The following is a 141,079-nucleotide window of genomic DNA, read 5'->3' on the forward strand; positions in this document are numbered from 1 at the left end:
AAAATGTGGGTTTTGGGCTCTTCTTGGTTCTCAACTCTGGGTCCTGGTCACTAGCTTCTGCTAAAGCAAAAATCTCAGCACCCAGGGCAGCTGCTGGGCTTACATAAGTGGGTGACTTGCCCACGGTCACATGGGGTGCTCTCATCAGATCGGGGACCAGCATCCCTTCTCTGGATTCCCAGACAGGGACAATCCCTCCATCATTCCCTCTTGTCCTGACATTTAGGGATACGAAAGATGACTTGGGGCAAGGATTTGAGTGCAAGTGGTTTTTCTGGGCGATGCTTTCAGAAAGCACCGTGACCATGTGAGGCAGGGGAAGGAAAAGGAAGAAAGCCCACAAAGGGTATGTTTGTGAAAGAGTCACCATCAGAGACAACGGGGACTCAAGCCAACAGGGGATTCTGTAAGGACTGTGCAGGGCACACCTCAGAATCGCCAGGCACGGGCTGAGGAAGCTGGGGTGTATGCCCACGAGCCCTACACCTTATTGGCTGAGGCTGCTCCTGGAGGCCTTCACAGCCTGGCGACTCAGGGCTGCCCCGGAGGCCAGGTGCCCTCCCGCCAAAAGAAGCCACCTGCGTACAAGGTGACCACGGAGGCTTCAGTTCCCTCCCTCCATGGGCTGAGAGGTGACAGGCGGGGCACAGAGGTGTCTGCCACAAGACCACTCTCCAGCCATCCCTTTAGAGTCTCAATAAAAACAAAACCAGACCAGGAGTGGAGTGGGGACATCACGGCTTACCACCCAGCCCTGTCTTTGATTAACTCCTTATGCCTCGATCCTAAGTGTGCGCGCGCTGGATTTTCCACAGATCAAACAGAGTCATGAAGGTGGCACTCAGATCAAGAAGCAGAACCCAACCGGCCCCCTGAAAATCGCCTCGGTGGTCCCTTCTTGTTGCCACCTCCTTGAAGGGAGCTGGACCTGCTCCTAACTTCTAACAGCAAGAGATTCATTTTGCCCTACTTTAGGACTTCCTAAAAAACAGACTCCTCCGTGTGTAAACTTTTGGGCCTGACTTGCACTCAGAGCTGTGTGGTGAGCTCTATCCCTGTTGTTGCTCGTGGCCAGAAATCGTGTGTTTGCCCTGCTGTGGCGGGATCCAGCTGTGTGAACACACGACGACCCGCATATTCATCCCGCTGCTGCCAGACGTCCGAGTGGTTTCCAGCTGGGGCAGTTATGGACGGTGCTGCTCTAGGGACTGTCTCGTCCGGACTTCTGGAGGACACATGCTCTCCCCGTCTTGAGGCAAAACTCAAGAGTGGAATTTCTGGATCATAGTATGCGCATGGATCAGCTTTAGTGAATCCCACCAAATAGTTTCCTAAAATGATGGGACCATGTGAACGCCCCCCAACCTCACCCTTGCGGGCGGACAAAAATTCCAGTTGCTACACTTCCTTGCCCACACTTGGTCTTTCCATTGTTTTCCTTCTGTGACTTCATGGCTTTTTTTACAGTCTCCATGGGGGGCCACCCCCACCCCCAGCCGTTGCCCACATTTCAATGATGAGAAGATTGGAGTCTCAGAGAGGGGAGTCCCTCACCCCACATCGCACAGCTTGCGGGTGGCAGGCTGGGAACTTGAGTCAGAGTTCTAGCAGATTTCCAGATGGGAAGTGGTGAGTAGGGCTGGGGCCTCCTCCTCCCCTTGAAGCTGTCCAGCAGCCCTGAGATGACATCCTGTCCCTCCTGTCCGTTCTCTGACTTGCTGAGGGGAAGCCATATTGCGCCATGAGTTCTTGTAGGAAGGTTAGGGTGAGGTTTGCTGGAAGACAACCCCCCACCCCCACCCCACGGAAGACTGCCCACCAGGAAAGGCAGATGACTGACAAGCATACAGGGAGGACACTGTGGTGTGCCTCAGGGCAGCGGACAGCTGGAGTCGGGCTGCCCACGTGTGGTCTAGCCTCTACCTCTCCTGGCAGAGCCGAGGGCTCGTGATTGTGACCTCCAAGCCTCCCAAGTTCTTCATATGTTCAACAGGCCCAGTGGCAATGCCTGCCTGGAGGGTTAGCGTGAGCCTTGCAGGAGACAAGAAGGGAACACACTTCCACTGGCTCCCTTGGCCCCCCACGGGAGACTTGGAGGAGTGCAGCCAGCAGGGGGTGGGGGGGGTGGGAAGGAAGGGAGCTCTCCTCAGAGTCTGTGGCATTTGGCACTCTGGGCAGGGCCTGGAGTTGAGAGGGGCGCTGGGATGCTGCCTGCACGCCTACCCCCTCCTCCCACGTGCTGGCATGTGGTTTTGTTCAGCTGGAGCCAAGCTGTTGGGGGGGAATTTCCGTGAAAGAGCCTGGGAACAAGGCCCCTTTGTCTGGCCTGGGGTCTGCCAGCTCGCTGGGCCTGAAATTGTAGGTCAGACAAGGCTGACCTACAGGCTGACCATCCAGGGGCACTGTCTCTGATAGGAAGTAGGCCAGGGCTCTCCTTTTTGAAATGGGAAAACTGAGACAGAGAAGACAAGAGACTTTTCTAGGAAGCTGAGTCTGTCAACTAGAAACCAGCTCCCCTCCTGTGCCCTCCCTAACCTCAGATCCTAGTGGTCCCTGGGTCCCTCCAGGGTCTGTGCTGGTGCAACCACTTCTCTTTAAGTCCCATGCTGCCCCTGCCATCCCTCCCTCCTTCTCCCTCTTCAAGAGTTTTAGAAAGCTGGCTGACTGCAGCCACATTCCCTGTTACCAGGAATAGGAGCCTACAACAATCACTGTCACTGTCACTCCCTGTCATTCTTCAGGGAGTTTGTTGTCCAGTTTACAGCACAGGAATGCTGACCCTGAGACAGAGTGAGCAGGCAATGTGCCCCTACAGTTGGGGTGGGGGTGGGGAGAAATCAGGAGGGCTCCCAGGAGGAGGTGATGTTTTAGCTGAGACTTGAAGGCTGAGAAAGAAGCAGCCAGGCAAAGATGTGGGGTCAATGGGGAGAAGGAGGGGTTTTCTGACAGTGCCCCAGCAGGAGCAGGAGCAGGAGCTGGAAGTTTGCAGAGACAGGGTTCAGGCAGGCAAATGGAAGAGGGGAGGGAAGAATGTGCGAAGAGTGTCAAGAAACAGCTCCTATCAAGAATGGAGACGCAGATGGGAGCCAAACCACGGTAGGGCCTGGCTAGCCAGGATGCTGGGTGTGAGCTTTACTCGGAGGCCCCCCGGGAGTCACAGAAGGGCTTCAAGGCAGAGAGTCACATGGCTAGACTGTGCTGAAGAAATCAGGGATTTCCAAGAAGAAACAATGTTTTCAGGGGCAAAAGCCATAAGCAGAACTTTTGTAAAAGAGGAGAGGCAGACGGCCAACAAGCGTAGTACAAGACGCCCATCCCTGTTAGTGACGAGGGACACGGAAATTAAAACTGCCCGAGATACCATTTCACACCTACTGCAGGGGCAAACGCCAACAAATGTTTCTGAGGAGGTGCGGCAGGCAGCAGCAGCTGGCAGCCCTGGTACAAACACTCTGAAACAAGGGTTTGGCATGAGCTGGTGAACTTGAACATGTGTACACCCTATGAGTCAGCACTCCCTCTCCTGGCCGCTGGCCCTGGAGGACTGAAACAGATGTCACAGGAAGACTGGTACGAGGAGAGCTATGGCAGCCCTCTTTGTCATTTGAAAGAAAACCCAGAAAACAACCAAAAGAGTCACAGACAAGACAGTCCCTCGTGTTAGCCAGCCAGTGGAATACTATACAGCAATGAAAAGAAACGAAGGTCAGCTACAGGCACTGTCAGCCAGCTCCCATCCATGCGACCGGGATCATCGGCAGGATGTCCGCCGACAGCGAGTTCAAAAACAGCCTGACCTCCGTAACGATTTGGGGATGCATCAACTGGGGAGACCTTGCAGCCAGGGCGGGGTGCGGGAGAGGATTTCTAGGTCTGGTAGTCTCTGTCTCTTAGAGTCCCCAGCTCTGGTATTTTCTCACGAAACCGGAATCTGACTCTGGGCTCGTGTGGCATTCCTGCCTGCTGGCTTCGCATTTTTGCAATGGGCGGACCCTGCTTGTTTTATTATTAGTCACCAACCGCAGGCGACGACTCTCCTATCAGAGCCATGTTGCTTCCATGGTGGCTGCGCCTGGCCTCTGGTACCCAGCCTAGCATGAGTCGATGACGTGTGAAGTCCAGGCCTCTCTGGGCTCTCACTGGTTGGACTACCCGGACTGGGGGCGGGGGGCTCCCTTGGCCGAGAGCCAAGCACTGACAAGCTTGATGAAGTCCCCTTGTGACTGTTGAGGCTTTTACAGAGAACATGTTTTAAAAATATGTGTCATTATCTGACAGTGTCTGAATCCAATGTAGACAAAATCAACTTAAAGTCCAAGGCTGCAAATTCACCCACCCCATCAGGGCCATTCACAGATTTCTTTCCAGTATCTGGCAACAGCCTAAGTTTCCATTTAGAAGTTCACCCTACCCCTGCAGGCTTTTAGGGAAGAGCTTAGGACCTGGGCTGAGCCAATCAGCACAGCCCATTCCTCTGGTTGCAGTGATTGGTTCAGACCTGAGCACCTGACTTCAGCCCCTCCAATCTGAAAGGTCTTTAAATTGAGAGGATTAGTACTTCATTTGTCTGGACTTTAAGGGTTGTATGCTGGACCTCCTGGAATGTTTGGTTACTAGAAGAGCATTTTGGCAGAAAAAGGAGGAGAGGAGAATTGAGGGACAAGGGAAGAGAAACTTGTTCCTGGAGACGTTTGAGCACCTGGATCCAGCTATGCTTGAAGTCCATCCCTCTACTCTTTTATGGAATTCCCTATCTCCCTCTTTTGGCTTAAGCCTGTTTGACTCAAGCATACTGTGATTTGCCCCAGAAAGTCCAGACCAGCACCCCCTCCAGCTAACCAGTGACATGTCCTGAGCCAGAAGCTGGGGGAGTCATCCCTGTCCCTCCCTTTCCTGGCTCCTAACATCCATCCTTTCCTGAGCCCCGCTCCAGTTTCAGGGCCTCACCAAGTTTACCCATCCTCAAATTGTTACTGAGTCTGGGTTGTTTTTAAACCTGATGTGAACAGACATACTGTAAATATTCCCGTGAGCATTGGTGAGGCACCCGTGTGAGCGCGAGTTCTTTCCTCTCAGTATCTATCCTATCCTACCACTTCCTGAGGTCTCCACACCCATCTGAACCCCCTCGTCTCCCACCTGGACTCTACCACCTGCCACCTCGGGGACTCCCTTGAAAATCCTCCAGGGACTCCCTTGCTCTCAGAAGCCACACTGAACTCTTCCAGCAGCCCACCGAGGGCCCCTCAGCTTGCACATCACTCCCCCAGAAGCACGTTTCTGGAGCACTTACTCTGGGTCTGGCCTTGACAAAGTTCTGCTCACCTATGAACTCATGTAACCTCCCTGAAACCTGATGATTTAGGCATCCTTGTTGTCCCCCCTTACAGAGAAGGAAATGAGGCCCAGAGAGGTACGAGCCTCCCCAGGCATTGTGCAGCTAGGAACCCCTAGGACCCCCAGGCTCTGTGGGCTAACCACCAGCCCACATGGCCTCCCCTGCACTGCCTCCTCAGGGTGCTTCTTGCTGGGTGTTGGTGAGGTTGTTGAATTTATATCTGTCTCCTGCAAGAGTGTGGGCTCCCCGAGGGCAAGAGGGAGTCTGTCCTCCTGCTGGACCTTGGTACCTGGCATGGAGTAGGTGCTCAGGGAAGATTTGTCGAGTGAGTAATATTAGCCAATACTCATTGAGCACTTGCCAGGTGTAAGCCACTTCCTAAGCACTTGCCATATATTGGCTCACTTAGTCCTTCTGACAGCGTGTGGCAGTTGGAGGTTATTTTATAGCTAGGAGCACCAAGTCATTGAGAGGGAACATCCCCAGGTCACACAGCTAGTAAGTGACAGAGCTGGGATTCGAACCCAGGTTGCATGGCTCCAGAATCTGTGTTTGTAACCATGTTACACCTGCCCAGGGGGACAGATGGATGGACAAACACTGAGAACAGATTCTAATGGGGGGGGAGGACAGGATGAGCAGAGATCAGGGATGTGGAGCCAAGACTGGGCACTTATCCCGAGCATGTCAGGAGGCCAAGGCTGGACAGATGGAGATACAGAATTAAGACACACCTCACCAGGGACCTTTTCGGCTTCCTGGGGCTGGAGCCAGCTGGCTGGTGTGTTACAGAGACTGTGGGTCCCCCACCCTCCTGCTGCCTTATCAGGGCCTCAGTGAGGAGAATGGAAGAAAGAAGAGGCCTGGCAGGTTCTAGGGAGATCTGCACGGGCTGGAAAGAGACCAGAGGGCAGCTCAGTGTAGATGCCCAGGACAGATGGGCTGGTCTGCTTGAAGGTTCCTGAGCCCCAGTGGGTTAGCACAAAGCTAAGGAGATTTGCATGCACCGCTGGGAAGTGGAGAGCCCGGGAGTCAGTGTGTGTTGGCAATTTAATAAGTCACCCCAAATAAATACTTCTACATCGGGTCACATTACCTGAAGTCTAAAGGTTGGAATGTGGAAGGTGAACCATCTCTTTGGGCAGTGCAGACCAGCGCTAGGTCTAGTGCTCAGCCCTGGGCTTAGCCCTGGGAGAGGGACAGGCTGTGTTGGGCTCAGGGTAGCAGAGGAGCTGGGGTGACTCTGCATGGAAAATAGCAGTTTTTGCGGGGAGTGGACGGGCGCTGACTGAGGAGGAGCAGGCCAGTCTGGAGTGCCAGGGAGCACGACCAGAACTGAAGAAGGGAGTCCCCTCTAATTGTGCCGAAGACTTTCTGTCAACACCTAAAGTTGCCTGAGGACAGACGCACTGCCTCCCATCCCATAGCTGAGTTCCTGGCTCCTTCCTCTGGATTCAGCTGGGGTGGGCGGACCTGGGCTCCTCCCATCCAGGGAAGGGGGTTCTGGCCCTGTCCGTCTGACATTCCTATGGCCTAGAGGGGCCCACGGGTTTCAGAGTTGGAGGAGGGAACACAGAGCCTGCTGAGCTGGGGTTCCAGAGGAAATGCTATGGACTGGGATGCCCAGTTTGAAGGGCTTGGTACTCCTGGGGGCCACGGGGCTCTCCCCAGCTTCCCGGTGGGAAGGACGGAGCCTGGATTTGGACCAAAGCTTAGCTGTCTCTGAGCCTCAGTCTTCTCACCTGTAAAGTGGGCACAGCATTTAACCTCCTGCATGACGGAGAGGGATGCGAGAGAGATGGGCGTAGCTAAGCTTCATAAATGTGTAACACAGTGGCGACGACTTTAGTTACTATCTTTTCCATTGCATGAGTTTTGGTCTGCCAAGGAGTCCAAACTAATTTTGCCAAGACAGGATAGATGTGCAAGGACATTTCTGGGGGAGAGAGCAGGAGAAGGCAGGAGAAACTCAGGGCAATGCAGCACAGACATTTGCTACCAGAAATGGGGAAGTAAGGATGCTAGGGACTAAGAATCTCAGAGCACGAACAACTCCTGAGAGCTCCAGGCAGGAAGAGGGGGAACCCTCAGCCAGCCTCCTGCTGGCGGGAGGAAGTCGGGGTCTTGCTGGAATGATCCTGCTTTCGTAGCCACTATGGGGAGCAGCTCACTGTGGCCTCAGCAAAAATGCAGAAGTAAATGTAGAGGGATAGGCAGCCACCTGTGCTGCCTGAAGCAGGAGATCTGAGTAGTGAATCTTCTTGGCAGCCATAATCATGGTTATTCTAAAATTTCGATACCCAAGGACTGCTCGGGCAAGCCCCGTCAGGTAACCAGAGATTATTTGGAGTCTCAGAGGCCAAGATTTGTTATTGAAGCAGAAATGTTTTCCCTCCGCCCGTTCCTAGAAAGGGAGGCTTCCAGGAATTACTGGAGATTTCTGCCCCACAGCCCGGCCGTGCACTGGAGCAGCAAGCCGCCAGCTCTGTGGGATTGGGTGGCCGGGGGCCTCGGGGTTAGATGCGAGGGCAGCAACAAACACAAGATGGAAGGATGACTGAATGAATAAGGAGCCATGAGGGTCTACTGTAGAAGGGGCGAAAGGCTTTCTGAGCACAAAGAAAACGCTGGTCGGTTTTTCCACACCCCATCTCACAAGTTCCGTATGTAAGAAAACACATCACTAAAGTTAGAACGGAGTTGTCTGCCTCACGTACTTGGAAGACAAAGGGCCAACATGCCCTCTGGCTGAAGAATTATTAAAAACTGTTGAGCTAAAGGGGCGCCCGGGGGGCTCCATCTGTTAAGTGCATCCCACTCTTGGTTTCAGCTCATGTCATGGTCTCTGGGGTCCTGAGATGGAGCCCGGCCATGGCTGGTGTTCAGTGTGAGTTTGTTTGAGAACCTTTCCCCTCCCACCCCTCCCCTGTTTCCCAAACAAATAAATAAATAAATAAGTCAAATCTTTAAAAAAAATTGTTGAGCTTAAGAGAAACGCTTCGAGAGGGGAAAATGAAGAGTATGTGTGGGAGTTCTCAGAAGAAACCCACGGGGCTAGTAACCATTTAAAAAGGCGGTCACCGTCAAATAACAGAATGCCCTCTTCCCCTAATAGGCTGACTGAACATCCCCAGGACTGAGGCCAGCGCGGGGGGGGGGTGGGGGGTGGGGTGGTGAGCACATGAAGAACGAGCCTTCGGACACAGGACTGGTGGGAGAAGACTTGGACATGTCTCTGGGAGTGTCCTTGGATAGTTGTATATCAAAAGCACTTGAAAACATACATGCCCTTTGCCCTGGAAACTTCTTGGAGGTGGATAAACGTCTGCATATATAGATTCAAGGATGTCTTTCAAACCGGTTTTTATAATAAAGGAAACTAGGAATGATCAGCGAGGGCTCAGTAAATCATGGTGATGGTAGACTGTGGAATATTCTGTTGACTGTGATCCTGTGGGTCTGTTATTGATGTAGAAAAATGGTGACAATATATCACATTAAAATAAAGCAGAAGGGGCGCCTGGGTGGCTCAGTGGGTTAAAGCCTCTGCCTTCGGCTCAGGTCATGATCCCAGGGTCCTGGGATTGAGCTCCGCATCGGGGTCTCTGCTCGGCAGGGAGCCTGCTTCCTTCTCTCTCTCTGCCTGCTTCTCTGTCTACTTGTGATCTCTGTCTTTCAAATAAATAAAAAAAAATCTAAAAAAAATAAAATGGACAGAAAACAGCGTTCATTATAATTTGATCGTGTAATTTGATTTGCATACATCCACACATACATCCATTCACACACACATATATACATAGGTCTAGAACAAAACTGGTTGGAAGAGGTTCTCTTGTGAAGGTAGATTTGCTAGTATTAAATGTTCTATTGTCTGTTTTCCCCAGCTTATGTATTAAGATCAGAGTCAGCCTCTCCCATTTCACAAATAGGAAAACTGAGGCTCAGAGAGGGTGGGAGCCATGCTGAGACCAGGCCTCCTGTCTCTGGGCTGCTTTTGATGTCCTGGGGGCCCCTTTCAGCCCTGTAGGTCTTCATTGTGTGGCCTCAGGCAAATCCCTCCCTCTCTGGGCTGCTCTACCAGGAAAGGGGCTCTGAGACCCCTCAGCCTGGTTTTTCAGCCCACTGGGGAGATCCCAGCCTCTGAGTTCAGCGCCCCTCGCCCCCTTGCCTTTGCCCCTTGCAGGGAGAGCTGGCTTGAATGGCAAGGCTGAGCCAAGTCTTGTCTAGGGTGACCAGAACTTTTCAGAAGTGCCAGAAATTTCATCACACCAGGCAGGGAGATGGGCGGGGGTGAGTCACTAATGAGCAGAGTGAGCTGTGCCTTGGGAGGTAAGGGTTGACCATTCCCAGATGGGAAGCGTCAGGCTGGGCAGCTTTCCTGCACTCAGCAGACAGCTTGGGAAAATGCAGAGAAGCCCCAGAGTGGAAGAAAACTTGTAATGGTTTTCCCACCTCTTCTCTCCACACGCCCTGTTCCATGTGCTTCATTCAGCCCCTCCAAACGCTCTGCCAAGAGCCCACCTAGTCCCGGCTCCCATACCCGTGGAGGAATGCTCAGGGAGGGCTGATCGAATGATCAGCGAATGATCACCCGTGGACGTGCCCCATGCCTTCCTTTGCAAGAGCAGGGAGAAGCAAGCAGCCTCTGGAGTCAGACTGCCCTGGGCAGAGGTCCTGGCTATGCCGCTGAGCCCGCTTCTTTGTAAAATGGGGGTAATAATATCCAGCATCTCTAGGATTGTTTCAAGGATTAAATGAATGAATGAATCAATAGAAGGTGTCTATTCAAATGCTTGGCACACAGTGGATGGTGTGCCAATCATTCCAATCATTGTCCCCTTTATTTAAGACAAAGCGCCTTTGGAGAGAGTCTGGACATCATAAAATCTGATCCCCAACGGCTAACTAACCCCAGTATCTGAAGCAAACCTCGGAAGTGCAGACACCAGACTGGGTAGGTAACATTGCCTCGATGAGATGAATTCCGCTGGCCAAGAGTCTTGGGTGCAAGTAATAGAACCCCAGTTTAAATTGGCTGAAGCCCCCAAGGGAATGTATTGGCCTTTGTAACTGAAAACTCCAGAGGGTGGTTGCCAGGTCAAGCTATAATCAGGTGCTTAAATGTTGTCAGAAAGCTGTCTCTCTCTCTCTCTTTCTTTCTCTCTCTCTCCTCTCTACCTGCTTTCCTCTGAGCTGGTTTCCTTCTCAGTGGGTTTTCCTAAGAGGTGGCTTCCATACCACAGGCTCATACCCATAGCCGAGCCACGCCCCAGAAGAGAGCCTCTGTCCCAGGCTCTGAGACAGATCTGCTGCCTTAACGAAAGGGGCTCCTGGGGGCACCTGGGTGGCTCAGATGGTTAAGCGTCTGCCTTCGGCTCAGGTCATGATTCTGGGATTCTGAGATCAAGGCCCACATTGGGCTCCCTTCTCCCTCTCCCACTTCCCCTGCTTGGGTTCTCTCTCTCTCTCTCTCAAATAAATAAAGAAAATCATTACAAAGAAAGAAAAGAAAGAGGTTCCTCCCTTCAGTTCCTTCTCTGAATAGATTACTTTAGTGGGGCACACCTGGGCCAGGTGACCACCGCCCACCCCCGCTACCAGCCAGAAAGGGGGGGATCAGCTCCATCTGAAAAAAACACATGGTCTCAGAATGGAGAGAAGAGGCTTGTGGGCACGAGGCTCAGGAGGCTTGTAGCTGGTAGCTGGAACAAATTGCTGAGACAGTGGCAGATGGCCCAAGTGTTCATGGCGGGGGTGGGGGGTGGGGAGTAGGGTAGGGGCCCTCTGGACCAAGAACTCCTGGGAAAGGCTGGTGTGCACTCAGTATGTCCATGACTGGCTCGCTGAGCGTTCGAGCCAGCTGTTGAAGGGGGGCGCTAGTTACTAGTTAGGTATAGGTTAGGTGGCTATAACCGAGAGATCCTGAAAGACTATGGCTGAGACATTTGAAACAGTATATTTGACTCTTCCATGGGAGAATCTAGGCCAGGTATGGTGCTCCGTCTATGAAGCTCGGGGGCTCCTTCCACCCAAGTGTGACCTGCCCCACTCATGCAAGGCAGCTTTTCCAGGTCTCTATCCACCACCCCCGGTCCTTACTCAGCCGGCAGGAAGAGGAAAGGGAAGCAGGAGGTCACATCCCTTCTTCTCCCATTCAATGGCCTCACACTTCCTACCTGGCTGCCGTGGAGGCTGGGTCTGCATAAAACGTCTGCAGTTTTGTTTCTCACGTGAAGAGTGGGGTGTGACTGGTGCCTTGTACCCCAGATAGAGCAGTCTTCATGGTGGATGAAAAGGCGGGGAGGTGGGGAGTTTCCTGGTGTAGAGTCAGCTGTTGCTGGGTTAAAGAGTAAAGGCAGGGATGTGCGTGGGGGGTGAGGCTAGAGAACCAGGTGACGTGCACACTAGACTGGGCCTGACCTGGGTTCCAGGGACTGATCGTGTACCCACTGACTGCACACTCCATTCATATCATCTGGAGCAGTGGCCCTAAGCCACCCCTTGGGCCTGGAGTGCGTCTGCTGATGATGTGGCCCTCTCCTAGGGGGAGGGATGAGTGGAAGAAGCCAGCACAAACACTGGGGTTCCGGGCCACTCGAGTGGGGAATCCCAGGGACTGGTGTGAAGCCTGATGGGCTCCCGGTGGGCACATCTCCTTGATCTCTCTTTGGTCCTCTCTGGAAGGCACAGCTGGAAGGAGAGAGCCAGAGGGAAGTCCTTGGCAGTAACTTCCAATCGACTGGGGATGAAAAATAACCGATGTCCCCCCGCACCCTCTGGAGACTCAGTTTTAATCGTTTTAGAGTAGAGCATAGACACTGGTATTTCAAAAAAAAGCCCCTGGGTGATTCGAAAGGACTGCCTTGGTTTTTATTTTTCTGTGTTTAATTTAAGTAATCTCTACACCCAACATGGGACTCAAACTCATGACGCCAAGATCAAGAGTCTCCCATTCCTTCAGCCAGGTGCCCCGAGGAATGCTATGTTCTAAAGCCTGGGTCTGGGCGCTGCTGTCCTGGGTCTTCGCTGGCCCACAGGACGGCAGGTAGAGAAAGCCTTCCCCAGGTGAGGAGAGCCTCCATCTTAAAATCACTGCCCATCCTCTTTGAATATTTTTTCTGTATTTGTGGAATGCTCTCTTTTGGCAGCAGCTGGGCCCAGACACCCACTTTGTTAACCTCCTTGGTGGCCAGGCACAGGCAGCTGTCTCACACTGCCCAGTCATTGTGATTGCAGAGGGTACCGAAGGGGAGGCAGGCGCGATGAGTAAGTGGGCTCAGTGTGGAGGAAGGCGTGTCACATCAGCCATCAGAAGCAGCAGGAAAAGTTCTGGTGGCAAGCCCTGGGCCCAGCCTTCAGGGAATGGGGGCAGCTCCATGCTGTTTGCACCCAAGAGGGTGGGAAGATTTGGGGCACTGTTGCAGGCTCATGTTAGTTTAGGCTGTGTGCAACTGACAAAAAAAAAAAATTTAATTGAAAGCTTATCACATGCCAAGCTTCGCTTGAAGCATCTTAACTTCCAAACAATCCTATGAGGCAGGAATTGTTTTCTAGATGAAACCTCTGAGACTAGGGAGCTGAAGCCACTTGCTGAATATCACCCTGAGGAATGTGTCTTTAAATCAAGGCCATTCAGGGGCACCTGGGTGGCTCAGTTGGTTAAGTGCCTGCCTTCGGCTCAGGTCATGATCTCCGGGTCCTGGGATGGAGCCCCACCTCGGGCTCCCTGCACAGCAGAGAACCTGCTCTTGCATGCGCTCACTCTCAAATAAATAAAATCTTAAAACAAACAAACAAACAAACAAAAACCCCAGAGGCCATTTGGCTCCAGGGCACTGCTCCTAGACCCTACTCCATTGTTGTATGGGAGTGTTGTTATTATTGTTATTCTCAGATGCTGGGAGAAATGCGGGGTCCTTCTGGAGGCCACTGAGGGAGGAGGCAGACTTGGGAAGCCCAGTAAATCTCCTCCTCCCCAGCCCGGCTGGCCAGGCAGTGCAGGTGTGTTCTGAGCTGGCCAGCCCTGGCGCCTTGGTGCCTAGGGGGGGCTGCTGAGATTGTCACTGATGTTAATAACTCCGCTGCCCACTCTGAGCACTGTTTGTGCCTTATCAGCCCAGAACTTCCTCCAACCGTGTCTCGGCCAGGACCTGGGCCCCAAATTCCTGGTGGGTGATGTGCGCTCTGTCTGTGATAAGAGCCCTGGCAGGACTGTGAGGAGTCAGCTGCCTTGGCCACATCTGCAGCTCAGATAACAGGGAACGACTGAAGTGTTTCCACTTTATCTTGTGAAAGTTGGCCAAGCCTTGGGTTCCCCCAGGCTGCAAAGGTGAGGCAAAACCTTGGCTCACTGCCTCTCCTCCTGGCTTGGGACTTGCAGGGGGTGGGGATGGGGATGGGGAGAGCCTCAGCAGGGGACAGTGGGTTACCTAGGCACAAGGGAGGCAAGGCTCAGTGCCTTCTAAGCCCCAGGGCTCTTCCCTTGCTAACAGAAGGAAAGATTCCATCCGTCACTCATTCATTCATCAGACATTTACTGAGTTCTCCCTCCCGCTAAGCCCTGTTCAAAGTACTTTTGATGTTTTATATTTATATTTTGATTTACTTAATCTTCCCTGGTATCATTATGCTCATTTTACAGTTGAAGAATTCAAGGCCCAGAGAGGTGAAGTAACTTGCTCAAAGTCACACAGCTGGGGAGTGGTGGGAGTCCTAAGTACATGCTCTACTACCTGTAGTCATTTATAAATGAAGAAAAGAGGTTAGCTAGTGACAAGGACTCTCAAGAGTAGAAAGGGTAGACAGGGAAGGAGGGGCAGTGGCGACCCGCGCTGGGGTCTTAGGGAGGACTTCTCTGGGGTAGTGACATTTCAGCCATATCTCAATGCAAGGATGAGCCAGTCATGAAGATTAGGGGGTGTGCAAAGGCCCTTGAAGAAAAACAAGCTCCAGTGGGGGAATAGGGGCCAGGTAGCCCAGGGTTAGACAGACAGCTGGGGTAGGGCTGGACCTTGGTTCTCAGTTCAGGCTTTGGCCCTCCATCCACTCCTGGTTCTTCTGTGGTCAGTCCTGTCTTAGCCCTTGGACACTGCCTGGCTTTGCCTCCTTCCAGCTGTGTGACCTTGAGCAAGTGGCTTCCCTTCTCTCTGCCCTTGCTCTTGGAGGCCTTATCCTTGTCCTAGGCTATGGCGAGGCCTCTGGGTGGGGGTGGGAGAAGGCCTTGGCCCATGGCTGCTGCCCAGATGTGAGGTGGCAAGCAAGTGTTAAGCTCCACGTCTCTGGGCAGCGGTGGAAGATGGTCCTGGAGGTCCTGGTCTAGGCTTTGGTCCTAGAGATGCAGCCCCAGGACTGAGAAACACACAGAGACCAAGGGATAGAATCATAGGGAAATGCAGAGCCCAAGGAAGATAGAATAAGACAGAGAGACAGATGGGCCTCCAAACAGAGACAGAGACACAGAAAGGGAGAGACAACGTGGGGAAAGAGCGAGAGACACCGTGAGAGCGACCAGCCCCCCTGAATGAGACAGCAAGAAACGCAGGTAGGGGTGGATTCCAACAGAGAGAAACGGAGAGAGACAGAGACAGAGAGACAGACAAAGGTGGTATGGCCAAGAGAGGACAAGAGAGAAAGTTGTGTGTATTCTAAATGCGGCTGAATTGGACACTTCAAAGTGGTTGAAATGGTGAATTTTATGCTGTTGTAACTTTTACCACAATAAAAAGAGAAACAGAGAGACAGAAGATGGCAGAGAGAGAGATGGGAGGACAGAATTCCCGGACTGTGACTTTTTCACAGGCTGACTGGCCTTTGGGATGCTAAGATAGTGGTGGGGAGGGGACTGGGGGCTCGGGGTCCCTGTGCAGGGCCTGGGGATTTAGGGCCATTCCACCTTTCCCTGGGCTCCTCTGGAGCTAGACATTTGCAGTGGGCGGGCAGTGCCAGAATTTGCTTATGTGTTTCGGGGATGGGCTTTTGAGCCCTGGCCAGGACCTGGGAGGTAGCCCTTGCCAGCTGCCTGCTCTGAGAAGGGTCTCTTAGCAGTCATGGACTCTAAGTTGGATACCCCCATTCTGCTTCAGCTGTGGGGATGACAGTCTCAGTAATTAAGAGTTTAGTTTACATTTGGCAGAGTGTTCACTATGTCTTGGGGCCTGTGCTGTGGGTAGGACACCGGATTCTCCTTGGCTTCCCATTACCCATCGGGATTAATCCATTCAAGACACGAGGAGGCTGGACTCACAGAGTTCAAGGGTTTTGGGTGAGGTCATACAGGGGTCGCAGGCAACTAGCTGTATGCGCTGAGGAAAAAGGACAAGCTTAGATTGCCCCAAAGAAGATCAGTCTGTCCAAGGACCAGTAGTAGCCCTGTGGGGTGCCAGAAGGTCAGGTGGGGTGTGGGAGCCCCCAGGGTACAAAGCAAAGGGGATGGAGAAGTCTGCCCTCTGATCCTGTCACACCGCCTGTCCCTTGGCACTGCGGTTCGCAGACCCCTCGGGCCGTGCCCAGGGTTGTCGAACCCAACTTTCAGGTGGGGACACTGAGGCCCGGGCTGGCCGAGGTGTCAGGCCCAGAGGCCCTGAGGCTGAAGGCAGCAGCGCGGGATCTGGAACTGAGTTTAGGCTGGGCGGGGCACGAGGGGTGCTGGACGGGTGAGGCGCTGGGGACTCCACTGCGGACGCGCCTGGCGGCCGTCTCTGGGCGTCGGTTCGCGCAGCTCGGCGTGCGGCTAGAGGCGCGAGCTCGGCCCCCTCCCCCGCCTGCGGCGAGACCCCGCCCCGGAGGCGGAGTTAGGAGAGGGGGCCGGGGGCGGGCTAATGGCCGCCCCTCCGCTCCTTCGCCCCGCCCCGCGCCGCGCCGCGCCGCGCACAGCCGGGGCTCGGGGCTCGCGACTGTCGACGCGCGACGGCCCGGCGGACTGAGCGACAGGCGGCTGGACGTGAGGAGCGCCCCGCGGTGAGTGCGTACCGATCCCCTTCCCGCGCGGGGTCCCCACCTCCCCTCCCGCGCCGCGCCCCTCCCGGGCCGCCGTTGCTAAGCTCGGCTTGGGGGCCCTCGGTCGCCCCGACGGTTCGGCGGCCCCGCGGATGCACGCCCCAAGCCGCGGGGTGCCCACACCGCCGCGCAGCTGCGGGCTCGCCCTCCCGGTCCCGGTCCCATTGGACGGATGAGGGCACTGAAGCCGGCGCGAGGGAGCGGGGGGCCTCGGGGTCTGCAGGCGGGTCCCCCCACCCGCCAGCTCGAGCGCCCCCCATCGGCGGTGCTGCCGCCCTCTCCCTCCGCTGCTTCCAACCGGTCACCGCCCCCCCCCCAGCCTTGCTGCACTCCTTCCCTACGCCCCCTTCCCCACACCCACTTCCCCTCTCCCGCTGACCCTCAGCTCCCTCCCCACCATCAAGCTCACATTCTCAGTTCCCCCCTCCTGCCACACTACCACACAGGCGCACCAGTAGCCAAAAGAAGTTCCTGCACACTCTCTGCTTGGGCGCACCCACCAACCCGTTACCCCATCCCCCATGCCCCTCAGTTGCAAAGTCCCATGCTCAGCGATCCCCCCCCTCAATCTCTAACACACATGCCTGGATCTCTTTTGCACACACGTGCCTCACACATGGGCGTGTCCCAGACAGGCACGCCTCTCTCTCAAACAGTTGTGTCTGTGTTACACGCGTGTGCCTCTTGCACGCATGCATGTCTGCCACACGTGTGTCTATCACACATGCATCTCTATCTCACATGTGTCACACACGTGTCTCTCGCATAACTGGAGTAACAGTGCCTCACACATTGAATCTTTCGCCCAGAGTCACATCCAACAACTTCATAGTCCCATGCACCCCTGACCCTCCATCTCTATGGGCATAGCCCTGCCTGCTATCCTGAGTTAGCTGGGAGCCAGAGGAGGGCTGTGGCAGGGGAAGCCTCTTGGCTGAGGCTCTCTTACTTACCATTGGGACTGGGAGGTTGTAGGAGCACAGGGAGGGGCATTCAGAGCTGGGCCTGGCTCCGCCAGCCTCTCCACTCCTCATCACCCCTTGCATCCTCTCCCCTTCCCCCACTCTACTCTCCCAAGCAGCGTTGCCATTTCTTGGCCCAATTATCAGCCCTGTTAGAAGGTGACTACACTTGGACTGGTGTGAGCCAAAGCTGATGTGAGCCAGCAGGTGTCACTATGACAGGCCAGAAAAAGAAAAAAAAAAAAAAAAAAAGATTTGGGTGCTGGTCATCACGCAGAGCCCCTTGGATAGCCCCTCTCAGAGCAAGCCCCCAAGAGCTGGCCAGGCTAGTGTTTGTAGCTGAATGACTGGGGCTTTGAGCCTCACCTTCCTTACGTGCAAAGGAGGGTGAAGATCCCCACCAGGAGGAGGGAGGGGCCTGTAATTGTTGCTTCCTTGACTTCCACCCTCCCCTCCTGGATCCAGAGCTGTGAAACGGGGGAAGCGGGCAGGGGATGGGTGAAATCAAAGAATCTTACGCTGGCTATGCAAACCTGCCAGCTCTGGCTTTGACTGGCTCTGTGTGTTTTGCTTGGCTCTTACCATGTTGTTATTATTTTTAAATATTTAATTAGCTGCCAGCATTTGCAAATTGGCAGGTTTCACAGAAAAGTCCAGATTTTCATCTTTTACCTGAAAAATCAAAAGACCTGAAAGCCCAGGATCCACATTCCCTTGTGGTACCACTGTCTAGTGCTGTCTGCCTCTGCCCCCCCCGGGGATGGGACAGGAGCATCATTTGGCTATAGTCTCCACCCGGGACTCAGCTCCTACCTGGCCTGCATAGACCTCTATTGTTGACTGTGCCTGGCATATAAACTGGGCTCTTTTTGCGCCTTGCCTACCCCAAAGGGGCCTAGGCTAGTCCCCCCACCCAGGACTGGGAAAGCCTTGAGGGAGCCTTACACCTCTTCAGAGCACTTGGGGGGCACACCAGAGGCCTGGACCACAAGGCATCTTTGTGATGATGGCAGGTGCTTTCTGCTGGACTATGGGAACAGTGGCGTGGGAGCCCCATGGGAGGAAGGCCATGATATCAGAGCCGGCTTTGATGGTCAAATTTCTTACCAGATCCCATCAATGATTCTGCCAGGTCACATTCTTACCTTATTTGACAGATGGGGAAACTGAGGCTTGGAAAGAGTTTTCTAGCAAGCAAGTGGTAGAGCTGAAATTTCAACCCAGAGTTTGTTGGCCCTAAAGCCAAGCTCTTTGCCCTCTTTTAATGAATCCATGAGTGGAGGGACTTGGTTTCATCAACCCTGGGTGAAGTCCCTGAGCCAGGTCCACACCTGGCACACAGAAGGTGCTTACTAAATGCTTGTGGAATGACCAGGGAAGCGAAGTTGCATTCTCTACAGGGGTCAGGGCAGAGCTAAATTCAGGACCTAAAGTGAAGAAGATTTCATAATAAAGTGAAGATTTAAATGACCACCCAGGTTCCTTTTTTTTTAAAAGATTTCTTTAAATTTCTAAGTAATCTTTATACTCAACATGGGGCTTGAACTCACAGCCCTGAGATCAAGAGTCACAGGCTCCACCAGCCCAGCCAGCCAGGCTGTTTTCATCAGCCTGAAAGCTCAGCATGGTTTTCTGCTCTCGTCTTGACAGTAATATCCACAATGACCCCTTGACCACCAGGATAAAGACCGCTGAGTCTCATGTCTGTCTGGCCTCAGGAGCATCACAGTGTGCCCAGCTGGACATCAGGTTTCATGCTAACCTTGCATTTTCCCTGTAAGTCCCTGGTCAGCCTTGGTGGACGAGATGCCTTACAAGGAGGGACTCAGGTGGAGAACAGTCTCCCAGGTCCCAGCTCGCATTCCCTTGGGTGGCCTCTCCATGGGTGGCATGGGGTGGGGCAGTTGCTGTGTTACTTTAAGTCCCAGCTTCTGTGACTCTGCTCTCTCTTGTGAGCACACTTCTGTGGCTGATGTCAGTGAAGTGCCCCCTGGGATGTGCAACATCCTGGAAGTTTGTTGACTGACTGAATGAGGGCCAGCCCTTCGGTAGTGACTGGGGATGGTGGGCAGCCCTGACCTCTTCCTCAAGGGAAACCCCCCTTCCTGGGGGTTTTCTTTTCCGCTGGGGAGGAAGGTGCTGGGCTGTGTAAGATGGTGCAGAGGGCCCATCCGTCCCTTCTCAGGTCCTCAGTCTTCCCTTCTGTAAAATGGGTGCTGGGCTCTTGAGCTTTCTAGGGCTCATGGATCTGAAGTGGGGAGGGGAGAGGATGGAATCCTTGGGACCACTGTCAGGAGGCAGTTGGGTGTAGCCCTGCTCCCAGGCTTCTTGAATTCTGAAAGGCCTCCCCTCGCCGAAGACCTTGGCCTGGGATGCAGTTCCAGCTCGTGGCAGGATTCTGGGTGCTGGGCTCCCACAGTCCCATAAGCTTTGTGAGGGCTGCCAGGAATAATTCTACCAGGTGGGGCTGCTGCGGGAGCTTGGCTTTCCTGGGCTGGAGTGTGGGAGTCACATCCTAGATGAGGCACCGTCCAGGTAGGTACTCAGGGTGAGCAATGCAGGCACTCTCTTTGTTCCATGCAGTCTATATTTTAGTTAGATAGGTGAGGTGGGATGATTCAGGGGACAAATAAATTAATTATGTTAATTAATGACATTAATTATTCACATTGATTTCAGATGCTGTAAAGGAGCTTAAGTCAACAGGACAGCTAAACAGAAAGGGCAGGGAGGGCCCTTTGAGGAGGGAACTTCTGAGCTGAGACCAGCGTGGTGAGGGAGAATGCCAAGCAGGGGGCACAGATAGTGCAAAGGGCCTGAGGTAGGATCCTGTTTGGTATGTGTGAGGAATGGAAAAGGAGGAGGCTGGAGTGAGTCAGGGAGAGGTGTGAGGGTGCCAAAGAAGTGAAGGAGGGTCAGCATAGGGAGTTTGAAAGCTACTGAAAGGTTCTGGTGGAAGAAGCAAGGAGATCGGATTTCCGTTTTATGATACCCTCTTGAGTAAGATTGGGAGGCTTGTGCCAGGCCCCATGCTGGGGTGCAGTTCTCACCCTTGAGAAGCTACAGGCAGAGGAGGGAGATAGGTCTGTGACTGGACATTTGAGATCCGGGGTGACAGATGCTGGGATGGCCTCACCTTGGAATATTATGCAGCTTTAAAAAATGAGGACACTCTCTGTGGAAAGGTCTTTCAAGATCTATTAAGAGAAGAAAATAGGTGCCACATTGCCGAATGGCTTGTAAACCGTGCTGCCTCGTGTCCAATAAGAAATCCAACTTCCTGTTAGCTTGTGTAAACATAAACAAGGCCTGGGAGAAAACACAAGGAACAAGTTGCAGTGTTCACCTGTGGTCACCTGGGGGTGGGTTGGGGTGGGCAGGAGGGGGACAAGGGTGCAAGGGTGAGGTGACATGTCCTAGTGCCTTTAAAAAATTTTTTTAAAAAATATTTGCTGCTTTTTTGAACCACATGACTGCATTGCCTGTTCAAAACATTAAATTAAAAAGCAGTTGGGCTGTTGGTGGGTGACCGTTCATTTGTTAGTTTTAAGTGGAAGTGTTTAAGGGTGGTTTTTAAATTCCCTGCTTCACTGACTTGTTGAACGGACTAACTTCTTCCTGGCATGGTATACAAAAGTTTCCACTGAGATTAAATTAGATGGTAACAAAGTCACTTTTTGCAAAGTTTGGCAAATGGACAAAAGAAAAAACCCACCCTTTCTCTCTCTCACTCCGTTTCTTACCCCTTTTTCCTGTGGGTGTGTTTCCTTCTGGTGATTTGACCGCTGACTCCTCCTGGCTTGGGCACCCACAGCACTTACGGTTTTATCCTGAGATTGTTTCCCCAGTCAGCCCTGCCAGCTGGTTGGGAGATGAGCTGCAGGTCCAGAGCCAGGGGAAGCCAGGGGTAAGAAATCCTTGCTTTGGCATCCTATAAGGTTTGGATTCCCCACTCTGCCACTTACAGGCTGTGATCCCATCAGGCCAGTGACTTACACCTCTGACCCTCAGTTTTTTTATCTGTAAAATGGGTGTCCTGTCTCTGTTAGGGTTAACGGAAGGAGGAAATGAGATCACTCGTTCCATTTATTGAGCACCTACTGGGTCCTGGATGCTGTTCTGAGTGCTGGGCATAGACAGTGACCAAGGCAACATCCTCTGCCCCCACAGAGCCTGCTTTCTGGTGGGAGACACACACACAGGGGATGTGTGGGTGCTCACTGTGATATCCTATGCTGGCTGTGGTTGCGATAAACAGATGGCAAACCTGGTCTGGGGCTGGGAGTTGGGTCTGGATATTTTAGGTTGAGCATGAGAGGTGTCAATGGAGCAGACACCTGGGTGGAGTAGGGCTGTTCAGGCAGAGGTCATGGCAGGCGCAAATGACCTGGGGCAGCTGGAAATCAGGACCCCCATGAGCAAGGAGAGCCACTGGAGGGTAGGCCACATCTGGGCGCCACAGGAAGGCTTTCATTTTTATTCTGGGTGGATACAGATTCATTTCAGGGAGGGGCCAGCCCTGATTGAGATTTTAAAGTACCCCCACTCCTGAGCTGCTGGGGGAGAGCCATAGGGGGCTGGAACTGGGCCTTATGGGAGGCTGAGCATTGCTGGGAACACCTTACTTGCAGAGTCAGGGTTCCTGGACAGTGGCTCCCTGGACATCCATGCCAGGGATGTGTGCCCAAGGTTTTGGGGTGCTCACAGTAGCCTCTGGTGTGGGATGGCCTGTTGTCCCTTCCATGCCAATTCAGGGGCTCCAGGGAGGCACATAGGGAGTTCTGACCTGCTTCAGTCAGGGCTGTCCTAAAGGAGAGAGCACAGTGGTCCTCCTTAGGACCAAGGAAGCATCTAGCCAAGGAAGCATCTAGCTGAGTCTGGTGGTGGACAGGGTAGACCTCCCAGAGGAGGTGTACAGGCTCGGTGATGTGAAGGGAAAAAGGTGAGGGAGACACAAGAACAGGAGAAAACCCAGTTTCTCTTGGAGAGGTGGGTTGGAGGAGAGGTGGGCCATAAAGTTGTGCTGGTGGACTGAACCCTGACAATGGAGAACCTCAAATCCTGGTCTGTGACCTGGAGATGGGCAGTCTTGGGGCATTTCTTAGAAGAGGATGGACATGGCCAGAGGGCTGGAGGGTCCGTCTGGCAATCAGTCCAGGCATGAGGGACTAGAGGGGGGTGAGATGATCGGTGGGAGGCTTGTGAGAGTGACAGGGCAGGGAAACTGAGGCTGCGAGAGGGTCATGTCTGCCTGTGGTCACATGGCAAGTCTGGAGGAAGAACTGGGGCAGGAGCCAGGTCTATCCACCTTCAGGTCCTGCTCCGGATGGGCTGCCCCTTGATCACGGGCACCACTGGCACGCACACCCTGCTAATTTACCTCCTCCGGTCTGGTCCCTTCCCAGGGCCCCTCTCAGGTCAAGCCCTGCGTCATTTTGCACCATTGTCCTCACGTTTATTGGAACTTGGAAGCATTGCAAAAATGCCTCTGTCTTCTCATATATGGAGATTGTTGCAAAGAAAGTGCTGGTTTGGGGAAAGGTTATTTCCTTCCTCAAGGGTGGGGAGCCTAGCTTTTCTGGTGGGGGGATGCTGCATTGTAGGCCAGAGTGACCCCGCCCAGGTCACATGCTGGTGAGGAAGCGGGGCTGCCTGCCTGCCCCAGGCTAGGAGACTTGGCCTGGCTGAGAGGGTGGGGGGCAGCGAGCACCCACATTCCAGGGGAGTGGGATGGCTGCCTCTGACCACCAGAGGCCTTTTTGGCTGCAGGCAGGCCCTGACCTGCAAGAGCTTCAATCTTTCAATTTCCTCATTGCAAACTTGGGACAGCCCTCCTGGCTCTGCTGTGGTTTGATGGCCAGGAATGGCCTGAAATGTGAGAAGGAGGCCTGGCCTGTGGAGTGCCAGTAGGGTGAGGACCCAGCCAGGCCAGGGAAGCCTGGAGGATGCTGGCACGCCTGCCTGGCCTGAGTCCTGGGAGCCCGCATAATGAGGGCTTTGTGTCCCAGCCTTAGCTTATCCATCTGTAAAGTGGGCCTGGTGGTAGTGGCCTGCCTACAGGGTTGGTGTGCAGGCTACAGGGGGCCCTGAGCACCATTTTTGGCAGCTACACGGTGCTTCACTAACCTATGCGAGTTGGATTCTTTCCGCTCTGCTGTCCTCCTTCTCATCATTGAGATGCCATCGCAGGGGCCAGCCCTTGGCCTTGTGGGCAGGACACACCATTTTTAAAAAAGATTTTTTATGTATTTATCAGAGAGAGAGCAGAACACAAGCAAGGGGGAGCATTGGGCAGGGGGAGAAGCAGGCTTCCCGCTGAGCAGGGACCCGATGCAGGACTCGATCCCAGGACCCTGGGATCATGACTGAGCCACCCAGGTACCCCAGGTCACACTGGGTTTGATAAGCCTCCCAGAGTTCTTCTTTCCTCAGCCTGGGTCTCCCATCCTAGCCATGAATTCCCAGCTGTGTCTTTGGTCACAAAGTGAGCATTCAGTGATCCAGATAATTCTGTTCTCGATGACTCCTTAAAATGAGAGCACAACATTAAAAACATTCTGGTAGAGAACTGTCAGGACCCCGGAGAAGAGCTCCCAAACTCCCAGCAAGTCTGTGTCCTCTTGTCTGAGCCAGAGGGAGCCAGGAAAGGGTTCTGAGCCCATTTGGGAATGAGTGGGATAGGCAGAGTGGGGCTGGACCTCTGTGGATCAGGGCCACCTCAGGGGATCTGGGCCCCTGGTGGTCTTCACACATGCCAACTCCTCAAAGGCGGTGGTTCAGAACTGTTATCTTCTTGACTCCCAGCACTCACAGGCATGTGTGTACACACATGCCCACAGACACACGGCCATAGCTCTTCCCTGTGGTTTCTGTGTCAGCCTCCTAGTTCTCGGGAGCTAAGAGATTAGCCATCCTTGTGGTGGTTTGGTGCTGATTGAGAATCTCAGTGTTCATTATCTGTCCCCTGGCGTGTCCTCCAAGCAGAATAATTCAAATGTTGTCTGACCATGGACATCTCATGGTCTCTGCTGCTGGTCCCTGCCTATGGGGCTGATGAAGGGAGGGCCCATAGGGGCACTTGTGTCCTCTCTTGAGGAAAAAGCCAGTGGGTATCGGCTTAGCATTACACCATCACATTTTCCGCCAGACCTCCGGACCTCCCATGCCTTTACGTGACACGTAGTATATTAAAAAAAATCCCTTCCCTGTTTTACTTGTCCTTATTTAAAAGGAGACCTTTTGTCAGAGCTGTAGATAAAAATCAGATTTGCCCTAAATCAGCAATACCCATGAAAAAATAAAGATTAACAACAGCCAAGCAGGGCTTTGAACCCTCATGACTTCTTTTCCCTGCCTCAGCCTTGAGCTGAGGGACCTGCTTTCTCTTTGCTACAAAAGTTGGCAAGCAGCAGGGAGACGTGCAAGGCACATGAGTTTTCCACAGGGAGTTCTCTGTGATCCTGAGTGGTGGAAAGAGACTGGATTGGGGAGGAATTACTCTCCATGGGCTTCTGTTGCTTCTGCCTTGTCTCTGAGATCTGAGCTCATCCTGCATGGTCCTCTGTAGTCCCACTCGGGCAGACCCCTCTGGCTGGTCATCCCACACCTCCCAGCTTCTTGGGAATCCTCCTTTCCATCTTTCTGGGCCCTCACTGGCATGTTTCCTGCTGGGCAGGGATGTAACAGGAGGCTGCAGTCCCTTCAGCAGGGATGTCTCCTCTGAGGCCAAGTCCCTGGTTCTCAGGCCAGGGGTTTGAGGCATTCTCTGAGGTGTCCCGTGGCCTGGGGCCCATGCTAGGGGGTCGTGGGCCAGGGGCTTAGGACCAGGGCTCTAGTGCTGAAGAAGGAAGTTGATGGTAGCTGGCGAGGTGAGGCTGGGCCCAGTCTCTGGATGACATGGGGAATCTAGGCCTGGCTAGATGGGAGAGTGCCGTGTAAGCTATGAAGTCTGGTGAGCAGAGGTCATTAATGATACGTCTCATGGGTAATTCCAATCACACTCATGATAATGGCTGCTTGGGCCCTTAATTAACGACATGCCCCAGTGTGAGGAAAAGTTTGCCCTACTCCCATCACCCCTCATAACTTGTTTCCTTGAACTGAATGGCTGACCTTGCACCCTGACGAGTGAGAGAGACTCATGTAATGGAGTGCTGGCTGGGGAAAGGATATGGTGACGTCAGTTGCCTGTCCCTGAAATGCCCCACTGTGATCCCAAGGCAGGACGTGCCTGGGCCAGGTACACCCCTTGGAATGGTTGTGGCTTCCTGTGCGTGGGGTGGGACTAGTGACCCTCCCTCTTGGCTCCAGATCTCAGGGGTCTCACGGCGAGGGTAGGGCCTCAGCATAGGGCACGGTGGCCCACCCACGCCCTGTCTGACAGGGATTTCCCCTGTGCTGGGCTTCAGATGGGGCCTGTCCACTGTGGGGTGAGTGATTTCTCCTTCACACGGGCTTCATTGGATGTCACTCAGGAGAAGCAGGGGGCTCCACTGCATTGTCAGGGGAGACTAGGCCCCGCTGGCCCAGAGAAAACTACAGTGAGGGTTTCTGATGCAGCCAAGACTGCCTTACAGTCCGTCTTTATTTTGTCTCTGGTTTTCTCTGCAAGCTCTGCGATTTTCTCAAAATGACTTAAATGTGCCTGCCTTCAGCTTGGAGGCTCCCTGGCTCATAGTTCTTCCCCCCCGGAGATGCTCTGTATGTTCTTTTAGGTCCAGGGCAGAATCCTGGGGAAGAGCTCTGATTGGCCCATTGTGGGTGAAATGTCCATGCCGGGCCAATGGGCTGTGGCCGGGGGCAGGGTTGTGACAGGGGCTCTGTGGGCTCTCTCCAGCTGGTCCCTGAGAATGGGCTTTACGTAAAGCAGACTAGCAGTGCAGGAGGTCCTTGCTGCAGGGACCAAGTTTATGAACGCCAGAGACAAACAGTCTCAGAGTCAAATCAGCAACCAACATAACACAGTTGGCTACTTTTACTTTCATCACAAGTGTCAGGATTCTTTTGATCACAGGTTGAGAGAAAATGTAACTTCAACAAAAAAGTCATGGAACGAAAAAGTACAGGGTGCAGTTTCAGGCATGGCTGTATCCAGGGGCTCTAAAGATGCCCTTGGGTCTGTGTCTCCATCAGGCAGTCACATGGCCTGGCAGCTCTGGGCTCACTCCTTTGAGCTCAGAAGCTGCAGTGTGGGCCTGTGTGGTGGTCTCTATGGATGGGGGATGGCCATCCTGTAGTCCATGTAACCCGAGAGAGGGTGGCTCCCCAGAGGATGATTGGGTTTCTCTAGCTAGGAGAAGGAGGTGGAGATCCCCAGAGCATCATTGAGTTGCTCTGTATAATTGGTCTGCAGTTTCTTCCCTGTTCCCAGGTCACATGGTAAACCCATCCCAAAGGGAATGTTAGCATGTTCCAGGATGAGGAACAGCGGCTCTTCACCATCTGGGGTAGCCCTTACCCCTTCTCTTGACTCCCTTTTGAGTCAAGAGAAGGGGTAGGGACTCTGGGGTCTTGACCTCCACCCCAACCACACTTGCCCCAAGTGGCGAGGGTGTGGTTAGAATCTATTACTCTGTGGGTTTGGTCTAACCCTCTTGCTTTTATATCTTTCTTGTCTGCGAACCCTGTGCAGAATCGGGGACTCTGTGTACAGAGTGCAGGGAGATTGAGAGAGGCAGCTGTGAACTCTGAAGAAAGGTTTCTCAGAGGAGGAGATATTGAGCTGGGCTTTGAGGGATGAATAGGAGTTTGATAAGGGGAGACCATTTGGGAATCAAGGAATAGGTGGAGTCGAGGAGCTGTGAAAGATTTAGAGTAGCTGGGAACAGTAATTTCTTAAAATGTTGAACATGTATTGAGTGCCTATTGTTTGCTAGGTGACATGCTAGGGTCTCTGCATCATCTCCTTGAGTCCCCTCCTGGGTGTGGCTGGGAGGCTGCTCTTATTGGGCCCATAAGCCAATGGAACAGGCCTTCTCAGAACGTCATATGCTGGAGTGGCCCAGCAGCCTGGGGAGTCCAGAGCTTGGTCCTGCTTACTGTCTGTCTCTGCTCTGGCAGGGGCGGGTTATGGCCTGGCGGGGCATAGGGGGAGGTGGCGATGGGGATGCCATAGCTGGGGCGAGACCTGACAGGGTCTGCTGCACACAGGCCTCCCCACTGGAAGCCCTGAGAAAGTCCCTTTCTGCTCCACCCTTGCCCCCTGTGGAGCTGTGAGGCTAAATGGTGACACATGAGAAAAGGCTCCTGAGCACCTGTGTGCTTGGGGCTCCCAGCTCAGTAGGTGACTTGCCAGGTGACCTCAGGCAAGTTTTTGCTGATCTCAAAGGCCCTTCTGGGATGAGTGTAGGTGGCACTTACATTTATAATTCATCCCATGTCCTGTATTAGGACTTGCTGGGGCCATGCACACTAATTCATTCACCCACCCACCCAAAGCATTCTGAGTGCCTGCTGTGGCCCAGACCCCAGGTCAAGGCTGAGCAGGAGGGCAGAGTCCTTGCCTCAGAATCAAGTGCAGCTGGGGAGACAAGCAGGCGGAGACATCAGTGTACGATGTTGGCTCCTAAGTGCAGGACATGACCCTGCCTGTCCCGGTCCCTGAGGGCCATCCCATCTGGCCAGGCAGAGGATGGGATCTCTGAGATGTGGTTGATGGCAGAAAGAGCCTCCCCAGGGCACTGACTACTGTGCCCTGAGTGTGGTGATGTCCGCGGGGCTGTTGACACAGGCTGGAGTGGTGGGGTGCAGGATGGGATGGCCTGTGTTGGAGCTCTGAGCAAGGTGGGGCTGAGGCGGGGAGCAGGAAGCCAGTCATGGGGGCATCGAGGAGAGAGCATGGTCAGGGCAGAGGGGAAGGACACAGGTAGAGAGAGGGGAAAGCTCAGGAGACTTGGCAAACAGTAACCCACTGACTGGGGCTGCAGGAGGGGTGGGACCCACCAGTGGGGGATGGCCTAGCACGTGTACATGGACACACATGTTTGTGTATTTTACATACACTGTTATGTGCATATTCACACCTCCTCACACAGAATCATACACACTTAAATTTGCACACACCCCTACCAAAGCCACTCACATTATACACCCTTAAAAGTTCACAGACATGTGAATGTGTTCACTCTCCCTCACATCAGAGTGCACATGCGGACACATTCATACACCCGACTTCCGTTCCCATGAACACTCGGGCGAGTCCATTTCCATAGAAGCCTGGAAGGTGGTCCTCTCTACCAAGAGGAGTTGACTTCTCTCCGAGATTTAATTTTATTTTTTTTCAAGATTTTTATTTATTTATTTGACAGGGAGAGATCACAAGTAGGCAGAGAGGCAGGCAGAGAGAAAGGGGGAAGCAGGCTCCCTTCTGAGCAGAGAGCCTGATGTGGGGCTTGATCCCAGGACCCTGGGATCATGACCTGAGCGGAGGACAGAGGCTTAACCCACTGAGCCACCCAGGCGCCCCTCTCTCCGAAATTTTAATCAGGATGTCAGATTTTATGGAATTTTTTTCCCCCAGGATCTAGTGAGGTGACCCCTTCGATTTTTCCTTTTGGTGAATTGCATTGATTTTTTAAAATATTGAACTACCCTTGAATTCCTGAAGTGGTGCTGTTGTACAGAATATATTATCCCCTTAACAGACTGCTGGGTTCAATTTTCTGGTATTTTATTTAGGACCTGGCAGCTAGGATTTGTAAATGAAACTGGCCTATACTTCTGTCTGCTTAGAGTATCCACGTCTGCTTTTGGCGTCAGGATTTTCCTTGTCTTACAAAATGTGAGGTGGCTGCCCTTTTCTTTTTCTAGGCCCCAGAACAATTTTTTTTTTTAAATAAGATGGAAATTATTGTCAGCTCTGACTGTCCCATGTCTTGGGCTAGCCTCTGCAGAGAATTCTTTATTTCATCCCACAGTACCTTGTGAGGAAACTGTGATGGTTCCCATTTAACAGATGGGGAAAATGAGGCTCAGAGAGCCAGTCCCTGGTCTATGGTCAAATAGTGGGAGTCTACTCTGTTGGGCTGTGAATGCAGGCCAGTGTGACTTGATGGCCATGCTTCCAAGCTATTCAATGTGAATAGCCAAGAATTGCTTGGCCAAGAATTGTTTGAGATACTGGCCTATCAGAGAGCCTTTGGCCTTATTCTAGGGCTTTCCAGGGGTCTGGGAAGAGTCCTGATTGAGCACCAAGAGAACTTTCCTAGCTCCACCTGCCCATCTGCTGCTCACGCACCTATGTACCCACCTGCTATGCCTGTGTCCTTTTGTCCACTGACCCATTTCCTGTCTGGTCATTGAACTTCTCCTCAGCCATTCATTCCTGTGGTGATACACCCACCCATTAACCTGCCTTCCCATCCACCCATCTTCTACCCTCTTACTTATGTACCCACCCATCTGCCCATCCATTGGACAGGCATCCACATGCTGGTTGCCCTTTCATTCACTGACCCACTTTCCCATCCATCTGTCCTCTATCTGCCATTTGTTCACTCACCCATTTATCGTTTGTTCACCATATGTCTATTCCTCTATCCTTCTCTTCATCAACTGTCCATCTATATACCAGTTCACTTACTCATTGACCTTCTACCTTCTCGTCCATCCATCTTCCACCTGCTAACTGCTCATCAGCCACTAATCTATGCATCCATCCATCCATCCACTTGCCCATCCATCTACCCTTGGAGCTTAGCCTTAAAGTAGGAGCTGGGATTTGGGTCTTCAGAGATTCAGAAGAGAGGACTCTGGTTTGGGCTAGCAATATGAGGAAAACGGGGGTTGGGAATCTTCCAGTTTATCAGGAATTGGGTAAATGGAAGGCAGCGGAGAGAAATGCGTTTGGGAAGATAGGTGGGGGTTAGGTAGTGATAGACTTTGAATGCCTCTTTTGGAGTTTCCACTATGTCCCTGGGCCAGGAGTCTTCAACCAGCGGTGTGTGAGTGAGCTCTAGGGAGTCAGTGAGACTCTTAAAATGATACATAGCAGATTTTGGTGTATGCACTTATCTCTGTTAAGATTCTCAATTGCGGGGCGCCTGGGTGGCTCAGTGGGTTAAGCCGCTGCCTTCGGCTCAGGTCATGATCTCGGGGTCCCGGGATCGAGTCCCACATTGGGCTCTCTGCTCAGCAGGGAGCCTGCTTCCTCCTCTCTCTCTCTCTCTGCCTGCCTCTCTCTCTGCCTACTTGTGATCTCTGTCTGTCAAATAAATAAATAAAATCTTAAAAAAAAAAAAAAGATTCTCAATTGCAAGTGACAGAAAATCTGGTCCAGGTTAGCTTAACACACTGTGGGTTCGTGTCATTGCAAAATTCAGTTTTGGATCCAGGAATAGGAAACACTGATGGTGGGGGTGGGGGGCAGACGGGTTGTGTGGACCCTAGAAGGAAGCTCCCGGGCTGCTCCTGAAAGGCAGGTAAATATATAATGGGATGGCCAGAAACCACCCCATATCCATTACCCTGATTCGCTTGCATTTTCCCTTTTTTGATGGAGGGGTATATTACCTATAGCTTTAAGTGGATTCTCTAAGGCACCATTCAGGATTTTGAGCAGGGGTGAGAGATCAGCCAAAAAACCTCCTGTGGGTGGGACCAGGGCAGGCTGGATGGAGATGCCTGGCTCTTTAGAGAGAGAGGGAGAGGTCAGGGGTGTGACGCTGCTCATCCGACCCTCCATCTGGGGCCGGGTGGAGGCCCCTGGACGCCAGGTGGGGAGAGCAGTGAGCTCAGCCTGGCTTTGGGCAGACCCGTTTCTCATCACTACTCCCTGGGAGTGTTTCCTCTTTCCAGAGTTTTGACTTGTGGGGAAGGAAAATAGCAGCTCCCTCCTGGTGCCAAAAGCAACATTTTCTTTGCTTAAAGGTTGATTATAAGTCACGGACATTCATCTTTGTAATTTTTCACCTGCTTATGCTGGTAATGAGATTAATGGTTATATACATGGGGTCAACTCTCACCCAAGCTTTAAGGAGCTTTTTACTCATTTCATTTTTTTTTTTTTTTTTTTTTTCTTCTTCTTAGGGAGGAGAGGGCAGGGAAGGGAAAAATACCCTGGCTGTTCTACTTGAAGAATGATTTTGCAAGTGTTTTCATGAGCTCACGCCTTTGGCTGTCCCCAGGGGCCAGTGAGCCTGTGAGGACACAAGGCTCCCAGCCCCTCTGTGTGTCCCACCTGGGTCCCGATGCTTGTTAGCACTCTGCACCCAGGATTGGCTCAGGGCCCCAGTGTCCCCCTGTACTTTGGACCCAGCTTCTCTCCTCTCCTTGGGGGTCTCAAGCCATCTACCTGTGCCTTCAGCCTTGCCTGGCTCTCCCAGCGCCAAGGACCCAGACCCCATCTCCTAACACATCCCTGGTCTCCTAAGCCTTCTCCTATGGCCAGCCCTGTCTTCTTACAAACCATGCCAGCGATTACATAGACTTTTGCCTCAAGGAAATGAAGGGAAATAAGACTTTAAAGACAGAAGCCAAACGTGATCACTTTCTTTCAGTAATTTGTGACTATTTTTCTCATCCTTCCCCTCCTTCCCTTTTCTTCTGCCAACACCATTTCTTGCTCTTGTTTTCTTTTCCTGGACTACTATAATTGGCTTTTCTTTTCTTTGTTTTTTTAGAAAAATCTCTTTTATTGTGAAAAAGCACACAAGAAAGTATATAAACATCAGGATACCCTTGAGTGACCACTACCTGGGGGTATCAGGAGGACAGTGCCCACACCCAGGAGCTCCCATCGTCCTTCCCTGTGTCCCTCCACCCACCAGGTACTCCTCACCAGACCTCTATGTGGCCATTCCAGCTTGACTTTTTAGTTCTGTCTCCTACATTTGTGATCCCTATATGATGTTGTTCAGGTTTTACCTAGTTCAGACTTTATGGACTGGAATCTTCCTTGGACTCCTTGGAAAGGAGTGAGCTCTCTGCTCACTATGGAGCCTGCTTCTCCCTCTGCCTCTGCTGCTCACCTCTGCTTTTGTCCTCTTTCTCTCTCTTCTTTTTTTCCTTTTCTTTTTCTTTTTGGAGAGGGGTTGGGGGAGAGAGTGTGAGTTGGGGGAGGGGCAGAGAGAGTGGAAGAGAGAGAATTTCAAAATGCTGGGCCAGATCCCAGGACCCTGAGGTCATGGCCTGAGCCATCAAGAACTGGATGCTCAACTGACTGAGCCACCTGGGCCCCACTTGTAGTTCCTTCTTGAATTCCCAGTGTGCTGGACCTTGTGGTGACCCCTACTACCCTGCTGGAACAGTTTTTGCTAAATGTACTGGATGCTTTGTGGAGTTCCCTGGGATACTGCACATGGGGGACTGATGGACCTCCTCTTTGGAGCTTCTCTCTTTCCTTGATTTTCATATCTCTTCTTTCACTTTTTTCTCCTTTTGCTTCTCACCTCACCATCTTCTGCTCGCTTTGTTCCCTGCATACCAACCACAATGTGTCAAGCAGGTCCCTGCCTCAGGGCCTTTGCACATGATCTTACCGCTGCCTGGATGCCACTCCCCAAATCTTTGCATGGCCACCACATTTTTCCCTGGCAAGTGTCAGCTGAGATGTCACCTGTTCCATGTGGTTGCTCTGACCATTCCTTTTTTTTTTTTTTTTAAAGATTTATTGATTTATCTTAGAAGGAGAGAGCGCACAAGCAGGAGGGACAGAGGAAGTAGGAAAGAGAATCTCAAACAGACTTGCGCTGAACATGGAACCTGCTGCAGGACTCGATCCTAGGACCCTGAGATTGTGTCCTGAGCCGAAACCAAGAGTCAGATGCTTCACTGACGGCACCACCAAGGTGCCCTGCTCTGACCATTCTTGACAAAGAAGTGCTCCAATCCCCCTTATTCACAACACCCGTATTACCTTCTTATTCATTTGTTCCCTGTCTCTTCCCTCCACCAGTGTTGGCCCATTGCCGCTTTGTTGGTTTTGTTCACTGCCACATCCCAGCACCTATAAAAAGAGGTGTTAGGTAGCAGGTGTGTGATGAATATCTAGAAGCTGAAGGACTCTGGCTGTACTCCCTTGACTAGACAGACCTGGGTTCAAATCTCCATGCCTCCTCTTACTGGTGATATGCCCTCTGTCGGGGCCTGAGGTTCCCTATCTGCAGACCATGGTTTATAAAATAAACCTTAGGATGTCTGGGTAGCTCAGTTGGTTAGGTGTCTGCCTTTGGCGTAGATCATGATCTCAGGGTCCTGGGATCGAGCCCCATATCAGGCTCTCTGCTCACTATGGAGCCTGCTTCTCCCTCTGCCTCTGCTGCTCACCTCTGCTTTTGTCCTCTTTCTCTCTCAAATAAATAAAATAGTAAAAAGAAAATAAACCTCCCTTGAAAGCCTGGGTCTGGTGTTTGGCATTCCCTTGGCGCCAAGGAAGTGATCATTGAGCATGAACCTAACTAACAGCTAAAATTCCCACTCACATTTTGTGCCAAGAACAAGTTTATTTTTCCCGATGAACTAGATGACTTCCTCCGATCAGACAAGGAGTTCTGGGTCATCCTCTAATTTCCCTTCTGACTTTGGCTGCCAGGAAGCTTACGACCTAGGGGGAAGTATCTGGGGCAGCCCTTGTTTCCTGTGGAGCCTTCAGTGTGGGTCCTTCTTTCCTCCCCTCTCTGTGCTCTTCTAGTATTCACTTCTGGCTCTGCAGTGCATGTGTTTTTACTCATTATTGTAGTAGAATACATGAAATAGAAGATGGACCATCTTGGCCACTTAAGTGGACAGTTTGGTGCCATTAAGCACATTCACGCTGTGGTATAGTCTGCCCCGCCGTCCATCTCCATTACTTCCTCATCTTCCCAAACTTGAAACTCTCCCCAGGAAACAGCTCCCCACCTCCCAGCCCTTGGCACCCACCACCCTCCTTTCTGTCTCTATGAACTTGATGACTCCAAGGACCTCATGTAAGTGAGAGCTACAGGATTTGTCCTGTGGGTCTTGCCTCGTTGCACTTAGTACATTGTCTGCAGTATCTGCCCACGCTGTAGCCTGTGTCAGAACTTCCTTTCTAAGGCTGAAGAATATTCCAGTGTAGGTATAGACTGTATTTTGTTTATCTGCTCATTGCTGGGGGGAACACCTGGGTTGTTTCTGCCATTTGGCTATTGAGAATAATGCTGCCATGAGCATGGCTGTACAAATATTATTTTTAGTATATACTTTGTTACCTTTCTGAGCCTGGGGTGATCTCAGACTAAATTATAAATTAAAGGTAGGTTTGGGGACATTTTTAAGGACTATACTGTTTCATCGGCTTCTGCATTTTGTGTGTGTGTGTGTGCGCGCCTGTTTGTGAGAGACACTGTGGCCACTGCTAGTGTCCCATCTGGACCCTCTCGTCCCCCAGATGCTCCAGGTGTTGGCTGCTAATGGCTCCCACCTGTGTCCTTCTGCAGCCGCTTGCCCTTGGCCAACAGGCATTGCCTCCCACTACATGCCTGGGAAGTAATCCTTACCCCTTCACCCCACTGTGGTCCTTGGCCAGTGACTGACGGAGGTCCCTAAGTGGGACAAGTCCTGGGGTGCTGGTCACCCTGCAGGGATCCCCAGGAATCAGGCCAATGCTGGGCTCTAGCCAATACCACCTCTTTGCCAAGTTTTGTCCCCCGCTAAGTCACATATATGAGAACCCATGTCAGGTTCTGCTTCTGGGCATCACCATCTATGACAGTGTGTAACTCCCATATTCCCTCCTGTGTTGTGTATCTTGTATGACTGTGGGATGCAGTTGGAATCGGATAGGACGGATACACTGTTGCCTACTAGGCCACTTGGGTAGTAGCAGGCACCTTGCAGGGGGACAAAATTCCCCCTCTCTGCCACTTAGAGAAAAGAGGGATCCTAACCCAGGAGGCTAGGACATTCAGGAGGGGACGCCGGGCAGGAGGAAGCAGAAACTCCCACCTCCTCTGGGCCTCCCTCCTTTGGGCGTAGATAAGAGAAACCCAAGGCCCAAGTGGGTCCAAGGAGACAGTGAACCAGTGATTCCAGTGGGGAGTGAACGTGGACTCACCGTGGACCAGAAGGGCCCTGCTGGCAGGCCCTATCCTCTGGTTTTCCTGGAGAAGATGGGGTCTATTCAGTGCAAAGTGTTCAGATTTTAAATGTTACACCACTAAACTGATGCTACATTAATGACATCGGAAGGTTAGAATATCAGCAACTGATTTCAAGAGCACATGTGACCCCCAGATGTGCCCTGTGAGCAGCCTCTGGTTGGACTTGGGAGCAGGGGGCAGCTGTTCTGGGCAGGCTTCTGGGAGGAGCAAGGGCCCAGGTGGTCCTGATGACTCACATGTTTGTGACTGGTGTGTCTACAAGTGCCTTGTATGTTTATTTCTTCTTTCCTTCCCCTGCTGCTTGAAAGTCCCAGTGTTTTGTTATAGATGTGACTTGTTTAAAAGAGAGATCCCCTGCAAATATTTAGAAAGTATTGAAGCCATACCAGCATCAACCTGAGCTTTTCCTCTTGTCTGGGGTTGCCCTGTAAAAAATGTGGGATGCCCAGTTAAATTGGAATCTCGGATACACGATGCCTAAGTACATCCCCTGTATTGTGCAAGACGTACTTATGCTAAACATTTGCACATTGCTTATCTGAAGTTCCCCCATAACTGCGTGTCTTGTCTTTTTATTTGCTCGCTTTGGCAAGCCTGTTCTTGTCGGGATCAGAAGGATCAGAGGACTGGGGAAGGGAAGCATTTCCTTATCTTGTGGCTTGATGCTATGTGAAGCCAGACCCCACATTTGATAACAGCACTGGTGATGAATCAGGGTCTCTTGGGCCCATGTGGGGAGGGGTTGCAGCATGGCCTTGTCAACCCAGAAAGTTCTCATCCTGCTCTGCTCTGGATGGCAGCTGTGGGAGGTGGTGGCACCTTCCTGCAGGGATATGTGTTTGAGTTTTGGGGCGGCAGTCTGAGGGCGGTGGAGAGAGGAGCTTGTAGCCAGAGCAAGGGAGGGTCGTTGAGGTTCGAGCAGCACCCCAAGGCACCTCTGACTCTGCTATGCCAGAGATCTCCTTCCCTGACGAGGTCTCCAGGGTGCGGGGTGGAGAGGAGAGTAGGCCCTGTCTCTGGGGGGGATGCTTCCTGGGAAGAGACCCTTCCTGAGTGTGCACCCACCCCCACCCATGAGAACCTGACCCCAGGCTACCACAGAATCCCCACTGCCCCCGCCCACAGCAGGTGTCCCATTAACAAAAGACCAAAGCTATTAGCAGCCTGGACCGTGACCTTGACCGGCCTGCTGGTCCTGCCTGGAGCCTGCTCCAGGATCTCCAGTTCTGGAATTCAGGGACTCACTACATGGAGCTGGACGCACTCCCAGATGTGAGTGTCGGTGGCTCCCTGGCCTTCAGTCCCACCTCCACACCCGTAGTGGCTGCTTATTGTGAGGAGTGGCAGACGGAAACCCAGAAGACCAGAAAGGACATCAGACAGCCATCATCTAGATTCCACAGTTGCGAACATTTGGACGTTTTGCTTTTGACTGCTATCCATGCTGAAATATGTCAGGGCATCTCATAGGCATGATGGCTAAATAAAGGATTAATAAAAAAATGGGAAAGTATTCATCTTGAAAACACGCCAGCATTTGGTAGCCGTCACACCTCACAGGATGAACGGCTGGTCCTCAGGCCATCCTGGAACCCCTCAGTGAGCTGAGACAGCTAGCTGGCTTATTGGTTTGTTCACACTGGGGCCAACTGGGAGACCCGCGCGAACTGGGCTATTCTATCTCAGGTCTGTGTGGGTCTAGAGCAGCCTCTCCTCTGTCTGCTTTTCCTATGTGCTGAAGCTGTGGGCGACATATGGAATGTCCCCCAGCCAGATTGTATTTCACTGCTTAGATCCCAGTGGTTCTGGTTACCTATTGCTCTGTGACCAACATCCCCGACCCCTGGCAGCTGAGAGCAACAACAGTCAACAAAAGTTGGTCAGAAATTTAGGCAGGCCTTGGCTCCTTCAGTGGTGTTCACCTGGCCTTCCGGGCACATGGGAGTCTCCAGAATGGACTCACAGGCCCGGGGCTGCAACCAGGAGGAATAGATGCTGGGCTCCTGTGGTCCCACCATCAGGGTGGTTATGTGCCTTTCCTGGTGACTCCGTGCCCTCAGAGACCCAGGTGGAAGTTGCCAGGCCTCATACAGGCAGCTCAGTATCCCCACTGCCAAATTCCCCTACTTGGAGCAGTTGGGAGTTCTGAGTCTCACTGGTTACACGGCTCCCCAGGCCCATCCCTCATCCAGTTGCAGTGAAGGGGGGGTGAGCTTTGTGGATGGGCTGGGAGTGGTCATGCAGCCATGCCCCCCTCACCATTGAGCTGGATGCAGGAAGAACCCCCCCCCCCCGAATCCTCCTTCAGGCTGCTGGGGTTCCTGCTTCTAGAAGGGCCCTGTTAGGACGTGGGATTCTTTTTTTTTCCTTCAGCTAGACCTCAGGCACTCATAGTTGAGTTAATTATACTCCTCAGCTAATAACACACAGTATCTTGGTCTCTGCGGGGTCCTGCTTTTATTTTATTGGTTGGTTTATTCCCATTATCTCTGTTCCCCGTGCCATTCCATTTGCCCACTATGGCAGACTTCCAGCTCTGCTCAGTGTTTATCTGTTTCCCTGTGTTTTGCAAATGGTGTGTTTTACTTTGGGCACGTGTATTTTTACTCCATATGAATGGTGTTGGGCTAGCTTTTTCTGTTTCTTACCTGTTCCACTTCGTGTTCTAGTTTCAAGGTCCATCCGTGTTGCTCTGTGCACAGCAAATCATGGACTTAGCATTCTCTGGGGTCCTCACAGGAATGTGTCTGGCAGAGTCCCAGCAGGAAAGGGGGACGAGAAGAGTGGTTAATGAAGAGACCTAGAACAGAGATATGGGCAGAGTTGGGGGGAACTAGGGGACATGTTTGGAGTCATGGTTGTGGGTGGGGAGCCCTTAGCACCCTGGGCCTGCAGGGGCAGGGATGAAATCCTGAACAGAGTAGGGTCACCCTACTGGAGTCTCAGCTGTCGCTGGAGGGGGCAGCCATCACCAACCCCTGCCCTTGGGGGAAGGGGGGTGGGAGGCGGGGAATAGATACCATACCCTTTGATCTCCTATCAGTGGCTGGCATTGAGGGGTGCAGGATCCTCCGGGATGCAGGCTGGAGAGGTCAGCCTCCCAGGTGCAGAGCAGGGAGGAGGAGGGCGGGGAGTGGATCTAGGGACAGGGAACAGCATCAGGGCCTGTGCCTGCTAGGTCCCCACCTACCACTGGATGAGTACCCAGTGACCATTGTGGGCATGTGGATCTCTGTAGATTTCTTTGGATAGTCACTGGGCAGGGGGGTGCAGCGTGTGTGCACGGCATATGCTTGTGGACCTGACTGCATAGGTAGCCCTCTCCAAGGTGTCCGCTCCTGTGGTCACATGGGGCAGTCGGCCTTGTCATAATCACAGTTTTGTTACTGTGAATGTGCATACATTATTAGCCAGCTTGCCAGTGGGATGGGTGCAAGGCAGAAGCTATGCAGGTTTAACTGCCTTTCCCTGTTCCCTGGAAAGTTCCCACCTTGGGGGTGTGTGACCCAGCCTGCCAGCACTGGGCAGCCTGGCAGGAGGCTCTTTGTTTGTGACCACAGTCTGGCTGCTGGGGTTCCTTCCTGCAGGGAGGTCAGCCTCCATTTCTCAGCCCCTCCCCTTTGTGGCTCCTCTTTTTAGATTGCAAGGGGGGGATGTCTGCAGATGCCAGATGTGAAGGGGGCTGCTTGCTGTGGGGGCCATGGGAACATAGCAGCTGGAGTCTCCAGAAGGGACATGTCTGAATCTGAGAACGAGTGATGTAGAGATTGGGCCCTCCGACTTCTCACCTGTGTGTTTCCAGCCCCACTTGCTTATGTCCAATGACAGGGAGCTCACCTCTTCCCCCTAGCAGCCTGGTCTAATGCTCGACCTGGAGAGCGCTTTGCCCTTATGGAGCTCTGTGGAGATCGGTTCCCCTCACCCTTCATACACACCTGTGGGTCCTGCCCTGCCCCGAGTGGCCGTGGAGATGGACCCGGGCTTTCTGAATTGCTTTTCTCCAGGTGAGCCACCCTCAGGAGCCCGGGACCCTCCCCAGTGGGCAACCTTCTCTGAATATATCTGCGTTTGTCCCACCCTTCAGACAGCACCAGGAAGCTCTGGTGCAGTGTGTCATGTACCCTAGACTTCCATTCTTCTAGCTGGAGACCACAGTGGAGCTGGGGGGACCCTGAATTCAAGCACACCCAACCATGTGTAAGTCAGCGATAAGGCTACATAGGCTCTTGGGAGAGCAGGAGCCCATACCCCGTGTGATTATCTCAGTGTGGCTCAGGCTTGGTGGTTTTCAAGAGGAGTGAGAAATTTTCTCTTCTTTTTTAGAAACCTGAATTTTCATGTGAACATTTCCAGTTTGTAAAGGCTGGTTAACTAATTTAAGACTAAAACCCACTGTGTGGGACAAGCAAAACACATGAGTTGGCTGACAAAACTTCAGAACCTGTAGGCCCTCTGTTGTGATCTGAGGTGTGCTGGAGCCTCTCCATTGTACGCAAATGCAGAAACGAGGCTTAGAGAAGACAAGAGCCTTGTTCAGGATTGCACAGCAGATGAGTACACAAAGCCAGGGCCCGATATTCTTTATGTTCCCTTGGGCCTCCCTTGGGTTAGGGTGACGGGTGAACCCAAGATCTAGAATCACCTAGATGCAGGCAGAATGTGATGCTTGGGGTGGGGAAGGTCCAAGGCCAGGGCACCCAGGGGGTTGAGAGGAACTAGGGGACCAACTTGTGGGAGAATGTGAGGTGGAATGGAGTGTGGCAGGGCTGACTGGGAACAAAGTTCCTCTGGGAGAAGCTCTGGGAGAAGGCTGCCAGCCTGTGGTGGGCATATTTGCATCTTGGGGATGCATTGTTAAAGAGTTTGGCTCTTGGTTTGTAAAGGTTTCTTTTCTTAAATGACACTATTTAGAGTGGACTCGGGCCGCTTTCGGGCCTTCATGTCCCACCATCTCCAAGTAGAGGGTTATTGACCTGGTCACAGGGGATCACAGGCCCCAATTCTCCTAGATGCCCACCCACCTACCTCCTGAGATGGCTTCTTAGCTGAGGGATGGGGAGGATGTCCTTCCACGTCTTTACGAAATTCATTTGGACTTTCCTTGGGCTTCTCAAATTTGACGTGTCCCAAACTGGGCTGCACATCCCTCTGATGAGGGAGCAGGAGGCTGACTGAGGACAAAGCAAAAGCTGGCACCTTGCACCCCCTCTCCACCCACTCCCCTCAGTAATATGTGTGACATTCCTCAGCCACCCCTGGCTGCCCTAAAGGAAAAGCAAATAGTTAACATGCAGAGATCACAACCCTGCAAGACAGGAGTCTCCCTTGGTTTACCAATGTCCTAGAGATTTACAACAAAGAAGCTATCTTAACAATAGCACAATTTCCAGAGGCAAATAACTCAGTTCCTCAAGCCCTAAATAAAGTTAAATTTCTTCTAAACCCAAATCTCATTAACAAAGACGTTTGATAGCAGAAATGTGAATGGCTTGCCAAAAGACAACATTGATTTAGCAGCAAGACCTCTGGTATCCCTGCACTTATAGGCCCTCTTTAGCATATGAAAGCTCCGTTGAAACCTCCCTTTTCCCTCACCTTCCCCCAACTGCAGGGTACATAACCTGCCATCCCTCACAACCCCGGGGCAGCAGCTCTTTCTGCCCACGGGTCCTGTCCCCGTGCTTTAATAAACCACCATTTTGCACCAAAGATGTCTCAAGAATTCTTTCTTGGTCATCGGCTCTGGACCTTACCCCACCGAACCTCACCTAGGTTCTAGAACTTTAGCACCTCTGCAGGCCTCCTTTTGGCAGCCTCCCCTGCCTTGGGAAGCCAGAGCACCATCCTTCCAGGTCCCTCCGCTCTCCCAGACTATGGTAGCCCTCTGCTGTTCCTCATCTGCCCCCTGCTCATCCTGCCTCAGGCCTTTTACACTTGCTGTTCAGTGGCCTACAGATAGGCCTTTACCTCTAAATATTCACATGCTTGTCTCCTTTGATTCACTCAGGTCTCAGATGAAGTGGCAGTTCCTTAGAGAAGCCTTGCTTGACCACCCTGGCTAAAATGGGCTTTCCCGCAGCCCTAGTCACTTCCTATTCCACTTCCTTGCTTTCTGTCAGTTATTTCTCCATTGTCCTTGTTACTGCCGGGTATTCGTCATCTGCTGCATCACTGTGGGTGTATTACTTGCTTCCCCACATCAGAGACTCTGCACTGGTGGAATGGCCATGGAGCTGTCTTATTTTTTGAGAACCCCCCAATTCTAGAGGTGCATGGCACATAGGACCTGTTCAGTCCGTTCTGGTTGACTGGCTGGCAGAGGCCGACCTCCTTGCTCGCTGTGCTGGGTGCTGAGTCACTGTCACTGCCCTCCTCAATTCAGGTCCTTGCCCTCCACTCCAGTCCTGTCTGCTAGCTCTGTCCGGGGCATTGCTTGGGGGAGGGGGTCGGGGCGGGGTGGACGCTTCAGCCTGAAGCCGCTTTCCTCTTGACACAGTGGTAACTCTGCTCCCTGCTCCCTCTCTCCTCTTCTCAGAAACTTTTTATGAAGTTATTGTTACATTGTTTGAATGTTGAAATGTTTGAAATTATTATATTTATAGGTTTAAAATGACAAGTACTTAAAATGCTAGAGAAGCCACTTTATTGTTTTTTCTCCCCACCCCCCACCCCCCTTTTTAGAAAGCCAGACAATTTTAGCAAAGCCACTGGAAACAATAGCTCAGTCTCACTGTGGTGGGTGGAGAAGTAGCCCATGTCTGGGAAGGGAGGGCAGGGTGAGGGTGGTTCTCACTGGGATTGGGGCCCTTTCCTTGCTGGAGCAGGGAAGCCTCCACGGGGCTCGGGGCCATGGCGTGTTCGGGTCAGCTGCTCTCAGGTCCCATGGGCTTTGCAGAGGAAGAGCTGAGTGGGGTTGTGGAGGGCAGGGAGGGCATCTCCCAGGGCAGATGGGAGGTGAGGCTGGGTCTGGGATGGGCCCAAGGAAACAAAGAGAAGGGGTAGAAGTGGAGAGCTATTCCTGGGGGAGAGTGGACAGAACATGGGGATGGGGTGTTAAGGAGAGCAGGTATCTAGAAAAATTCTGGGAATGGTGGTAATGTTCATTGGAGGGAGCTGAGGACATTGGCAGGAAGCCGCTTTGGAGGCTAAACTTGTAGTCCAAGGGCGCGGGGGGTGGGGGGCGTCTCCTGTCGGGCAGTGTTCCTGAGCCTTGTGGTCTGAGGGCTCCAGTGGGGGGCTTGGCTGGCTGCGCTGTGGCCTCAGAGGGGGTTTGTTCCTGCCTATCATCTACCTGACCATATCCTCTGGCTGGCTGCCCAGCCTCTCAGTGAATGGCTGGGGATCGAGTGGGACTTCTGTGGGGAGAGAAATCGTTTGGGAGGTCGTGTGTGTGTGTGTGTGTGTGTGTGTGTGACTCCCTGTGGCGTCCTGGCATGTGGATGAGCCTATGTGTGAGACAGCGTGTGTAGCTGTATATGTGAGGGACCACGGTGTCTGTCACCAAGGGTGTGAGAGACCAGACATATGCCCTGAGTGAGTGTGACTGAGTGAGGGTGCAGGGGTGCGTTTGGGGGTGCTGTGGGGCCGTGGGAAGGAGGCTCCCACTCAAAGGGCCTGTGGCACAAGGTGGGGGAGAGGGGTCAGCATCCCCAAGTTGGGGTCACGTTAATGACTGTGCGCCAACACCTGGGGCACGTGAGCGATGGCGGTGTGTCTGAGTGGACATGTCCAGGAGCGTGCGCACGTACCGTCCAGTTGGGGGGGGCACTATCCTGCCACATGCGTGTGCTATACTGGGGGCACTGTCCAGCTGTGTGCATGTGCTGTACTGGGGGTGTTGTCCAGCCACGTGCGTGTGCTGTACTGGGGGGGCTGTCCAGCCGCGTGTGTGGTATCCCAGGGGCACTGACAGCTGTTCTTTCCTGTTCCCGCAGAGCCTCACAGCAGAGGAGGCGGTTCAACTGAAGGCAGCCCTTGAGCCGGCTGTGGGAGCATGGCGTGGCCCCGGGAGCCCGTGTTGGCCTGGCTGGCCGTGGTCTTGGCCATGGCCCTGGCCCTGGGCCCAAGGTCTGGCGCGGCGGCCCCGAGGCAGGACTGCACGGGCGTCGAGTGCCCACCGCTGGAGAACTGCATCGAGGAGGCACTGGAGCCGGGCGCCTGCTGCGCGGTGTGCGTGCAGCAGGGCTGTGCATGCGAGGGCTACCAGTACTACGACTGCCTGCAGGGCGGCTTCGTGCGCGGCCGTGTGCCCGCCGGCCAGTCCTACTTCGTGGACTTCGGCAGCACCGAGTGCTCCTGCCCACCGGGCGGTGGCAAGATTAGCTGCCAGTTCATGCTGTGCCCGGAGCTGCCCCCCAACTGCATTGAAGCTGTGGTGGCGGCCGACAGCTGCCCGCAGTGCGGCCAGGTGGGCTGCGTCCACGCTGGACGCAAGTATGCTGCCGGCCACACTGTCCACCTGCCGCCCTGCCGGGCCTGCCACTGTCCTGACACAGGGGGCGAGCTCATCTGCTACCAGCTCCCTGGCTGCCGTGGGGATGCTGGAGCTGTACCTGCGGCTGCCGTGGGAAACTTCTCCGACACGGAGGAGGGGGACCCCGAGCGACACTATGAAGACCCCTACAGCTACGACCAGGAGGTGGTCGAGGCAGAAGCTGCAGCAGCCCTGGCGGCCGAGCTCCAGGCAGGTGCCGGGGGCCCGGCCGCTCTGGGAGGTGGCAGTCAGCCATCCTCTGCCCTCCAGGCCACGCCCTGGCCAGCCGCCCTCCCTAGGCCCACGGCAGCTGCTGCCCTAGGTCCCCCGGCCCCCATGCAAGCCAGGAGAGTGACAGAGGACAGCCATGGCGAAGGGCCGGAGAAGACGGAGGAATTGCTCATCAGGGAGCAGCCGGCAGCAGGTGGCCCCAGGGGGCTGGATGAACCACCCATTCCAGGCCCAACTGGGCCTGGTCTCCCAGAGGACAAGGCAGAGGCGAGGGCAGGGCCTGAAGAGAACTTAATCCCGGAAGCCCAGGCCACCCCTGACAGTGCTGGGCAGGAGGGAGCTGTGCCTGTTCTGGGGTCAAGCACGGCCAGTGTCCCCCCATCACAGGGCACACCGAACTCTCCTGGGGGCACGACGAAGCCCAGCATCCACACCATGCTGACCCTATCTCCCCAAGAGGCAGCCTGGGTCCCACCCACACAGGAAGTGCCCAAGCAGCCACCGGTTCTGCCCCATTCTCAGCCAGAGGAGGACACAGATCCCAACTCTGTTCATTCCATCCCCAGAGGTGACCATGAAGGTAAGAACCCATTCTAGTTCCTCCATGGGCACTTAGCCCAGGGAAAGACAGCCTCAGGGCCCTGTTAGGGCCCCCCCCCCACCCAAGGTTGCCTGGGGCCAGGGAAGCTGGGTCTTTGGGACCAGGCTACCCATGGTCAGCCCAACCCCCACACTATAAGGCAGGGGGCACTGAGATGGCGCTTTCTTCCCAGCTGTACTCCTGGGGACAGAACAGTGGGTAAGGGTGAGGTCCCTGTTGTGGTAGGTGCTGGGCTACCTGGAGGGGCTATGGTTGAAGGCCTCTTAGGTATACCTTCTCAGGGCTAGAGTTCCTCGAGGAAGGTTCCAGCTCGGGTGCAGGTGGGGCCCACTGGGGTACATGGGTACCCTGGAAGGAAGTGAAAAGTTTCACAGACCTGGTCCAGCTCCATCCACCCCCTCCTGACAGTAGCCTCGGGTCATGGCTGTGTTCTTGGTCTCTGAGCTAATAGCAGAAGGGACATGGTCTCTCCTGGGGGCTCCCTGTGAGAGCCTAGGACCAGGGCTGCCATGCACGCCAGCCAGGGTTCCTGTTAACACACACGTCATTTTTGTCCCTGCTCTGTGCTGCACCTGCCGGGGCTCCCACCTACTCAGAATAGAAGCCAAAGCTCTCTCCAGGATCACAGGCTCTGCCCTGGTCAGCCCGTGACCTCCTGGATCACCTCTCCATCACCCTTTTCTTAGTCTCTTCTGGCTTCTGTTAGAAAAATGCCAAAGACTGGGGGGCTTACCCCACAAGCATTTATTTCTTAAAGTTCTGGTGGCTGGGAAGGCCAAAATCAAGGTGCCGGCAGACCTGGTGTCTGGTGAGAGCCCGCTTCCTGGTTTGCAGATGGCCATCTGCTCATTGTGTCCTTGCATGAGAGATGAGGGTGCATCTCACTGAGATACACAGAGAGGGAGCAAGTTTTCTTATGTCTCTTCTTGGAAGGGCACTGATCCCATCATGAGGGATCCACCCTCATGGCCTAATTATATCCCCAAAGGTTCATCTCCACATACCATCCCTATCAGGTTTTTTTTTTTTTTTTAAATTTTGTTTATTTATTTGAGAGAGAGCGCATGAGCAGGGCTGGGAGGGGCAGAAGGAGAGGGAGAAGATGAGTCTCCATTGAGCAGGGAGCCTGGTGCGGAGTTCCATCCCAGGTCCCCGGGATCATGACCTGAGCCAAAGGCAGATGCTTAACTGACTGCCTCCCGCCAATTTGGGTTTTAACATACAAAGTTGGAAGTGGGGCCTAAACACTCAGTCCCTATTGACCTGCTTAGCACTGGCTTCCTAGCCCCTTTCAGGTACCCTGAAGCTCCGGGGCTTTTGAACTTTACACCTCCTCTTGAAATGCTGTCTGAGGTGTCCATGTGGCTCATTCCTTCCCTCTTTAAGCTCTCATTTCCAGGTCACCTCCCCAGAGAGGCCTTCTCTGAGCACCCAGTTAAAAGAGCACTCCACCTTCCTCTTATCCTGCTTTAATTCCTCCTAGCAATACCTCATATGATAGCACGTAGTTGACTCGTTTAATGTTGTCACCCCTAGTAGAATGGTAGTGCCGTGAATGGAGGGACCACATCTGTCATCTTCTCTGCTATACCTAAGGGCTTCTGGCAGGGCCTAGTAACACAGTTGGTGCTTGGTAAATATCAGGTAAATAAATGAGTGAATCAATGGGGGCTTATCCTTTGTCATCCTAGCTTCCTTGCCATCCTATGAACACCTTACACTGACATATCCCTTTTCTCCCACCTATTTGCTCACACTGTTCCCAGCCAGCTCAGGCAGCACCTCCTCTAGGAAGCCTTCCCTGAATCTTTATGCCTTGTCTGATGCCCTCACCACTAACCTTCTCCAGCTCCCTGCCTCACCTCTGAGGTACCCTAAGCAGTTGTCTGGTCGTCTAGACATCCCTCCCCATAGCTGAGAGTCTGTGTCTTGTTCAAGCTAATACCTAAACCTTCGTTATAAACCTTCATTAGGCACTAACTGTGACTGGGCCCTAGTGGGCCCTGGGGAGGCAGAATTGGACCCCCATGGCCCATGTCTACAGACTGGGGGCTGTGAGGGAGGGATGTCTGGGTGGGGGGGGGAGGCGGGGGTATGAGGGGGGTCAGGGATTTCTGCAGCATTCCCATATACCTACCTTGCTGCTGCCCACCACTCTGTGGCCTTGGACAGGTCTCTTAACTGTCCTGGGCCCCGTTTTTCCCATCAGTCAAGTACTCCAGCCCTCATTGGACATAGACTGTGTGCAAAGCCTGTGCACATGTAGGGAGGGGTGAGACTGCAGGCTCCTCCTGACCTGGTGGGAGGATCAGCTCCCCCAACCCAGCCCAGATGGTTCTCCTTCCAGCCCCATCATGGAGAGTGGGGCACAGAACTCACCTTTGCCAAGTGAGCACCTCCTAGGTGCCAGACCCCATTTCTGATCCTTCCTACAAGCTGTGGAGGTGGGGGTTCTTCTTGAAAACCGAGCACATCAAGGTCAGAGAGGTGTGGCTTGTGTCCCCAGGTCACACAATGGGAGTTGGTGGGCTGGATCCAGGGCAGTGGGCTTCAGTGGAATCCTCCTTACCCAGCACTGAGCCTACAGGATGTGGGGAGGCTGCATGGGGTGGGGGGAGCTATAATGAAGTACATGTGTGCCCGGGGAGAGCTTGCAGGCCTGGCTTTGGAGTATGGCGCACGTAGTGTGTTTGGGTTGCTGCCTCTGAGGGGTTCCAAAATAGACACAACCCCCACCCCCCACCCCCGCCTCTCGCTCCAGAGGCCTCTCTGTGGTTCCAGGCCTTTGGAATCTTGGAGACTTACTTTGTTCTCAGGAGCCCTAGGTTTTTCTGTTTTGTTTTTGTTTTCTTCCCTCCTCTGCCCTGTGCTTTCTCAAATGGATCTTGGGGTGTGGCCTTTGATGAGGGCTGCCTCCGGGCAGGGGCCTCTGATGGGGTGTCCCCTCTCCCATCCAAGGGCTGTCCTGGCAGAGGGCCCAGCACACGCAAAGCCCGGAGATAATTAGCAGGGCACGGACAGGCAGCTGCATTTTTTGGTGTTCGAGGAAAGGAAGGTGTGGGAAGTTGGGAGCAGGGGGAACTTGCCCTAGCCAGATAAACAAGGGCTGGCCTGCCACTGACCACCCCCGTCCATCTTTCCTCCCCTCCTCACCCTGGGACCAGCCATCCCCTGCCAGCTCATGAGTTCTGCTCCACTCCCTGCACAACTCAGGCTAGTGGCTTACCGTTCTGTGCCTCCTTTCCTCCATCCATCAGCAACGGGGAGGGTCCTGCTTCATGGGGATGTCTTGAAGAGAGGAGCTGATTCATGTCCAGTGCTCGGCAGGAAGCTTAGCCCTTGCTGAGTAATTAAAAAATGTTAGCTACTGGTTGTCATCCTCCACTCTTCATTCTACCTATTTATTTCCTCAACAGATGTCTGTGGTCTACCCTCTCTGCACTGGGGGCTGTGCCGGTGAATGAGGCCAGCGCAGCCTCTCCCTTCCTGAGGTCTCCTGGGGGCAGGAGGGTGTTCAGTGGATAGGCATACACACACAGATTTCTTCATGGCCGTAACGTAGTATACGCTGCCCAGGAAGTGTGGGTGGTGGGAAGCCTGATGGGTGGGGGCCAGGGGCCTGATGGAGCATCCTTTGGGAAGTGGGGACCTTCTGGGGGGGAGGGCAGGGGCATCCCAAGTGATGGAGGGGCCCTCAGTGCAAAGGAGCTGGGGAGGTAGCTCTGCCCTGCTTGCCAGTGGGGCCCGCGGAGAGGAGGACCGTGGAGCCGGAAATGACCCCCAGCTATGTTGCCATGGCAGCCCTGGGGCCTGGAGAAGGAGGTTTCCAGCCATTGCCCCAGGACCGGCTGGGGTGGGGGTCTTGTCTCTGAGCCGGAGCTGTGCCAGGGATCCTGGCTGCCTCTGAGCATGTCCAGATGTGGCCTAATGGAAGCCACATGCCCGGCTCCCTGGGTTGGGGAGAAGGGGTCTGAAGTCTGTTGTCACTCAGGGGGCTTTGTGAGCATGCCCTCCCCTTTTGCCACTGGGCTGGCATGACAGAGGGAACTAGGGGACTGCTGGGCCCCAAGGGAGGGAGCCCTGGGGCAGGGTTGGCCCTCTGGAAGGCAGAGTTTCTCCTTCCTGGGAAAGGCTCCAGCTGACCTCTGTGGGCCCCCCAGACCATGTGCAGGTAAGGGGCCCCCTTCCTTGGGACCCACATAACCAGGTTCTGCAGGGCAGGGGTCCTTGGATCCTCTGACATTCTGGTTAACAGAGAAACTTTAAAACTCAAGTAACTCTACCAAGTGCAAACATTGTCATGCTTGCATCTTGCGCAGGCACCATTATAAGCATGCTGTGATAATTAACCCCTTTAATCCTCACCACCACCTCCTTGGTTTACAGCAGAGCAATCAGGTCCCTTGTCTGAGAACACATGTGCAGGGAGTGGTGGATCTAGGTTTCCCTTCGTGTCTTCATCCCTGTCATTTCTGAGTGCCTGGTGTGTGTGGGCTATGATAGTGGCTGAATGTGCAGTGTGGAACAAAGCCCAGTCCAGTCCCTGCCCTCGGGGAGCTCACGGGTTAGTGGGGGAGATAGCTCGGAATCACATGGGTGTGATGTTCTGAGCTGTGACCAGGCCTGAGAAAGGAGGTGGGTATGCTATCTAAACCTATCTCTCGGGCGCCTGGGTGGCTCAGTGGGTTGAGCCACTGCCTTAGGCTCAGGTCATGATCTCAGGGTCCTGGGATCAAGTCCCACATCGGGCTCTCTGCTCGGGAGGGGCCTGCTTCCCTTCCCCTCTCTCTGCCAGCTGTGATCTCTCTCTGTCAAATAAATAAATAAAATCTTTAAAACAAAACAAAACAAAACCTATCTCTCAGGGATCTGACTTCTGGGGATCAGGGAAGGCTTATTGGGGGAGGTGATGTTTGAGCATGAGGTCTTGTTGACTCAATGGCAGGTGGCAAGCAGAGAGGGAACAGTGCTCCAGGCAGAGGACACAGCACATGCAAGGGCCCTGTAGCTGGAGGGAGCGAATTAGATTGAAAGGAGGCTGTGCGGTTGGTATGAGGCTAGGGAGGGTATAGGGGCCACAGTGGTGTTGATCCTCAAGATGAAGATTTGGGTCTTTGTCCCAAAAGCAGTGGGGAGCCATTGAAGTTGTAAGGCAGGAGGCCAGTATGATCTTATCTGGTGACTCCCAGAGGGAGTGCTGCAGGAGAACAAAGGACTAGCAGTGGGCCTCTCCAACATCTGTGGGTTTCCAGCACCACTCCCAGTGCCTCCACCCCCCCCTCCCAGGATCACCAGGCTGTGGCTGCTGGGACACAGGAGAGAGGGACTTGCCCAGATTCTCCTGTCCTCATTCCCCAGAGGATCTTCGCTCATCCTGCCCTTTCTTTTCCAGTCTTGGCCTGTGGGAGATTTTAACTTGTGTGGGGCCTAAGGGAACCAGGCTGGGATTCTAGACACCTGAGCCCCCAACCCATGCCCCAGGCTCCTGGAGCAGGCAGGGGATGAAGGCAGCCTGTGGAGGCTGTGGCAAAAGAGCTCACAGGAGGGCCTGGCCAGCCCTTCCTGGGCTCAACCCTAACCATGGGGGCTGGAAATGGGGTCTGTGACTGTTTTGGGCTGGGTGGGTCCTGTGGAGAGCAATAAGACAGGCAAACCGGGGGCTCTGGCTCCCCACATCCACAATAAGACCCTGGTCTGAAGCCCCCCACTTGCTCGTTGTATGATCTGGGGCCCAGGACATCACCCCTCTGAGCCCCCATTTCCTTACTGGCCAAATGGCATGGTTGCGAGTGACCAAGGCTGTAGTGAGAACGAGCATGTCAGGAGCGAGGCCTGCATGGAGCAAGGACATGGGCCAGTGTCGCCTGCACTTGGGCCTGCTGTCCTATTACAGCACACGCGGCTCTCCTCCGTCCACCTGCTAGCTTCTTTCTGCAGAGCAGCGTTGTAAGCCGTAGAATTTTGCTGTGACTATTTTGAAATTAGAAGATTGCATGTAAATTTCAGCTCTCCATCTTTCCTGGAAAATTGGCAGTTGTGGGCACAACTGGCCCATGTACTGCTGGCCATCGAGGTTGTTGAGCGGAGGCTCCCTGCCCTTTGGACTGCGTAGGTGCTCTGTGTTCTGTGGGGTTGGCTGTCCTCGGTTTCATCAGCGGTCTGGCCCTGGTTGGCAGCTGGGTTGGGTCCTATACTGGGGGTACCTGTTGGTGCATAGAGTTTTTACCCTGTGGTCTATGTGGTCATTCTATTTTATGGAAGAGAAACTGGCATCTGGTGGGGGGGGGCGCTTTTCTGGCGGTCATTGGAGAGCCAGGCAGGGGGATGTAGGCTCTCAGTGGAGGGGTGGGCTCATGGCTCTCACAGGGGACCTGGAGGCATAAGTGGGTCTGAGTGGCCCTAGCTGGGCCCTCCCTGTGTTTACCTGCCCCAGACCATAGAGCACTTGGAAGAAATGGGGCAGGGGCCAAGGCTAGGCCTGTGGTAGGTTTCTCTAAAACTATGTTATCTTTTTATTTTTCTTCGTCTCTTTTTTCTTTTCTTTTCCCTCCCTCCCTCGCTGTCTCCCTCCTTCCCTTACCCTTCCTTCCATCCTTCATTCCTCCCTCCCTCCCTCTCTTTCTCTTTCAGAACAGGTTTACTGAGATATAGTCACATACCATAAAGCCCCCCCTTAAAGTGTATAATTCAGTAGCTTTTATCAGAGTTGTACCGACATCACTGGGTGCCCAATTTTAGAACATTGTCATCACTCCCCAAAGAAACCCCACACCTGGTAGCAGCCACTTCCCCTTTCCTCATTCTCCAGCCCCCAGCCACCACCAAGCTCCTCACGGTCTCTGTGGAGTCACATATTCTGGACATTCCTGGACACGAAGTCATGTAAGAGGTCGTCTTCGGGGACTGTCTTCTGTCACTTAGCATAATGCTTCCAAGGTTCGTCCGCATTGTGGCAGGCGTCACTACTTTGTGCCTTTCTCTGACTGAGTAGCTTTCCGTGTGGTGGATGCACTTTGTTTTTCACCCATTCATCCACCGACGATTGAAGTGTTCGCATCTTCTGGCCATCATGAGGACTGCTGATACTGACACTTGCGTACGTGCTTTCGTGCGGACAGAGGTTTCTGTTGCTCTTGGTAATATTCCCGGGAGTAGAGCTGCTGGGTCACGTGGTGACTGTATGTTTAATCACCAGATGAGCTGCCAGCCGGTTTCCCCAGCACCATTTGGCACTCCTGTCGACAGTGCATGAGGGTTCCAACTTCTCCACATCCTTGCCAACACTTGTTACTGTCTGCCTTTATCTTTTTTTTTTCCCCCCAGGGGAGGGGAGGGGCAGAGGGCGAGAGTGAAGAGAATCGTAAGCAGACTCCATGCTTAGAGCTCCAGGGCAGAGCCCGATGCCTGGCTCCATCTCATGACCCTGAGATCCCGACCTGAGCCAAAATCAAGTCGGACGCTTAGCAGACTGAACCACCCAGGCATCCCTTGCTGCTGAGCCTTTTTGAGTATAGCCATCCTAGTGTCTGCGAAGTGGTTAGTATCCGACTGCAGTTCTGATTTGCATTTTTCTGACTTGTGATGTTGATCATCTGTCGTGAGCTTCCTTTAAAAAATTCTAGAAAACACAAAACACACAAGCACATTCCATTAGCCATTAAAGTGATGACATCGCCACAATGTCATGTTGTTTCTGGAAGACGCTGCCATATGCTCATGGGAGAAAAAGCATGAAGAAGGCAACTGATGTTGTTGTGTTGTTCTGAAAATTGTGCTGATCTCCTAGATGCCTGGAAAGACCTCAGGGACCCTCCAGGGCCTGGGCCCACACTTGAGAACCACCGGTCAGTCCACAAATACTAGCATTTTATGCACACTATTCTGCCCTGTGCTTTTTTTCTCTGACAACATATCTTGGGACTCCTCCTTATCTTGATGCGGAGAGTTCCCTTACCAGCCAGCATGTCACTGTCCCCGTGTTCCAGCTTTTCTTTTTGGTCCCTACTGACAGATGTTCTAGTTGTTACTAGCCTTTTGCTGTTAAAAAAAAGCAGTGTTCTAAGTGAATATCTTTATGCTGTGCCCTGGTACAGAGTGCTGGGTCAGTATGCATATGCATTTCTTTGTATATTTTTTGTGACTTCATTGAAGTAAAATCAATAGAACTTACCAGAAGCATACGACTCAGTAACACATTTTCACAAATGGAACACACCCATGGGGCAGGCACTCAGATCACAAGCCAGGTCACCCCCTCAGTGCCTGTCCTGGGGAACCACTGCCCTGACTTCTAACAGCAGAGGTTAGTTTTCTGTTCCTGGAGTTTTCTGAAGGGAACCAGAGGAGTCTGTTCTCTTTCACATCTGGCTTCTGAGGTTGGCCATGTTACCCACACTGGGGCTGGTCCTTTTGATTGCTGAGAGGTGTTCTGTCATATGGGTGGACCCCAGTTTTGTTGTTAATTCTCCTGTGAGGGGGTGCTGGTGTTGTTTCCAGTCTAGGACCATCAGGAAGCATGTTTCTGTGCGCCTGCTAGAACCAAGCTTTGGATGATCGCTGGCTCCAGTGTGCTCAGTGCTCAGCATGTTTATCCCCTCTGCAGACATCAGCTTGTCCTTTGAAAGCTGTGCCAGATTTTGGCTCAACCCCGTAATACGTGAGAATTAATTTTCCTCATTATTCAACAAATATTTATTGCATTATTCCAAGTGCTGGGGACAGAGCACCGTATTCAAAACCGATGGAATTCCCATCCCTCGTGGAGGGTCCACTCTGGCAGGCTTGGGAAGCACGCAGTCAGTCCCACGAATGTGTAAAATCTACGCGAGATGGTGCTGGGTGCTAAGGAGAAATTGAAGCAGGGTGCTATAAAATGTTCTCAGCATGGCCAGCCTTGGAGGGGGAAGATGGTGTCTCAGGGTGGTTTTCGTTAACACGTGTGTTTAATTCTCCCCATCCCTTATTTTGGCCAGGGGTTCCCCAGCAAGTCTGGCCATGCTCCCATCAACACGGCATGGAGCTGCCACCTGGTCTTTCCGGCTCTCTTGCCAAACCTGTGCCAGTCCTTGTGCTCGGGACACAACTTGGTTATGGTATGAATGAATCCATTGCCATGGTAACGTGAGCAGCAAGCCACCACACAGTAAACTCTCATTATCACTGCCAAGTTCATGGGGCAGATAGGCTCTGCTGTCCCGAGCTGGGATTGGGGGATGGCAGCTGGGCTCTTGCTTGTGAGTGTCTGTGGTGGGCTGGCAGCTCTGCCTGGGCTGGTGGGTGTGGGGCGGCCTCTTCCAGGATGGCTTATCTCTGCTCTCTGCTCTCTGACCTCTTTAAGCTAGTTTGCCCTGGCTTGTTCTCGCCCCAGAAACGGGGCTCTAGGTGAATGAAAAGAAGCACACAGGGTTCTTAGGCCTGGGTCCAGAACAACTAGCACCGTTTCAAATGCCCCATTTTGTAGCCGGCCAGTTGGGAGACCAGCCCAGGTTCAGAGGCTCCTCTTGCTGGGATTTGCTGGGAAGTCATGTTGTGAAGGGTGTGCGTACAGGATGGGAGGAGAATTGGGACTGAGTCTGCTTCTGGTCCTGGGCTGGGTGCTCCATGGACCTCATTTCACTTAGGCCCCACACGACTTTACAGTAAGTCCCTTCCCATTGGGGTTGGGGGGTGGCTGAAATGCTGGCCTGCTCCGTGGCCCAACAGCAAATAAGTGGTCTGAACCTGGGTCTGCTGATGCTTAAAGCATGTCTGGATTTCTTGCTTGCCTCCTTCGGTAGGCCTGGTACAGAGCTCCCCAGGTTTGCACTGGCTCTGCCCCTCGCTAGCTATGTAACCTTAGGCAAATCACGCTATTGCTTGAGCCTCCGTTTTCTTCTCTGTAAAATGGGCTTTCTGAGGGCTCTTTTCTATAGCTCTGTTCTCAGTTTGAAGAAGGCTGGTGTTGGGCACCAGGTGCTGGGGTCTGTCTCCCAGCGGGTTTTGCTCACAGCTGGTGCCCTGGGTGCTGGTTCCAGGCCTCGGGTCTCTGTCAGGAAGTCAATGGCCTTTGCGCTCTGGGCTGCCTCCTGTTTATACACTGAGCCCGAGACAGCAGATGAGAGCCTAACCAAGCCCTTTGGCCTCCTGTACCCTGAGCCTTCCAGAATCCTTGGTGCCTCAGCAAACTGGAGCTGAGAGGTCTGTGCTCAGGGCTCTCCTGAGAGCAGTGTCAGCTTGTCCGCCTGCCAGTGCCTCCCCCAAGCCCGGCCAGGAGTTTGTGTCCTCTGTGTCCTTTGTCCCACAGCATCTGGGGCCTTATAGAGGAGGCCTCTATAGACCAAGGTCAGCATTATGTGGGCTGAGGTTCTTCTGCGGGGCCCTCCTTGGGTCCACATACTGGGAAAATGGGCTCAGGGCCAGTGGCACTGGGGATAATAAGCCAGCTCAGTCCTCAGAGGGAAAATCCTTGGTGTGAATCCTGCCCCTCTATGTTGGCTGCGTGACCTCAGGCGGTTGACTCACTGAGCCTCAGTGTCCACATCTGTAAGATGGGAGAGTGACCTTACCACCGCAGGATTACGGAGAGGAGCAGCACTAGGAAGGCCAGCCACTTGGGACTGAGTTCCTGTCTTTCTGATGTCAGAGGGCCACTGCACCCTGGGGGCTGGGCCTGCGGACTTGCCTTTGTGCTTCAGTGAACAGATGTGTGTCTTTTCTGTGGCCAGGAGCTATCCCTGCTGGTGAAAAAGCCGAGGGGCCAGGCCTAGTTGGGTTGGGTGGGAGAATTCACTTCCTGTGCCCCACCCCGGGCTGTCACTCTTAGCTGCCTCCAGATGGGCAGGACAGGGGTCCTCCCTGGCCCTTCCCTCCCCACTCTACACTTCTCTCCCAACACCTGCCAGCTGAGTCAGCAGACGCCCTGATCCTGAGGTCTTGTCTTCAGGGGCACAGCCTGACCGGGTGGCCAATATCCCAGAGACGGGGAGGAGGCGCCCTCCCTGGGTCTGCACATGGTCTCGTCTTTCACCCTCACGGGACTGGCCTGCGTCGGGAAGCGGTCATTATAAGGCAGTTGCTGTGCTGGTCACTTGACCTGTGTTGGTGTGTTGAGCCTCATGACACCCCCTTCCCATCACTACAAGGGAGGAAACTGAGGCAGAGGGAAGTGAAGCAACTCGTCCAGGGTCACTGAGGGCGCTGATGAAGCCAGCAGACAAATGCCGACCACTGACTCTCAGCCTTTTGCTCCGACCATCCCGCTGGGTCTGCCCAGTTGCCTGGCATGAGCGTGTAGCTCCTGTGGCCAGCAGTCAGGGACTCCAGCACTGCCCGTGTCACAGATCTACATGGGGCACCAAGGACCCAGGGTGGGGTCTGCAGGCCCGAAGCTCTGCCTGAGCCCTCAGCCCCAGGCACAGAGTTTTTGGGATTCTCGGGTTCCCTGGGATCCATGTGGGGAGGGTGGAGGAGGCTGAAGAGTGGAATCTGGCTGCAGGGAACTGCCCACCTGGGGGCAGAGAGCCCCTGGCTCCTGAGAGGGGGTAGGAAGGGGGTGGAGAGTGACAGAAGATGTCTTGTTTCACTGGCAACCCCCCCGCCATCTGCCTCACTAAGCCCCAACGTGCTTATGGGCCCCGCGCTCGGAACCAGGAAGCAGAACACTCCCAATCCCCCAGCCTGGAGTGTGTGTACCTGCTATCACAAGCAGACTTGTGGAACACACAGGATGGGGGAGCAAAGTCAGACGCTGGCAGTGGGGTAGCTGGAGGATAGGAGACGCCGGCTGACGGGGACACACGGGCTGTGCAGACCGTGGGACCAGGAAGGCACCTGGAATGTGGGGGCAGCTGTTCCCCAGCTCTGATTGGTGTCCTGGGGCAGGGAGGCCCAGTGTGGCCTATAACTTTGGGTTTTCTAAAAGAAGCCAGGGATTTGGAATTTTCTATGAAATCTCCCAATTTGTAAATGTTGGCAGTTCATTCAAATACACTGAAGTACCAGTAAAGGAGGCAGGGAGTGCCAGTTCGCTGCCACAGTTCAGTCTCCCTACTCCTTCCCACCCCTAATTACACAGCTGGGACCCAGAGGCCCAGAGGTGGGTGAGGGGCTGGCCAAAACCCCCGTGAGCTCAGAACATGGGCCCCCAACCCTGACCTCCAGCCCAGTGTGCTTTTTTCCCAGACCTCCCGGCCCAGTGGAGTCAAAGCACCGGGAACAGATGATCCTTGCAAAGGGCGACTGAAGAGTGTGTCGTGAAGAGGCCACAAGCACAGGTGTGGGCGGGGCTGGGGACCCGCAGAGACTGGTGTGGCGCTTGTGCTGGCAGCCATGGAAGGTGTTGCTCCTGGGCCTGGAGAGGAGCCTGGCAAGAGCTGGGGTTCACGGTGCTGCGGACTTCGGTTGAGGTGGCCATGCCTGCCTGGGGATCTGTGCTGCTGCCCCTCCCGCTCAGCTTCTACCAGCAGAGAGCAGTGGGACGCAGGTCTGGGACAGATGGGGACAGGAGCAGGTTTTGTGGATGATGGCCATGTAGACTGTGGCTAGGGAGGGATTAGGATCTCTCCAGGATGCCTCACCTCCCAGGTTTGGTTTGGGGCTGTGCTTCCTGAGGGGGTGAGCCCAAGTCTGTGGGCCAGGGCTACTCATGGTATTTTTCTGGAGGGTTTGGAGCCGGTGGCTGATACTCAGGTAGAGACACAGCCTTGACAGTGACCATGAGCATCTGGCATGCCGGACAGAGGTCTGGGCCAGAGGTGGAAACCTGATCAGAGGTCTGCTGGGTTTCTCTTTCTTCCCCCATTGAGTTTGACCTGCTCAGCAGGTGGGCAGCAGATGGGCAGCAGGTGGGTGGGTGGGGAGGTGCCCAAGGAAGGCCTCATGATTCCCTGTCTTTCCCTGCCCACATGACCCCTAAAGCCTGGATGTGGGACCAGATGGGCCAAGGGACTTGCCTGAGGTTGTTCTCCTAGTGGAAGGACAGCAGGGTTCTGGGTGGGGTTTTCTGGCTGGTGCAGAGTGGCGGTGTCAGCCCACCTCTCCTGGGCCCCCGGGATGTGCTCATGGCCCACTGAATATTGAGTTACGGTGCAGGCTGCAGGGGACCAAGGACCAAGGTACTTGGGGGTTGGGGAGAAATGTGGTAAAGGTCTGTGTGGGGTTGGGATCTGATGAGGCTGCAGTCCCACGTCACTTAAGAGAAATGCAAAGTCGCTGGGTGAAGTCACTGGGAATTTGGCTCAGGAAGGGCCCCAGCCTGGTCCTATGGTATCCCCCTTGGGAAAGCTGAGAGCCTGAGGTCCCAGATTCCTGGCCCCTCCCCCTCGTCTGGTGACCCATCCCCGGTTACTCCCTGTCTCTTCCCTAGGCTGGACCTCTGTGTCAGCGTCACCACCTGGGGCTTTGCAGAAAACCTTGCTGGTGCCCTGTTCCTGTTTGCCTCAAAGAGGAGGAGGAAAAAAAAATCCAATTTTTATGTGATGTTTTAATTTCTATAATTCTTTTTTTTTAAAGATTTAATTTATTTATATGACAGAGAGAGATCACAAGTAGATGGAGAGGCAGGCAGAGAGAGAGAGGGAAGCAGGCTCCCTGCTGGGCAGAGAGCCCGATGTGGGACTCGATCCCAGGACCCTGAGATCATGACCTGAGCCGAAGGCACGGCTTAACCCACTGAGCCACCCAGGCGCCCCTAATTTCTGTAATTCTTTAACCAATCCCTCTTTATTAAGGTGAAAAATAAATGTTTACATTTTTCTTATAGAAAAAAACTGGCCTGGGGAAACTAAAACTGCCTTATAATTAAACATCTTCTCTTACTAAACTGTACATATGTACGATAATTACTGGTAATTAAATTGAACTATCCAGAAAGACCAGGGAAGTAGAATGAAGTCACTGATAAGAATCATGTATAAAACAAAATGTTTTCCTGAGAACCAGAATTCCATCAAACCTCTTTTTGAGCAAAAAGTACAGTCTTGTAGGTGGCAGCAAGTTTCTTCAACTCATAATGAGGGAGATACAATCCCCAGTTCTTTTGAGGCAGAACAGAGCATGTCCCAAAGTGTCTTGATGAAGTTCTGATAGTCGGTGCCTTTGGTTTGAGATTTGAGTGATACTGGAAGACCGCACTGGGCTTGGGGGCTGGGAGAGGCCCCCTCCCGGAGCACAGGGAGGGAGGAGTCTTGCTCAGGAATTGGGTGCCGTCGGGAGCTTCAGCTGGCGGTGGACGTGGCCAGTAGCCTGGGGTGAGCCTGAGTGGAGGGAGGGACAACCCTCCTTTTAGATGAAGGTCACCTGTGGGTGAGGGGCCCTCATGGGCATCCGCTCTTGGTCACGGGCCCTGTTTTAGAAAGCTGTTGGCCATGATGTAACTCTGGAGTGATCTTCCAGGGACTGGCTCATTCTTAGAATGTGAGCTGTCCACTCTTGGGTTCCAGCGTTTGGATCTTTGTCCTGTCCTTTTTCTGGAAAGGTTATTATCTCAGACGTGGGGATGGTCCCGTTCAGTTTTTCAGAGTTTGCGTCCGGTTTCTGTGTGTCTGGTGACTCTCCCTAGGGTGGCTTCCTCTAAAAGTGAGGCCAGTTCCACACACTCCCTCTGAACAGAACTGAGCTTGTCAAGAGTTTTTGTGCTTTTCTTGATCAGGGCAGCCTGTTCTGTGAAAACTACTTTTCTCCTTTTTTCCATGGAGTCGACTTGTCATCAGCTGGAAAATTCTAAGTGGAAAAGTCTAGTTAAAATGCAGAGGACAGGTACACCCCCCATCCTACCCCTGGCTCCCTGGGAAACTAGGAACAGTAGGGCCCTCCTTTGCACGGGTCATCCTGCTGCTCACCTAACACCCCCCCAGAGCTTCCCAAAGATGATGCTGCAGCCACGTGCATGGAGCCTCATAGCCCCTCTGTGTCGACTAAGCCCACCAGAGAGTCCCCATACCTGTGGCTCCACCAGCCACAACACCCCCACACACCCCAGGATTCCACCGGAGCCCAGCACACCTCGGGCAGCCGGGATGGACCCTCGGTGGGGCTGCTGTAAGGGGCAGGGGCTCCCGGAAGAAGTCTCAGGCCCATGATTGTTCAGGTCTTGCTCTTCTTTCTCATTCGAGATGCGGTGTGAGTGTGCGTGTACACGTGTGTGTGTGTGTGATGGAGACCTTTCAATCTTGATACTATATATATATGGTACAACTCTAAAAAATAAAGGCCTTCTCTCATATTAGTACATACTGTGATCCTGCACTTAATACAGTTAGCAATCCCTAATGCCATCTGATTCTCAGACCATAGTCCTATTTATTTCCCCACCTGCCCCCAGAGTGCATTGCAGAGCTTGTTTTGTAAAGTCCCCTCTAATCAAGGCTGGTTAGACAGTATCAGCTTATCTGTGTTGTTACATCTCCCGAGTTTTCTTCTCTCTAAAACTTTGTGCTGACGTATGCTGTAGATGCCATTTAAAGCTTGATTAGTCTAACAGTACTCCCCTGACAACTTCTTATTTTTGTATTTTTATTTATTATACTCTTTATGGAGTGTAATTGATGTGAATCACACGGATCTTAATAGAACAGCTCAGTGGATTTTCACATATGAAGACGCCTAGGCAGCTCCACTGAGATCAAGATCTAAAACACTTCAAGCATTCCAGAGTTTTCCTGGTGCCCCTTCTTAGCCATTTCTGCTCTCCCTCCCTCATGGAAACCACGATGCTGACTTTTTCCACCTTCTTGCCTGCGCTTGAGGGCTTTTTTGTTTTGTTTTGTTTTTTGTTTGTTTGTTGTAAAATGGGAGCCATGTGGTATTTTGCATTTAACTTCTTTAGCTCAAGATAGTATGTTTGACACCCATGTTGTTGCAGTGGTTCATTTAAAAAGACTGCTCTGTATTATTCCATTGTCAGAATAAATCATGGTTTATTAATCTATTCTAGCATAAGAGGACACTTGGGCTATTTTCAGTTTTTGGCTGTGATGAGGACAGTTGCTGTGAACGTTCTTATTGGAGTCTTTTGGATGATGTAGGCATTCATGTTGGGTATATACATGGGAGTGGAACGTGACATGGCCATTTTTCCAAAGTATACCACCAGTTTGCATCCCCACCAGCAGTGAGTGAGCGTTCCAGTTGCCCCGCATCTTTGCCAACTGGATGTGGTTGTTCCTTTTCATTTTAGCCAATCTGGTGGATAGGTAGTGGTGTCTTGTTCTGATTTTAATTTGCATTTTCTCTTAACTTAGGATGTTGAGCACATTTTTTGTATTACTGTTGGACATTCCATTGTCATTTGCTCATTTTTAAATTGCCTTTCTTTGTCTAACTGGTTCTAGGAGTTCTTTATGTATTCCATCTGTCTTTTGTTAGATCACACATTATCTTGTTTTGTTGCGTAACTTTTCTTCCCATTTTAAAACAAATTATTATTATTATTATTATTATTTTTTAAGATTTCCTTTTTGAGAGAGAGACAGTGAGAGAGTGTGAGCAGGGGAAAAGGTGGAGAGAGAAGCCGATGCCCTGCTGATCAAGGAGCCTGATGTGGACTTCGATACCAAGACCCTGGGATCATGACCTGAGCCCGGAGGCAGATGCTTAACCAACTGAGCCACCCAGGCAAACTTTTTATTTTAGAGAGAGAGAAAGAGAAAAAACACGTGCAAGTTGGGATAGGGGGCAGGGCACTCAGAGCTCAAACGCACGACCCTGAGATCATGACCTGAGCTGAAACCGAGAGCCGAAGCCTAACCAACAGAGCCACCCAGGCACCCCATCTTTCCACTTTCTTAATGAGGATATGTGATGAGTACATTGCAAATGCTCTCTTGTGAGGAGCACAGAAATCCCTAATTTTAATGAAATGTTATTTCTTGATCATTAATTTTATGTTAGTGTATTTTGTGTCCTTTTATAGAAATTTTTGTCTACTCCAGACTCATGAAGTTATTTTCCTCTTTTAACATGTTTCACCTTTCACATTCTATCGTATTTAGATCTGTTTCTTTAGGCAGTGTGGATAGGAATCAAAATTCAGTCTTTTTTTTCAAATGCATATTCTGCTCACCCAGCACCAGGTGTTGCAAAAGCCATCTTTCCCGCCACAGCCTTGTTGGCTTTGTCAGGAAGCAGGGGCTTTTGTGCCCATGGTGAGGATGGGAAAGGAGCCCTAGGAGTGGGGGGGGGCCCTGCTTCCCCTGGAGTAGCTGCTGCAGAGGAACTTGAACTCCCCCCTGCCTCCCTCCTCCTCACCCTCTCCTTTGCTTGCTTCGGTGCGCTGCTCAGGGGCTTGCCCTCTGGAGTGTGCGGCTGCCCCTGGCTGGGCTTGTGGTCTGGGGCAAGTGGGGCCTCCTCTCCTGGCAGCCGCCTGCTCATCTGTAAAATGGGGATGCATGTGGGACCCTCTTTCTGGAGCTGGAGGGGAGATGAAGTGGCTGCAAGCTGGGGTCCCCAGGGGACTCGGCCAGGGCAGAGACCCAGCCTCCAGCCCGTCGGCAAGAGCAGCCCAGTGCCACTGCCATTGGGCAGTGATGGGCAGGGAGTAGACACCACCCCACGAGGTGGTGATGGGAGGTGCTGGAAAGAGCAACGGAGACTGGGGACTGCCTTTTCCAGTTGGGGTTGGGAGGAGAAAGGCATCTTGAAAGGGCTGAGTTGGGGGGCCGTGGTGGGTGGGCTCTGCCCAGGTTGGTTGTCACCATTGTGCCTGTGATCCTGGCTCAGGAAGATGAAGCTCAGGAACTCTTCTTGTTTGTCCACTTTACAGTCCCTGTAAGAGGACTCCAGGTGCTCCCAGGGCCTGCAGGTACCCACTCCCCGCCCCCAAGAATGCCGGGCTGCCGGGAGCAGAAGGCTGCAGCTCTGGGCTGTTTGCTCAGGCCCCTCAAACATCCTGACCAAACAGGGCGCTGGCGGAGATGGCCCGCTCATCACCCTCCTGCCAGGTGCCCAGGTTTTTCTGCAGCATTTCCAAAGCCTACATTCTTTAGGACTTTGATGTCCAGGGAGAGGGGACTGTCCAAAGGGGTCGTGACCTCTGAGCTGGATTGTTTAGGGCACCCATTGTTCTGTGATCAAAGGTGGCTACAATCTCTAGAATCTCAGAATCTTTTTATAACAGAATGTGTCTTGAATGGGCAATACCTGCATATGATAAGAAAGGCATAAAAAATACAAAAGGGGCGAACAGTGAAATGTTAGTGGGCTTCCTCCCTCCCACGGTCAGGTCCTGCCCTGAGCCAACCACTGTTACCAGGGTCTTGGCTGTCCTTCCAGAAATAGTCCATGTATGTCCGTGTATCCCTTTAAAATGAAAAGGGATAACTTTTTTTTTTTTAAAAGATTTTATTTATTTATTTATTTATTTATTTAGTCAGAGAGGGAGTGAAAGAGCGAGCACAAGCAGGGGGAGTGGCAGGCAGAGGGAGAAGCAGGCTCCCTGCTTGGGAACCTGCTGTGGGGCTGGATCCCAGGACCCTGGGATCATGACCTGAGCCAAAGGCAGACCCTTACCTCACCGAGCCACCCAGGCGCCCCTGTTCTCAATTCTTCACAGTACATTCAGAAATCAGACCATATAAGTGCAGGAAGATCTACCTAATTCTTTTTAACATCTACATAAGAGTGGACAGAAATACATCAAATTATTTAATCACTGCCCTGTTGATGAGATTTTGGTTGTTCCTCACCTTTGCTCTCACAAAGTCAGGGGTAGCAAACATTACTGTCCAACCTGTTTATGTCTGTGGGCGAGATTAGATTTCTGGATGGAGAAGTGCTGAGTCACTTTTTTTTTTTTTTTACAATGCAATGCATTATTATTAGTTTTTTATTTATTTATTTTTTTTTTAGTCAAACAACTTTGTGATATTTATATTCCATTGCACAGATATGGGTTATACAAATTAGTAACACAAGTTATTTCTTAAATTCCAAACATTTTCTAAAATATTATTACAGCAGATGTCTAGGATATTAAAACATCAAGGTGAAAATCATACTCTAAATAGTTAAATATGACACTGAAAATACTGCACATTTTAATTAGAGGAAAATTAAAATGTGTGCTCAAATGCTCTAACAAACTAAGCACCAGGGCAGCTAACAACTACGAATAAGTCACCGTGGTCCATTTTTACGTATGCATATATATGATTATTCTTTAGATAACCCCTCCTCTGGAAAATGCATTAATTCAAACACAAAAATCTGGATAAATGATTCAAAGAAATTTAAATTCTTCCTAACACATAAGATCTATGGTGAAATGTAGTATTATCTATGACTTCATACAACTACTAATTTAAGATAAAAGACACCACACTTGGAAAGAAGAAAAGATTTTTAAAAGGTAATGGTTTTAATTGAATTAATGAGATGAAAAGATAGTGAAGCCCTGTTTGCTACTTACATGAAAGATCTTAAAAAATAATCACTGCACAAAATACAAAGGGTGGGGGGTTATGCTGCGATATTAAGTTTTTCTCCCATTAATGTTTTTCTTGACTATTCAAGGACAAATTACAGTTTCCACAGCAAATTTGTTTTCAAAATGCCGAATTGTAACACAATTGCTGACTTCACGTTTCTGAATACCTCTGATGGTTTCTCTGCGTTGCAGTTTGTAAGTTTCCTTGTCATGGCACAGTCGGTAAATAAAGAAACCCAGGTGATCAATGTTTTCAATGCGATCAGTGATAACCATGTGTTCATGAATCAGATAGGACTGAGGCAAATAGGTTCCAGCCTTTATGTTAATAAGTAACTCCAGCAGGTTTCTCGGTGGCATAACAATGGAAGTGTTCAGTGGAATCACATAGCACTTATCCAGATTAAGATCTAAATAGGCTGTGAGTTTCTTGTTAAAGTCATGAACAATGTTGGCAGGATCACTGTCTGCAAATTCTGGGACAGGCACACTGATGAATTCAACCTCATCTTCCTCAAAGATCTTAATATTTTCCTCAATTGTCTGGTAGCGAGCAGCCGGGTCATCTGCAGAAGGCTCGTTTAAGATGACATCATCTTTGATATACTTTATTCCACAGTAGTACACGTCATCGGGTTGAAGTGCGAAGTATTTGTACAGGTATGCTCCTCCCAGAATGACACCTGCAAGCATAAATGCTAGTCCAAAGCACATGCACCAGCACCAGGCTCTTCTCTGGCCAACTGGTACCACTTCATCTGGGTCCTTGCAGTCCACCGCGACGGCATCAGGGGGGATGATGAGTGCCTCCTCGCCGCACTTGGGCTCGTCCTTCTTGGCCTCCTTCTGGGCCAGAGCCGAGTTGAACGTCACCTTCACTATGGCGCGGCCTGGGGCGCCCTCGGGGGGCGGCGGGCTGGAGGCGGGGGCTGCGGTCTCCTGGCTGCAGCCTCCTCGGCTGGGCTCCGGGCGCGGCTCAGCAACGGCTGAGGACGGGTGAGCGGCTCCGAGGCGGCTGAGGCGGCTACTGCAGCACCGCTCCCGCAGCCTCGCAGCTCCCGGGCGAGGGCGGAGACGGCTCGCACCCCCTATTATTAGTTTTTTAAATTGCAGTGATAAACACATAACATGATATTGGCCATGTTAACTAGTTGTAAGTCAGTGAGATATGTTCACATTGTGCAAGTATATTAATCCATCTCCAGAACTTAATTTTTGAGCTTTTTTTTTTTTTTTAAAGATTTTATTTATTATTTATTTGACAGAGAGAAATCACAAGTAGATGGAGAAGCAGGCAGAGAGAGAGAGAGGGAAGCAGGCTCCCTGCTGAGCAGAGAGCCCCATGTGGGACTCAATCTCAGGACCCTGAGATCATGACCTGAGCCGAAGGCAGCGGCTTAACCCACTGAGCCACCCAGGCGCCCCGAGCTTTTTTTATCTATTTGATGAAGAGAGCAAGAGAGCACAAGCAGGGGGAGCAGCAGCGGGAGAGGGAGAAGCATATCCCCCCCCCCACCCCGCCCCGAGCAGGGAGACTGATGCAATGCCGGGCTTGATCATAAGACCCTGGGGTCATGACCTGAGCCAAAGGTAGATGCTTAACTGACTGAGCCACCCAGGTGCCCCATCTCCAGAACTTTTTCATCTTCCTGAACTGAAATCCTGTGCCCATCCAAGCTGACTTCCCATCCGTCCTCCTCCAGCCTCTGGTAACCTCTTTGCTACTAAGGAGCGTTCAAAGTGGGCCGCTGTTGGAGGTACCAGCCGTGGGGACAGAGGCTGTGGCCCACCTGCCCTGCCCATCTCCTGCTCCATCATTCTGACCATCCTGACTTCCATGCACATGAGCTCCTTCCTTTTCTTTAGAGCTGTACAGTTGTTTTGTTGTTTTGCTTTTCCCTGTTTTTGAACTTCTAAAAGGCAGTCTGCGGCCTTGTTCTGTGACTTGCTTCTCCCCCTGCCTGTGATTCATCTTTGTCGTTGTGTATGGTTGTAATGAATTTGTGCACATCATGTGGTCCTGCCAGGGCCCATTTCCACCCTTTCCCTTGTTGAGGCGTCCTTGAGTTTTATGCAGTTTGGGGCTTATGTTTGTGGGGTCCAGGTGGAGACCATGGACACCTGTTTCTCCTGGGCGTGTACCTGAAAATGAGATCACAGTGTCATTGGCTCTGGGTATTGTCCACCTTTTCCAGACGAAGTTAATGGTTTCCCAGAGTGGGTCTGTTCTCCCTCTGTTGCTCAGGGATGTCGGAGGCGGCTTCCTGCCAGAGTCTGTGAGGCAGACGGCTGGCAGAGCCTTCGGAAGCCAGAGTGATGGGGCCGTCCCATGTCACTGGAGGCCCGAGAGAGGGTCACGGCTGCAGCTGTCACAGTGGGAGAGGCCCCTCCCCTTCAGCCCTCAGTGCTCGCAAATAATCAGCAGGCAAGGGACACTGCACGCCCTCTGGCCCAGGGCTCAGGCCAGGTGGCAAAGTGGCCAGAAATGGGGGAGTCCGCGGAAACCCAGAGGCAAGCAGAAAAGGCCGGGGAAGGGATTGCCGAGAGCCCCGCCAACTTCCTGCGCTCAGCGGGTTATTGTTTTGTCCATCCATTTACTGGTCAGTTCCTTTGTTCCTTGACTAATTCACTGGTGAGCAGTCCCCAAACACATGTGTGCCAGGGCCAGGGAGGTACGGGTTCCCAAGCGCCAGTTGTTTGCCAGGCACTGAATCGTCTCACTGCCCCGCTTTGGGAAGCGTGGCAGAGGGAGGTCATTTGCCCATTTTACAAGCAAGGAAATGGAGGCTCAGAAGGTGAGTGACGTGTCTGTGTCCCCTTAGCCCGTGCTCCCCTCTGGCCCCCTTTCTGGAGAGGCGGTCTGGGCCAGGTGGATGGGCCACACTTGCCTTCTTTTCCCTCATTTTCTAAGTCTGTACACTGGGCTGTGTATCTTAAACTCTATTTACACACCTGGAAAATCAAAATAATCATCCAACATCATGTTGTTGATGTAAGCTTTTCGTGAGATGGTCTACACCGAGGGCCTGGGCTGTTTGATTCAGCCTCAGGCCTTGCGAGCTTTAAGAGGACTCAGATCCATTCTTGATTCCTGAGACCTTCTGAGTCTGGTGGTTGAGACAAGCATGTCACCTGACAGCAGGGACATCACAGTGGAAGCCTGTATCAAGTGCTGGTGTGAATGAAGCCAGAAGTGGGGGCTTTTGGTCCCCCCAGTTTGGAGGTGGGTGCCAGTGGGAGCTCTGCAGATGGAGAGGCAGGGAGTCCCACGTGGATTGGCTGGTTAGGGATGGTGAGTGGGACAATGCAGAGATAGGCGTTCCCCACCTGGACCAGCATGTGCAGAGACAGAGTGGCAAAGAGAAGCATATAGGGCTAGGATTGAGGGTCAGAACGGGACGTGACTCTGGGCTGTGACTGTCCAACCAGGGAGGGGTGCTTCGTCCTAGAGGGCAGTGGCCTTCCGGTAGGGGTTTGTGGACCACAGGTTCCCTGAGCCGATCGGGACCAGGGAAGGCCAGGGAAGTAGGGTGTGTGATGAGGGTTGGCATAGAGGTGAGTTTAGATCCAGAAGTCAGAGAGCTCCTCTCTGAGGAGGTGAGAACCCTGAAGGAGAAGGGCCAGCCATGTAGACAGTGCTGGTGGGAAAGGGCACAGGAAGAAGGCAGAGGATTCCAGGCAGAAAGCAGAGTCCACGGAAAGGACCTGGGGCAGGAATGAGCCCAGGGAGTTCAAGGAGTGGAGAGAATGTGTGGGAAAGAGGATCAGAGAAAGGAGATGAAGTGGAGCAGTCAACAGGTCTTTGTAAAGAAAGGGGAACTCTTGGGGGCCTGTAGGCCAAGGAGAGACACAGTCTGATTTATTATGTGTGAACTCATTCTGGTGCCCTCTGGACAAGGGCCTGGAAGAGGACACCTGAGGGAACAGGGACCATGTTGGACCAAGAGGTGGTGGTGGAGTGAGGGGCCGGGTGGGTGGACTGGGATGCACTTTGGAGATGGCCTGCTGAGTGACGGAGGGAGATGGGAAATGGGGAATGGGTGCAGGAGGGTTCTGAGGTTGCTGGGGGCCCTTCACTGATGCAGGGGAGACCTTGGGAAGAGGTGGTTTGAGGGAAATCAGTTGCTGAATAGTTCTGGCAGTGAGAGCACTAGGGAGCACCGTTGGTGGTTCCTTAGCCAGCTGTGGTGTGTGTGCATGAAACTACAGCTGGAGACAAATGTGGGGGGGGGGCGAGGTAGAGCAGGTACTTGGAGCTTGGCGCTGGATGAGATCAGCCAGGGCCAGGGTGGAGATGGAGAAGGGAAGAATCCTAGGACTGGACATCTGAATGGTGGTGCTTGGGAACTTAAAAAGAACCAGAGAGAAAGACAGAGGCTGGGGACCTCAGAGGGGCTGATCAAGGAAGGAGACCTGGAAGAGAGGGCCTTTGGGCTGAGTCTTCCAGCACTGGGATGGGGAAGGAAGGTGTGTCTTCTGGATGAGGAGACGGGGGTACACATCTTATGCAGCTTTGCCTGGCCCTGCCTCCCACATCTTGGACAGTACCAAGCAGCACCAGGCTTGGTCCCTCCTGTTCCAAGTGGGTGGCCCTCCCAGCATATGGGTTCATGGCCTCTTGAGTTCCTTTGTCTGAAACAGAGGGAAGCCAGGGTGGGAAAGGCCAGTGGAGAATGGTGGGATGTCTGCCAAACGCAGGCTGAAACCTGGCTTCTGATCAAGGAGGGGGCAGGAAGAGAACACCATTCAATCCACAGGGAAGCAGAACCCGCTCTCAGGCTGATGCTGGTCAGATTATCAGACAGGGGCTTCAGGATCAGCTATATCAAGTCATCCATGCCATGGATGTGGGAAAGCTGAGGCCTGGAGAGGGGAAACTGAGGTTTGGGACTTCTGACTCACCACTTTATCTGTGAAGTGGGGAGACGAGTACTCACTCATCATAACTGTAAGGATGAAAGTGCTTGGACCCAAGGCTGGCACTAGCCTGTACTTCATTTCTGCTCTTACAGTTATTTCAGTAGGGCACCTATCTCAAGTTACTTGGCTAAGACCCAGGGATCCACTGCAGTCTCCTGATCTCACTCAGTAAGGCAGTCTTGGAGAAGGCTTATGGAGTAAGAGTTCAGTCCAGTACAAGAAAGATGTGAACTACGCAGAGAAAGGACAAACTGCTCAGGTAGTGTGAGCTCCCCATCCACAGAAGTATTCAAGTGAGGCATGACTCCCACGTGCCCAGAGTGTAATGAGAAAGGATTAAGCATGGAATGGTGGCATCACTTTTAGTGGCCACAGAGACTCTAGTGTCTTTGTAGAGAAAGAAGTGGGTTAAGAAGTAATTTCATAAATAATCAAGATTTCACACAGTGATAAATGCTATGAGGAGTCTTAAAAATGAGTGATGTGATGACAGTAACTGGGGCTGGTTGGATATGCTGTCTCTTGCCGTATAGGGATTTTACACTTTTATTGTATTAAGTTTTCTTTTTTACTTGTGGACACTCTGTTTAGTGTTGTCCTAGAGATACTAGCAGATGCAATAATTCAAGGAAAAAAAGAGGCAGTTATGATGAGTATGTATATATATGTATACACATACACATAGACTTATGTATATGTATGTGTATATGTATATGTATGTATATATGCATATGTACACATAGGTATGTATGTATATGTACATATAGGTGTGTGTATGTATATATGCATACATACGTATATACATGATGGAGTATTACTCAGCCATAAAAAGGGAGATCTTGCCATTTTTCAAGAACATGGATGGATCTAACAGGTATTATGCTAAGTGAACTTAGTCAGCCAGAGAAAGACACACACAGTATGATCTCACTTACATGTGGAATCAAAAAAGAGCCAAACTCAAAGAAACAAGAGTTGTTTGGGGGCTGCCAGGGAATTGGGGGGAAGTTCTGGGAAGATGGAGAGATGTTGGGCAAAGGGTACAAGCTTGCAACCAGTTATAAGATGACTAAATTCTGGTGATCTATGGCACAGGACGGTGACTAGTGACCAATACTGTATTGTGTACTTGAAAGTTGCTGTGAGGCTAGATCTTAGCACGTTCTCACCACAAACAACAACAAAAAATGGAAACTATGCGATGGTGGTTGTATCCCCTCACATTAGTGTAGCAATCCCCTCACATTGGTGTAGTAATCACCTCGCATTACTGTAGTAATCCCCTCACAGTATTTATTTATGTCTGTAGGCATTTTTATTACATTTCTGACTTCGGTGGGACAGGTGTCTAGTGTTTCATTGCTGAGCGTGACATTTGCTATTTGTTTCTGGTAGATAATTCTTTTCATTCCTCCTGGTACAGATCTCAGGTTGTTACTGAAACTTATTTCCCCTCTTCTACAGAAGGGCCTTGAAACCTAGAAAAGTTTAATAACTTGAAATGCCCACTCTGCAGATGAAGCTGGCGATTCTTACTGAGCTATCACTCTTTTCCTGGAACCTTGCAGTCTGCTGACATCCACCGGCACATTTGTTCCTCGCTAGATGACGTGTACTGCTCAGGGATATTTAGAGTTCTTTCTAGGCTTTAGCACTTCTGCAGCTAAAGGTCCTCAGAGTAGAGGAGGACACTAAGACTTCAGAGAAAAGAAATAGCTATCCATGGTAGCATTAAGATGTGGACTCAGGCTCAAAGTTATTCTGTTACACCCCTGTTGTTGCCCTAGCACGGATATAGGTATTCTAGATGAGCTTTACCTTTTTTGGTTTAAAATTTTTTATTTTAAATTTTATTTTAAATTTTAAAAGGATAATGGCATACAATGTATTAGTTTCAGGTGTATGAGATCAATTTAACAATACAGTACATTGTTCAGTGCTCATCACAATGAATGTAGTCATCATATAATGTTAATTACAACATTATTGACTATATTCTCTAAGCTGTACTTTTCATCTCCATTTATTTCATAACTGGACGCGTTTCTATCTCGTAATCCTCTTTATCATTTCACCCATCCCCCCACCACCTCCCCTCTGGCAACCACCAGTTTGCTCTCTGTATTTAAGATTCTGTTTTCTTTCTTTCTTTCTTTTTATTTGTGTATTTGCTTTGTTTCTTACGTTCCACATGTAAATGAAATCATATGGTATTTGTTTTCCTCTGTCTGGCTTATTCCATTTAGCATAATACCCTCTAGCTCCACCCATGTTGTTGCAGATGGCAAGATCTCATTCTTTTTTAGGGCTGAGTCATATTCCATTGTCTATCTGTACCACATCTTCTTTATCCATTCATCCACAGATGTACATTTTGGATGTGTCCCTATATCTTGGATGTTATAAATAATGTTGCAACAACAGAGGGGTGCAGTTATCTTTCAAATTAGTGTCTTGTTTCCTTTGGGTAAATACCCAGTAGTGGGATTACTGGATCATGGGGTATTTCTATTTTTAATTTTTAGAGGAATCTGCATACCATTTTCCACAATGGCTGTACCAGTTTACATTCCCACCAGCACGCCCAAGGGTTTCCTTTTTGCCACATCCTTACCAAAACTTGTTGTTTCTTGTTTTTTGTTTTTTTTTTTAAATAATGGCCATTCTGACAGGTGTAGGTGATATCTCATTATGGTTTTAATTTGCATTCACCTCATCATTAGTGATGTTGAGCACCTTTTTAATGTATCTTTTGGCTTAGATGTGCTTTATCTTGGCATGTCATTTATTTTTAGACCTCAGAAGCAAATGGTTGCATTATTTATACTTATCTTCTGGCACCTCACACATTATTGTCTCTGTAAGACTCTCCCTTGTTTTATTTATGTATTTATTCCCTTTTATTCCTTTTCCCCATTGCTGGCTTCTGCCCCACCAGAGGCAACTGGTCCCCTCTGTTTAATTTGCATGTGTGTGTGTTTTTAATTAATGTGCAAAATGTGTGTTTTAATTTTGTTCTCAGTATTTTTCATTTGTGTAACAGATCTCACTTGGTTTCTTCCTTCCCCCCCACCCCAGTGCTTTTTTTTGTACCACTCCATATTTTGTGGGTACATCTAATCTGTTATTCCTGACAGCTGTGGGGTCCTCCATGGAGGACATCCCCAAATTCTATCTAGCCACTCCTCCACTGATGAACACCCACTTCCACAAATGACACCAACATCTCGCATCCTTGCAGTGGTCACATTTTGGGTCTGGCTGAGGACTTCCCTGGAGTGCACAGCCACGAGTAGAACCTCTGGGTCCAGGATGATGTGTGTACTTAATTGTGTCTGCGGTGCCTTATCTCCTTCCAGACCCGCCGCGCCAGGGACCACTTCTACCCCCGGGCATGAGGGTTCTTACCTGTGCCTGGCATGTGGCATGCTTTCTGGTTTTTCCATTTTTTTTTTTAAGATTTATTTATTTATTTGACAGAGAGATAGAGAGAGCACAAGTAGGGAAGCAGGCTTCTCACTGAGCAAGGAGCCTGATGCAGGACTCAATCCCAGGACCCCGGGATCATGACCCAAGCTGAAGGCAGATGCTTAAGGACTGAGCCACCCAGGTGCCCCTGTGCCTTTCAGTTTTAAGATATTTCCCTACCCCTGCCTCCTCCTGCTCTCCTAGCTACACAAATATTTTCTCCACTAACTTTCCTAGATGAGTTTTTTTTTTTTTTTAAAGAGAGAGAGCAAGCATAAGTGTGGGGGGAGGGCAAAAGGAGGAAGAGAGAGAATCTTTTTTTTTTTTTTAAAAGATTTAATTTATTTATTTGACATACAGAGATCACAAGTAGGCAGAGAAGCAGGCAGAGAGAGAGAGAGAGAGAGGAGGAAGTAGGCTCCCCGCTGAGCAGAGAGCCCAATGCGGGGCTGGATCCCAGGACCCTGGGACCATGACCTGAGCCAAAGGCAGAGGCTTTAACCCACTGAGCCACCCAGGCGCCCCGAAGAGAGAGAATCTTGAGCACACTCCCTGCTCAGCTGGATCTCGCTACCCTGAGATCATGACCTGATTGAAATCAAGAGTTGGATGCTCAGCCCACTGGGCCAACCAGGCGGCCCTCCTAGATGAGTTTTGATCTTCCCTTGCTGCTGCTATTTCTTCTTATGCCTTGTCCTATCTTGGTGTCTTAGGTCAGGTTCCTTAGAAGCAGATCCTGAGTGGCGGCTGGGTGGCTCAGTCATTTAGGCGGCTGCCTTCAGCTGAAGATCATGATTCTGGGGTCCTGGGATGGAGCCGTATTGGGCTCCCTGCTCAGCAGGGGGTCTTCTTCTCCTTCTCCCCCTGCCCCTACTCCCTGTTCGTGTGCCCTCTCTCTCTCCCTCTCTCTCTCAAAAGTAAATAAATAAAATCTTAAAAAAAAAAAAAAAAGCAGAGCCTGATTTGAGGGTTTTGTGCATGTAGTTGTTCATTTGGAGAACCGGCCTGGGGAGGGGGCAGGGAAGGAGCTAGCTGATGCTCCCCGATCCCTTTGGAAGCTCTGGAGTGTGAGTGGCTCCCAACACTGTCCCCTTTGAGGCAGGGCTGGTTTTTTGTCAGTAGTAGTCAGTAGTCACTGATTGGCCATAGCTCTGCCAACCTCCTCCCCCGTGGGGGGTACTTAACCTCGCAGGCAGCTCTCCGAAGCAGGTTGTCCTTGGGAACTACTAGTGGCCACCAAGCACAGCAGCCTTAGGGGGTGGGGGGGCAGAGTGAGTTACCTTCCCTGGGAATGGGGGTCCAGACAGCACCAGCGGCATCTCTGAACATCTTGGAACCAGGTGCCTCCTCTAGAGTGGTGACCTTGCCTGTGTTGCCCCTCCACTCCAGTGTCCACGAAGGATCTGATCGAGACGTGCTGTGCCGCTGGACAGCAGTGGGCCATTGACAATGACGAGTGCCTGGAAATCCCCGAGAGTGGCGCGGAGGGTGATGCCTGCAGGTAAGGTGGGCACCCCGGAACAGGCAGAGCTGCCCGTTTACCTTTTCCAGATTCTAGCTTGCTTTGGCCTGTGGGCCCTGGCAGTACAAGGGGAGCGCAGTCTCCACGTGTCTCCAAGTGCATGTTGTGGCTGCTGTGAGCCCACCGGCCAGGCTTACCCCAGGAAAGAGAGCCTAAAGGCTGGCTGCGGGAATATACCAGCCACGCACATTTGTAGCCTGCCTGACAACTGGGGTTAAGACAGGGTATGCTTTGGAGCCCGTGTTCAAGGACTAGTACCACCTGGGAGTGGGGAGGGGCCTCACTCACTGTGTACTGCTCAGACCCCATGAGATTTTCTTCCTCAGCTTTGAACCGGGAGCCTTCAGCCCTCTTTTTTTCCCCCACTCTGCTATCCTGGGGTCTCCAGAAGTCCGGCCCCTCACTGTCCTCTGCTGTCTGTGTGGATTGTTTTTACTGACTCTCGTGTTCTCCGCAAAGGAATAATTTGTACCTTTGCCCCTTTGGCACTAAGTGTGGAAAACGTCTCGTTCAGCCATTCACCTCTCCCTTTTTCCCAGGGAGGACTTCTTTCCCAGCCTACTTATTTTTCTCAATAAGGACAAGGTCCAGAGAGGTGATGTGATTCACCCAAAGCCGCACTGCTCCCTGGGAGCATGGCCAGAGTCAGAGCCCCTGTTTTCCCAATGTCTAGCCCTCTGTGCCTCTTTTAGAGACATTTAAATTCTAACCTTGTCCTTTTCCCTTCCCTTTTGTCATCCTACCAGTTTGGGGACGACTTAGGAGTTAGAGCATGCCTTATCTAAGAATTTGGAGCTTAGCGGCCCTGACTTGTGCTTGTATTCCTCTTGTGATGGGAAGCTCACTACTTCATAGATAGGCATTTCTGTCACTGAATAGCTCCCATTGGGACATGCCCTTTCTCAATTGAGACTAAACTCCACCTCCCAGTGACCCCCATCTTTGTGTGCTGGCTCCCCAGAGCAGCCCTACAGATATGGGGCATCATGGCCGGGGGACCTGGAGGCTGCTGTCTTGCAGACTGAGCTGCCCTGTGCTTCCTGGGGTTGAGTCTGCCTATCCTTCTCAGCCCTGTGGGGACCTGGAATGCTGACCCTTCCCACACTGGTCAAGGATAGACAGCGTGGAGTCCACTGGGCCCCAGGCCTGAGTGTTGTTGATGGAACTCAGACACAGAACCCTCGTTCTTTGGTGGGGGTGGGGGGTAATGCCACCAGCACAGGCCTTGCTTGCTGTGGACCTCTGGCAGGTGCTGCCTTCTCTGAGCTTCATTTTATTCTCTGGGAAATGGGCCCGGTCATTCCTCCTGGAAGGGTCACTGGGAGGATGGGGTCCAGAGCTTGGGCAGAGCTGAGGGACCCCTCTGTTGCAGGACAGCCCAGAAGCACTGCTGCGTGTCCTACTTGAAGGAGAAGAGCTGCATGGCTGGCGTCATGGGGGCCAAGGAGGGCGAGGCCTGTGGGGCTGAGGACAATGACACGTGCGGCATCTCCTTGTACAAGGCAAGCCCGACCTGTGCATCTGTAGCCTGGGCCTGAGGCCCTTGCGGGCTGGGGTTCGGCTCCCTGTGGGACTCCTCCGTAGGAGGTTTGGGGGAGCCTCTTCATCTGGAGAGAAGCCGTCCTCAGCTCTCACTGCGGCCAGCTCACTCAGGAGCTATTTGTCAAACACCAGCCTGTCCTAGGCTGCGTTCTGCATTAAGGATATAGAAACGAACAGCCCATGACAAGGCCTGTCCTCACAGGGCTTTCTCTTTCTTCTTTTTGTATCCGACTTACTTCACCCTGCTTCACGTCCTCAAGGTCACCATGTTGTAGCGTTGTTAGCCGCTCTTTCTCTTTCAAGGCTAGGTAACCATCCATTGCGTGGCTGTGACATGTTCCTCTGACGGCTGTTCGGTTGCTTCTGCCTCTTGCCTCCTGTGAATAACGCTGCCCTGACTGTGGCACTGAGAAGAGCCTTGCTCCTGAGGACAGACAGTGCTCCCCTTACACCATTCTGGCTAGAACTTAGTCCGGGGTCCGCACTGTGCTTCTAGGGAGGCTGGGGAATGCGGTCTTTCTTCTGGAGAGTTCACGTGCGGCCCCAGGCTGCCTCCTGGGGGCCCTGAGGGAGTCCCTCGGGCTTACGGTCCATGGGGAAGGCGGATGGGCTCTGAGGGGCCGGTGGGCTGTGGACAGTGATGCGTGTCTCTCTCCAGCAATGCTGTGACTGCTGTGGCCTAGGACTCCGTGTGCGGGCCGAGGGCCACTCATGTGAGTCTAACCCCAACCTGGGCTACCCCTGCAACCACGTCATGCTCTCCTGCTGTGAAGGGGAAGACCCCCTCATTGTGCCCGAGGTGCGCCGGCCCCCAGAGCCCGAAGCCATTCCACGGAGAGGTGAGTGAGGGGCAGAGATAGCCGTTGGGGCTTCCAGCTAAGGCTGGGTGTCCTCTTGTTTTCTGGGGGACCCCGGGGTCCATTGTCATCTGTGGCCGAAGTCCAGGCTCTGCTCTGGCTAGAGTTCTTCTGTGGCCTCCAATGGTGGCCTCTGCCCTGTTATTTCTGAGACGGTGGTCCCATCCAGCTAAGTACGTACCATCCGCTCCACCCCCCAAAACGCCAGCTTCCGGCCACCCTTCCACTCCTCACTCTCCTGCCCTCCCATGTCCACCAGCACCTCCGCACATCTTCCTCTTTTACTCTTCTACCCATTTCGTGCTCTTCCAGCCACTCTTCTACCTATTTCATGCTCACTGGCACGTCCTCCTTACCCTGGTTCATTTCTCCCCCCATTCATCCTGCTACACTGTCTATTCCCGTACCCTCATCTGGCCATTCACACGTCCTTCCTTCTGTTCATGTATCTACCCAGCCACCCATTCATCCACCCGTCCACTCACCCAGCCACTTACCCTTCTGCCCGTCCATCTGTCTGTCCATCCATCCATCCATCCGTCCTTTATCTGTCTGCTCATGTATTCACCCACCCAGCCAGCTCACTTACTCATTTACCTTCCTTCATCCATCTGCCCTCTATCCTTGTCAGCTAGGCCATCCCGTGTCTTCAGGGTACAGGACAGAACTAGTACAGAGAATGCATTCCGAAACTGCCCCACCCACCTGATCAGCCCCTTCCGGGATAGCACTGTCCTTCTCCCTGATCGTCAGCGCTTGGCCCTTTGTCACTAACAAATGACTGATGAATGATGGGTTTGTTTGATGGCCTCCCCTTCACCACCATGAGCCCTTTGAGGGCTCCTTGGGCCTGTGTCCTCTTCCTCTGTGCCCCTGCCCAGGGCCTGCCCCTGTGCTACCATTGACTGTGTGCACGGGAGCTTGGGTGACGGTGCAGAGCCTGGAGCCGGAGCCGTCTCAGACCTTTCAGCCTTCCGTGTCTCTGGGGTCTCCTCTTTCCTCTGACTTCCATGTGCTATGGTCCCTCTTATAGCCACCATGTCCACCTTCTGTCACCCTAGCCAGGGATGTCAACTGGACTTGTGACTGTTAGCCTTCTTTGTGCCTGTGGGCCAGCAGGAACCTGATGAGGATGTCCCAGGGAACCCACAAGGACTCTGCTAAGAGGGACTAGGCAGCCTTACCAGGCTAGCGTGGACACAGATCCGCATCCAGTCCTAGGAAATACCAGGGTTGGCTGTAGGGGCCTGGTTGAGTGGGGCTGTGAAGGTCTGGTTAGAACCCAGAAGGGTTGGGTTCAAGGTCAAGTTTGGGAGGAAGTTTGGCCTTGAGAGTAACAGGGTGGGAGGGCCAGCCAGGGTCCAGAGTCAGAGGTGCATGTTCCTCTTGTCCAGTGGAGAACTGGTGGATAACCTAAGTCTCAGGAGACACAGATGGTAGGGTCAAACTGACCTGGGTTCCCATCCTGCTCAGGTGACCTTGGGCAAATCATTTTGCTCCTCTGAGCCTCAGTTTCCCTTCTGCCAGGAGCATTGTATGAAGAGCATGCTCGTGAGGGCGGGCTGAGTGTGAACCCTAGAAATGCTGCCTAGCCTGTGGCATGCTCGGCAGAGTCCTGAGCCCAGACCTGTCTGCTGCCTACCTGCAGTGCCTGATCTCTGGGCTGGACCACCAGCTGCCACAGCCCTGTCTGCATGCACCGTGCCAGGGCTGATTGGCCTGGAGCACAGTGTAAACACCCTCAGTATGAAACATGTTTCTTAGACGTGACCTCATGCAGTTGGTTTCTTGGATAGCTTGGCTGCCTGGGGCCAGGGAGCGAGGCTAAAGGCCCGTGCCTATTAGGGACATGGAGGCCTGTTCCCTATTCTGCTACTGGCATATGAAGAGCCTTAAAGGCAGCTCAGCCCCAGGAGCCTTCTCTGCCACTCCCACCTGCTCCCCACTGCAGAGGGGACAGGAGAGACCCAGCACTGCCCAAGGGGACATGGCTGCGGAGGGCCCAAGTGAGAGTTCAGATCCCCATCTGACAGAACACATGTTTGGGTCCTTTCTATTGCTAGGGGTGGGCCTCCCAGATGTCACTGAGATCAAGGATCTGGATCCAGTTCAACACTTCAGCCAAAGCTTTCTGGGGACTGTTATGGGCCTGGTCCTATCATACTGCAGGCCATAAAGAGTTGGATGTGGCTCTGATGGGTTTATTCTTCTTGCTAGAGGTCTGTTCCTTTGTCCATCCATCCATCCATCATTCACTCACCCCTCCTTCACCATCTGTCATCATCATCATGCATCCATGCTTTGTCCATCTGCGCTATCTTAGCGGGGCACACAGAAGATCCTCAGGAGGACCTACGCTGATTTCCCAGGGGCTATAGTGTCAGCCACCTGCTAGGGCCAACCTGTGTTCCATCACGAGGACTCACCCCCAGTCTGGTTGCAGAAGCAGAGCTGGCGAGCCGGGAGGCCCTGTCCCTGGGCACAGAAACTGAGCTGCCCAACAGCCTGCCTGGCGATGACCAGGATGAGTGCCTGCTCCTCCCAGGGGAGCTGTGCCAGCATCTCTGCATCAATACCGTGGGTTCCTACCACTGTGCCTGCTTTCCTGGCTTCTCACTGCAGGACGACGGCCGCACCTGCCGCCCAGGTAAGGGCCCAGATGGCTGGGGCAGGGCCTGACCTTGCCCATGGAACGTGGTGTTCCTGGGATGGGCACAAGGCTCCTTCTCCACCTGTCACCCTACACATTGGAACCCATGGGAACTGGAGGCCCCCTGGAAGGGGATTTGTAAGGCCACTTGGACAGGTTGAAACTATCTGCTCCATCTGAAGCTCCATTTGCATGGGCGGCCCCAGTGCCCCACCCTAGATCCCAGTGCAGGGCCAGGACCCAGACCACAGAGCCTCCCAGCAACCCAGCTCAAGCTATGTCCCCAGTACTGGGCCTGAGGTGGTCAGGCTTCAACAGGAAGCCTCGAAGCCTGCCTCAGTCCCTGGTCTGGGGAGCTTTCTGCCTGTTGGCTCTCCAAGAATAGACACATTTTTAGTCTAGAAACTCACTCCCCTCCTTCCTCTCCTCCTCTGCCTTAAATAGCTGTGAGATCCATCTTGCCTGGGGTACGTTGCTTTCTGAGCCTCAGTTTCCTCTCCTGTGAAATGACTAGGAGAAGATTAAACAAGGCAGTCTCTGTCCAATGCCTGGTGTGGTGCCCTGGTTGTGAGAAGAACCTGAGGCCAGGCTGAAGGCATGAGCTGCCCCTTCCTGTCCACCTTGCCCCTGACAGACGGTGACCCCCCAAAGCCAGAGGCCGCAGAGGAGTCTGCACCGAAACCAGATTCCTCCCAACTGGCCTCCAACACCATCCTGCTACCAGTGCCACAACCTAACACCTGCAAAGGTAACCTGGGCCATGGAGTGGATCTGGGCCGTGCAGGGGGCAAGCTCCCCAGTGCCAGGCATGAGCAAGATGGTCTCTTGCCAAAGGGGGGTTTCTGCATTGGGGCTTTGGTTGGTCTCGCCTGTCTGAGGTCCGGAGTTGAGAGTGAAGCCGAGGAGGTCAGGGTGGGTAGGGGTAGAGCCTCAGGCCAGGATGTGACCCTAAGCAAGTCAGTTAGTGACTTTTTGCCTCAGGTCCTATAATATGGAAAGAATAGAATCCTTGCTTGAGAAACTGTCTTGGAGACTGTTGTGGTACTGTGTGGAAAGTTCTCTTTGTTCTTCCTTTCTTCCCCTCTTCTTGTTCCTTCTATCCCCCATCCTTTTTCTCCTTCCTTCCCTGTCTTCTCTGTCCCCTCCTCTCTGGCAGCATTATGATGCCAGAGAGGGGTTTGGTATCTGAGTGCCGGTGGTGATGGAGATTTGGAGATCCCAAACATCGTCCCCAGTACCACCCAGCGTATGAACCCATTTACCAGGGGACCTCGTGGAAAGGACCGGAGTTGGGATTCCCTGGCTCCCAGGCCCTCCTTGAGCTGGAGGTGACAAGCCCGGTGGTCTCTGATCTGTTTGGTTTTTCCTCAGACAACGGGCCCTGTAAGCAGGTGTGCAGCGTCATTGGGGACACAGCCATGTGCTCCTGCTTTCCTGGCTATGCCATCATGGCGGATGGTGTGTCCTGTGAAGGTGAGTACACCCAGAGCCGCTCTCCTATGCACACCTGAGCTGGCCTGTGGCAGGGGCCCCAGAGTGAGGATGGGGCAAAACGGTATGAGGTGGAGGTGTTTTGGAGGTGAAACTCTCTGACTTAGTAAGGGAATTGGTCTGGCTGCTCTGACGGCAGCCCCAGATAGAGAAGCTGAAACAGCTCTTATCTCTCCTGTCACAATGCCCAGGTGTGTGCATGCCATCCAGGTGTAGGCACAGGTGTGCACATGATGCCCGGTGTATGCATAGGTATGCACATGCTGTCCAGGGGTAAGCACAGGTGTGCACCTACCATCCAGGTGTATGCACAGGTGTGCGCCTGCCGTCCAGGTGTAGGCACAGGTGTGTACCTGTTGTCCAGGTGTAGGCAGAGGTGCGTGCCTGCCATCCAGGTTATGCACAGGTGTGTACCTGACGTTCAGGTGTAGGCACAGGTGTGTGCTTGCCGTCCAGGTGTGCTCACTGGCTGGCCAGGGCTTCAGGCCTCTTCCACCTTGTTCTCTAGAGCAGTGCTTCTCAAACTTCAGCATGCCACAGAGTCACCTGGAGGCCTGGTAACAGCAAAGATCCAGAGAATTACACAGAATCCCCAGAGATCGTCACCCAGTAGGTGACCCAGTAGGACTGGGTGGGTTCTGAGAGTTTGTGTTTCTGGACAAGGTCACTGGACAACACTCTGATGAGCCCGGTCTGCTTTGCTGAGGTTGGATTGTGACCTCCTTGTCCTTTTTCCAGCCATGTGCGGAGAAAGAGAAGGAGGGGAATACGTGCTCCCCATTGTTGTAATGCAGGACTCAGAGGTGATGCTTGTCACCCCCCCACTTGTCTCTCAGGGGGAGTTGGAGCCCCAGATGGATGGCATGTGTTTAGTTCTGTTATGGAAACCAAAGAAGGGGCAGTGGATCTTGGTAACTCTGCATTCACCAAAGGGCCAAAGAGAGACCAAAATCATGTCCTGCTAGGACCAGGGCTGGTGGGACTCTGGAAGACAAGGACCGCCTGGTGTGAAACGGGGGCATTGGAACTGGCATCTGCTGGGGTGCTCCCCACAGTGAATGACACCTTGAGAGTAACCCAAGAGATCTCGAGATGACACCTCTTCATGTCTGGAGGCAGTACAAGCAGGGAGCTTGGAGATAGTCCAGGAAATGCTTTCTTTAGTTCAGGGTCAAGTTTAGGAGATGTGACTTCGGTGGGTGTCCACCAGTGCCCATGTCCCTGTCAGAAGCTAAAACCTCACAACTAGCCCTTTGTTGTTGAGACTATTCTGATGTGGATGAAAACCATCCATGTGCCCAGAGAGGGCAGGAGGCTGGTCCAGGGTGCACAGTGTTGGCAGTGACTGGCAGACCTTTCTCCCAGGTGGTGGGGAGCAGATCTCAGTTGGCTTCTGGGTTTCCGTCCCAATCCCTCAGGGTCCTGAAGACGTGAGGAATGCATCTCTCCTGGGTCAGGACTCCTTTGGTCCCTGTCAGGCCTCAGGCCAGTGTCCATGCCTGTCCCGGCCTCTGCAGGACCCCTGGCAGTAAAAGCTGCAGGGTCAAGGCCAGATGTTGTAGATGGCATTCTAAGGGGGCAGCCCGCCTGGCGGGGAGAGCCTGCTGGGCTCCACCCTGTTTAAAATAATCAAATAAGAGTTACCAACCATGAAAACCTAAGAATTTTTTTTTTTTTAATGACCAGATTTATGGTTTCTCGTCAAACTTCTGCCCACAAGGGGTTCACAGTCCTGGTCTCCCCATACACAGAGCACAGGGCCCAGAGTGCCCCAATGAGCTCCCCCTGTCCCCCAACCCCTTTTCCTATATGTGTCACCAGCTTGGTCCACTAGGCACTTAAGTTCCAAACCCCTGCAGTTGTGTGGCTCCCTTGGCTGCTGTGGAGGTGGAAAGTCTCCAGAGCTGGTTGGGAGACAGTCTCTACCTACTACCCTCCCCCCCACAGTGCTGTGTGCTCATGGGCAGGTTGCCTAGCCTCTCTGAGCCTCACCTTGCAACCTGTCGTCACTGGGGTTCTGGCTCTGAAGGCCTTTTTGACTGTACAATCTCAGACTTGGGCCCAAAGTCCAGGGGGAGGACTGATGCTCTCGGAGGCCTGGGCGGGTCCTTGCCCATGTCTGGGTCTCAGTTTCCCCTTTCTGTCATGGAAAGCTCCGTGACAGGCCACATCCCTCTAACGGCCCTTCTGTTTTTCCTCCTGCGGCCGTCACTAGACCAAGACGAGTGCCTGATGGGCACTCATGATTGTAGCCTGCGACAGTTCTGTGTGAACACCTTGGGATCCTTCTACTGTGTCAGCCACACTGTGCTCTGTGCCGAGGGCTTTATCCTCAACATGCACAGGAAATGCGTGGGTAAGCGAGAGCACCCGCCTGCCGCCACCGTCACGGCTCTCTGCTCTGCACCACGCCACGCCGCCACACCGTGGCCACATGCTAAAGGGCCTGCCCTTTGCATATGAGCTCTCAGCACCGCCGGCACCCCCCTTCCCCTGCTCCGTGTCATGCCCTACGTGTCCTGGTGTCCTGTCCTGCTGCTTCACCGACACCCCTGGGAGGCTGCTTTACCTAGGGACGTGCGTGCCCGAGAGTCAGAAAACAAATTCATGTGTGATGTGACTGGGTCATTGGAACAAGGAGACCCCATGTGCAGGCAGCAGGATGGAGTCCATGGGATCTGGAGGTAGAGAGGCCCGAGTTTGAAGCAGGACCCCCCAGGAGCTCTGTGGCCTTGGACAATGTCTAGACCTCAGTTGCATTACCTGTAAAAAAAGAAGGCATTGATCCTCCTTTGGAGATGATGGGACATGTGTGCAGCCTAGCACAGAGCTGGGGGCACCGTGAGCACTTGATATCAGCTGCTCCCTTGGGCAGGTGCCACTAGAATCTCCTCCAGAGGTGAATGGATGGAGTTGGGGTTGGGCAGACCTAGCATCGCACCTCAACTCAGTGTTCATTTGCTGTGTGACACTGAGCAGAGGTGCTCCCTCTCTGATCCTGTTTTCCTCGCCTCTAACTTTGGGGCCAGAGAACGGGGCAAGGGCTGTTACCCATCGGTACCCAGCTCCTGGCCTGAGCGTGGATATGGCCGGTGCTCCAAATGGTCCTTCCCTCCTGCCTCTTGGTGTATGTGTGGGCCAGGGGCTGGGGCTTCAGATGTGCCCCTGGGGGCAGTGAGGAGAGCGGACTTGATGCTCTCCCATGGCTCAGGGGTCTGATGTTTTCATGGAGGAAACATGATGGCCCTTAACACAGAGTTAGACCCAAAGCAGTAGGGACTTGGGGCAGATGGTTGGAAATGCTCCAGCAGAGACACAAGCAAAGGGAGAGGTCACTCTCACTTGTGGTATCGGGACATACTCTCGTAGAAGGTGGCATTTGCACTGGTGTCCGAGGATGGATGGAACTTGGGAATCGGGAAGAGCATGCAGGGTGGAAGGGACAGCTTGAATAAAAGCACGGAGATAGAAGCAGTGCAGAGTGTGTCCAGAGCACGCGATCAGAACCCCGTCTGTCTTCTCTGTGCTTGGGGACCATGTCTAGCCCGGACATGTTCTCTTCCTCACCCTCTGCCGCTGGGCAGATGGGCCCACGGCACTGGGCTGAGGGGCGGCTGCAGACATGTTTGCCCCTGGCCTTCCGCTGATGGCACAACATGCACCCTTCCGAACCCGCTTCTCAGTGGCTGGGCATCTCTTCCTGTCTGGGTCATGTCTATGTGTGGATGTCTGGGAAGGTGGATCCTGCCCGGGCCTGCAAGCACCCTTCACAGGGTGCCCTGGTCATGCCTGGGGATGTGGGCTCCCCTAGTGGCCTGGACAGAAGACCTCGTACTAGAAGGGGTCATTGGGGTGCCAGAAAACAGATTCTGGGATTAAAAGAGCAAAGGTATATTTCATTCAGCAAAATTTATGAGCTCATATTCTCGTTCTTTCCTGTCTCCCTCCTTGTTCATTCTGCACTGACGCCCCAGTGTCCCCTTCCTTTCTCCAGCTCCATTGACATGCTCATTTTAGCATCTGTTGCAAGTGTTCTTCCTATCACTTCATGCTCAGACGAGTACCGATGTCTTCTGCAGTTCATCTGTTAGCTCCAGGCTCAGCTGTGAAGCCCGGCTGGTGTGATGGGAGACCCACACCGGGGTGAAGAGTGTGCCCTCTGTGGCCAGGCTGCCTGGGTTCAATTCTTGGCTCTGCTGCTTTCTAGTTGCAAGAGCTCAGACGAATCCATTAACCTCTCAGCCTCAGTTTCCCAATCTGTGAAATGACATCATACCCGCCTTTGACACCACGGAGATTGAGTTAGTCCACGTAAAGAATAGTACTTGAAAAAAAAAAAAGAATAGTATTTGATGTCATTGTTATGACTCAACAAATGGGTTACACTGAGGCAGCCTGCATAGGTAGTGAGCTCCCCATCACTGAAGGTGTGTAAGCTGAAGTGGGATAGGGTGGAGCCAAGTCCAAAAGACTTCTAATGGATGAGTGACTTCTGCAGTTTGTCGTTTGTGCCCTGCCCTTTGAGGACCACCTTGGCCCCTGGGAAAAGTGTTCCAGGTGAGCTTTTCCACTAGATGATGGGAAGGAAGGGCCCATCCCGCAGCAGTGTGGAAAGGGCACAGCTCTGGGTTGGGTGCTCTGGGTTCCCTTCTTGCTGCTGCCCTGTGCAGGCTGTGTGACTTTGGTACGGTCATGTCACTTCGTTTGTGAAACAGCATCTGTAAACCACCAGACCCCTAGCAAACCTCAGTGTCCGCTGCTATTCTTTATTACCGTGGGTCCTCCCAGGCTGCAGAGGCTGTGGAGTTGTTGGCCCTTCTGGGGTTGTGGGAACATCTCTCCTGTAACCCCATCCTGGGAATCAGAAGTCTTTATGTTGCTCAGCCAAGCCTTCCCAGGAAACTGCTGGCCCGAAGCTCTCCCTTTCCCACCTCCCAAACTCCTCCATCCCCAGAGTCAGGGTGAGCCTGGACTGCGTGCCGTTTGGTCACCTGTGAGTTCGGGAGGGTGTCTTCCCGGAAGCCCTGTACCCGTCATCCTCCTAGGCACAGCTCCGGGATCACTGCTCCTGAGAAGCAGCTCTGATGGGCGGGGCTCCAAGACTGCAGCTTTTCTCCGCAGCATCTCTACTTTCCCTGTCATGTCCCCATGCCGGGAGGGCAGTTCCTGAAGGGTGGGCGCTGTGGCCGACACCCCTGCTTGGCCAGCTGGGCCAGGCACAGAATAGGTGCTGGGGAATGTGTGTCCAAGGGATGCCAGGTGGGGCGAGGAAGTGGCCAGCACGGGGCTGGCCATTCGCTCATACTCATCCTTAGCACCAGGCCTGGGGTGAGCTCTGGTGAATTCTCCAGTTCTCCTGCCCTCCCTTCTGTCACTTTTGGGGGGTTCTTCCCTTCCCAGTTGCTCATCCCAAGTTGGCTCTTGGCCTCTTCTCTCTGTGCTCTGTCCCCCCAGGGGACCTCCACCACTGACCACTTCCCATTTAGTGTTCCCACCTAGACCTCTTCCAGGAACTCCCGTGCATGCCTGGTTGCCTCTGGACACTAAAACTTCACGCGTCCACAGGCTTCCCAGCCAGCCTCATCCCAGCCGTCCCCAGCCCAGGCTGGCACCCCTGCCTGTCCAGCCACTCAGCCAGGAAGCTCTGTGCACCTCCTAGCTCCTCTTTCTTGGTCACCTCTGGCTCATCCCTCAGGGGATCCTGTCTGCTCTACTTTCACGGCATTTCCAGAACTGGCTTGCTGCTCCTCCCCTGCATGGGTGGTGGTCCGAGCCCTGTCAAACATCTCCTGTTCTAACAGCCTCCATGCTAACTCCTAGAGAATTATACCAGCCAGGGGACCCGGTTACAGATGAGTCCGACCACTTTGTCCTCTGCTGGAAGCTTCTACGGCTCCCACCTCCACCTGCATCCACGAACACACTCTTCTCTTCTCTCCCCTGCAACTAACTGCACCTTCTCCTGGCCAGTTCTGAGTCGGCCTGGCCGGCTCCCCGTTCAGGACGCTGGCACCCATTGTCCCCTCTGCCTGGGATATCTGTGTGACTCATTCCATTAGCCCTTCACATGCTGGCTCGAATGGCCTGCCTGAGGATCCCCCCCCCGGACCTCCCTGCTGCCTCCCTCTGTTTCTCACCCCCTTCACCCTGCTCTGGCTTTCCCACTGCACTCATGACCACCACTCTCCCTACTTGTTGCTTGTTTATTTATCTGCCGGGGCCCTAGCAGCGATCTGTGTTGTTCACCGTCAGATGTACCCAGGGTCGAGAACCATGCTCGTGGGCACGGCAGATGCTTGATAAATCTTTGTTGAATGAATGGCTCCATAGACAGGTGGACAGCAACTGCATGTGGCTCTCTGGATGGCAAGGACCTTGAGGCCTTGAGGGCAGGGCTGGCTGTGGGGGCCCTGAGGGCCTGGCACCCCTCGCCCCGCGGGCCCCCCGCCACTCCCACCCCCGCCCCAGTACCTAATGGAGGCGCTCTCCCTGCAGACATCAACGAGTGTGTGGCGGACCTGCACACATGCAGCCGGGGCGAGCACTGCGTGAACACCGTAGGTTCCTTCCGCTGCTACAAGGCTCTCACCTGTGAGCCTGGCTACGCCCTTCAGGATGGAGAGTGCGAAGGTGAGGAGGACCCTGAGGTGGGCCGCTGGAGCCCCTGCCCCTGATGGGCCCTGCCTCTTGCCCCGCCCCATCCCTCCCTCGCCCCGCCCCCGTCCCCTCCCTCACTCCGCCTACCATCATACTGTGACCTATCCTGTCGTGCCCCTACCCCGCCCCTTGACCCTCCCCTGCCTGCCCAGAGCCTTCTCCCTCTGACAAGCTCCAAGCACTTGAGTTTCTTGCCAAGCACTTGGGCAGAGCGGGGCATCTGAGGCTGGTGGGGGAGGCCAGAGTGTGTTTCTGGCTTTGCTACGTTTGCTGGCATCTGGGGGGTCAAGTTATTCCCTCACCATGCCTTGGTTCCCCTGTCTCCACACTGCGGTAGAGCTCTGCAGAGCAACCATATATGTGCCTTTCACTGGAAAATTCTAGCTTCCTAAGAAGAGGGAAAATTTTCATGAAACCATTTCAACAGATGCTTCCTGGGCTGCTTTTGATGTGCCTGGCAGTGTTTTGGATGGCGGGCTATGGGCTGGGGTGTGGTGTCCTTGTCCTTGAGCTCCTGATGAGGGAGAATAAGCAAACCTGGAGGGCAGGAGTGGCAGTGGGCTGGATGTTACTTTAGGTGGGGCACCAAAGAGGCCCTCCTTGGAGGTGACATCCCAGGAATCCAGATCTACAGGATGAGAAATTCTGGGAGGGGCTCCAGGCAGAGGGAACTGCAAACGGGAGGGCCTCTGGGGAGAAGAGAGATCTTGGCATGGTCAAAGACCAGAAAGTCTTGTGTATAAGCAGGCTGGGAATGTGCAAGGAGGAGGACAGGGTTGGCAGGCCCCATCCGGGAAGACGTTTGGAGTCTTCACTTTCTTAACTAAAATTATCCAGAAGAATGTCACTGAAGAGGTAAGCCCTACAGACGTGCTGGAAACTGGATGAGAAGTGGCCCAGAGGTTGGGCGTGAGCTCAGGGAGGTGGATTAGCAAGCCCTACTTGGGGCCCTGAGCTGGGCGTGGAGGGAGCTGGGAGGAGAGGCGAGCCCTGTCCCCTTTGCACACATGTGTGCACACACAGACCTGGGGCCAGCCCCCTCCTGAGGACCCTGCCAGGGGTGGGGGGGCGCCAGCTCCATGGACGTGTCCCATGCCCTCTGCCCCTCTGTCATCAGGGGCGGGCCGCCACCTCCTTAGACCAGAGTGGCTGCCTCCTCAGGCATTGTCTCTGGACGGGGGCCACAACCGGTCCATGGTTGGATGCTTGGAACCCAGCACAGGGCCTCGCAGAGGCCGGGCTGCTGTGAAACAGTCGTGGAAGCCTTGGAAACCGACAGGGGAGGGCTGGAGGGAAGGACAGGTGGAAGGACTGCAGACAGACTCACATGCCTTGGTCTGGCAGTCAGAGACACTGAGTGAGTCTCTGCCCTGCCGTGGACTCTCCATGTGTCACCTTTCTGCCTCCTGCCTCTGTTTCCCCGTCTGTCGGAAAGGCCAGGTGTGCAGCTACAGGAGCCTGAGGGAAGGTGCAGGGCCTGCACTTTGTAAACTGTGGGGCACTGCACCGAGGTCAGGGGCCATCAGGGACTTGCTCTGCGCCACAGAGCCGTCAACCATGTTCGTGCCTCCATCCCTCCAGTTTAAGATGGTGTTTATCGTGGTCCCTACTTCCTGGGGTTGTTGGGAGCATTAGGTAAAGAAAGCCACGTCAGGGTGCTGGGGACAGTGCTGGTAACTGCAGAGGAGCTGAGGTGCTGTGGCAACGGCATCATTGCTACTGGCCCAGGTCCCAGCAGTGATGTGCTCTGCCACACCCCCCCCCAATGATGGAAGAGACCAGCCCACCGACCCCTGACACCCCGTCTCTGTGTGGCAGACTTAGACGAGTGTGAGCTGGGCACCCACAACTGCCAGGCGGGCTTCATGTGCCAGAATACCAAGGGCTCATTCTACTGCCAGGCACGCCAGCGCTGCATGGAGGGCTTCCTGCAGGACCCTGAGGGCAACTGCGTGGGTGAGCGGGCTCTGCAGGGGCTGTGGCAGGGGGGTGGGTGTGGGGTGGTGGGGGGCTCGGGGAGGGCTGGTCAGGGCCTGGCCCCGGGAGGCACTTGTGAGACAGAACTTTTGCTCTCCTGAGCTGCTTGACCCTGGCTGTGTCCCTGCTCTTGTGGCCTGAGTTTACCCTTCCATGGGATCAGACCACATGAATGTGCATCAGAGGTTTTTAACTATCTAGCAGTAAGGAATATTTTTCTCTCTTGACATGGCGCACGCACACACACACACAGCTAGAACAGAGAGTCCACAAAATGTTATCCTACGACACATGATACTTGCTGACATTTCTGTTTGTAAAAGAACATTAGTGGGACCTAGGGGTCAATCTCATGCTGCACTCAAGGGGCAAAGACCTGCTGTTTGCAGATGGTGGCCTAGTTGTCCTCACGTGGTCTGAGATCTCACACTCTCCCCACCTTTCTTCACCTCTGTCCACACGCTGCTGGCCTGCAGCCTCCCCTTCCCTGGGGCTGCTGACAGCGTCGGGCCCAGAGGCAGGACCCATGGCATCTGCAGCCGGCATGGTCAAGGCTGTGCTCAACTCTGTGTGTGGGGGGCGGGCGGGGAGTGAAGGATGCAGAAGGAGAGGTAGAAAGGCGGGCATGTGTGCAAGGCCAGTCCCTGGGTGTGAACAGAACCCCGGGGTGTGTTAGAGTGCAGCTTCCTGCCCACACCCTTCCCTGAGTGGGACAGCTGGTGGGACAGGCATTGCCATCTTACAGGGAATACACTTAGGGACAGGAGGAGTGTTGGCTTGATCTGAAGCCTTTCTCGACACTGCAGGGGTCCCTTTACCATTCTGGGAGCTGGAGCTGTTTCTGGGGTACCCCCTTAACAGCTCCTCACTCTGTGCCTCTGGCAGTGTCACAGGGATCCCCAGGGGTGTGGGCACGAGAGGGTCCCTACAGTCCTCAGCTGGGGTCGGAGCAAAGTGGGGGGTGGTCTGCCGGACTGCCAACAGTTCCTCAGTGAGTCTTTGATGGACAGTGTTATCAGAGCAGCTACTATGTGCCTGGTTTAGATGTCAGGGAGTTATAGCACCTCAATGAAATGTCTTAGAGAAGGGACTAAATAAAAGCACATTTAAGGAAGTGGCAATTATTCAAAGGTGCTTTGATAAATAATAAAACAAGTAGGGGATTAAATCTTAAAGGGAACAGCTATACACTAGAATGGTTGGGGGCCTTCCTGAAGCGTTGACATTAGGTCAGGGACCCAGCCATGCAAATATCAGAGAGCAGTGTGTTTGTGTGTGAGAGAAGTGGGGGGACAGCAGGTGCCAAGGCCCTGTGGTGGGCTGGGGGCATCTTGAGTTGATGAGGCGGCCAGTGAAGCTGGGGCAAAGGGTGAGGGAGAGATGGAGGATGAATTTGACAGGTTGGTGGGGAGAGCCAGAGCAGGGGTGTGATTTCTTGTAGTTAACCTACAACTCAGCTCTAAGGTCTGTGGAAGCCACTGCCTTCAGCCACCGCATCAGGGCAGCTGTGAGAAGAATGTAGGAAGAGCTCTGTGGGTGCTTAGGTTCTTGAAGAAGGCCCTGGGATCAGAGGAGACCGGGATGGGACAATCTAATTGTGCAGCCCTGTCCTAGGCTGGTCTGAATCCCCAAACCGACCACCTCCCGGTGTGGCCCTGGACTCAGACACCAGGACACGGGGAGGGGTTGTGCCAGGCTCCCTGTTACTTCCGTCCCTTCTGCAGACATCAACGAGTGCACGTCGCTGGCCGAGCCGTGTAGGCCAGGCTTCAGCTGCATCAACACTGTGGGCTCCTACACGTGCCAGAGGAACCCGCTGCTCTGTGGGCGCGGCTACCATGCCAACCAGGATGGGACCAAGTGTGTGGGTGAGGCCAACCACCTCCCTGCCCACCTTCTGCCCAATCGGGGGCTTCCCGGGTTCCTTGGCCCACAGGTGGCCCTGCCTGAGGGAGAGCCCTGGCCTCAGGGTGCCCTGCTCACCTTCCCTGGCAGACGTGAATGAGTGTGAGACGGGTGTGCACCAGTGCGGCGAGGGCCAGGTGTGCCACAACCTCCCTGGCTCCTACCGCTGTGACTGCAAAGCTGGCTTCCAGCGGGACGCCTTCGGCCGGGCCTGCGTCGGTAGGTGGGCGCTGGTGGCCGGGAAACCCTCTGTGGGGTCCGCCTGTCCCGGGCCAGCCCTCAAGCTTCCTCCTCCTTCCTGCTGGCCCTGCCCTCTGCCTTGCTCTGCTATTCCTCTTTGCTCTGGTCTCCTCTGCTTCTCTTGGTCATGGTCCCATCACCATGCTTTCTTGCCTCGTACTGGGTCTGTCCATCCTTCTGTCTCGCCTCAGCCTCTTTCCGTCCCACTTGCTGCCTTTCTCTTTGGCCCCTGCTCTTGTTGCCTCTCCTGTTCCCTGTCTAGGTTCCTCCCTTAATCTCCTTCTGGGTCTCTGTGTCCCTGTCCTCACCCAGCCCCCTCTTTTCTACCCGGGGGTGGAGGGAGCTGGCCCCCAGGCCCCTTCTGCCATCCCTATGGGCCACCCACCCTCTGCCTGCCGCCCGCCCGCAGATGTGAACGAGTGCTGGACCTCGCCGGGCCGCCTGTGCCAGCACACGTGTGAGAACACGCCGGGCTCCTACCGCTGTTCCTGTGCCACCGGCTTCGTGCTGGCTGCGGATGGCAAGCGCTGTGAAGGTACCACTGACCCTGACCTCTGACCCTGCACAGAGGTCCTCACCATGTAAAAAGCCCAAAGCCCTGCCAGCCCCTAGCTTCATACCTTCACCGACCCCATCTCTACCTCACACCACTTCTCTACCTCTCCATCTGGGCAAACCCTCCCTGGCCTTGGCTGCTCTGCCTATATCCTGCCAGGAGTCCTTCTAGAGGGCCCAGGGTCCAGCCATCTCACACCAGAGGGGCTGGATCTCTGTGTCATCTGCACCCCAGACAGGAGCTCCTTTCTGGCAGGGATGGCAGCCCAACTTTGGCCCCTTAGTAGCTTCTGATCCTGGTCGTGGCTGCTCAGCCTGGGGGTCCAGGCAAGGAATAGAAGTGAGTGAAACATGAGATCAGGCTCCTGGGCAGCTGGAGAGCCCAGTGGCCATCAGAAGCGGGCAGCAGCCACACGGCCCTGGAGATGGTGCTGCCCAGCAGTGACAGTGACAGTCCAGGGTGACCCGATCTTCTTGGTTTTCCAGATGCTAGAAATAGAGCTATCTATGTAAAATTTGCTGGTTTTTATATGTTATGATAGATTTAAACTTAAAAAACAAAAACAAAAACAAAAACAAAAAAACGCTGTATGAGTAAAACCATGAATATAAATGGGCTGGTCCCTGCCCACAGATCTGGGGTCAAGAGAGGGAAGGGGATGTGAGTCTCCAACCATTCCCGGCCTGGAGGCGCTTTCCTTACTTCCCTCCTGGGGAGGGGAGTTTGTGGGGACCCCTGAGCTGGCCCTTCTGTGGGCTAGCACCAGCCTTGAGGGGAGGGCAGTGTGACCAGGCCTGGATGCCTCCGAGGGCTTTTGGAGGGCCCCATGGAACAGACCTGGTCACATGCATTCCTTTGTCTGTGTTTTGATCACCTGTGAGCCCCTACTCCAGGCCAGGCTGGGTGCAGCCAGCAGCAGCAGGCATGGGCCTTGCATCCCAGGCACTACTGCGTGGCATGGCTCATTCAATCATTTCTTGGCCCTTCTGCCTTTATTGCCGCCATCCCTGTTTCACATGGCTTCTCTAGGCCATCTGTGCCTGGATGCCAGGGACCAGAGATGAAACCAGTATGGCCCCTGGCACCAGAAGTTCGGAGCCCAGGAGAGGAGATGATGGCTTGTTCTCTGTGGACACAGTGTGTGTTGGGAGGACCTGAGGATCTGGATGTGGGTCAGACGGCCGCCCACCGGGCCCTGTATGACTGACTGCCCCTGCTCCTCTCTCCTGGCCCCCTCTGCTCTTTATACACCGGCCTCCTTGCAGCCCCTTGAGGACACGAGGCACACTCTTACCACAGTGCCTTTGCTCTTGCTGTGCCTTCTGCACGGAACAATTCCCTCGGAGGCCCACATGGCTGCAGAGCTGCAACCTCCCAGCCACGTGCCCTGTCTCTTTCTCTCCTCCTGCCTCACAGCGCTAGCACCTTGGATGTAGTAGTTACTTGACTCATTCAGTTAGCCCCTCCCCCTACTTTCCCAGCACACATGGGAACGCCAGGTCCACGAGATGGAGATTTTGTCTGTGTTGTTCATGGCTGAGTCCCCAGACTCGGCACTGGTACAGCATATTGTAGTGGCTCAGCAGTTCTTGGATGGATGAGGGAAAGCCAAGGCTCTGCCCCCAGGGAGCTCAGAGTCCAGTGGCTGGTCCATCTGAGCCAGGAGCTGACCTTTCACTTGCTCACTCCCACACTGTTTAGCTCATATGCCCACCCGTGCAGCTCTTCCTCTCGCCCCATGCAGAGCCAGGCGTGGGGATCAGGGCAGGAAGGTGAGGCCCCAGGATTGAGGGGCTCCTTGTTAGCACCTAGGTGATGCCTCCAGAGCCATCCCTACCAGCTGTTACGGACTCTCAGTAGGGCAGCATCTAGCTCCCCGGGGGGGAAATCTGAGCCCGATCTGTGGCTTCCTCCTCTGGGCAGCAGGCTGAGACCCCACCAGCAAGCTCCAGCCCTGCCCCTGCCTCAGCTGCACAGCCCAGCTCCTTGCCTTTTTCCAGGTCTCTAATTCCCCACCGGCCCTTAAGAGAGGCTGGAACGAATGGTCTGCCAAGATAAGGCTCTAGGTAAGCTGAGACCTTGGCCCTCGCCATCCGGCTGGGGGGACTCTGCCCTGACCACAGGCCAGTCTCCCCACAGATGTGAACGAGTGTGAGGCCCAGCGCTGCAGCCAGGAGTGCACCAACATCTATGGGTCCTACCAGTGCTACTGTCGCCAAGGCTACCAGCTGGCAGAGGACGGGCACACCTGCACAGGTATCTCTCCTCTGCCCAGGGGAACCCTTCCTGAGAGGCAACCCCTCCTCGTGTGCCAGGCTAGGCTGGGGACACATGGGATACACAAAGGCGTCTCAGTGTCAAGTTAGACCTGGATTCCTAGCCCCATGATCTCCTGGGCTAGGAGGACCTTAGGCTTCTCCTCTGTAAAGTGGAGGCAATGGTCTTGGCCTCAGTGGGATGAAGGATGAGATCACATACCTTGTCCAGGCCCGTGTCTGGTACCTCACTGGCCCTGCACTGATAGTAGTAATCATGGAGCAGCCCCAGGGACTGAGCACTGTGTGTCCATTGACAACTCTCTTCCCTTCTCTGAATGCTTTGGTTTTCATCAGTAAAATGGGCCCCTAGGCTCCAGGGCTGTAGCATGGCCAGGATAACTGTCCACGGCTGGGCCCTGCAGGTACAAGGGGTTCACTGGGGGCCAAAACTTTCTCTGACAGACATTGATGAGTGTGCTCAGGGTGCTGGCATCCTCTGCACCTTCCGCTGCGTCAACGTGCCAGGGAGCTACCAGTGTGCGTGCCCGGAGCGGGGTTACACCATGACAGCCAATGGGAGGTCCTGCAAGGGTAAGCAAAGGGGTCCCTGCCCCACCAGAGTTTTGGGCAGGCTCTGAGCAGCTTGCTGTGTGATTGGAGCTCTGACACCTAGTACATAAACACAGAATGGCTGATGCAACTGGTGGCTGTATTAGCCTAGGTCTATGCCTGGATTGAGGGAGGAGACAGTGTTTCTACTGTTTGACTCAGCTTGGGCTAGCCTTCCAGGCTTGGGCTCAGCTGTGAGTCCTCTCCTAGGAAATGGACAGGGATCCCAAGGGGTGGTCCTAAAAGGCAGAAGACCTGTCCAGCAGCTCCAGTGGGGAGCAGCTCCAGTGGGGAGTGGCCTCAGGGGTCCCAGCATCTGTCCCTAAGCATCTGCATCTGCTAACCTTGCATGCAGAAGAACGTTGTCGCAGCCAGAGCTGTGCAGACCTGGGTGGGGGCCCATGTGGCTTTCCATCACTAAGGATGTACAAACCGCTGGGAAGTCTCCTGTTTTTGCAGTTTTGCAACTACTTCCTTGGATGGGGACCAGGTTCTGTGACATCTAATCTTCCTTCTGTGTTGGGGACATGATACTGAGTTCAGATGCATTGGGACTTATTGAGGCCACCAAATTCTAGGCCTGGCGAGCCACCCTGCAAGGTGGAGGGGGGCTAGAATTCCCTTGAGTGGGACATAGGAATATCCCCCCCACCAGCCCCTCTCAAGAAGCAACCACTCAGGGCTTCATAGCCCAGCCCGCCTACCCTCCACCTGCCCGTGTGGCTGACTTCCCCGGACCGTAGGGCTAGGAGCCCAGTGTCTCCTGGGTTGCAGCTTTGGTCCACCAAGGCAGGCCCTGGCGTTCCTGCAGGCCTAGGGGTTAGAGTCAGTGCCCAGCAGGGTATAGAGTTAGAATGGTGATCATTTTGGTAGATCTCAGCTAGCTGGTTTTTGTTTGTTTATTTTAATTAATGAATAACAAAATAGAGGATGGGGAAGGTGGCAGTGAACATGGAGTAGACCAGGGTGCACCATGACTATACAGACTGTTCTAGCCCATGTGTGTATACTTAGTCCAGTGCAAAAGGATTCCTTACCATAGACTGATGCAAAGAAAAAAATAAATGAAAAGACCCCGAGTGAGTGCCGGTAAACCGCAGTCTTGGAGGCCTGGTAGACTCACAGAGGCTGGCCCAGGGCTCCCTGGCCCCAAAGCCATCTCTCTGCTTTTTAGTTTAAAATAGAATAAACATGGGCTCCATCGAAGGTAAGGATTTTGCCCATCAAAGGGGTTGTGTGGGACACAGGGCTCTATGTTCCTAGACTAGGATTTCATTTTGGAGAACCAGGCTGTTCCACCTGATGGCAGAACACAGGTGGGGTCCCTTCTTAGACCCCTTGCAGTGACTTTGCTCTTGAAAACCTCTCCCTGGCCTTCATCTCCTGGGGTCTGTGGGCTGCCTGGTCTGTGTCTGCTGCTGCCAGAGAGGGCTCTTTGGATCCGGGTGCATGGCTGCTCTGCCCCCGCCGCGGGTGCACCTGACCCCTAGCACCCATCTCTGGCTCCGGTCCCCACAGCTGGTTGTGTTTGCCCCCATCCCAGGTCACTGCATCCCCCCTGGAAAGGCCCAGGTTCCCCCCACCTCAGCTCCTGCTGCAGCCCCCACCAGGTCAGGCAAGAGGGAGGCCCCACTGTATGTGTGATGCCTTTGCTGGAAAGGTCTCTTTCTTGCTGGAAAAGTCTCCAGGCTGTCACAGGGTAGACAAGGCCAGAGTGTGGGAGGGTGGTTCTGCCTGGTCGTGTCCACTTCCTCAGGCACCCATGGGGCTGACGTCTGCAGCCGCCGACCTTCAGAGCAAAGAGGCTGCCCTCTTCGTGCTCTGTGGTCCTGTTCTAACTCAGGCCAAGCGTGGAGGTCCCGTGGCTCCAACGGAAGGATGGGAGGACAGCCGTGGGAGAGCAGAGCATGCCGGTTAATATCTCAGTAAATCCTGCCCTTCTTCAGTGGTTAAAAAAAAAAAAAGTGGGGAGAGAAAGATGTGAAGGAGTTGAGACTCGGCAGTGTTGCCTAGAATACGCACTCAGTGCAGGCAGGGCGGTGCCCAGCATGTAGTAGCTGCTTATTGAACGTTCAACCCCTGGAGGGAACGGAGCAGCAAATTCTGCAGATACTCGGATGCATGTTCCCCAGTCTCTCGTTATGCCGATATACACGCACGTATGTATATATGCAAGACGAGTTAAGATCGTGCTGAGAATAACCTTGAATTCTGCCTCTGTTCTGTTTTGAATGTATATAAAGCCCTTATCAGCGGTGCGCTTGTGATGGGACTTAAGCATAGCTCTTAGCAATGCTGTTAGTCTTAGCACTGACTTTGTCCCCCATCCCTGCCCATTTGGGCTGCGGCTGCATTAGTCTGTCTCAGCGGAGGCTGCAGTGACACCCCTGAGGATGTGGCCTTGTCCAGCTCTCCCTTTGGCCTGACCTTCTCCAAGAGAGGGTCCAGGGTTGAAGACCCCGCAGACACGAGGGACGAAGACGCTGGAGTCTTAGTCCTAGGGAAGTCCTGTGATCGCTTCCGGTGAGCCCGGGGAAGCCAGGCTGGAGGGCTGCTAACCCTTGGCGCTCCTCCCTCCTACTTCTGGTCATCTCCATCAGCACTAGACTGGAAGACAGCAAGAAGCAGCTCCCTCCACATTCCTGCCACAGCCCTGCCCAGGGTCAGGGGCAGGGCTTCCTCCTCACCAGTATGGGCAGCCTGAGCATAGCTGGGGCCAGAGCAGGGAAGAGCAGGAGGCCCCCCCGCCACCATTCACGTGGATTCAGTTAATGAACCATTAGGACAACAACCGCGCCCAACTTGGCCCCACTGGCTCCTGCTCTGTTTTCTTCCACTCGCCTCTGTGCCACCCTGGGAAATTGGGATCACGACCCAGTTTGCAGAGGAGGAGAGGGAGGGAGGCTTGGAGAGGTGAATGGATGTCAGCTGGTCTGTCACCACAGAGGGTGGTGGCCAAAAGCCTGGAGTCAGCATGTGAGGATGGGAAGTGACACCGTTCCTGCCTTGTGGGCTTGTGAGGACAAATGAGTTAATGAGTGCAGAGCCCCGAGTAGCGGATGGACACTAGGCTTTAGACTCAGGATGCAGTTGGCTGCTATGGTTACGACCATCCTGTTGTTCCTGTCATGGTCCATGTGGCATTGTGATTGGATCCCTGGCTTCCAGCTCCAGCTGCCTGCTGTGTGACCTTGAGGGAGCCCGTGCCCCTCTCTGAGCTTCCGTTCTCCCCATGTCCGGAGAGGCCTGTGACCCTCACCCTACAGGCCTGGCATGAGGATCAAGTGAAGAGAAATCCCTAAACTGAATCTGTGTGGCAGATTGGAGCAAGAAACCAGAAGCCTCCCTGGGAAGATCCTGACAGGCTCTGCCCCCACCCAGTGCCAGCGAACTCTTCTGGGGCCTCTGGAGGCTACCCTCTCTCAGCTAGCAGCTAGTCTTCACGGAGGGGGTCTCTGGGACCCATTTATTTAATGTTTCTTGTCTCGCAGGTTGCCTGTGTGCACGCAGGCACACGCATCGGCTTCTCTGAGTGCTTGTCAGATATTTACCTATGTGTGTATGTGTGTGTGTGTGTCAGCATCATGAAAGGGCCCTCCTTGGATGTTTGTATCTGTGACTCTGTATATCTAGGGGAGTCTGCTCGAGCATGTGGGCATGCCTCAACACATGTCTGTTCGTGTGAGTGTGCACAGGAGGCATGAGCATGTCTGTGCAGTTGGGGGACCATTTGTAGCTGTGGCTCTCAGAGTCTGTATTTACAAGTGGTGGGTCTGACCCTTCCCTCCAGCAATATGTGTGGAGTGCCTGCTCTGTTCTAGGCACTCTGGTAGGTGCTGGAGACACCACAGGACCAAGAAAGACACACACCCCTGTCCTCCTGGATCTCACACTGAGGAAGGGGAGGTGGGACACAGAACAGACATAAAAAGTAGTGTGTGTTTCCAAGCAGGCTGGGCAGTAGAAGGAGAATCAAATGGGAGTAGGGCCGTCAGGGAGGGTGCCCTGCTGGGGGTGACCCTGAGCTGCGACCTAAAAGATGGGAAGATGTGGGGAAAGTGTTTCAGTAGCAGAAACAGCATGTGCAAAGTCCCTGGGGTAGGGGAGGCATCAGGGCATTGGAGCAACATGGAGATGTCCAACAGGCTGCAGCCCCAAGTGGAAGGAGAGAAGCTCACAGAAGGGCCCTATGATGTATAAGAAGGGACTTGCTTTTTATTCTGGGAGCATGAAAAGACCTCAGGGGACACAGATGCTTTATTTGAAAGCGAGGCCCTCGGCTGCTGTGTGTGGAGGGGACAAAGTGGGTGTATGTGGAGTAGGGCAGTGTGGAAGCTGCGTGCTTGCAGGAACGAGCCACCCTGAGACCCAGGCCTCCAGGATGGGTCGCGGTGGTTTGGACGAATGCCCCCCAGCCGGGGGGCGGTCCCCATCCTCACCTTCCTCTTCTTCCCCCAGACCTGGACGAGTGTGCGCTCGGCACTCACAACTGCTCTGAGGCCGAGACCTGCCATAATATCCGGGGTGGCTTCCGCTGCCTGCGCTTCGAGTGCCCTCCAAACTACGTCCGTGTCTCCGAAACGTGAGTGTCCCTGCCTGGCTTTGGGCCGGGGAACCCCCCCACCCCGTGCTCCTCTCAGGCTGCCCGCCTTCACCCCTCCTCTTCACAGGTCCTGATGGCTGGGTCTGTGGTCTAACTGACCACACAGGGTATGTATAAAAGCACCTCGTAGAGAGCTCAGAGTATAGAGAACAAAGGGAAGACAACTCAGAAAATCTCAATCCTCTAACCCCCCAACATGTATATGTGCACACATACACAATGTACTAATTAGTGGTTACAGTGTAACAGGTTATCTCAACACGTAGCATCTTTCCATGACGAACAGTTACGGTTTGGAGGCTCAGGAAGCCCGCCGGGAGCTTGGCTGGGTGGTTCTGGCCTCAGGTCTCCTGGAGAGTGTCATCTGAAGGCTCTGGTGGGTTTGCAGGGCCCTGTCACTCATTCACTGTGACTCTGGGCGGCAGGCTCCTTGCTGTAGGGCCCTCTCTTTGAGACCACTTGTGATGTGGCTTCCTTGGAATGAGTCCTCAGAAGAGCAGGTGACAGTCCTTTGTAACCTGACCTAATGCTAGAAGGTATACACCGTAGCATGGACCACACAGTCCAGCCTGTGAAAGGTGGGGGTACCCTAAGGATACCCTGACCACACAAAAGGTGGCCACCAGGAGGTGGGACACCCAGCAGCACTGTGCAGACCGGTGAGCACACTTAGAGTTCTTCACATTTTCATAAAGTACTTTGGTGTTTCCTATAATTCGTCTATCTCCCATTTATTTTGCTGTGTAAGGTATTTTCCAGACTCACATTTTTATAATTGCAAATGTGACACCTGCTTATAAAAGTATTTCCACCACAGAAGTGGGTCAAGCAAAAGCCTTTCCCCAAAAGCTGGATCTCATGGCCGTGGAGGGCGCCTGCCTTCCCTCTTCTTACGCCACACGAAGTGCCTGGGACTCTGCAGTCACTCATGTGTGCGCAGCTGGGTCCGGCTTGCTGCTTCTACCTCACGGCTGTCCTCCACGTCTGCACACACAGCCTGCCACTAGCCGTGTTCCCTAGTGTGGATGCATGTCCACACACCGCTGTCCCGCGGCCCTTTGCAGTGTTTCACTGGCACAAACATCCTAACGTCCATGTGCATGGGTGTCGGGAACTTGAGGGGAGTGTGTCTGAGTGACCCTGGACAGGTAACCTCCCTTCTCTGGGTCTTAGCCGTCTTGTCTAAGGGGTGAACATGGGGGTGAGAGCAGGGCCAGCCTGGGACGGGTGTGAGCACGAGAGGAGTGAAGGGGTGCCATGGGCTTGGCAGGGGTCGTGGTGTGGCACAAGTGCGGAGTCATTGCCACTCGTTGCTGGTGGCGTGGCTGTGGTCGTGGCGCCCGTGTGGCTGTGTGCCGCGGTACGCCAGGTGGAGAGCTCTGTGCAGGGGATCCTTGGGAGCTGCCGAGCCCTGGCAGCTGAGCAGCGTCCCCTTTTGGAAGCAGTGAGCATGTGGAGAGTGATTTAATGATGGAGGGGCGACCTTGGCTTCAAGAGCCAAGAAGGGACAGATTGGTGCTATGCTTGGCAGTCAAGCCCTTAGACCCCCTGTGGGGTTTGGTGGAGGTTCCCTCCTCGTTGTCATTGTCATAGAGAATGACTTGAGTCTTGAGGCTTCCTAGGGAGTGGGTGACTTGGAGCTCCAGGTGGGCCAACGGCCCTGGTCCTCAGAGTGGCTTCCCCTGGGAAAAGGCAGGCCATCCCAACTCAGAAGAGGGGATGGCTCCCAAGGAGAGTCAGTTATGGAAGAAAAGGAATTTGGAAAATGACAAAAACAACCAAAACACTGTGCCCAGGGAGTCTGTGCAGAGGGGAAGTGCACAAGCGAAAACCAAACGGAAGAAGGCAGGTCAGAATGAAGGGAGGAAAGAAGACAGGGAGGAACGTGTGGCTGACTCAGGGCTGCTCACGTACCGTCCCAGGCCCGTGGGAGGCCCTGCATGCTCGTTAACTAACCCCATCCCACCAGCGAGACCACAGGCCATCATCCCACCTTACAGATAAGGAAACTGAGACGGAGGGAAGATAGGCGACTTAGCAGAAGCTGCTAAGGGTAGAGCTGGCAACGGAGCCAGGCCACTGAGGCCGGCACCATGTCCTGGATGGGTGGATGTCAGGGGTAGGAGCGCCCTGGGCCCGCTGACCAGCCCGCCCCCTCCCCGTGCCTCCTGCAGGAAGTGTGAGCGTACCACGTGCCACGACTTCATGGAGTGTCAGAACTCGCCGGCACGCATCACCTACTACCAGCTGAACTTCCAGACGGGCCTCCTGGTGCCAGCACACATCTTCCGCATCAGCCCGGTGCCCGTCTTCGCGGGTGACACCATCTCCCTGACCATCACCAAGGGCAACGAGGAGGGCTACTTTGGCACACGGCCGCTCAATGCCTACACGGGCGTGGTCTACCTGCAGCGGTTGGTACGCGAGCCCCGGGACTTCGCCCTGGATGTGGAGATGAAGCTCTGGCGACAGGGCTCCGTTACCACCTTCCTGGCCAAGATGCACATCTTCTTCACCACCTTCGCGCTGTGAGGCACCCACGCCCGCCTGAGCACCCTGCCGGGGCCACGGAACCCCTGGGATCCTTCCTCAGTGACCCTGGCGCCAACCTCTGTGCCACCCACCAGCACACGCTGTTCTGCGGTTGCTGAACACTGCATACGTGGGGCCAGGTTATGGTGGCGGTTTTTACTATGTAACTCTGTAAATTAACTTAATTTTGCTGACCCGATTCCTCCTGGATTCCTGGGCTTCCCCCGTGTCCTGCCCTGCGGGAGGGAGCTTGGCCACAGGAAGCGTGCCTAAACGTGGAGGGCAGTTCAAGGTCATGGCAGGTGCTCCGTGGGTGGAGTCAGAGGGCCCAAGACTGGAAACACCGTGAATCCATTGGGGTGTTTGGACTTAACTCAGTGACCTGACCCCAGAGCTGATACTCCACTTCATATTCCACTGTGATTAGTTCCTTACTTTTTTCTTTTTTAAATCATTTTAAGTGTTTTTGTTTAATTTTAAAAGTAGTATGCACATATTGCAAAAAATATATTCAAATAGTACCAAAGGATTATAAAGTAAAAAAATGAAAAAAGAAAAAAAACCCCTTATTTTGTAGTGTTTGTGTTTGACAATGATTTCTACGTGTCCCAGCAGGGTCCCTGGCTGGACCAATGTGTCCTTTTGTAGATCAAGACTGTCCTTGATGTCTTTTTTTTTTTTTTTTTGATGTCTTTTTTTTTTTAAAGATTTTATTTATTTATTTGACAGAGATCACAAGTAGGCAGAGAGGCAGGCAGAGGGGGAAGCAGGCTCCCCACCTAGCAGAGAGCCTGATGCAGGGCTCAATCCCAGGACCCTGAGACCATGACCTGAGCCAAAGGCAGAGGCTTTAACCCACTGAGCCACCCAGGCGCTCCTGTCCTTGGTGTCTTAATTCACGGAATTAGCTCCTACCAGGAACTCTCCTCTTGGGGTGAAGGGACCCAGTGTAAACTGCTATAGCTTCAGGATCCTTTCCTCATCTTTCACCACTCCTTTTCCTCCTCCTCCTTCCCCAGTGGTGGATTTCTCACTCTGGGGATCATCCAGAGACTCTAGTACTAGTCCTGGTTACTGGGGCCTGAAAACAGGTCCGACAGAGGAAGGCTGAGAGAATTCATCTTTCCTTCCCCCGTGTAGGTTTCTAGGGCTTTGAGTCTGCAGCACACGAGGAGGGCTGAGAAGGGAAGGGACAAGTTCGCATGGGCGTCCAGGCCCTGGTCTGAGTCCCCTCAGACATGCACATTGCCACTCCCCTTGGCTCTTTTGCTAAGCCAGTGGATTTCCAGTGCAGGCAGGGTGCCACCTTGGGGGTCTTGAACTATATGTGGTGGGTGGCAGTGGCCATTGAAAACCAGACTAGATGGACATTCTCACTGTGCTGCACACCTGTGGGGGGTTGAGAGAGACGTGTATCAGGATACAACAGTGTGTGTACATACCCGTGTGCCACCAGCTCTGGCAGGTGGCAGTGGGACATGGAGAGGCTCAGTGAGTGGGGGACAGTGGTGAACCGGTAGTGCATGCCCTGGGAGGAAGAGGAGGCAGGACACAGCTCCAGACCTGCCGCCTTCTGGAAACCCACACCCCCAATGCCGGGATGCTCTCATTCTTCCAGACAAGCGCCCAGACTACCTTTTGATGTAAGATCTTCCAATTCAAGATGTGGAGATTATTTAAAACTCCTTAGTGTCAGGAATGAGCCAGCCTCGGAGCTTCCTGCTAGAAGCCTGCCATGGAGGGCTCACCATCTTGTGGCCTTTTCTTCCCTCCCTGCCCCTCCCTGGCTCTGTCCCCAAGGCCATGTGGCAGGAGCCAGGATTTCCTTCTCACTGCCTTACTATCTGTCTTCCTTCTATTTCCCAGGTTGTTGGGAAAACCAGAGCTAGCCACGATGCCTGGCATCGGCGCTCACCAGGCAGGGACCAGTGGGGACCGGGTCTCCTCCATTCTATGAGCAGGTTAGGGACGCCAGCAGGGGACTGGGCCGCACCTAGCCTATACAGGCTCAGCTTCTTCCTCCGACCCAAGAGTTACTCTCTGTGGGACCTCAAGTGAGTGACGCCACCTCCCTGGATTTCATTTGTCTCCTCACGGGATGGCGGTGCCCACCATTTTTCCCTCCTGGGGCTCTGTACCACTAGAATGAGCAACACACAAACAACATCGAGCTTTGTGGCTCTCGGAACACTTCTTTCTGACTTCAGAGGCGCTAAGCTTCTGTAATTCTGGAGTTCCATGTCTGCAACAGTTTGACAAGCCACAGTTTGAGGGACTAGTCCCTATAAGACTGCCCTCACTCCGGATGCCAGACACAAACTCGGGGGCCCCCCATGAGCACCCCTCAGGTCCATGAGCTCACCTGAACCACCCCCGGGGATGCCAAACTGAGGAGGAGAGTTTTGTTATGGTGGAAACGTACAAACAAATCATCCAAGGGGCATGATGCACAGGGCAGAATCCAGGAGGAACCCATGTGCCCAGGATGCGTCCCCTTCCTGGCATGATGGATGACGGTCCATACAGAGTGTGGCCAACCAGGAAGCCTTCGGTACCAGCACTTCTATTCCAGCTTTGCTCGTACCGCAGCATGGCCGACCCATGGTGTCTGGTCCCTCCAGGAGGTCAGACTTGATAGGGCATGTCCCAAAGCCCCATCCTTAGTCACATTAAAAGACTGTCCCTGCCCCATGTCCCCAGGCAAAGCCAGTCCTGTCAGGACCTCCCAGGGGCCTAGAGCTCACCTCCTGGAAGCTGAGGGCAAAGGCCAGCTCTGCCGTTAGGTAGGCTGAATTCTAGCCCCCCTGGGCCCTGGCCTAGGCCTTCTGACAGTGGAGTTTGGGCATCTGTGTTTAACATCACTTGCTTCCACCACCTGATCTGCGGCTGTGAAATTTCTGATAAACGTGGGCAGAACTAGTGAGCGTAGAAATGAGCTAGTGGTTAGCCAAATCCTGTTCTTTCTCAGGCCAGCTCTTTTTCAGCAGCGTTGCCTCCTAAGGAGGCTGGAACTCCGTGTTGTGACTTACTCAAGGCCATGGCCATCGGTGTCAGCGTGGAAAGCCACTCGTTTCACTTGAAGAAGACTGGGTCCCATGTTGTCATCAGCCCTTTTGCCAGCCCACTGTCCCTTGGACGACTAAATGTCTCCCAGAGTGGCTGGCCCAGGTTTGCACCTTCCGCTCAACCTGGTCGGGTTCTCATTACATAAGCCACTCCTTCATTCTCAGCAACAGCTCCCTCTCAGTCTGTGCTCCATTTCTTCCACCTCTGGAAGGGATGTTAGCTTCGGCCACTGTGCCCGTCTACACCGCCAGCACTTACTGGATCAGCCGGCTGCAAACTCCGAGATCCCATGACTACCCTCAGGTTCGGTCATTCTTAGAATGACTCAACTGAAGCAGGTGTCTTACTTACTCTTACAGTTTTATTATAGCAAAGGATACAAATCAAAATTGGCCAAGGGAAGAAACATGTAGGGTCTAGATGTGGTTTCTGGTTATGCTCTCACTGTAGAGTCCAGGATGGTGTTACCTCCTCCCAGGCTCGATGTGTGATAATCCCCATGGAGGATCACCCAGCAGGGAGGCTCGCCGTGCCTTTGGAGTCCAGAGTCTGTATTGGAGCTGGTGGGGGTTGGGGCAGCTGGTGGGGTGGCAGCAGAATGGACAAGGATTTCACCTGCAGCGGGCTGTCCCAGTGGAAGGGATGCTAGAGCAGGGGCGGTGATGCACGCATTTGATAAACACAAGCAACCAAAGCTTACAAAGCTTACTGCTACATTGTGCTGGTTTGCAGAGGGACAGTGAGAACTCTGGGCTTATTAACAGGTAGTGGCTGGAGTAAGACAGTGACACTTACCTCCTGCAGGGTAAGGGCGGACGCCCCTTGAGGGGGGCAGTCGGAAGACCTGCTTGATTGTGGAAGTCACGGAGCCCCAGGGACATTTGCTGCTCAGCCAGAGTCAGTCATGGGAACTTAAGGGCCCCAGGGGAAGACACCTGAGACCATGAAAATGGAGGGAGAACATCTGGAGAGGCAGAGAAAGCTTGCCAGTACCCTGCAGGGCACCAAATGCCCCTGGGGAGTCGCCAGGCCAATAACTAGGGTTAAAGCCCAGCACAGCCTGCTAAGCAGTGTGCTGGGCTTGATAAAGAAGGGAAGAGATTCTGCACCCAAGAATTGCAAAAATGATGTGGCAGGTGATGACGAGAGCCAGGGGAACTCCCCTGAGATGGATTTTGAGGGTGCTGGCCCAGCTGAGCCAGAATGAGAGTCTGGATAAACATGGCTTCACTGACTCGGGGGCACTTTCTGCAGTGGGGCTGGAACTGGAAAGGGATCCGCAGCAGGTGTAGGTAGCGATGAGGGCAGCCTTGCTCCTTGGGCCAGAGACACACACACCCATGGCAAATGCCAGGGAGGGGGGATTCACAGTGCAGGCCCCGGGGACTCTAGAGCAAGGCCATGCCATCCACTGCTTGAGAAACAGCATGTGGTGTGCTCCTGAGTCTTCGTGGAGACCACACACTTGACCACAGGGGCCACATGGCCATGAACCTGCAGACACCCACTACAAGCTATGTCTGTCAGACACATCAAGCCATGAAGTCGGACGAGTCCATCATGGGCCATCGTAAGATGGAAATAGGTCCAGGATCAAGCCTGAGCAGGACCAGAGGCATGAGGGGGCTTTGGGAGCAGGTGGGACACACTCCTGTGTCACCCAGAGCTGTTGTATCTTTTGCCAGGTGCAAAAGAACCAGCTGAAAGAGGAGGAGGATGCTGGAGCTTGGTTAATGAAGGGTCAGCTCTGGACAGGTGCAGGCTGGAAAGGAACGGCACCTGTGTGACAGCTACATCCAGCAATGACCTTGAAAGACAGTGGAGAGGGAACATCTTCCCAGTGGCTGGTGCTGAGGACAGTGGGTCCCTGTCATCCTCTTTGTGTGGAAGGAGAAGTGGCTTGAGGTGGACATCTTCCCAGTGGCTGGTGCTGAGGACAGTGGGTCCCTGTCATCCTCTTTGTGTGGAAGGAGAAGTGGCTTGAGGTGGGACTGTAGGGGGAGTGGCCATTGACGGGCCATCTGGCCAGAGGCCTAGAAAGAAAAAAATGGGTGGCTAGAGACAAGGGTTCTGGACAGAGGCCTGTGGGCTGAGAGGTGGAGGGAGTGTGAAGATTTCTGTGTGACGCATTAAGGGCAATGAGTGAGTGTCTACCAGGGAAGGGAAGCCAGGATAACTGACCAAGGGGATAAAACGGCTCAACCAGGTGATGTTAGCCAGTCTTCATGTCTGGACACTCCAGATGAGTGTACGAATAGAGATCATGGAGGCTCTGAATGCAACGGAGAGGGACACTGAACCCTAGTATGTCTTTCTTCCTTGGGGAGACCAGCAGACCACTTGGTAGCAAGGTGACTCCATGGGCCTCCTTCGGTTCTGGAATAGATGCCTACTTGGCAAGAACTGCTGTCAGGAGGCTAAGAGTGTCTGGCCCTCTGGCGCACCGTGGGCTCTGACTGAGGTCCCATTGCGCAGGGGAGAGCCGAGACCTGGGGCCGTGGCCACGGGAACCCATACCATGTGACCCAGAGGCAGCCAGCGTCACAGAACAGGGAAACAGCTCTCTAAAGACACAACTGGAGGGAAGCATGCTAGAACAATGGGGAGCCACCTGTGAGGATGTGGGATATTAAATCCGAGACCCCATACAAAGCTGTGTCCCAAAGGAAGAATCCAAGGAATGGCCGCAGAAGGGGCCTCGCTTGTCATCCCTCCAGTGGTCACTCAGTGGTTTTGTCTTCCTGTCCTTGCAATGTTGGACTCCTTTCCGTGTAAGCTGGTTTAGGTTGGTTTCTCTTACTTTCCACTCCACAGCCAATATGGGAATAGGGAACGGGAGTGGGGTGTTAGAAAGGGAAAACTCTAAATGTGGCTGAGTGGTAGAGAGAAGGGGCACCCTGCTCTCGTCCAGAGGCTAGTACTTCTTGTTACCTGGAGGCAACGAAGGCACTGGTCAGTCCACCTGCTGGACCATCCAAGGTCTTGGGAGGAAAAATAAGGAGGTTAGATAGCATTGGCCACCTCCTACTGCTGCCCTTGTGATCCCACAACAAAGGAGACAAGCTGAACTTGAACTTGATCACATCAGAAAGCCAAGGGTACTGATGCGATGGGATTTATTGTGGCTGTTCTCTGCATTGCTTTTATTGTGGACATTGGCCGTGTGGGGTGACTTACCTGTGAGGAGCTACACCCGTATTTCACGGCCACCAGGGAGCCGAGTCTTAGGCAGGGCAATGCTGGCTTTGTGTGCTTTTGATCCATGTGTGAGCGTGTTTAGAAGTTCACGGTGGGAGGAAGAGGCATATGGAAGCTGGGAGGCCAAAGGGGTGGGCTTTGTGGGACATCTGCCTTTGCCAGTGAGGCACCAAACCCCCTGCTTTGCGCACAGCACCTCAGATTTATTTGGGGCTCCCTGCCCAAACCTCGGAGTCCATCTGTGTGGGGCCTCTGCCCATTAGTGCCCGTGTTCCTGCTCCCGTGCTTGGCTCCAGGGTGGGTCCCTGGTGCAGTCTGAGGCAATGAAGTGCTCTGAGAACTTTGCTGGGAATATCGGGCTGACCTTGAACCTGAGGGGCCATCAGGTCTGGAGCCGCTGCCCGCATGTCACTGTAGGTGAAACTGAGGCTGAAGCCAGTACTGTTAAAGGTGACCAACAGCCCCAAAGGCTGCGTTTGGGCCCCAAGCCCTGCCAGGCCTGTGGTCACAGTGGTGTTGGAATTCTGTCCTTATTTTCTTTTCTTTGTAAGCTAGTTTGGTTGTGTTTTCTGTCAAATGCAACAGGACAACCCCACAGGAGGCAGTAAAGAGCGGGGAAGGTTGTTCCGGGGAAGGGAAGGGCACATGCAAAGCTCCCGGGATGGGGATGAAGGCCGACATGCCCAGAGACTCGGTGAGGAGTGCAGGGCGTGACCAGAAGGTGGACAGGGAGGCCTGGGATAGGACTCGATCTGATCCTTGCGGGGAGCTGCTGAAGCCTGGCAGGCTGCCTTTCACCAGTGTCCCTCTGGCTGCAGTCTGGAGAATGGATTCCAGGGGGTGAAGGCAGGTCCCTACAGGAGTGGATCCCTTGGAGGGTGTGAGCAACTTGCTGGGTTAAGGCCCTTGGACCTGGTCTTGTCACTCCAGTCTATCTCCTGTCCAGGTCCCTCTCTTCCTTATCCCCTGATCCCCTTATTGGGAACGAGCCAATGACTCACTCATCAGGCTGGACAAGCCTGCTGGCACTATCTTAACCCACACTGGTGACATTCATGCTAATGTGTATGCGTTCTGCACTTTCTGCATGCATTCTGCTCTCCAGACCCTGGGGATGGGCAGAAATTTATGGCCATGGGTGAGGGGGAGCCCAAGCACTGTGCAAACTCACACACACATGCACACACGCACACCCGTGCACATGTGTGTGCACACTTAGTTCCACGTCTTACAGCAGGACCCAGCCTGCCCACTGGTCTCCCTGCTGAGGCTTCCTGGTGCCTCTGGGGCTCAGCTTCGTGGGTTTGCCTGCCCTCTCTAGGCCGAGTCAACTAGGACAGGGCCCCCTGCACTGGCAAGGGACAGGGGGGTGTCTGTGCCTATATACACCATCACAGAACTCAGGCCTCCCTCCTGGGACCCGCGAAGGATGGCCAGTGTGTCTGTGCCCAGGGGGCTGTGCAGGGAGCCCCTGGGGCCGCTGGCCTTCCTGTTGTATTTGTTTTTAGAACCTGGGGTAGAGGGCTGCCAGTCACCCTCACAACTCCCCCTGGGGTCTGGGTCAGCATCTGTCCTGCCCTCCCCCCCGGCCCCAGCCTCCAACTAGACACCTTGTTGTGTATCTCTGTGTTAGGAGGAGCTTTAGAAAATGAGTACTGTGACTGGGTGTGTATGTAGTGTTTTTTTTTTTTTTAAAGATTTTATTTATTTGACACAGAGAGAGAGAGAGAGCGCATAACTAGGCAGAGCAGCAGGGAGGGAGAGGGAGAAGCAGGCTCCCCACTGAGCAGGGAGCCCTATGTGGGGCTTGATCCAAGCTGAAGGCAGACGCTTAACTGACTGAGCCACCCAGGCACCGTGTATTTAATTTTTAATTAAGTCTTCTATTTTAGAATAGCTTTAGATTTGTAGAAAAAGCAGAGAGTTCTGCACCCCCCACCCCCAGTTTTCTCTCTTGTTAGCACCTTACACGACTCTATGCATTCATCACAATGACTGAGCCAATATGGATATGCTAGTATTCACTAGTCCACCACCTGTTCAGATTGTCTTGGTTTTTAACCTGTGTCCTACTTCATCCAGGGACACTATCCAGGATACATCCTGTTACCATTAGTCATGGCTCCTTTTGACCTTGATAGCTTGTCAGACATTCCTTGTCTGTGATGACATTGACAGGTTGAGGAGTGTTGTTCAGGTTCACCGTAAGTCCCCCGCCCCTGGAGCTCGTCTGGTGTTTTTCTCATGATTGGACTGGGATCATGGTCTGTGGGCAGGAAGACCCCAGAGATGTCACACCATATCAAGGCTGCAAGCTGTCAGTGTGACAGATCACTGTCACACACAGATCAACCCTCGGCATTGAACTTGACCACCGGGCTGAGGTCCTGTCCATCACGTTTCTCTGATTGTAACGTTACTCTTTTCCCCCTGTTCCCCTACTGCCTTCCTTTGTGCTATTTTTAAAAAGATTTTATTTATTTGCTTGACAGAGACAGCGAGAGAGGGAACACAAGCATAGTGGAGAGGAAGAAGCAGGCTTGCCGCTGAGCAGGGAACCCAACATGGGGCTTGATCACCGCACCCCGGGATCATGACGTGAGCTGAAGGCAGACACTTAACAACTGAGCCACCCAGGTGCCCTCGTGCTCCTATTTTTAATTCCTCAGCGGTCCTGTGTTACAGTTATCATTCAGTTTCTTCACTGCTTTGCACTCGACACTGTTTTAAACTATTACCATTGTTGCTATGTGGGTCTGGTCTGTTGCTGTGGAGTCCTCCAGGGGCACCCCCCACGATTTACCCCCTAATGATTCCCAGGTTGTCCCCAGGTACCAACCCCCTCGGACCCTGGCACAAGGAAATGTCCACATCCTTGTGCCTTTGAGGCCTGTTTCAGGCTCCTCTGGACATGAAACCAGGAGCAAACTATAGGTTGTGGGGCACCTGTACCCCTATTTTGACAACATTTTTTTAATGCTGTCCTCCAGAAAGGCAGCATTTCAGCCTCCTGTAACTTCTGTCCCCACGATGACCTCACTTTCCCACACAAGCCACACTGCAGGGACGAGTAGTACCATTACCCCCTGTGCAGGTTGGGGGGGGTCTAAACACCCAACTGGGTACCCAAGGCTTGGTTTATCTGAGTCACTGAGCTACACCACAAACCAGGGCCCCACCCAGTGAGCCGAGGACCCCGGTGCTCCATCGCTTGGCTGGCACAATATTCAGAAAAGTTTTGAGCCAACACTTCACATCAACTTACAGTTTCCTATGGAAAAGTGGTTCTCTTAAGATATTTTGATTTGGTAGCCCCAGTGGTCCCTTAAGACCTCATGGCATCTGAAAAACAGACTTTTCTCACAGGAAGAGCCATCCTGCCATGGGCCAGTCAGCTCGGCCATAAGAAGTAAGTGCCCCGTCACAGGAGGGATGCAAGGTGGGCCAGGAAGGCCAGGACATGGGATGGAGCCCTTAAAGTTCTGTCTTGTCCAGATTCCATGGTTTTGTTAGGTACATGTTCTCCCCTTCCCTTACTCTGCAGCCTGTGGGATGGAGGCCACGCCTTCCTCATTTTTGGGCTGAGTTCTGGCAGCTCTATGGGGCAATGGTGCCCCCTTGTGGCTGCAGCCTCAGCCCAAGCTCGGCCCACCACCAAAGGAGAGGGATGGATTTAGACAGGTGGGTATGAGGGAAAGGTGTTGTTGTTGTTTTAATTTCAAGTTCTTATTTAAATTCTAGTTAGTTAACACATAGTGCAATATTAGCCTCAGGAGTAGAATTTAGCGATTCATCCCTTAGAACACGTAACACCCAGTGGTCATCACAAGTGCTCTCCTCAATCCCCACCACTCGTCTAGCTCACCCCCCGCCCATCTCCCCTCCATCTGTCTTCAGTTGGTTCTCTATCATTAAGAGTCTCTTACGCTTTGCCTCTCTCTCTCTTTTTCCTTCCCCTATGTTCATCTGTTCCGTTTCTTAAATTCCACATATGAGTGAATTCATTCGTCTTTCTGACGCTTATTTCACTTAGCATAATACACTCTAGCTCCAACGATGTCATTGCAAATGGCAAGATTTCATTCTTTTTGATGGTGGGGAAGTATTTTATTTTTTAAAAGATTTTATTTATTTATTTGACAGACAGAGATTACAAGTAGGCAGAGAGGCAGGCAGAGAGAGAGGAGGAAGCAGGCTCCCTGCTGAGCAGAGAGCCCGATGTGGGGCTCGATCCCCGGACCCTGAGATCATGACCTGAGCCGAAGGCAGAGGCTTTAACCCACTGAGCCACCCAGGCACCCTGGGGAAGTATTTTAAATACACACACACACACACACACACACACAGAGCCCACCTCTTCTTTATCCATTCATCAGTGGATGGACACCTGGACTCTTTCCATAGCTCGGCTATTGTCGATAATGCTGCTATAAACATTGAGGGCTACATGCCCCTTTGAATCCATATTTTTATATCATTTGGGTAAATACATAGTAGTGCAATTGCTGGGTCATAGGGTTGATTACAATTTTAACTTTTTGAGGAATTTCCATACTGTTTTCCACAGTGACTGCACCAATTTGCATTCCCACCAACCGTGTAACAGGGTTCCCCTTTCTCCTTATTCACATCATTAGTGACAACACCTGTTGTTAATTTTAGCCATCCTGGCAGGTGTGAGGTGGTATGTCATTGTGGTTTGATTTGTATTTGAGGGAAAGGGGTGTGTGTGTGTGTTTTAAGATTATTTATTTATTTAACAGAGACTCAGTGAGAGAGGGAACACAAGTAGGGGGAGCAGGAGAGGGAGAAGCAGGCTTCCCACTGAGCAGGGAGCCCAACACAAGGCTCAATCCCAGGACCCTGGGATCATGACCTGAGCTGAAGGCAGATGCTTAATGACTGAGCCACCGAGGCGCCCAGGCAAAGGTGTTTTTGATGGCAACGAGGACCACGGTACCTCAGGGGGCACACTGGAGGCTCTACTTATGGCCCCTTGTGGCTGGAGGGAAGGGGATACCAGAAACAGAGGTTGGAGATCTGGGGGACCTCGGATGGGAAAAGCATTGGATGCTGAGTGAGGGATGGTCCTCAAGGTGACGTGGCCTTGGTGGTGCCCTGACTTTGGCCGAGTGATCTACCCTCCCTTCGACAGCAGGTGCGTCCCTCTAAGGCTGTGGTCTCCCTGGGGTCTGCTCCGTTGCCCCACCTATGAGACCAAAAATTCCCATCCGTAAGAATCTATCTGGCAAATGGACTTACTGACCTGGCCTGACCTGTGCTTCCACGTGACCACCATTTGTGGTCAGGTGTCTTAATGGTGGTGGAACTGTGCGCCAAGCCTACCAGCCAGGGAACCGACATGACTTGCTTCCACCGGCATCCACCTGGCAGCACCCACTGGGTTTCAGCCTCTGTGCTTGCAGGCTGCTCATTGCTAAGATTTCACTCTGCCTCTCTCCAACCAGATGGGCAGGCTTCTGTTCCTGTTTTACAGAAGTGGAAACTGAGGCTTAGAGCACGTGACTCACCTAACGTCACCTAGATATTCACACCCAGGTGTGCCTGACTGGAAAAGCTCAGGGTTGGGGAGAATGAGTCAAGTGACAGGCTCGGAGAAAACATTTGCCGAAGACATCACTGATAAAGGACTGTTACCCAGAAAATACAAAGAGCTCTTAAAACTCAATAAGAAAATGAATAATCTGGTTTTAAAATGGGCAAAGGGCCTCAACAGACACCTCACCAAGGAAGATAAACAGATGACAAGTGTATGAAGAGAGTAGGGTGGCCAGAATCTGAACACTGACAATACCAAATGCTGCTGAGGATACAGAGTAATGGTTTCACTTGCACTCATTGCTGGAGCGAATGCAGAATGGTATAGCAACTTCGGAAGACAGCTTGGCAATTTCTTACAACACTGAACAAAAAACCCTCATGGCCTTGTCCTACCCGGGCTGCAGAAGCTCATAGTCTGGTCAGAAGTTGGACATAGAAACAGGTACAACCATTTAGAGAGTCACTGCAATGATGAGGAAGCCACATTTGTGGCTGTGGGCTCTTAGAAGGGCTATCACAAGGGCATCAGAGAAGGCTTCCTATGGACCCCCTGGTGGGTCTTAACCCCTCCAGCAAGTTACCCAGGTAGAGGAGCAGGGCAGACATTCCAGGTTGCCTCGAAGTGCAAGGTATTGGGAGAGCAGCGGAAGTTCTCAGGTTTACAGTGGGCATACCCAAGAGCAGAGGTAAGTCGCAAGAGGCGGGTCCGTGGACCCTGGGCTCCGCTCCCTGGAGCCTTGATCCCATCAGGGTTGAAGCAAGGTCTTGGCTCGCGGAGTCTGCTGCCGGCTAAAGGTGCTTATGGTGACACCTGGCGGTGGTGTTGGGGCACTGCAAGCGGCCGCGCAGGCGCCGACAGGGGGCGTCTGTGTCGGCCTGGGCTGGGTGGGGCTCTGCATCCCAGGGCAAAAAGGCACAAGACGACATTTTTTGCTTATCACTAACCTCTAATGGAACCGCAGTGTTTCCTTTCATAATTCACACAGACAACAAACCACGGGAGCCTTAGCTGTGTTCACACTACATTTCGACTATCTCCAAATGTCATTTCTGCTCATCAGTAGAAATTGGAAATGACCGTGGCGGTTAGTCCTGCCTCCAGACTGTGTTCTTCATCGTGTTAAGACAGAAGCCCACAGAGTGCCATCGTACAGATTTCGTTCTAGTATTTGGATAACTAGAATTTTGGAGTCATGGGCATTTAAAAACTCACCCAGACTGCCAAAGATGTTTGTGGCTCACCCACACACCCCCACACACATGTGTGCATGCACATACACAAACATGCACATAGGTGCACACGAACACATGCACACATGCACCTACAAACGCGCATGCGTACACACACACACACACACACACACGTGTACATGAATAGGCCGGTGTACACACACACTTGGTTGAGAAACCCTTTGAAGAAGAAAGGTGACGGTGGTGAGAGCCCTGTATGAGGCATCTGTCCATATAATTTATCATCTAGATCTGTACACTTGAGGGAGAAAGACACCACTAATAGGCTGGGATGGCAGGTGTCCACGGACTCTTGTAAGCACACCGGCTCAAGGACTACCCTACATCTGGGGCCTCCAGGGCACCCATGGTCGTATCTGTGCTCATGTTTCTGTGGGCGGGCGAACGTGAGTGTGCAGAGACCTGTCGGGGTGCATCTGATGGGGGCGGTGGCACCGCTGTGCTGGTGGCAGAGGGGTGAGTGTGTGAATGGGGGATTCTGATCTCCGGTGCCTGCCAGACCTACAGCCTGACTTACAGCCCCTTGTTCAGCCTGGTCATTCTGGCCCCCAGAGGAGACATTGCACAGGTATTCTCAGTGGTCTGGGGGGCGGGCTTGCCCTGCCTCCTCTGAGAGAGATAGGGTGGGCTACAAGGGTAGCCTTCTTGACCCACCAAATTCATCCTCCTTTCAGTGACCACTCTCATTTTACAGATGTAGAAACTGAGGCCCCAGAGAAGTCAAATATTTTGCCTAGAACCACGTAGGCTGTCCGGCCATAGATGAATGAGGGGTAGGATGCCTACATCTTTCTGAGCCTCACTATTTTCACCTGCCATGTCAGGAGGTGACAATGAGATGCCTGAGGCTGACCTAGCTGAGGAGAACCTCAACTTGGGTCTCTCCAGTGTAACTCCCACCATGACTCCCCATTCCCCACAGCATCAGGTCCAAGTTTCCCAGTCCTGCATTGTGGACCCTCTCCTCTCCGACCTTATCGCCTAGCACTCCCTGTCTGTTCCCTGTGCACCAGCTACCCCAGCTGCTAGCTCTTCTGAATGCCCTCCAAGCGCCTTCACAACCCCATGCCTCTGCTATTCTGTTTCCTGTGCTGGGAATGCTGGGCGAACTCCTATGCATCCGGTAGCACCCCATTCTGATTGCCCACACAGAGTTGGCATCTCCTTGCTCTGGCCCCCATTGCCTTCACACATCCTTGTGGGGTAGCCCGTAAATCTCAGAATTTATGCAGATAAACATCATCTCTGTGTCTCCAGCACTTAGCACCAGGGGCAGCATAAAGTAGGCACTAATAGATGTTTGTTGAATGAATAAAAAAAACTTATTTGTGCACAGCCCCTGCCCCCCCACCATGAGCTGGTTGAGAAAGAGACTGAGGCCTTTCCAGCTATTCAGGTGGTAATCCGAGTTTGTCCAATGGTCCAGGCTGAAGGGAGGAGCACGTGGTGACAGCGGCTGGGGTGACTCAGGGTGGGGAGTCGTAGGCTGGGGCTTGTTTGTGAGCTGCACTGCTCCCCAGTTTGTCTGCCTTAAGTTCCTCTCTGTATGCACCTGGGGGAGAGAGTGCTTTGCATTGCTTCCACATAGGCCCTCAAGGTTCCTCAGTGGGGCTCAGCCCTCAGTGGCTCTCTCTCTCTTTGTCCTCAAAGTTCAGTGCTGGGCTAGGTCTCATCTGTCCCTCTGTCCATGTATCGGGTTGGAAGCTCAAGGCTGCTCTGGCCTGACCTGGGCCAAGGTTTATGAGTTCGTCCTCCCCACCCCAGCCACTCTGACCCTGTGAAACATGCCAGGAAGGGTGGGGACAGGAAGAGGACAGTGGGTCTCCGAGCCTGCCCCGGGGCACTGTCAGCGTGTCAGGATTTATGCCTTGATGTTCTCACCCTGAGAGCTGGTCACCAGGGCCGGTGCTGAGCCACCCCTGCTGGGGACCGGGGAGGGCCCGAGGACCAGGCGCTGCTTAAGAAGGGCGCAGGAGGAGCAGAGGCGTCCTGAGACAACAGCCCCGCTGTTGTCCCAAAGTGAACACAAGTCACCCTGTCACTGCTGTGGAATGAGAACTCACCGGCCACACCCACCCACCAGCCAGGTGAAGGGGAAGTACCCCACGGTTGGGGCCTGAGGCCAGCCCAGCCTTGGTCCAGCTGAGGCACACTGGCTAGGACGTCCCCTAGCATGGGCCTGTTTCCTCAAGTGTGAATGGCGTAATGGAGCAGGCCCCCACTGGCCCCCTCAGGCAGAGTGTATCTTGGGTGCACCTGCAGGGGGCATCACTTATTGTGACTGCCTGGCGGGCCCTTCCCTTCTTGTCTACCAGACACCCTGACACTCCATGTACTTTGGGAGAGCTCCCCACCCCCATCCCCATGGTCTTAGCTGGACTGTCTCCCTGCACACTTTCCCACCTGTCCCTCCAGGCACTGGGAGTTGCAGATGAAGCCTCCTCACGAGTGAGTGACAGCTCAGATGGGCAAAAAGTAAGAGAAGAGGCGGTGTTAGGGGTTTTGCCGGTCTCAAACTGTGGTCCAGAAGTTATAGTGAGAAGGGTGGAGGTCGGGGAGGGGCAGGCAAACCTGAGTTTGATCAGAGATGTGGGGAGATGACACCACAGGTCACGTAGTTGCTCCTTTAGAAGCCTGGAGTGGCCAGATTCCTCTCTCTCACCACCCGCCCTCCCACATCCAAACTATCAGTGAGTCTGGCTTCCTGGACCCTTAGAACATTCTAGAACCCAGCCTCTTCTCTAGTCTCTACTATTCACTAACTCCACACATCCAGCCATTGGCAATTTGTTCATAATCAGCCGTCAGAACACTTCAGAACCTAACCACTTCCCCTGGCTTTGTTGCTACCAGCCTGGATCCAGCCAGCATGTCTCGCCTGGAACACTGAGATTGCCACCTCCCTTATCTGTGCCCCTCCTGTCCTCACAGCCCTTTCTCCTCAAAGCTGCCTGAACATTTATTGTAAATAAACTTGGCCCACTCTCAATTCCTCCCACCCTCCATGGTTTCCCACCACACCCACTATAAACTTCAATTCCTCTCTGTGGTCTATAAGACCTCTGAGTTCTGGCCTCTGTTCACCTCTCTGACCTCCTCTCCATCCCTCTGGGGAGGCACAGGGAGGGGTTCAACCTCCCTACCACCCAGTTGTGCCCAACAGGTGCTCTGTGGTGCTCCTGTTTTGGGTCTTACCTGGAATGTTCCCACCTCAGGGCCTTTGTCCTTACTGTCCTCTCTCTCTAGAACATTGTTTCCCGGATATTCATAAGACTCCTTTCCTCCTTTTATCGGGTCTTTTCCTCCCTGACCTCATATCTACAATAAGCTCTTGCTCCCCCCATCATTCCCCATCTCCTTATCCTTTTACAATTCCTTCAAAGCACGTTCACTGGTGTTATTTTATATATTTAGTTGTACAGTTATTCTCTGGGGCTTGCTGGTAGACAGACACGGTGGTGTGATGCGTCCTGGGATGGGGAAGATACTGAGGTCTGCAGGGGACTCAGAGCATTGTCCTGCCTCAGTGTCCCCCCGAGGCTTGGGCTCTCTCTCCTCAGCAGCCTGCTAATGTGATGTGGGTTATTCTGAGTCCTGGCTTTGTCCTGGAAGAGAGGTTGCTATGGAAACAGAGGCGCTGGGCTCCAGCAGAGGGAGCATTATCCTCCCTTTGTTAGATCCTGGAGGACTGCCTTCTGGGGGCTACCCCACCTGCTGCCAGGCTTTGGGAGAGAACACAACTTGGGGTCTGTGCTATTTGAGGGGCCAGTGACCAAGACTGGGGACATACAGTCTGACCATCCTTCTTACCCTTGAGCCTATGTTTTGTCTTTCTAGTGAGGCAGATGCTGAAAGGGCCGAGTTAAAGGACGGAGTAGTGGAGGATGGGGCACACAGGAACTAGGGTATCTGGGCCACCGACTGGTCGGCGCCCCTCTGTGTCTAGATGTCCTATGGCCCTGCCCTTCTCCATGCCCCTAGCGCCGGCATTTCCATCTGCACACAGTTCTGCTTTAAGAAAATCAATGGGGAGCCCACCTCCCCGCTCCCGTGCCCACTAGGGCATAATGTGGGTTCCGTTGGGGAGGGCCGCTGGGCACAGTGACGCTGTCAGCGTGGTTGCAACTGAGGACATCCCCTGGGTTCCCGTTGTCCCCTTGGGCGCTGCAGGAAGGGAGGGCCCGCCTGATGGGCACAACTGGGTGGTAGGGAGGTTGAACCCCTCCCTGTGCCTCCCCAGGACAGAGCTGCAGCCGGAAGGTCCGAGACCTCCGGGCTCAGGGGTGTGGTTGCTCTCTTCCGGTCAGCCGGGCTGCTGCCCCGGCCTGGTGGGGGTGGGGGTACGAAAGAGGGAGAGGGCAGGAAGCCCAGGCCTCCCTTGAAGGGTCATCCCTCTCCAGCAGGTGGTGAGGCCCAGCCCTGAAGGGAGCCGCTCTCTCCCGCCAGCTGCCCTGGCCCTGAGCGGCTCCCAGCCGGGCCTTGAGCGCCTCTTCCCTTCCCGGGGCGTGCCCCTGCCCTGCCACCGCCCAGGGCATCCCCGCTCCCCGCTTCCCGCTCTGCAGGAAGGGCGCGGGCGCGCAAGGCCAGAGCCCGACGCCGTCGGAGCAGGACGCCGCTAGAGGGCACTGCGACGCCTTGGGAAGCCCGTGCTGGCAGCCCAGGGCCAGTGAGTGGTGAGCCTGGCCCTGAGGGTCTCCCAGCAGTTCTCCAACGCCTGGGTCACGCGGGGCCCCACCTAATCCTTGGTCTGACCACTCACCACTGCCCCTGGGGAAGTGCATGGGGTTGGCTCATACTTCCCTTTAGTAAAGCCCATGTGAGCGGGCCTGGAGGGAGCCGGGGTCAGGCCCCAAGCCCGCCCTGGGTCCCCCCTTGACAAGGAAGCAGCTGCCCAGAGGTAAGGAATTTGGAGCATCTTGGGCCGCTTCTCTGAAGGGCATGGGCGCCCGGAGATTTCTGGACACCACCGTTTTTCCAGAGAGCAAAGGCAGAGACCGTGGGGACCCTGGATTAAGGAGGTTATACTCTCTCGTGTCTGATAACGCACTTTTCAACTTTCGGCATCCGAATTCTGGCCTGGATGTGCTCTGAATCTTAGCCAGCGTAGAGAGGTGTGGCGTGCGGACGCTGACACTGGGTCCTGGGTTCCAATCCCGACACTGCCAGTTATCAGCTCTTTGCAGGCCGTTGCCTTAACTTCTCTGTGCCGCGGTTTCCTGGCTGGTGAGATGGGGTTAATGACAGTCCTTGCCTCGCGGGGTTGTGTGAGGATTGAAGGAGGCATTGGCCGTTCCACCTCTCTGCAGTGGTCATTATTATTACTCATCATTGCCTCGTGGGCTTAGAAACCCAGACATTCACAAGTGGTGGAGCAGAGCACCAGGAAGGGCAGAAATGTAGCTGGGGGAACCCTCACGGCTGGGAGCGTCCAGGAGACATTGGGCCCAGACTTTCCTTTCTGGGAAGAAAAGGAAAATGAGAGTCCCCAGCAAGTTGAACTGCAGAGGATAGAGTCTGTGCTAGGTAGTGACCATGATCGTGGGTGGTATGGGCGAGCAGCTGAACACTCCAAGCCCCAGTTTCCCCACCTGTAAAATGGGATGCCTCCCCTAGCTTCATCACATGAGGGAGGCTTGTAGACAGGGGAACCTGAGACAGGGCATCCCCCACCTGCAGGGGACAGTGACAGCCGCCATCAGGCCATCTTGGAAGGGTGTTGGGTGGGTGGACGTTAGTTTGGTAGCTCTCAATGCCACTGGCTGACCCACTGAGCGTGGGTACAGCCCCTCTCCCAGCCATACATCATCCCTCTTCCCTGCTGAGGCTGCCATTCCCTGAGCAGCAGGGGAAGGCTGGCAGTAGCCGCAGCAGCAGGAAGCCTACTAGACGTGGTGCTTCAGGTGCAGAGAGGCAACAGGCTTGGCAGAATGACATGGGGGCTCCCAAAGTGCTGGGGAACTTCGTGGCCATTCTCATTAGCCCCTCACTGTACCTAAGAGAAACTGAAGTCAAAGAGGCCAAGAGACTTGCCCCAGATCACATGGCTGGACAGAGGTGGGTGGGACAAAGGTGGCTGAGTCTAAATGTCTCTTCTATGATCAATATCCAGGCCAGATTAATTTCTAGAGTCCTCTCTGTACCAGCATGTAACAGCATGAAGACATGTTTATGGAGTGAATAACTGTGTCTATCAGGCCACATTACCAAAGATCTGTGCTTGCAGTGAGGGAGGGGATATTCTGCTCAATTTTGCTCTTCTCTGAGCTCCTTGGTTCTTGTGCTCAGGTCCAGACCCTTCAGGGGACTGACATATACAATGACCCTTGGAAACTCCTTCCTGTGGGGAGTGGCCCAGACAGGATGAGTGCAGCCTCAGGGGTTCCAGCGACTGTCCCTAATTTTCTGCATGATTGCCCTGGGGCAGGAGGGATGGAAAGGGGCAGGAGGTTTGTGGGCAGGGCTGGGGCCCTTAGGAAGATGTAAGCTTGTGAGTAAGTGCTCCCATTTTAGTCCCAGCTGCCCCGTACTAGGGGTGAGCAAGTTGGAATGGCTATTGGATGGCCAATATTGGCTATTGGCTATTGGATGGCCACTGGATGGGAATGTTCATGCAGTCATTTGTTCAAGTCATTACTGAGCACCTACTGTGTGCCAGACACTGGAGCTGACATTATTTTGCTGGAGAAATGGACAGTCAACAGATAAACAGATTTAGGATGTGAGGGCAGGGGGTAGCAAGTGGGAAGACGGACAGTACAGCAGAGTCAGGGCAAAACCACAGTGGGAGCCCAGGTTAGACAGAGGCAGCATTGCAGGGCCAGAAGCCTGAATGATGCGGAGGTGGCTGTCCCCTGAAGGGCAGGGTAAGAGTTTCCCCAGCAGAGGGGCCTGTGGGGCAAAGGCCAGGGAGTGAATGTGCTGGAGTGGCTGAAGTGGTGCAAGAGAGACTCAAGGTGACTGTGCTCCATGCCCTAGGCTCCCCTTGCCTTCTTCCCAGTCCCGCCAATCCTTCATTCAAGCCAGCTCCCAGGAACCCCAAGTTGCCCAGCTGGGAAAGGCCGCATCAGCTCTCTTGGCCACACAGGGGCAGCAGAGGACACACCTGGGAGGGAGTGGGGGAGGTTGAGGGCTGACCCTGAGCCCTGGGGCTCTCTGACAGCAGGGGGTGGGGACCGGACCTTCCCACTCTGCTCCTCTGTACCCATCCTTGCAGCTTTCCTCGGCTCCTCCACCCACCAGAACAGCGCCTGCTAAAATCCTGATGCTTGCGTTTGTGGCCTGGGGACACTCACAGCTCCATCTCTCTGGGACCCATCGTAGGTCTCAGTAAAGGTGGTTTGCAGTCATGGGTGCCTCAGCTGATTACTTGCTTTGGGCAACTTGCTTATATTTTGAGCCTCAGTTTCCCCATATGGGAGATGGGGATGATGGTAGGGCTAGGGAGTGGGAATCCCATGCAAGGAAATGGATAGAACACATAAGGCACGCCAGGTACTCAGCACAGTGCCGGGCACATAGTAACTGCTCAGTGAAGATCATGTGTAATGACAACGATTGATGACTTGGGGGCTTAAAGCCGAGAGAAAGAGAGAGAGAGAGAGAGAGACACAGACAGATGGGCTGTTCATGGAAGGGGAGGGGTTTGCCTAACTTGAACCCACCAAGAATGAGGCTGGGAGCCCCTCCCCAAGATACCCTGTCCATTTGCCAGATGGGGAAACTGGAAAGAGTTGTCAGCCTGGCCAGGACATAGGGTTAGACATGGCAGACATAGGGTTAGAATCTGAGATGCCAGCCTCCTGGCCACAGCTTACCTGTCCCCAGCCTCTCACCCAGCACTGGGCATTCCTGGACCACGTAGGCCCTGTTTGCACAGCACCCCCTACCCAGGAGGTGACCTCCTTCCCTGATGACAAGTCAGCTCAGACAGAGGGAGGAAGGAGTGGCAAGGGTGGGAGCTTTCCAGGCTGTGGCTCCCAATGCCCCTTTTCTTCTTGGGCACACGCCCTGTGCCCAAGTGTGCGAGAGGAGAGAGCTACAAATGTTGGAATGCTACATGCTTGGAAACCTGGTCCTTTAGTCTTTGAATTCTTAGATTTCCCATTGGATGGGGGCCTCCTCGTTTCTGACAGAGCTCGGAAGGGAGCCCCTTGATTTTAATGTCCTTCGGGGAGGACAGGAGGTGTTTCTGGAGGGTGGGCAGCCAAGGGCAGGGAGCTGGTGGTGGAGGTGGGAGCTGGGGGCGGAGAGGAGGCGGGGGTGTTGGGGAATATTGTGTGACCCCCCTCCCAGTGGGGTAAAAACCTCTTGTCAGCTGGTGTCCTTTTTCCCTTGGTGCGGAGGGAAAGATATGCTTCTGTGCCCCTCTCTCTCCACGTCCTCGTGAAACACCCACAGCCCTCTTGGAGTAATTCCTCTGAAACCTCGAATACCTCCAGCGTCTCCCAGGGTATTTTTCTTGTGGTTAAGGTGGTATTTACAGTGAAAACAGCCATTGAAGCAAATCGCAAAAATAATGTCAGTGTTTCCACTTTTGACAAAAATGGGAAGGCAGGTGGTTTCTTGTCTACGATAAGCACATCTGCTCCTGCAATAATTACTATTTGAGATAATTATGAAAAAGAATTTAAATACTGAAGGCATGCACAGAGGCCAGGACAACTTTCTTTCGCCTTATTCATAATTTCTCCTGCAAGTTGGAGTCTTGTCTTGACGTGGGCCGAGGAAGGGCCCCAGGAGGGGCATTGGAGGCAGTGGACCAGTGCCTGGACCCTGGGGCCTGGGGCCTGCTCCGGGGGTGAGAGGTGGGGTGGATCCCAGAGGGAGCACAGGTCTTGGAGGCCGGCACACCTGGGTTGACTCTGGACTTGGTAGGGGCACGACCATGAACAATGTGCTCTGCACCTCAGTTTCCTCACCTGTGAAATGGGCTTCAGGATTGGGTACACCTTAGAGAACTATTAGGAAAACCAAAGCAGATCAGCTGGGGGAAGCAGTCAGTGCCCCTGGTGAACAGCCCAGGCTTGGCATGCGGGGCCTGGTGTGGCTCGTGCAGCCCCATATATATGTGTGTGTGTGTGTGTGTGTGTGTGTGTGTGTGTGTAAATAGGAGCTGGCAGGTGCTCAAGGAGAACCCCGGTGAGTTTGCATTCTCTTCTCTTCATTCTCCTGCCTGAACTTCTGGGGAGGTGGGATGCAGAGGGCAGGAGGGTGGCCTCTGAGCATAGAGAGGAGCAGCCTTGGGTCCTGGCTCTTGACCCCAGGTCAGCTCAGGAGGTAGGGTCAGGACTGATAGCTGGGAGCCTGGGTGTCCCATTCAGAGCTCAGCAGGGCAGGGGTGGATGGTCCAGGAGAGAGTGTTCCTTCTGGCACCTGGGGGGCCCAAGCAGCTCCTGGATATAGGAGATGGGCCCTTCTCTTCCACAAGGGAATCCAGGGAAGGGACAGGGGTTGGGTTAAGGGGAAACTCTGAAGACCTCTGTCTGGTCTTGAGATTTAAGGGCAGACCAGAACCCCAGAATCCTGGGTCCTGGGGGAGGCTAGGGAAGGAAGACATGGAGGAAGGTGACTGGGGCTGATGAAGCACACACAAGGCCCAGAGATGGGGGAGGGCCTTGCTCAAGCTCACACAGATGCTTCTGATAGAGCCCAGGCCTCAGATTACCTCCACCCACGCCTGCATAAGTGGAAATGGGGCAGAGTGCTGGTGTGTATGACCTTGAGCGAAGAGGGTTCTGTGACCCATTCAAACAGAAACGAGGAGCCCACCCAGGGGATCACAGGAAGACAAGGCATGTGCCTCAGTTCTGTGCTGGTGTCCTGCTCTGAGCCATTGTCTGGTGTTGCAGAGGTCTGTCTGTCTGTCTGTGCCTGACTTGGGCCTCACTTGCCTCATCTCTACAACAAGGGGTTGGATTGTAAATGAAGGAGAAATCTCTATTTTTTAAAAAATATATATTTAAGCCTAGAGGTAGTTGGTACAGTGCTGATATGGAGACCGGCATACTAACAAACCAAGGAAATCTGGTTCTCATGGTCCAAGATAGCTGCTGGAGTTCCAGCCATCACGTCTGAGTTCTAAGCAGAAAAGGAAGAATGGAAGAAGAAAAAGAGACAAAGTGTGGGTAGTAGATTTCTCCTAAAACCGGCCTCTGGAGGTTGACACTGGGCACTCTTTCATGCATCTCAATGGCTAGAGCTTGGTTACATGACTGCTTCTAAATAAGAGAGATGCTGGGAATGAGGTCTTTATTCTGGGAGCCCAGCTGAAAATCAGAGAAAAAAAAAAAAGGGAGGATGGTGCTGGGGTCTAACACTGCCTCAGAATGATCTTGTGGGCCTTTCTGCTTTGATTCCTGAGGGGTCTGAGGGTCTGGATTATTTATAATTTGCCGTGTCCCAGACTTTAAGGAATCAATGCGGGCTAAATGGGAATAAACAAGATTTTGTGAGAATAAACAAGCTTTCAAAATCCCAAGATTGTGAGATTGCAGAATTTCTAAATATAGTGGCACATGCGTGTGTGTGCCCGCCTATGTGCCAAGAAGCAGGGCATCCCTCTCAGGTAGCAGATCTGGGGCTCTCCAGGGGCAGGGGTAGATGGTGCCCCACGGTGGACAGCCTCTCTGGGCCCGGCAGGCTGCTCCCTTGGCTCCTGGAATCCACTCGCGCGGCCTGTCGGCACACGTGCCTGCGTGCGCTGGAGGCCCGGGGCCAGGGGCGGCGGGAGGGGGGCGCCCAGGAATGCCTGCTCTTTTCAAGTCCGAGTCATCTGTGTCTGCAGAGGCGGGGCGCCGAGGGCCGGCTCGGGCAGTGGGGGGCGTCCGAGAGCAGGCTCCGGGCCCGGATGGGGATGGGAGGGCGGGGTCTGAGCGCTGGGGCTCCCAGCCCTCCGCCTCCAGGTTGGGATTCAGGTGTGTTTCCGGCTGTACTGGTAAGATAGTGCTCTAGGCACCGGGCGTGCATTAGAGAGAGTCCCTGCCCTGGGGGAGGCACAGTCAATTAACAAAAGATATTAGTGAATAAATAGTCTAGGGAGCCACTTAAGCTGGAACTGCGGTGGCAAGTGATGCCTGGTGGTCAAGGAAGGACTCCCCAGGAGGGTGGTGACACTTGGGCTGAGACTTGAAAGAGAGGGAGGAGTGAGCCCAGTGAGCATCTGAGAGAGGGTGAGCCAGGCAGAGGCAGGGCAAAGGCCCTGAGGCAGGCGTGGGCTCGTGTGGCCAAGTTCCAGAACAGGGCCAGATGGGGCAGAGCCTTGTAGCCATAGGAAGGACTTAGCCCTGCTGGGGATGGGGTGGGAGCCCCAGGAGGTCTGAGCAGAGGAGGCTTATGATCTGATCCAGGTTTTCATGGGATGCCTCTGGCTGCCGAGGGGGGAATATATATAAGATGCTGGTGGCTCAGTGTCCCACACGCTGTCCTCCCTTCCTCAGTGACACAGAGCTTCCGTCTTCCCCATTCTGGCCCCTCTGCTTTCTCCACAGCCATTGTTGGGAGTCAGGCCTCAGCTCTTACTGGTCATTCTCTTACTTCTTGTCTTCTCTGGCCTTAACTCCTTCAAGATGGCAAAGGGGCTGTTGTAGTTCCAGACCTCACTCCCAGCATTCCTAGCTGAGGCAGGGGAGGTTCTGGCCTTTGCTGGGATTGGGCTATTTCTGCGCCAGCTCCTGAGAAGGAGGACGCCGTGCTCCTGTTGGCCTTGCCCTGGGTATCTGAGTCAGTGGTTAATGTGAGGTGGGTGAGGAGCCACAGACCAGCTTGGCTTGGGAGAGGCAGGGCCACTCTCGGTGAGTGCACTCTAGGGATTGCACTCAAGAGAGGCATGTGGCCTTTCTGGGGGATAGGGTGCTGTTCAGGGGGATGCATGCCCGGGTCTGGGGCTGTAAGCGCCGTCCCGCTCCCCTCTTCTAGCAGACGTGGCATCTGTGTCATTTGCTACTATTCTGTGACCACTCGCTACATACACTGTGGTTTAACACACTCACTATCCTAATAGTTCTTCGGGTCAGAAATCCAAATTGGGTCTCATGGGGATAGACTCCTAAGTGTCCGCAGGGCTGTGATCCTTCTGGAAACACCAGCGGGGAAGCATTTCCTTGTCTTTCCTGGCTTCAGTTGGCCGCCTGCCTTCCTTGACTTGTGGCCTCACCCCTCATCGTCAGAGCCAGCAGCCTCAGGTTTCTCTGTGACTCTGACCTTCTGCCTCCCCTCTTCCAACTTTTAGGGCCCCGTAGGATGATGTTGGGCCCACCTGGAGAAGCAGAACATTCTCCCACCTCATATCCTTCATTACCAGATCGGCAAAGTCTATTCAGTTGTGTGAGATAACACAGTCAGAGGCATCAGGGATTCAGATGGAGACACTGGGGGGCACATTATTTGCCTACCACGCGGCCAACACAGCAGCCCCCACTCACCAGGGTCCTCTGGTGGAGTCCAGAGCCGTGAGTGGCTGTGCCCCGAATAAAAGGGAGGGGACAGTTTACTTTCACTGCCCCCACCCCCAGGGCAGAGCACATTCCAGGCTGTCCCAGTTCTCACTCCTCAGCAGACCCTCTTTCTCTCCTTTCTCGGTTGGGAGAGCAGAGACACGAGGAATGATCTCAAACCCACAGCCACCACCTCATATCCAGCATGGCTTATGGGGGGGCTCCTGAATCTCAGGGTGCTGGGGAGGTTCCCTGTCCCACAGGGCTGCCTCCTGACCCAAATGCCATCCTGCAGCGTGCAGGCTGGGCCACTTGGTGTGTGTGTGTGGGGGACTCCTCCCCTCTAGCAGTCGGAGGAAGGCAATGGTGAAACTGGTCCCATAGAGTTCTGGAGAGCCCGGGAAGCAAGTATACCATCGCCCAGGGAAATTGGGACTGGGGTCCCATGGGGAGACCTAAACAGGCCCCCAGTTCCCTGCTGGCCTCCCCCAATGGGGCAGTCCACTTTGCTGCTTCCTAGGTGCCTTCTTGTGCATCGTGCTTACTTCTGTGTCCCTTTAGCACCCACCCCACCCCCCACCCACTCTGCAGGGCTCTCCTTCAGCCAGCATCTGCATTCAGTCTGAGACTATGTTTTCAGGGTTTCAAAGAGGAGCTCTTAATTAAAATCTGTATTTATTGCTTTTCTTGACAACACTCTAACAACATCCCAGAAGTCCCTAAGACCCACATTTCCACATGGCAATGACTGGAAGTCCACCTCCCTTTGGATGGGGCACGTGCTGTCCCACTCACCGCAGTCCCCACCACTCCCTGCAGTCTGCCCGGCCAGAACGGTTTCTCTCATCTCTGCTCTTGCTGTGGGACCTGGGCCTTGATTTTGTAGCCATGTCTCATCAGGTCCTTCCTACTACCTGCCCCTCTCACCCTGTCCCACTGCTCTGAAGCTGGTGGGGCCCGGGCAGCAGGGACCCGCCCCACAGAAGCCACCATTTCCTGGTAAAGCATGATGCAGGGAGATGGGTTTCCCATGGGCCCAGTGAGCGTGGCACTGGCTGAAGGTCACACGTGAGGGCTCTTCCTGTCATGGTACCCTCCAGTCCTGCGACCCAAAGACGTCCCATCCGAACTGGCCTGGAAGGGTGGACACCAAGCCCCCATCTGCCTCTGCCTTTGACTTGGTCCATGAACTTGAGCTTGCCTTCACTTTTCTTGGCCATGGTGGGTTTTCCTATCTGTGAACAGAGAGCAGGCTGGGGGACATGTTGTCTGAGGGGCCTTTCTAGCCCAGGGCCTGAGCTGCAGCGTGGAGCCGCATTTTGATGTTATACAGTGCTGGGTTCTAAACCAGTTTCTGCCTGACCCTCCCCGGATGTCCACTTTACAGATGGGAAGGTCCCTACCAGCCCCTTAGGCCCTGCCCCAGCCTTCTGTGTCTGGTTGCTCTTACGTATGATAATGGCTCTGAAGGTGTGTTTGTAAGTATCCAGACTAAAGGAGGAGGGATTTAACATTTATTTTATTTATTTTTTAAAGATTTATTTATCTGAGAAAGAGAGTGCATGTGCGCGTGCCTGCGCACAACTGGGGGGAGGAGCAGAGGGAGGAGAAGAGAGAAACTCAAGCCGACTCCCCCCTCAACATTGCTGAGCTCGGAGGGAGGCAAAGCTCCATCTCAGGACCCTGAGGTCACGAATTGAGCCAAACCAAGAGTCAGACACTTAGCTGACTAAGCCACCCACGTGCCCTGGGACTTAGCATTTATTAAGCACCTACTGACTGCTAGGCACTGTGTTTGCTGGTGGAAGCCTAAGGCCACTCTGTAAAGTGGATTCATCACCCTCTCATCACAAGAAGAAACTGCAGCTCAAGGAGGCCTTGCCAGCTGTCCCCCTGGGGCAGGGAGTCTGGGGAGGTGTTTGGATTTGAATGCGGCTGCTTTTCCCACTTGCGGTGACACAGCCCAGGTGAGCCTGGAGGAGAGAATCAGCCTGAGCTCCTTGAAGATTCCGGGGCTCACTTCCAGCCCGTGGTGAGTGGCGACAGGCAGCTACGACTGGACTTTGTCTGGGAGTGGGAGGCAGGCAGTGGGTCGATGTGCGGCTGGGCAGGGCTGCCTGGGAGGGGCGGGCAGGAAGACAAGGGGGCCTTGGGCCCTGCCAAGAGGTATTGATTCCAGGCACCAGGCGCTGCGCTGGGGCCCAGCCAAGAGATGAGGTCATGAAGGACGGGGACGGTGACTCCGGGGGCCGCGGCGTCCCGGCCGATGACGTGATTGCCAGACGTGAGGAATCTCTCTCTGCCTGGAAGATGCAGGCTCTCTCCTTCCTTCTCCTTGACAACCCCTGTACTCTTGCCTGGAGTACCAGGAGAAGGGAAGTCTCTGGGCCCTGCCTCGCTGTTGTGCTGTGTGACCTTGGGCAAGTCACCACCCCTCTCTGGGCTTCCTTGTGGGACTCCATGGCTCTGGGGGCACCTCTGTGAATACTTTGATCAGTCTCACCCAAAATCTTTAGTTTCTGGAGGGTAAGGCAGGAAGGCTGCAGTGCCTGGGAAGGGTGTCATCAGCAGGTCCCAGCAACCACCCACAACTGCCTCAGTTTCCCCACCTAGTCCTTAGGGATGGGGATAGCATTCTTTCTGGCTCTCTCTGAAATTACTGCTTGTGGAAGCTGGAGGGTCTAGTGGGAAGTTGGAGCCTTAGCCTCTGCCACCTGTAGGATATATGGCTGCAGGTAAGCTGCTTACCCTCTCTGTGCCTAGTTGCCCACCATGAGGCTGTGGCGAGGGCATGCACCAACCTGCCCTGTGCAGGGCCTGGTGTAGGGTAAGAGTTGAGAGATGCTGAGTGTGTGCATGTGGACTCCTGGCCGTACCATGTCCCCTGGAGTCCTCCTGGCTTGAGTTTGGGTCCTGGCTTTAGTACTGCCTAGGCATGAGAACTTGGGTGGGTTGGTCCCCTTCGCTGAGTCTCAGTTTCCTCATCTGTAAAGCAGGGACAGCAGGATTTCCCAGAGTGGGTCGCTGGAGACAGGAAAGAAAGCCGTATGGGGCAGGGCCCTGATGGTACAGCCTTATGCATTTTGGCTGCCTATGCATTTTGTCCTTTTCCTGCCCTGTACGTCCCCACCCCTCCCCTTGGCTCAGCCCAGGGTAGCGTGGGCTCCCCCAGGCCCTAGAGAATGGCCTATTAGAGCACTCAGATGGGGATCAGCCTGTCACCAGAGGGCTGTGGATGGCCGAGGTGACCACCCTATCTTCCACTTTCCCCAGAGCCACAGGCCAGCACCCACCAGCCCAGGAGGCCAACTTGGCTACAGGACCACAGAACCATGAGTCTCTTTAAAGTTTCCCTTCTAACTCAGGGAACTTGAAGTCACCTTGGGAAAAAAACCCAGATGAACAGAAGGAAGATGAGAAAACTTGCCTGCAATTTCCTCCCACAGAACTGGCCTTTTAGAATTTAGATGATCCATAAGATGGTCGTTTGCATTTCCAGCCTCTTTCACTGTGGCTGTGCAAATTTATACTGAGAGAGGAGGGACCACTCCATTTTTCACTCTAATGGTACAGAGTACACATCTTCCCATGTTGGTGAATGTTTCTCTGCATCATGTCATGGCCACATCATACCTTGAGGCCTTGACATGATATAGCAACACACATAGCCCAGCCCTCCACTGACTTTGAGGTGTTGTCTAGCTATTCCTGGCTGTGATGAATATGCCCCATCACTCTTGTGGCTGAAACTGCCTAGTCAAAGGATGTATGTTTTTAATGTTTGATTCTGGATACCAGTTCATATTCCCAGCAGTGGTTTGTTTGTTTGTGTGCAAAGTGTTCTAGGCTTGAAAATGATCTGTACTGGGGCGCCTGGGTGGCTCAGTGGGTTAAGCCGCTGCCTTCGGCTCAGGTCATGATCTCAGGGTCCTGGGATCGAGTCCTGCATCGGGCTCTCTGCTCAGCAGGGAGCCTGCTTCCCTCTCTCTCTCTGCCTGCCTCTCCATCTACTTGTGATTTCTCTCTGCCAAATAAATACATAAAATCTTAAAAAAAAAAAAAAAAGAAAATGGTCTGTGCCATGTTTGTTTCCTTTTCAAGCATGCTTTGGAAGAGCTGATATACCACCCACAGAGGCAGACTGCTTTCTTGGGCATCCTTAATATTAGCCTCGTTTCCTCCCTCTCTGTGCCTCTTTGTGTGCTTTCTAGCCGTGCTGGTGACCTTGCTTTTCTCAAACACGTCCAACATCTCTGCCTCAGGGCCTTTGCACCTGCTGTTTCTGCTCTCTGGAATCTCTTCCTTTGGATAGGCATGATCTATCTTTTTCTTAAGAACTCATACTCTATTTCCTGAGAGGTCTCCCCTGGTCATCCTTGTTCATATATACCTGCCCACCCTCATCTCTTCGCTGTCCTGCTTCTCTTTACCATAGAACTGGCACTTTTGCAATCTGTCTGTTCTGTATATATTTTTTTACTTGCTTAAGGTCCAGCTCTTTCAGGAGAATGTGGGGTATCAAGAGAAAGTAGCAATGACACAGGCTGAAGGCCAGCCCCAGTCTCTCTCGATGGGAAAAAATGTGCCTCCTCTGTGCCATTCCCTGCAGTCTCCTTCAGGCCCAGTCTGGCACACCTGGAAATCAGGATTAGAATAACCATGAACTTGGAAGCAAGTGTGCGGTGACCCAAGAGTAGAACACGCACTGGGCAGTCTGAGGGTAAGCAGTGCGGCAGACTTGCCTTTGTTCTCCAAGTCTCGGTTTCCCCAGCTGTAAAATGGGAATAGTGTGTATAATAATAAGCAGCATGTATATTGTGAAGAAAAAGGCGACGATGTATCACCTGGCTCATGATGGCGAAAGCATGCAGAGTTCTTGCTGTTTCTGTGCCTGGGGCACTGGTCATGCACTTGACACAGACTATCTCATTTACTCCACAGAACACCAGTGTAGTGTGGAATAAGTCCTGAACTATCCCCACTTTACAGCTGGGCAAACTGAGCCCAGAGAGGTCATTGTCTGAGGTTGCCTGGCTTTTGGAGGCTGGAGCTGGGATTTCACCCTGGAAACTGGTCCCCTTGCCCACCATGGCATAGCCCTGCCCGGGAAGTGGTGGCAGTACATCAACAGAGGTGGAATCCAATATGGCTCCTGATGCCCTGGGAGACCTTGGGCAAGGTGCATCTTCTCTACAGGCCTCGGTTTACCCATCTGTACCATAAAAACATGCTGGTGTTTCATGTATTTGTCAGTGATTCTTGGGGGGAAAGTAGGATTGAGTCTTTGGGAAGCTTCTGGCCGGAGGGGGACTGCAGTACAGAGGTCAGGATAAGGGGGAAAGTGAAGGATGGAAAAGAAAATGCTTGGAGCAGAGTTGAAGGTCAGAGTCTGACTCAGGTACTCACTGCAAGTACAGTGTGCTTCTCTCCTCTCACTAATCCCCCTCCTCCTCTGCCATGGCTTCTTCATAGGAAATGCCACCATGTCCTGCCCATGGCTGCTTAAAGAATGGAACCTGGGCCAAGATGGAGATGGCCCAAAGCTGTGGACAGGCCATAGACTGACTCAGGAATCAGAATGGCCTTGTCACACTGTCCGGACTCATGCAAAATGAATCTGACTAGAAATTAACATGAATCCCAGGACTTGGGTCCAAGAAGCAAGCTATGAGTGGCCAGGACCAGAAGGTATGGCTTAGCACTGTCCGTGGTGGTCAGGAGTTCAGTCCCTGTGGTACAGACAAGCAAATGTGCTCCAGGCCATATTACTTAAGACATAGAGCCTAGAAGGAGGAAGGTGATTGCTGCGTCCATCCTTCAGAATTCCCTAAGTGCTATAGCTGAGATCCTTGAGAGAAGAACAGGTATAGGCTGAGGTGTGTCTTGAGCAGGCCACCAGGCACTAGAGACTCCACTTCAGGGGGAGCAATTAGAGAAGCTGGGCCACTCGACTTAGAGAGGCAGCCCCAGGAGTCCCAGTTGCTACCTTCCTCAGGGTCTGCAGGGCTGTCCTGAAATGATGACGAGGGTGGGACAGTTCAGGCAAGTCTGTGGATCAGAGGGCAAGAGACAGGACACTCTCTGTATATGTGCATGGCACTGCGAGAAGCTGGTGGCTTTGTTGGAATGAATGCTTTTCTTTAGTCCTAGTTTCTTGGAAAGAGATGGGTTATCTCAGTACATGTATTCCATCCATCCATCCATCCATCCATCTGTCCATATATCCATTCACCTGCCCATCTATCCATCCAGCCCCCACACACCCACCCATCCATCCAACCACCCACACACTCACCCATCCACTGACTCATGTGCCCATCCACCCACCCATCCATCCATCTACCTATCCATTCACCCACCCACCCATCCATCCATCCATCCACCATCCACCCACTCCTCCGTCCATCTGTCCATCCATCCACCCATCTATCCATCTACCCACCCATCCACCCACCCATCCCCCCACTCATCCATGCATCCATCCATTTGTCCATTTATCCATTCACCCATCCAACTATTCATTCACCCACCTACTTATCCATTCAGTATTTACCAAGCCATCTTGCACTAGGCTGGGGCCACAACATTGAAAAAAAGACACTACTTCTGCCCTTGCAAAGCTCACAGGCCAGAGTAAAGCCTGAACAGACAATAGCACCTAGTGGAATAAGTGCCAGGGGAGTGAGGGCCCTCACCAGGGAGGCGTGAAGGAGGGTGGAGAGATTGCTTTTTGAAGAGGGATTTAGGTGTCAGATGGGAGTTTAGGCAAGATGACCTCAGGGTCTGTCAACAGGAAGGGACAGTTTGGCACAGTGTCCCTGATCTCAGGCTGTCATTGGCAGTACAGACCATGATTTCCCGCCTCCAGAGGCCCTCAGAACATTTCTTCGAGGGAGCTGGATGGGTCCTCCAACATCCCATCTGGGATCCACAGAGAGAGGAAAGGCAGTGTGTGAATGGGGTTCTGGATGACCCAGTTCCTTCAACAAAACAATGTGCACTTTCTTCTGCAATAGGAAGTGGGTGTTGCAATAGATCTAGTTTGAGCTGGAGACTCTTGTGAATTTGGCCTTCCAGCACTCAGTTGGCCTCCTTAGGGGGAATTTTTTATTATCTTTTGGGGGGATAATATGGTTTGGAAGGGGAGTGGATTATCACTCTAGGTTTCAGACAGGAGCATATGACCCAGGCATGGCCAATCAGACAAAATATTATGTCCTCAAGAAAGGGGAACCCTCCTACACTGTTGGTGGGAATGCAAGCTGGTGCAACCGCTCTGGAAAACAGCATGGAGGTTCCTCAAAATGTTGAAAATAGAGCTGCCCTACGACCCAGCAATTGCACTACTGGGAATTTACCCTAAAGATACAAACGTAGTGATCCAAAGGGGCACGTGCACCCGAATGTTTATAGCAGCAATGTCCACAATAGCCAAACTATGGAAAGAACCTAGATGTCCATCAACAGATGAATGGATCAAGAAGATGTGGTATATATACACAATGGAATACTATGCAGCCATCAAAAGAAACGAAATCTTGCCATTTGCGACAACATGGATGGAACTAGAGCGTATCATGCTTAGCGAAATAAGTCAAGCGGAGAAAGACAAATATCATATGATCTCCCTGATATGAGGAAGTGGTGATGCAACATGGGGGCTTAAGTGGGTAGGAGAAGAATCCATGAAACAAGATGGGATAGGGAGGGAGACAAACCATAAGTGACTCTTAATCTCACGAAACAAACTGTGGGTTGCTGGGGGGAGGGGGGTTGGGAGAAGGGGGGTAGGGTTATGGACATTGGGGAGGGTATGTGCTTTGGGGTAAATTGGAAGGGGAGATGAACGATGAGAGACTATGGACTCTGAAAAACAATCTGAGGGGTTTGAAGTGGCGGGGGGGTGGGAGGTTGGGGTACCAGGTGATGGGTATTATAGAGGGCACAGCTTGCATGGAGCACTGGGTGTGGTGAAAAAATAATGAATACTGTTTTTCTGAAAATAAATAAATTGGAAAAAAGAATATTATGTCCTCACCACAGTGAGTGTGGGGTCACATGACCTTTGACAGGCCAACTAGCTTCAATCCTGAGATTCTGCTCAGAGGGATGCCTTCTTGCTTTCTAGGAGCTTGGAGCCACATGAATGCAATCCGGGAGTGCCAGGCATTTTTAATGTAATTTTTAAGCATTTTAAATTATTTATTTTTCCCAGCTTTATGGAGGTATAATTGACACAATACACAACACACCGAGAGTATGTGGTGTGACGACTTGATATACTTGTACATGGTGGAAGGGTTCTTCTCTTCTAGTTGATTAGCATTATTCACCACCTCACATATTTTGTGTGTGTGTGTGTCTGTGTGTGTGTGTGGTGAGAACATTTCAGTTCTATTCTCTTAGTGAATTTCACTTATACAATACAGTGTTATCAACTCTGTCACCATGTTGTATATTAGATCCTCAGGCCTCACCCTCCTTGCACCGTCTTACCATCTTCTCCCTATTTCCTCCACCCCCAGCCCCTGGCAACTACTTTTCTACTCTCTGTTCCTATAAGTTTGAATTTTTTTCTTTTTAGACTCCACAGATAAGTGATACCATGAAATATGTGTCTTTCTCTGTAGGGTTTATTAGGATTACACCCTTGAGGTCCATCCATGTTGTTGCTAACAGCGGGTTTCCTTCCTTTTCCTGGATGCATAGTATTTCATTGTGTATATACACCACCTCTTTATTTGGACATCCGCTGATGGGCACTTAGGCTGTTCCCTGTCTTGGCTCTTGTGAATGATTCTGCAGTGAACAAAGGAGTGCAGGTATCTCTTTAATATCTTGCTTTCATTTCTTTTGGGTATGTCCCCAGAAGTGGGATGACCAGGTGGCTCAGTCGGTTAACCATCTGCCTTTGGCTCAGGTCATGGTCTCAGGGTACTGGGATCAAGCCCCACATCGGGCTTCCTTCTCAGAGGGGACTCTGCTTCTCCTTTTGCCCTTTACCTTGTTAGTGCTCTCTCTCTCTCTCACTATCTCGCTCTCTCTCTCAAACAAATAGATAAAATCTTTACAAAATTAAAAAAAGAAGGGGGATGGCTGAATTCTAAAAAGCTCTATTTTTAATTTTTTTCAGTAATCTCCATACTGTTTTCCATAATGACTGTACCAATTTACGCTCCTACCAACAGTGCACAAGGTTTCCCACTTTTCTAGTTTTGGAAGCCAGTTTGGGTTGGTTGATATTTGCATCTAAAATAATTCTGACCAATATATTCTCTGGTATTGCACCTGTAGGGAAAACTGAGACCCAGAGAGGGAAATGACTTGCCCATGGTCACCCAGCGAGCTGGTAACAGACATAGGACCTAACCAAAGGTCTCCCTTGCTGCCAGCCAGCATTCTGGTTCTCAAGGCTTCCTATGCTTTACCCTGGTTAGAATGGCCCCTGGAGAAAGGTAAGCTGGGTGGGGGCTCAGCGCCCCCAGAATCAGGCAAGGCAGGCTGGTTCTGTCATTTCCCAGCAGGGTCCCTTCAGGCAGCAAGGGCCCATCTGTGCATTGGGGAGCCCTGTGTGGGGTGGATGGAGCTGGAGTGAGGGGAGGAAGGGCCCTGCTGTTGCTGAGGGCCAACATGGTCAAATTCAGTTTGAGGCTGAAAAAAGAGCTCCCTCAACTGCAGAACCCAGAATTCCACGTTAGAAGTATCTCAGTGTTCAGCTCCTGCCTGAAATTCAAGATTTTGTGGACACCACAGACTTCCGGGGGTCCTTTGGCATCTAGGTTTTCTAGGAAGAAAGCAATTACATTTTTCATTTAAAAAAAATACATTTTGGGGATTCCTTGAATGGTTTTGCTTAAAGAATCAACAGGAGTTCAACGACTTAAAAAAAAAAAATGTTTGAAATACACTGGGCTCATGTCCATGGCCATTTTATAGATGAGAAAACTGAGGGTACAAGCAGAGTCGGGACTTTGCCAAGGACCTTCAGGAGGCCAAAGCATTGGCCCCTGGACTCTGGTTTCCTCCACCTCCCATGGTGTTGGTGCATGGTCTTGCTCTTTGACCACAGGTGGGCCTTGTGCCCCATCTGAGCCTCCGTGGGACATGCAGGGGTCGCCGAGAGCTCTCCAGCTTCCTACTCTTCATCCTCGGCCACCTTCTGTGTCCTCCTGTCCTCATGGCCACTTTCAATTTAAGTGAGAAGTCATTTCTGTCTGTCCCAAAAGGACAGATGAATCAGAGGTTTGATCAGCGAAGGGACTCAGGCAGCTCCTCAATCAGCTTCGTCATTCCTTTGTGCCTTGAATGAAATTCTTCTTCAGTACGTGCCTTTCAAGAAAAAGAATGGAAAAAGAAAAAAGAAAAAAGAAGAACAAGGGGTAAAGAATCCAGAGAGATGGATTGACCCTGATAATATCAAAGAGTTAATTTCTGAGCTCATTCCTGAGCTGTCAGGGGTCTGGAAGACTTTCTGGAAGCCATAAATAACACATTTTAATAATGGGGACTTTGATTCCTCTCTGGGGGCTGAAACCATATTGTGATTCGGGTGGTGGCTTGTCAGGGTGCCAACATAGGGTTTCTCCGGCACTTATTAAGGGATTACATATTTTGGGTATGTTCAGGTCTTCATGGTCTACTGCAAAACCATCCTGTTGAAAATGCTTTTGACCCAAGGAAATGGGCTTTTAGTTGAAAACAATTTTTTTTTCCACCACTCAAGTTCATTGTTTACTGGTTTCACCCTGAATTGGGCTGAAAGTTATTATTAATTATTTTTTTTATTCTCCTGACCCTACAGCAGCTGTTTGACTCACAGGGTCCCAGATCAACGGACCCATGTCTAACCCAACCATAGGTAATGCAATTTCAGTATCTTGGGGGAAATGCAGAAATCTTGTCTTAGACAACCTTCAGGGCTGAGTTCTGTCCAGGACAGCTTCCACCTGAACCCTATCTCCAAATACCCGGCCTGCAGGCTTTGCCATGACCTTGTGGTAGGATCTTGGGACAAGTCATTTAATATCTCTGGACCACATCTCCTCCTCCACAGAAAAAGAACCTCAAGTCCAATGCCTGCATTGTTTGATGTTCATCAAGGTCTGAAGAAGATCTGTTTCCCCTCCTATAAAATGGGAATAAAGACATGTCCATGGGAGAGATGTCTTGTTCACTTGGTTCTTTTTTAAGGGACTGAAGACAAAACTATGGATTAGACAGACACAGTGTTTATGGTTACCTGGAAAAACGGTTGGGCTTTTACGCTCCATTGCAATGTTTGTATGTTTCTTTCTTCTATAAAGGACGGAAGAGAAAAATCTAGCTAACTGTGGTAGATACTGCTGTCTACCTAACCAATATCCATCTCCCCCTTTCCTCAGTAATAGAACTCTTTTTGTCCGGAGCTGTACTACACCTGGGTAAAGAACTACATTTCTCAGCTTCCCTGGAGGTATGAGTGGGCATGGGAACCGTTCCTAGCCTACAAATTCTAAGCAGAACTTGTTAGGAGGAGCTTTTAGGCAACTCATTTTATTGTTTATCCTCTGGATGTTGTTTTCTCTTCTGCCTGGGATTTGGATTTGAGGCTGGAGCTCTGCAGCTACCTTGTAAGCATGAGGACAAGAAGCATGCCTGAAGGAATGTGGAGTAGAGTGAGGTGGGATGCAGGCCCCTGAGGGTAGTGTGGAGTGTGGGCCCAGGCCTGATCCGTATACTTCCTGGCTTCTGGTTATGAGCGAGAAAAACAAACAACTATTTTGTTAGTTATATTTCCTATGAATTGCAGCCCCACGAACATGCAGTGACAAGCAAAAACTTCCAGGCAAGACAAGATAGAAATCCAACTAGCCATCAAGCCAGGGAAGGAAGTCAGAGTGGGGCTACATGGGCCACACAATTCTCCACCCAGTTTTAAAAGCTGCCCTTCAGGTTCGACTTTGAGCTTCCTAGTAGCCAAGTAAAGGAAGAAACACCAACATTGACAAGATTCTCATTATCCCTAAAGAGGGAGTGTTGCAAAGAGAGACTCAGATTCTCCTGGTATTTAGTTGTAGCTCCAGGCATATTTTCTCCAGGGCCTAGCCACAAGTAGGCATCTGATAAATACCACATGTTACTATGAACTCTCCTGCTTATTCCCATTATGGGGACCACTTTCAGAGGGATGGGGACCACTTTCAGAGGGATGGGGAAAAACAACAACAACAAACAGACTTCCTACACCCAACCCTAGTTCCCCTTCCTGCCAGTATAGCGGTCCAAGGCTCTGGGGCCCTCTCCAACCCACATCCACTGGCCAGCCCCTCCACTGTGACTTGAGTTCCCCTTCTCTCCTGGCTCCTTCCATCAGCATTTAAACTTGCGCCAAATACCTATATCTGGAGAAGAAAGGCCTCCCTCACTTCCTTCTCCACGCTGCCCTTGTCCTGCTTCTTTTCTCCCTTCACTGGTGATTTATCACTACCTGCTGCCTCCACTTCCTTACCTTCCACTTTCTGGTGTCATTGCCAAGCTCAGAAGGACGGTTGGTAGTCGTTATTCTCCTGGATTCTCATGCATTTATTGGCTCTATGAATTTTCCTCCACTGCTCCTCTAGGCCAGGCCTTCTTCTGAGCCCTGGGGGTACAGCCACCAACAGAAGAGACACGAAGCCCTGCACCTGAGGAGCTGATTTGAGCTGTTAAATATGGAAGAATCCATAGTACAGTCAACACCCTGAACAACACCATGGGTTTGAACAGCTCAGGTCCAACGGTAAGTGGATCTTTTTTTTCTTTCTTTCTTTTTTTTTTTTTAATAAATACAGAACCGGACTATAAATGTATTTTTCTCTTAGTAGCGTTTTCTCTTTTCTAGCTTACTGTATTGTAAGAATACAGCATATAATACCTAGAACAGACAGAAAAGGTGTTAATGGGCTGCTTATGTTATCCATAAGGCTTCTGGTCTGCAGTTGACTCTTAGGAGTTAAGTGCCTGGGGCAGTCAAAAGTTACACATGGATTTTTGACTGCACAGGGAGTCAGCACCCCTAATCGCCATGTGGTTCAGGGTCAACTATATATACATGCAAAGTATACTACAGCTAGAGCCTCTGGAGAGTGATATGGCAGAGAGGGCGTATCAGAGAGCACTCTGAGAGGGGGCCGTGTTGTATCAGGTAGCCAGGGAGGACCTCCCAGAGATGCTGAGGGAATGAGTCTGGCAAAGATCCAGAGGAAGTGTGTTCCATGCAGTGGGCACAGCAAGCACCAAGTCATGGAAGTGAGAATAAGCTTGACTTGTTCTGTGAATAGGGAGGAGGCCAGCGTGGCTGAAATGGCAAGGAGACAGTGCTGGAAGATGGGGTTGGAGAGGAGAGGTGGGGACTGGCGGGTCTTAGGGCATCGAAGGAGGCTACAAGGATGTTGGCTCTTTCTTCTCCTGGGGAGGTGGGAGCCATGGGAGGGTGTAGACCGGAGGAGGAATGCCGTCTAGCTTAGGGTTTGTCAGGCTCCCTCCTGCCATGAAACAAGGGAGGCTGCCTGTGCCCATTCCTGCTGGAAACCCTTTTTGCATTTATCTGGTCTTTTCTCAGACCTTCGTGTCTGCTTCTTCCCTCTGTCAGGTGTCCTTGTCCCCGGGGCCAGGTCCTCAGTTCTCTCCCTTCCGAGGCATCCTCAGCTCCTCTTCAGCTCCTCACCTCAGTCCTTCAGCCACCAACACCTGCTTGCTCCCTCCC

General features: G+C 53.0%; 2 protein-coding genes across 3 annotated transcripts; one reads left to right on the forward strand and one right to left on the reverse strand.

The window, feature by feature from the left end:
* The first annotated feature begins 43,346 nt into the window (after positions 1-43,346).
* On the forward strand, positions 43,347-102,336 carry FBLN2 (fibulin 2). 2 transcript variants are annotated; one of them, XM_044252909.1, is made up of 17 exons: positions 43,347-44,641; positions 73,839-73,950; positions 75,344-75,473; positions 76,172-76,352; positions 78,814-79,017; positions 79,655-79,768; positions 80,392-80,493; positions 82,727-82,867; positions 87,007-87,141; positions 88,987-89,124; positions 90,870-91,013; positions 91,141-91,269; positions 91,700-91,825; positions 93,986-94,102; positions 94,567-94,695; positions 99,172-99,295; positions 101,491-102,336. In XM_044252909.1, exons 1-17 carry the CDS (start codon positions 43,351-43,353, stop codon positions 101,846-101,848), a joined length of 3,675 nt encoding a protein of 1,224 aa, XP_044108844.1. In that variant the 5' UTR covers positions 43,347-43,350; the 3' UTR covers positions 101,849-102,336. The 2 variants fall into 2 exon arrangements, with proteins under 2 accessions (XP_044108844.1, XP_044108845.1); XM_044252910.1 differs by lacking the exon at positions 82,727-82,867.
* On the reverse strand, positions 63,972-65,888 carry LOC122908422 (integral membrane protein 2B-like). Its single transcript, XM_044251181.1, has 2 exons — positions 65,852-65,888; positions 63,972-65,116 (listed from the first exon to the last, which is right to left on the reverse strand). The coding sequence occupies exons 1-2, from the start codon at positions 65,886-65,888 to the stop codon at positions 64,143-64,145; spliced, it is 1,011 nt and encodes a 336-aa protein (XP_044107116.1). The 3' UTR covers positions 63,972-64,142.
* Positions 102,337-141,079: the final 38,743 nt, after the last annotated feature.

This window comes from Neovison vison, chromosome 6 (assembly GCF_020171115.1).
Source record: "Neovison vison isolate M4711 chromosome 6, ASM_NN_V1, whole genome shotgun sequence".
NCBI lineage: Eukaryota > Metazoa > Chordata > Mammalia > Carnivora > Mustelidae > Neogale > Neogale vison.

What these genes read in the sequence shown, in the direction of transcription:
- FBLN2 (XM_044252909.1), top strand. Translation starts at nt 43,351, where the DNA reads ATGGCGTGGCCCCGGGAGCCCGTGTTGGCCTGGCTGGCCGTGGTCTTG. An exon ending in CCCCAGAGGTGACCATGAAG is followed by an intron (nt 44,642 to 73,838) that starts GTAAGAACCCAT and finishes CCTCCACTCCAG; the next exon opens with TGTCCACGAAGGATCTGATC. An exon ending in CCCTGAGGGCAACTGCGTGG is followed by an intron (nt 89,125 to 90,869) that starts GTGAGCGGGCTC and finishes TCCCTTCTGCAG; the next exon opens with ACATCAACGAGTGCACGTCG.
- LOC122908422 (XM_044251181.1), bottom strand. Translation starts at nt 65,888, where the DNA reads ATGGTCAGAATGATGGAGCAGGAGATGGGCAGGGCAG. An exon ending in GCAGGAGATGGGCAGGGCAG is followed by an intron (nt 65,117 to 65,851) that starts GTGGGCCACAGC and finishes CTCGCCCGGGAG; the next exon opens with CTGCGAGGCTGCGGGAGCGG.